Below are 116,579 nucleotides of genomic sequence, written 5' to 3'. Positions count from 1 at the left end.
ATGATCAGAGGGCTGGAGCACCTGGGACAGGCTCTAAGAGTTGGGGTTGTTCAGCCTGGAGAGAAGGCAGCTCTGGGGAGACCTTACAGTGGCCTTACAGTACCTGAAGAGCACCTAAGGGAAAGCCAGGAAGGACCTTTTGACAAGGGCTTGTAGTTATAGGACAAGAGGGAATGGATTGAAGCTTGAGGAGAGCAGATTTAGACTGGAGATTAGGAAGAAATTCTTCCCAGTGAGAGTGGTGAGACACTGGAAGAGGTTGCCCAGGGATGTCGTGGATGCCCCCTCCCTGGAGGTGTTCAAGGCCAAGTTGGATAAGGCCTTGAGTGACCTGGTTCAGTGGAAGGTGTCCCTGCCCATTTCAGGGAGTTTGGAAGTAGATGATCTTCAAGGTCTCTCCCAAACCATTCTATGAATCTGTGAACAGGATAAGAAATGTGAACAGCTTCTTAAAAATACCCTATCCCCCTCCCCCCCTTTTCTTCATTTTTCCTTTCCTCTGTTCTTCAAAAGATAAAGGGGTTTGGGGAGGAAACTTAGCTATACACATGAGATTTTATCCCTTTGCTATTGCAGAGATGAAACAAAATGCTGAAGGCAATGACTGAGAAGAACTATGACTTACCAACTATTTTTCAAGGGACTAACTTCTAGAAAAAAGAAAATGCTTCTTGCAGCCAAAATGTCACATGCTGAGAACTTTTGAAAGCTTTCAATGACTCCTTTCAAAATTAATTTTTGACCACTGCAGAATATTATATAGGTTCCCAAATGACTACAGTATTTCGTAAACACTGTCAGAAAGGTCATGTCCTGAACCTCAAATGACATTTCCAAATCATCTGCTTGAATATGGGACAGAAGTGCAAGCTGACAAAAGTCAAATATCAGTACATGTCTAGCCAAATATTCACCCCAAAACTAGACCAGTGTGAGGATATTAATAGAGAATAACACTGCAGACATAGCTTCTAATAGAAATATTTGGGATGAACCAGGCCAAACACATGGACATTGTATGTATCTGACCACTGCATTAGAAGTAACTGACTCTGCCATACACTACACATCACAGAAAATCATTCTGAGCCTTGTGACTGTGTTTTTGCACAGTCTCACACACAGAAGTAGCAATATTCTGCAATGAGTTTGTTTGAAAACACAAAAAAAAGGGAAATAAAGTGACATCTGCAAGTCCTAAGGCCAGACAGATTAACTGCAAACATTCACTGTTTTTCCAGCCTCTCTCATGAGTTGGTACCTATTTTGGAATATAGTTTTTATCTCAAGATGAGACATACATATGAGGGAAACTGGAGGGACAGGAGGTTAAATTAAAAAACCAAAAAAGGACATATTAAAGATACTAGAGGATGCTTCTATTTATTTCACATATTAGTGATCTTCTAGAACAGGTTTTAACCATCATCATAGATCACTGTAGAGTGACTTGAACTGGAAGGGCCCTTAAAGATCATCTAGTTCCAACACCCCTGCCATAGGCAGGGACATCTCCTACTAGACCAGGTTGCTCCAAGCCTCAAACACATTGAGGGATGAGGCATACACAACCTCTCTGGGCAGCCCATTCCAAGTGTCTCACCACCCTCATAGTAAAGAACTTCTGCCTAACATCCAACATATAGTTTTCAATTATAATCAGGTTACAGTTGAAAACTATTAAGCTATTTGTAAGTTGAAACCCCCAGTTTCAATTATGACTGCGAACTGTGGTAGAACAGTATTTTCAACATGCGTGCAACCACTTTTAAGCTCTTCTTACATCTTGCTTTTTGTTCCTTGGTTTTCTTAATTGAAGATGTGAAATTGAATACAATTTGAAGAGATAACCTAATACTAATGCATGCCAATCCTTTGACCTTCTATCACTGTTTCAGTTGTCTTAAGAACTGCGCTTGTTGCCAGTATAAGGAACAGAAACATGAAAACCTCTTGAATCAAAACAAAAACATTGCAATTGCTGAAGGTCCTCTATAATCTGTTGAAATCTAGGTGACTGCTCTTCAGAGCTATATTTAAGGCAGCAGAGATCAAGCAAAATAACACAAGTCAGAAGGTCATAAATTCAACATGCTGACGTGTGATGAGCTACTGCAAGGAGCTTGCGTAATGACAGGGAGGTGGCTGGGCAGGGAAACTGTGCTCTCTGTGGATTTAATGTTAGCACTAAAATGCCTAGATAAATAAACCAGTAAAGCAAGTTACTTTGCAACACTGCCACTTATTATACAGCTGATGCACTCATCAGACCAGGCAACCCGCATCATGAAGGGTTGAAGTGCCCAGCCCCTACGGCCATACAACCAGCCTTAGTAATGCTGCCTCCAAACACTGCCAAAAAGCTCTTTTGCAGGTAAAATAAGCAACTCTTTCCTCACCCTCTTTACTAAACACATTCATCTAAAATTTTCAGGATTTAATTATCTCTCCTCCACCTTTTTTGGTTGGTTTTTTCCCCTCCCAGGCAAATGTAACGCAACTATCCTGAGGAAGGCAGTTTGTGAAACTAACTTACAAAGATTATTGTTTGACAGTTCCATTTCAAGTACAGATTTGCTGCCCTGTGAGAAGTTTTCTTCACCTTTCTAACATTCAGATGCAGCAAAGAGAGGTTACATCATTTGCCAGAGGTCACAGAACAAATCTGTGCCTGATACTTTGCACCTTTTTATGCTATCTTAACCAGAAAACGAATCAAGGGAAAGAAGGGACAGACAGTTTTCACTGCACTTACAATTTTTAGCTGAATATTCATCTTATGTTTCTTTTCTCCCACAACTGTGAAATGCACCAAATCTCTCCTTATTTCTCCCCTACCTTTAACAGGAGAATTCCTTTTTTCCCTCCTAAGTATTCTGTTGTACACGTAAAGCTTTTCTGGAAGCTACCTAACCAACATTTCTTCATAAAAAAAAAGGACATCCCATCCCCAGTAATATTCAACAGGGCAGAAAAACTCAATCATGAAAACACAATGAAGGCAATGATTTGTGTATAGATATAAAGTACACTCCTAACCTTCCTCCAGACAAAGAACATCTGCTCTGAAGTGCCTCAAGTACCTACAGGGGTCTCTTAAAGCTCAGAAGCTATTCAAAGCCACCTAAATAATGTGCTATTTATAGCACACTAACAGTTTCTCAAGGTGAGGACCTACTTTTAAGTTGTTACAGATCATCAGGAACACAATGGTTTGTATAAATAAGAACTTATGAGGTATTTTTTGTTTGCATTAACATGCATATATTAGCATCACCTTACCAGCAAACATCAGCAGCAAAGATTCCTTTCAATAAACTCTAAAGTAGTGATACTAAAGAACCTACAAATTTCCCAGAGGGTTTTGCTGCCAGGTGTTTGCTGCTGTTGCTGTTAAAACAGATTTCTTCTTAAAAGCCCCAGGTATGCAGGCAAGATTCCTAAGTACCTATGACAAAAGTACATGTCTGACAGATACCTGCTGCTGAAACCACCTACATCTCTTGCAGATTCCTTTAATGCTATTACTTTTGCAATGATATTGGTTAAGCTATTCAAAACTTCAAATAAGAGATACAAAAAGCATAACCTACCTGTAATTATCATACTATCTCTAAACCAGAAATTAATACTATAGAAGCATTTCTATCTGTGGTGGGTTTAGAGGCAGACCCCCTCCCCACTACAACCATCCTCTGCTACCAAGAATGTGCTGGGTTGAGGCAGCCCCCTCTCTCCCCACCACGGGCAGGAATAAAACATCAGACAAACGGATTGCAAAAGTGATGAAAGTTTAAATAGAAAGCAGTGAAATGTTACAGAAAACCCAAAGCACAGTGACAAAGAAAGATCCCAAAGCAAACCCAGAGGCATCCCATTCCCACCTGAGGGTACACTTGACACCCTCAGGGCTCCTTCTTCCCCCTCCCTCTGCTAGGGCAGTCTCAGCTGGCCAGGCCTGAGACTGCCCATCCCCCTGTGGCCTTGGGCCTAGCCAGGCCCAAAGCCAGCAGACATCTCCCCCAGTTACTGGCTGGCGGAGGAGGAAGAAAAGAGAAAGTGCTGGTGCAAAGAATTATGGTAGGAAATACACACAATTTCCTGTGTCCATCCCTCTGGGCTGGACTTCTGGACACAGGAAGTGAACACACCAGGGGGGCACCCAGCTCAAACTGCAACACTATCATAGTATCTGTCAGGGTTGGAAGGAACAAGGATCAGCTAGTTCCAACCCCCCTGCCATGGGCAGGGACACCCCACACTAGATCAGACTGGCCAGAGCCTCGTCCAGCCTGGTCTTAAACACCTCCAGGGATGGGGCCTCAACCACCTCCCTGGACAACCCATTCCAGGGCTTCACCACTCTCATGGTGAAGAACTTCCTCCTCACCTCCAGCCTGAATCTCCCCACCTCCAGCTTCATTCCATTCCCCCTAGCCCTATCACTACCTGATTTCCTGAGAAGTCCCTCCCCAGCCTTCTTGTAGGCCCCCTTCAGAAGGCCACATTTAGGCCACCTCGGAGCCTTCTCTTCTCCAGACTGAACAGCCCCAGCTCCTTCAGTCTGTCCTCATAGCAGAGGTGCTCCAGCCCTCTGATCATCCTTGTGGCCCTTCTCTGGGCACATCCCAGCACATCCATATCCCTCTTGTAATAGGGCTCCAGAACTGGACACAGTACTCCAGGTAGGGTCTCACCAGAGCTGAGTAGAGGGGGAGAATCACCTCCCTTGACCTGCTGGCGATTAAGCCTCTTTTTAGATAGTTTAGAAGACAAAATGACATTTGTGCTGTGCTGAACAACTTCCACTATACTTAACCTTCCAATACACATACATGCACTTCAACCAAACAGCATCTGTGAGATGACACACATTTCCTTTGAATTAAGTGTACTGGTTTCCTAGACCACGCTGCAGAAACTAGGTCTTGTGGATCCAGCTCTCTCTTCCGAACAAGAAGAGAAATGTTTTTAGAACAATGTGAAAGTCAAACTGTGGAAACACCTAGGGACAGCCCATTAAAAAACCCCAAACAAACAAAAAGAAAGCTCTTTCCAGGTGTGTGGAACAAACTCACAAGCCCTTTAAACAGGTTAGAGTCTTACTTTTTAAAAGTCATATGGGTGACCATATAAAACTCCTTTTTTGGTAGAAGTCTTTAAGAAGGACAACAGAGAAAACGACAACAAAACAACAAATAGTTGATAGTTCCACAGATGAATTATTCTAGCCTAGGTAACCCATAAGCAGTGATAACTAGAGCAGGACAGCACATCCAAAGGGCAACCTTCATTCTTGGGTGCATAGCTCTGACCTCGACGCACAGCATACAGCCCAATGAGTTTGCAGACCCACCTCTCTCTCCCAGCAGAAGACATGCATGGAGGAAAAGGGGGAAATTACAATGTTTTCCTCAAGGTGTGTGGTGGTCTGCATCCTCAATTTAATTTTTGGTTAGTAGTTTGGAAAATCACAACTACTGCTGCCATAGTTCTGTTGTTCTACTCATCCTTCTCCAAAGGTACCCTGTCACACAATTAACAATGTATGCAGCTGGACCCATTAGCCAAGCTTGTAGCACCTCTATGGAAGGGTATTTAAGAAAGCAAGTTAACACCAAAGAGGGAATAACATGGTTGGGTGGAGGGAGGTGTTTTGTGGTGGAGTAGCCATGCTCCTGAGATGGCTGAAGCCTGTGGAGTTCCCAAGCTGGATTGCAGGTAAAGAATGACAGAAACTGCAATGCACTGATCCCAACCTCTTGTGCTGCTCGTTGCCTTGCTGAAAGGCTTCAGTGTTACTTTGGCTGGCAACAAGGGGTGAGGAGAAGGCCCTGTAATGGAAACTCAGAGATAGGAGATGTCTCTTAAGTGAAGCTTGGTCTAAAAAAAGAGGGCGTCGTAGCTTACATGGCTACATTTTTTTTTTTTTTTCACGTCCCAATATCCAAATCGCCGACGAAATACTTATGCTGTTATTAAATTAACTTAACTTCCCCATGCCAAGCCGTTTTGCCAGTGACGGTAAAGGGTAAGTGACTTCCCTGTCTTTACTTTTACCCATTTGTCCTGGCGGGGGTAGAGAAACCCTGGATGGGCGCTTGGCTGCCTGCAGGGGCCAGCCCCTCTACCCCGGGGCTGCCTCCAACGCAGGCTTTGAGGGGCGAACCCAAGCACCGAGAGCGCAAGTTTTGAAGGCGAGTACGGACGGTAAGCCAGACAGGGATCTCCTGAAATTCCACAGGCATTCCTGCAGGGATCGCCGATCTGAGCATGTGTTGAGAAAGAGAAGGCAGTACCACCCCCTCACTGTCCTTGGGAGGACCCTCTCTAAACGCAGACCCACCACCACCGCCTCAGCGCGCAGCCTTCCACTGCCTCCGCCGGCGCCTGCGCGCAGCAGCGGCAGCGTTTCCCTGTCGCTCGCCCTGGAGCGGCTCCGAGCCGCCTTCTCCCGCCCCTCCGAGAGAAGAAAGGTCGAGACCGAGAGGGAGGTAGCCCGTGGCAGACGTTACCTCCACCCACTCGGCCTCGGAGCCGTGCTCAGGCGGCTTCACTTGCAGCCGGGCGGACACGCACTGCTGCAGCAGAGCCCGAGCCAGCACTGGCCGCGCCGCCGCCATCACGGGCCCCGTGCGGCTTGCAGACGGGGCGGGCACGGTACTGAGGCCGGTCGCTGAAGCCGGGTAACGCCTTTCCGGCGCCGCAGGCTGCTGGCTTCGGCACCCCGTCTCCAGAGGAGCCCTCGCGTCACAGGCTGCGATCGGAGGCGGCTGGAAGCGCGGGGGGACCGCAGCGGAGTAGGACTGGACGCTAGCGCCACCATCCCGTGGGGGAATGACTGGCACGGCACGGCACGGCAGGCCTGTAGCCGGCACCAAGGGGGAGACCGGCGATGGGGTCTGCAGGACGGCAGCGGCTCTGCAAGTATTTGAAAGTAGTCTGTGTAAGAGAGATAGGGATCTGCTGGAGAGAGTCTATCGGAGAGCTACGAGGATGATGGCGGGACTGGAACATCTCACCTATGAAGAAAGACTGTTTAGGCTGAAGAGGAGAAGGCTGAGAGGGGATCATCAGCTTCCATAAATATCTGAGGGGTGGGTGTCAAGATGAAGGTGCCAGTCTGTTTTCGGAGGTGCCCAGTAATAGGACAAGGAACAGGCACAAGCTAGAACACAGGAGGTTCCACTTCAACACGAGGAGACGCCTCTTTACAGTGAGGGTCACGGAGCACTGGAACAGGCTGCCCGCAGAGGTTGCAGAGTCTGCTGTAGAGACTTTGAAAACCCACCTGGATGTGTTCCTGTGCAGCCTGCCCTACTTGGGCTTGAACTCGATGATCTCTGGATGTCTCTTCCAACCTCTAACATTCTGTGATTCTGTGACACATAAACAATAAATAATCGCTAAAAATGCAAGAGAAAATCTGCAAATACTCTATACCTTTTGCAGAAGGTAAAACAGAGCTTGTGGTCTGTTGGCGATCTCTAAGGAGGGGGAAAGCAGAAAGAATGCAAGCTTTGGAACAAGATGAAAGTATTTATAGAGCTGTGTTTGTGCACTATAGTTAGTCAGTGGGCTTTTGTTGGAAGTTTTGATTTTTTAAAAGTTTTTTACATGGGAAATGACAGCTCTTCTGATGGGGAAATGTTATGTGCTTAAGAATAACACAGTGTTGGCTCTGCATGAAAGAAAAGTATTAATCTGTTGTTTGTCATTTGCATCTTGAAAAACAAGTAACATTTTTGTTTCAGGTGACTGAAAAAGAGGGATGAGGTGATAGAAGCAGCCCTGTGGAAAAGGACTTGAGGGTGCTGATGGACAAGAAGCTGGATGCAAGCAGCCCAGGTGGTCAATGGCATCCTAGGCTGCATCAAAAGATGCATTGCCAGCAGATCCAGAGAGGTCATTCTGCCACTTTGCTCTGGTGAGACCTCACCTGGAGTACTGTGTCCAGGTCCCAAGCCCTCGGTATAGGAAGGACACGAACCTGATGGAGCAGGTCCCAAGGAGGGCCATGAAAATGATCAGGGGGTTGGAGCACCTGTGCAGCAAGGACAGGCTGAGGGAGCTAGGTTTGTGCAGCCTGGAGAGGAGAAGGCTCCAGGGAGAACTGATAATGGCCTTCTAGTACATGAAGGGGGCCTACAAGAAGGATGGAGAGAGACTGTTTACAAAGGCCTGTGGTGATAGGACAAGGGGGGCAGTGGCTTCAAACTAGAGAAGAACAGATGTAGATTGGATGTTGGAAACAGGTTCTTTATCAGGAGGGTAGTGGAACACTGGAACAGGTTGCCCAGGGAGGTGGTTGGGGCCCCATCCCTGCAGATAGTCAAAGTGAGGCTTGGCAAGGCACTGGGCTCTGGGCAGCCTGATCTAGTTGAGAATGCCCCTGCTTACTTGCAGAAGGGGTTGGACTAGATGACCTTTGGAGGTCCCTTCAGACCCAGACCATTCTATGGCTCTATGACTGAGATGAACTTACCAGATTGGAGCATTTCTTTTCAGTGCTGCAACTTTGGTCAGAGGGAGGTGGAAATATTGCAGCAGAGGGGGTTCTGGGTAGCTAGAGGTCAAAATTGCCACCTGGAAATTATAACTGTAATTAGATTCTGTTGCTAATGGGAAAAGTTAAAGTATTGCAACTGCTTCCTTTTCAGGTTTTTGGCAACACAGTGATATTCATTGAACAGCACTGAAATTAGAAGAGGTGTGCCTTCCTCCTGTCTAAACAGACAGATCCAAGTTTCAAAGGACACTGGCTTCAGCAAGGTCAGGATAGGGTGATGCAGAAACCAGTGTATCTTTCTGAATTAACTTTAAGACTAAAGATTTTACTTTTACAAATATGTTTAAAAACCAAACAAACACAAAAGTAATATAAAGCAGCATAGGTAAGAAGCCACATTTTGTTAACGTGGCATTCATCATAGAGTAAGATTACTGCACAGTGAAGGGCGATATGCACTCAGGAATAGCCAGAGTTACACATAGAGAGATATTCAGCATCTCTTCTGTGAGTGTTCAGTGCGGTTGCTCATCCCAAAGCAAGCCTCTGAGGAGGAGGAAGGAATCACTTGAGCTGGTTAGTGCACAAACTAGCTAATTTTTTGTCTAGCTGTAGGGTATTGTTAAGTATGAGCTGTTTTTTATTTAAACTCAACTAATTTTATTTTAAATACATTCTGTTCATTTACTCCCCAGACTCATTATGAAAATGTTAATGAGGTAGAAATCCATTTAAAAGGAGAGTTTCTTCCATATACATTTGTGATCTAAATTGATAAGGAAAATGGATTATGCTACAAGCTGAGCAAATTATGTAAGATTATAAAGGGATTATCAGTGTAAAAGGATATTGATCTTGGCTTCCATTATTTACATCAGAATTTGATGGAGAACACTTAGGCATGTGCAAGCTTCCACAGAAATGTCTGAGAAACAGTGTATAGGAAAAACAAGTGTGAGACCATAGTTTGTTCATGGATTTTTAGTGGGTAATTCCATACTTTCCCTGGGAAGCCAGATTTATTTTGTTGTAATGCATTGTGAGTTTCTTACTGACCCATAGTTAGGTTAAGAGCCTCTCTTTGTATGCCAAAGAATGATAGCAACTTCAGAATTTTAGATGACAGTTTGGTTTTGATTGTGGGTTTTGTATTGAAAAGAACCTCCTGACATCTGAGGAATATATCCATGCATAAAAGTGTATCAGTGTTTTTATCAGGTATTATATAAAGACATTTTTCTGCTTGATTTTTGATTTGACAGCTGTCCCAGCATATTTCTTGGATGCTCTCTGCTTATTGTCACTGAAGCAGAGAACAGGTATTTTGTGAATGGTATCTAGAAGACATTTCTGGTTATTTTCACATCAATTCCCTTTCAGAAGGGCAGATGGCAGTATGAACCATTTCTCACACGTGTTTTTCCTTACCCTTTGTGTGAGTGGTCATGCATATTTCATGTACCTTTAATGGAATGAATCCTTTTGTGAAGAGGGGGGTGGGTGCTGTGGGTACTTGGCTTTGTCCTGTTTTATCAGAGGATGAAATCCTAGCAGTCTTTCAGTACCAGAATTATCTCAAGTGGTCCTGAATTCTTCCCTGGGGATTATATATGTTTTTGTTGTTGTTGCTAACTTTGGTGTTGCATACTATTTGGCAGGGGCAGTAGCTGACTGGAACTTTGAAGGGACAAGATACATCTTTGATGTTATTCCTTTGTCTACAGTGTCTGGTATCTGAAACCATGATCAAGGTCTTTCAAGCAGCTGTCACATCAACAGAGTGCCCCTAGGAAGTGTCATCTGTTTTGAAGAGAAAGTATGCAGAGCTACAGTGGCACTTAGATAGCAAAGATACAAAATAGGTAGCTGGTAAAGGTTATATCTTTGTAGAACTACCTCTTGTAGGACAGATGTAACTGAAAGGCTGCAGGATGTCAAGGGAAGAATTAGATTTAAACATTTTTTTCTCCATTGTCCAATGTGGAACTCTCTCTTCCAACACATACAGAGGTTAAAATAAAAAGAGGAAAGGAGACAAGGGCACATATAAGGAGAAAGTACTTGGTTAAATCACTTAGAAGCATTTAGTAAAGAATCACAGGTGGAGGCCACTACTGCTGTGAAGAGTGATACAGAACTGATGGACTGCTGTGCTAGCTGTTAGAAATTGCTGTTATAAGACTTTAATTATCAGAGATGGCCTGGAAAGTAGAATTTGTAGCAATGAATTGCAAATCTCTGTCATGAGATAAAGAATATTAAAAAACCAACCAAACAAAACCCAAACCCCCCAAACTTTGTAAACCGTAATTCCTGTTTAAATAAAGTACATCTTTCAATTTAGCCATGCTGAAACAGCAGCTCAATCCCTCAGAGGAAAAAAAAAGGTGAAAAAAGGTACTGCCTCTCTTTGGTCTAAGATGTTTAAACAGATCCCTGTTTTGCTGGACACTGTCTTCCATCCTTACTGTGTAAAGGAATTAAAAACCTGTTTTTCCCCCCAGATATTGCTGGCTGACTGCTCTCTTGACCTCATGAAGAGTTTTGTGATGGCAATATATATATATATATAGGTATGCTTCTGTTAGTTTTCATTTTTAGGGAGAAATGTTGATGGTAACATGAGGATTTTGCTATATACAAAAATGCATAAATGCCTTCTAGGAGCTGGACCATGAGTTTATATGCTTTCAATAGATGCTGTAGGTAAAACTCTCAGATTTAGCATGAAGCCTCACGTTATTACACAGAATCACAGAATGGTAGGGGTTGGAAGGGGCCTCTACAGATAATCTAGTCCAACCCACCTGCTAAAGCAGGTTTGCCTAGATCACATTGCACAGGAATGCATCCAGGCAGGTTTTGAATGTCACCAGAGAAGACTCCACAGCCTCTCTGGGCAGCCTGTTCCAGTGTTCTGTCACCCTGAAAGTAAGAAAGTTTTTCCTTATGAGCAGGTGAGACTTGTGTTCTAGTTTGTGCCCATTCCTTCTTGTGCTGTCACTGGGCACCTCTGAGAAGGGTCCAGACTCATCCTCTTTTGACACTCTCCCTTTGGATGTTTGCAAGCATCAGTAAGACCCCTCTCCTTATTAAACATGTACATGGACTGCTCCTTTCACAAAATATGAAAGGTCTCTTCTTGTTATCTCTGTAGCTGGAGGATGCCTTGCCTCCACTTACTGTTGAGTGTGCAGGCATGTATAATCAGGCTGCTTTTTTGTATCTATGTGACTTTCAAAATAAAACTCTTGCACAGCTTCTGGACAAAAGCTTTCTCCTTGAGCCACAGCTTCTGTCTTTTTGTCTGCTTGGGCATAGTCAGGAGAGCATACCCACAGATGAGAGGTGATTAGGAAATTCTCTGCATAGCATATCTCTGAAGTCATCCCATGATAAAATTGGGTAAGTTTGAGGGAGCACTAATTATATGCTAGGCCTGTCATTTATCAGTTGTTGGAGCTGTTGTTTCCAGAACACAGCAACCTTTCCACAGTGTAGTTCAGCAAGAGCTCAATGAGTCAAGCAGAGCTGATGGGGTTTGGCATTTTGTTCCCTTGGATGTAAGCTCGTTGCATTACATCATAAATGGGTGTCTTGCTTTGCATAGCATCATATACAGTTGGGGTAATGTTCTTAAAGTAGGGTTTGGGAACTTGTTCCCCTTAGAACAAATGACAGCTCTAGGACTTTTGTTTACTGTCAGCCTTTAGGTTTTGATGGTTTCAGTCAAAAGGATTATATATACACTATTGTATTATGGTTTTAAGCAACTTAAATAGAAGGTAATCTTGTTTCCCCTTAGGTCTTGTGGAGGGGGAAAAGGCAGATGTTTAATGCAGTGAGCTAAATAATAGAAGATTGTAAATTCTAATGAATATTCCTGGAGTCAAATAAGATAATAGCCCACATGTCAAGAAATGTATGTGGCTTCCTGCTATGACTTCCAGTGTGGCTTAAAATATTTCAAAGAGCTTCCAGTGTCAAGAATGGTTTCTTGATACTTATTTTTCACACTTTCTTAAAGCATAGAATTTTTTTTAATGCAGGTCTCTGAACTCAGTTGAGATGATCTTATTCTTTTATTTGATACCTCAGAAGCACAGCAATGATGAAAAGGAGATTATTTTGTTCCCCATATAGTCTGGTGCTTTTTTTTTTTTTGGTATTTGGTTGCCAAAGGGTTACAGTTAGTTTCTTTCTTTTACAATAGATGCTAAATAGCTGCTACAGAGTGAAAGTAAAACACTCTTCAGTGTCTGATGTTCTGACAGAATAAAAAAGTGGTGCTTGGTATAACTTTTTCTTAAAGAGGTTTTCACTCATAATTCTTGGAACTGCTGGAGGCTTACATATTTATGAATACCTGGGTCAAACATTTTTTCTGTAACTTTTGATATATTAATATCAATGATAGATACTTAATCTTTCCCTGGATACTGTGTTGCTCATAGGAAAAAACCCCTGTGTCTTCATAGTGACAGTCTAAGTGAGGGCCACATCCAGATTACAAATACCTTCACTTTGGTGCCCACAAATAAATTCCATCAGAAGTATGAGGTGTTTTAGCTCCTGTTATAGAAAATACTGATCTAACTAATGCACTCTGGAGCTTAGAGAATCACTCAGCTCACCCTCAGATGAAACTCTTAAGTTACCTGTGTACTAGGAGGTTAATAAATTGCAGGAAATATTCTTGGATATTGCAACTCCTCTTTACCTTTCATGGCTCCTGATATACTTCTGGCCAGGGCTCACTTGCTGATAAATTGTGGTCCTGATTCAGCAGTTGAGATGTGTCAGACCCCATTCTCAAGAGGCAAGTTGCATGACACCACTCTGCTTTGCAAACCTTCTCAAGGCCAATGGCTTCCTGGCCTGTATCTGAAATAGTGTGGCCAGCAGGAGCAGGGAAGTCATTGTGTCCCTGTACTCAGCACTGGTTAGGCCACACCTTGAGTACTGTGTCCAGTTCTGGGCCAATCAATTTAAGAATCTGGGCCCATCAGTTTGAGAATTTAAGAATGTGGGCCCTTCAACTGAGCGGCTGGAACTTGTCCAGAAAAGGGCAGTGAGGCTGGTGACAGGTCTTCAGCACAAGCCCTATGACAAGCGGTTGAGGGAGCTGGGGTTCTTTAGCCTGGAGAGGAGGAGGCCTTATTGCTTTCTACAACTGCCTGAAAGGAGGTTGCAGATAGGGGTGGGGGCAGTTGGTCTCTTCTCCCAGGTGACCAGCACCAGAACAAGAGGACACAGTCTCAAGCTGCACCAGGGGAGGTTTAGGCTGGAGATGAGGAGAAAGTTCTTCACAGAAAAAGTAATTGGCCATTGGAATGTGCTGCCCAGGGAGGTGGTGGAGTCACTGTCCCTGGAGGTGTTCAAAATAGGATTGGACATGGCACTTGAAGCCGTGGTTTAGTTAGTTGTGAGGTGTTAGGTATTAGGTAATAGGTTGCACTTGATCTCTGAGGTCTTTTCCAACCTTATTGATTCTATGAGACTGAAGTGTGAGCTAATAAGTCAAGTGAACTGAGTTCCTCTGAACCAACTGTCATGAGAAACCTAGTTACTCTCTTGTAAGGATTCAGAAACCTATTCTCTCTTCATGCTCAGGGAGCTGGGGTGGAAAAGAAAACAAAGATTAATTCTCTGAATTGGGAGGAATTTGGGCAGGCTCTTGTAGAAGCTGTAGGCTGTTCTTTCCTTGGTCTAAGCTTCCTATAAAGGAGAAAATAGGCAAGCCATAAACATATCTGTCTTTGCTCTCTGTGCTAGGAACATCAGTTGGCTCTATTCTGCCTAAAGCAACCTGCTGTTTGACATTAAAGGATGTTAGCGTAATTAAAAATCTGAGGCACTGTGTCTTTCTTTTTTTGGCAGAGTAAATCAGTAATATTTGACATTTAATTACAGTAGATTAAAAATCAGGAACTCCAGATTATATTAGTGGATCTGTCCCTGGCTCAATGTAAAACCCTGAGGAAGAGCTACTTGCCTTTGCATCTGAGGATTAGCCAGAGGATTGCACTGTTCTGGCTCCACAGTGGTGGAATGCCTCACAGTTTTACATGACAGTGCCTCAAACAGGGTGTGCAGACACAGGAGGTGCTTTTTGTATCACATTTATTTTCAGCTGAGATTGGTCTTTGCACACTGGAACGCTCTGAAGCAGGTTGCTATTGGTGTAATTGTCTAGGTGGTACATACATACCCAAAGCACATCAGTGCCCTTCTGAAATAACTTGCCCTGCTAGTGTACTGGGAATTGCTGAAAGGCCACAGAGCAAAACTGAACTGGTTTGGAACATGAGCCAGATTCCAAAAAATTACTAAACACCAAAACCACTAAAATTTGATACAATGTCTCAATCAGCCTCATTGATCACATAAGATAAACTTGCTATACAGAACTCATTTAGGCTCAAGGTACTGATGCTAACAAAAATGTTTCTTGTAAAGCATAAAATCATTACTGAGAAACATGAATGAACAGCAGAATTAAAATGATTGCAGAGACCGACTGAATTCCATTATGACTCAGACCAGTGGTGTCAAATGGTTTACTGAACCTTTTAGGCCAGTGCCAATATATTTTTTATTATGTTTTTGTAAAATGTCTAATGCTATAAGGCTCTTTCTGCTCCTGGGACTCATCACTCCAATTTATCTACATTAAGGGGAGAAGAAAAAAAAAGAAAGGAATGAAGAAAGAAAATGGCAGTCTTCCTGTGGTGGGTAGAATTTTCCCCCCAACATCACCTTTGCCAGACCAACTCAGTTAGAAGCAAATGAAGCTCTATCTACAAGCAAAACCTACACTCTACAATGGAATGCAATGAAGATGTACAAAATATACAGGATTTACAATATTTACAGATATGTACCATTAATAAACAGCACAAGGATCCCCCTGGCTAAGGACCGAGGGAAGCTACTAGCTACTCCCTCCCTGCCTCCCCTTACCCCCTGTATGAAAGGGACAAGAGAAGTTAGACTTAGTCAAGGCCAGCCCAAAGCACTTTATCTCTCCCAAGCAAAGCAAAATCAGTCAGAGATCAGAAAAGGGAAGAATTGTTATGGTACAGCTCATCTTATTCTAGATATTTACCCAATTATTTGGTTTAGAATAATCTTTTCTTTTCCTTTTTACACCCAATAGTGATTTATTTCTACTTTTCCTGCTCAAAATCTGTAACTAAATTTTAAAGGCACAGCCTACACCCCCCACTCTTCCTTCAATGGCAAAGATTAGGAATACATTAAAAAAAACAAAACCCAAAACAACCACTTTTGCTTTTCTCCTTCCTTCAAGTACAGAAATACTGTTAATTTGCGATAATTCCATTCAGGCAAGGAATGTCTATATATCAGGTACATGAGAAAAATTGTGTGGCTTTATTACTGAAGGGCATATTCAACAAAATAAATGTCTTCATTTTCTGCACTGCTTGCTTAAGGCTGGAAAAAGTGCTGTAATATCAGAGGCATCTTCACTGTGATGTGACATACTATATTAAGCAATATTAACCTCAACGAGTTGATGACTGACTTCAGAAGAATGTAGTGATCATTTGAATAAGGTTTTTGTCTCTTCTTGACTATAAAGGACTGCATTGATTAAAATGTCCACACAGAAGCAATATACACACTCTAAATTTGGCTCAATTCTGCCAGAACTTTTTCATCATTTAGTAAAACAGAACTAAAAGTGACATTTTTTTTTTTTGTTCTCATTTTAAGTTTTGGCAAAGCTTTTACATAGAATGAAGCTGCTTTTAGAATAGAATAGAATAGAATAGAATAGAATAGAATAGAATAGAATAGAATAGAATAGACCAGACCAGGTTGGAAGAGACCTTCAAGATCATTGTGTCCAACCTATCATCCAACACCACCCAACCAACTGAACCATGCAACCAAGCACCCTATCAAGTCTCCTCCTGAACACCTCCAGAGATGGTGACTCCACCACCTCCTCAGGCAGCCCATTCCAATGGGCAATCACTCTGTGTTAAACTTCCTCCTAACCTCCAGCCTAAACCTCCCCTGATGCAGCCTGAGACTGTGTCCTCTTGTTCTGGTACTGGTTGCCTGGGAGAAGAGACCAACCTCTGTCTGTCTACAACCCCCCTTCAGGTAGTTGTAGAGAGCAATAAGGTCACCCCTGAGTCTCCTCTTCTCCAGGCTAAGCAACCCCAGCTTCCTCAGTCTCTCCTCATAGGGCTTGTGTTCCAAGCCCCTCACCAACTTTGTTATGATTTCATATTTGTTGAGAATATTAATACACATGATAAAGACTCAGCCCCAGTTAGACAACAACTGGAATACTGTGTACAGTTCTGGGCTCCCCAGTTCAAGAGGGAACTACTGGAGAACGTTCAACAGAGAGCTAAGAGGATGATTAAGGGACTGGAGCATCTCTCTTACAAGGAAAGGCTGAGAGACCTGGGGCTGCTTAGTCTGGAGAAGAGAAGGCTAGGAGGGGACCTTATCAGTGTCTACAAATGTCTGAAGATGGTTGTCAGGAGGATGGAGCCATTCTCTTTTCAGTGACACCCAGTGACAGGACAAAGGGCAACAGATGTAAACTCAATCACAGGAAATTCCATTTCAACATGAGAAAATATTTTTTCACTGTGAGGGTGGTGGAGCACTGGAAGAGGCTGCCCAGAGAGGTTGTGGAGTCTTCTTCTCTAGAGATCTTCAAAATTTGCCTGGATGCATTCCTATGTATTCAGTATCACTAAGGTTGGAAGAGACCTCAAAGATCATTGAGTCCAACCTGTCACCACAGACCTCATGACTACAGTAGGGAGGCCACTACTGCCCACTGCAGGCTTGAACTCACAACCTTCCCATGAAGGGTCTTATGTGCTACCAACTGAGCAACAAGGGCAAAGTATAACATGCCCCAAGTGGTCCTGCTTTGCAGGGGGGTTGTACTCAATAATCTGTGGAAGTCACTTCCAACCCCTAGCATTCTGTGCTTCTGTGTTCACTGTTAGTTTTCATCACGCTTGTTAAGATGCTGCACTTTCAAGTACTACCATATATAAGTTTTTTTCTTAGCCAAAGTAATATTCCATATGAAAACACAGGTAAAGTTCACTTATTTTGTGTGGATATTTAGAATTGGAATGTGCTAAAATCCCACAGGCCAAATTTACTTTTCAACAAATGGGTAGAACTGCCTCAGTAGTGTTGGCTTTGGTATTGAAGCCTAGCAGGCAAAAGATGTAAGAAGAGAAGTTCTAATGAATGACAGAGAGGCAATGGTGTTAGACATATGGACTTCCCTCGTATGTGCCTGCAGTTATTTTCTCTTCTCGTGATTTTGAGGTGTTCCTTACTGATAGGGCTGAAGCCTGTTACCCTCAGGTATGACACTGACCCCACATGCACAAGCTCTGCCAAGCTGATGCTGGCCTGTGCAGGAACAGATTGTATGGCTCAGCATTAAGGAAAGCAACCTGGAAGTTGCTTTAACTCAGATATGGAGCATAGCAAAGAACTCACACTGGTAGGCATTTTGGCTTGGTTTATTTTACAGCCTGATCTAGTTTGTTGGCCCCACAGGAGAATGATAATCTGGCAGGAGCTGTGACAGCAGCTCTAGCTTGGTCTCAGAGCTGCCAAAGGGAGGAAGTGGCAACCATCCTTAGACACAGTGCAATGGCTGAGCCAAGAGATAACATGAAGAGCCAAAGCTCGCTGCACCAGCAGTTCTTGGGTAAGAGCACAAGAAGTCACAGAGGACTACTATTTTTTTTCAAACTAGTCTTAGCTCTAAAAAAAGCTTGGGAACAACAGCTCCATTTTAATACAGCATGGAGAAAAGGGAACAAGGTGACCCTGGGTGTCTTTCTTGCTCTCAAGCAGCCTGAGGCTCAGATGCAAGCAGAATCTTTAACTTCTAAAACAATCATAGTGAAAAGTTTCCTGTCTTCTCCAGAAGTGCTACAACTTCCATTACTCTCTTTTAAGACAGTTTCTTTAGCCTTTTAAAAATAGTTTCTAGTTTACATTGTGACCAAAATGAGTAAAGAGTTTGCAGCAGGTCTTTAGCTTTCTGTGTTATTAATATGCTGTTATGCAGACATGCAGAAGTGAGAATGGGAATGCAGGGCTCCCACAGCCTTCAAAGTTCTTGGCAATATACTCTTTTAAAAAGTTGCTTAATAGCTGTTGCACACAAATCAACCTATTTATCTACCAAGTAATTATGTCAAAATGTTAATTGATTTTTAAATTTGGAGTCATCTGGCAATAAATCTTTCCCAGCTCTCCTACCTGGGTATCCTTAATTGATTTTGGGCGGGGAAAGAATACATTTAAACACAAGGCAATCTCATTTCAGAAGAAAATGCATTGCATTTATATTGTGTTAGTTTTCAAGCTGAACAGCAATTTAAAGTATTTGAAACAGGTTTTTTTTTTTGCACTTGCTTGAAGAAAAGGTTATCAATTTGCATTAAAATTCAGTATTGTGTTTCTCATTGTGTTGAACTATTGAAAAGTCCAGAGCAGAATTATCTGAAAGATGCAGAGATTGCCTACAGTTTCCATAAATACTCCAGTATGGCAGGAAAATCTTGCTTAAGTTTTGGTGGCATTGTTCTAGACTCCTATTTTATCACCGTGTGTGGACTGCACTGACGTTGGGCAAACAGCTTGGACCAGTGCTTTGAAGTGTTAAAATTTAAATAGGAAGCCAAAAACAACTAGGAGAAATATTTGACCTCTTCAAGTGTCTGTGCTAGCTACAGAAAATACACTCACAGGAGTACAACAAAAATGAGAGGTTGAGTTAGAGTCACTTAAAAGATTGCAAAAAAGCCCCCAACTTTGATTGTTGTAATTTTTTGTGTGGTAGCTCAGCACTGGAATAGCCTTTGAGAATTATGTTTGATTAGCACTTTTAATAATGCAAGTGAAAAACAACATTTTAAATAGTGGGGAAAACAGCACTCACTGAAACAGTGGAAATGTTTATTATAATAACAGTTTAAACCAAAGTAAAATCCTATGATCCATGACATATTGTAACAGATACCAACAAAGGACATTATCTATGCTGTTTTATCTTTGAAAGCTAATGGCCTGAAGCTGCCAAGATCTGAATTACTTCTAAAATACCACCTAGATGAACAAGGACTACTAATGGAATTGTCAACAGCAAATCATGTCAAACCAATCTAATTTCCTTCCACATGCTTACAAGCCTTGTAGTGAGGAGAGAAGCAGTAGATGATATTGATCTCCAAACTTCAAAGAAATCTCACAGGTCATAGGGAACTGAAACATGGTTTTGATGACAATTTTTTGAAGTGGATGTGAACTGGCTGGAAACCCAAAACTATACCCAGAACTATTTTCAGTACTTCCTTAGTACTACTGAAAAAAACCCCAAGAAGTGGTATTTATTCTGGCTCCTGGTTTCTGTTGTTTAAATTAATGACCCAAATGATGAAATAGAATATATTTATTATGTTTGCAGAGGACACAAACCAAGCAAGGACCAAGCTCTTGGCCAATCATGGTATGGGCCAAGATGGTAATTCAATAGCACCGACAAGCTGAAGGAAAGCCACAGTGAAAACCTGAACGAGATGCAGTGGGGACAAGTACACCACTATGGGGAATAGGATCATAGGATGTTAGTGGTTGGAAGGGACCTTTGAAGACCATCGAGTCCAACACCCTGCCAGAGCAGGGCCATAGAATCTAGCACAGGTTGCACAGGAACACATCCAGGTGGGTCCTGAAAATCTCCAGAAATGGAGACTCCACAACCTCTCTGGTGAGCCTGTTCCAGTGCTCCGTGACCCTCATGGTGAAGAAGTTCCTCCTCATAGAACAGAACAAACCAGGTTGGAAGAGACCTTCAAGATCATTGCATCCAGCCTATCATCCAACACCACCTGATCAACTAAACCATGGCACCAAGCACCCCATCAAGTCTCCTCTTGAACACCTCCAATGATGGTGGCTCCACCACCTCCCCAGGCAGCCCATTCCAATGGGCAATCACTCTCTCTATGTAGAATTTCTTCCTAACATCCAGTCTGAACCTTCCCTGATGCAGCTTGAGACGGTATCCTCTTGTTCTGGTGCTGGTTGCCTGGGAGAAGAGACCAGCCCTTGCCTGTCTACAACCTCCCTTAAGGTAGTTGAAGACAGCAATAAGGTCACCCCTGAGTCTCCTCTTCTCCAGGCTAAGCAACCCCAGCTCCCTCAGCCTCTCCTCGTAGGGCTTATGTTCCAAACCCCTCACCAACTTTGTTGCCCTTCTCTGGACACGCTCCAGCAAGTCAACATCCTTCCTAAACTGAGGGGCCCAGAACTGGACACAGTACTCGAGGTGCAGCCTAACCAGTGCAGAGTACAGGGGCAGAATGACCTCCCTGCTCCTGCTGGCCATACTGTTCTTGATGCAGGCCAGGATGCCATTGGCCCTCTTGGCTGCCTGGGCACACTGCAGGCTCATGTTCAGCCTACCATCGACCAGCACCCCCAGGTCCCTCTCTACCTGGCTGCTCTCCAGCCACTCTGACCCCAGCCTGTAGCTCTGCATGGGGTTGTTGTGGCCAATGTGCAGAACCCGGCACTTGGATGTGTTAAATCTCATGCCGTTGGACTCTGCCCATCTGCCCAGCCTGTCGAGGTCCCTCTGCAGAGCCTCTCTACCCTCCAGCAGATCAACTCCTGCGCCCAGCTTGGTGTCGTCAGCAGTTTTACTGATGATGGACTCAGTGCCCTCATCCGGATCATCAATAAAGATGTTAAAGAGCATGGGGCCCAGCACTGATCCTTGGGGCACACCACTAGTGACTGGCTGCCAGCTGGATGTGGCACCATTCACCACCACTCTCTGGGCTCGGCCCTCCAGCCAGTTCCTAACCCATCGCAGTGTGCTCCCATCCAAGCCATGGGCTGACAGCTTGGCCAGGAGTTTGCTGTGGGGGACAGTGTTAAAGGCCTTGCTGAGACTACATCCACAGGCCTCCCCACATCCACCAGGCGGGTCACCTGATCATAGAAGGAGATCAGGTTGGTCAGGCAGGACCTGCCCTTCCTAAACCCATGCTGGCTGGGCCTGATCCCTTGGCCATCCTCTAAGTGTTGTGTGATTGCACTCAGGATGACCTGCTCCATAATCTTTCCTGGCACTGAGGTCAGGCTGACAGGCCTGTAATTCCCTGGCTCATCCAACCGGCCCTTCTTGTGGATGGGTACCACGTTGGCCAGCTTCCAGTCCTCTGGGATCTCTCCAGTGAGCCAGGACTGTTGAAAAATGATGGAGAGTGGCTTGGCCAGCTCATCTGCCAGCTCTCTCAGCACCCTAGGATGGATCCCATCCGGTCCCATGGACTTGTGGGGATCCAAGCGGCTGAGCAGATCTCTACCTACCTCCTCCTGGAACAGAGGAAGACTATGCTGCTCCCTGACTCCTTCTGCCAGCTCTGCAGGCCAGCTGTCTGGAAGACATTCTGTCCTGCTAGTAAAAATTGAGGCAAAGAAGGTGTTAAGTAACTCTGCCTTCTCCTCATCCTTTGTTACAACATTCCCCTCTGTGTCCACCAAGGAGTGGAGGTTGTCCTTGCCCTTCCTCTTGCTATTAATCTATTTATAGAAGGATTTTTTGTTGTCCTTCACAGCAGACGCCAGTCTAAGCTCTAAATGTGCTTTTGCCTATTTTTTTTTCCTACAAGACGTAGCAACATCCTTAAACATTCAGTGGGTTTCCTCACCTTTCTTCCAAAGATGGTACACCCTCTTTTTCCCCCTTAGTTCCTTTAGAAGCTCGTTGCCCATCCAGGCTGGCCGTCTGCCCCGGCAGCTCATCTTCCAGCACATTGGCACAGCCTGTTCCTGCGCCTTCAAGCTGAGGTGGAACCTCCTCTGCTGTAATTTATATCCATTACCCCTCGTAATGGGTATAAATAAAGTAGCGATTTTCCCCTTGGCTCTAGTTTTCTTACAGCGAGCAGCATGGAGCAGTTTGTGCTGCTGCTTCACAGTGCCACTGCTCAGCACTTTGTCCGGGAAGGCCGCGGTCTGTTCCACCAAGCCACATCAGCTCTCTCAGCGCAAAGCCCGCCATCTCCAGCAAGCGCTCTGATCTCTCTAGGACTTGCTGATTCCGCCTAGCCTTAGGCTCTCTTGCTGGCCCTCCCTGGTTGCGCAGGGCCCGGAGCAGCCACCAAGCGGAGGGAGGCCCGGCCCGGCGCGGGGGGCGGGCTGAGGCGCGGCGAGACGGCGCCATCTCAGCGCGCCCGGGGCAGGGAGGCGGCGGGCATGGGGGCTTCGGCGTGGCGCTGGGTGCTGCGCGCCGCCCGCCTCTCCGGTGGCGGCGGGAGGGCGCCAACGGCGCCGCTGCACCGCCCAAGCTGTGGGCCTGCTGCTCGCGCCGCTCCGTTTGCCGACTCCGCGGTGAGTGAAGCGTGAGCTCTCCGCCGTGCATCGGGTCTGCCCTGGGGCGGGAAGCGATCGGGACGGCCGTTGGGCTGTGTGCTTGGGGGTGGAGGAGCTGCGAGGGCCACCGTGGCTTGAGCTGCTCGGGTGTTAGAGACGGCTGCCTCCCGGCGCAGCTGCTTCCGCGGTTGCTCAGCGGTGCAGGGTACGGTCGCTGCAGGGCTTTAGGGGCCCGGGGTGGCCTGAGGCAGTGGTCGGACCGGGCAGAGGAAGGCGAATCGCTGCCCGGTTTTCACCTGGACCCGAGTCAGTTCAGTGGCAGTATCGAGCGGTCGCTCACCGCCTGTGGTATGAAAACTGTGTCACCAGGTAGTAGGTGGGCAGCTGTCGGTGAAGCTGCAGGCTCCTGTTCAGTGGTCCATCCATCCTGCTGCGGAGGGCTCGCATACTTTTTCTTCTGAAATAACAGCAAAGTGGGACTCGGGCCAGCGAACTGGCACTTAGTTGTCTTTGGCACGGCTCAGAGGAGTGACAGCCCCTGGAAAGCTGCCGGTGCTTCTCCAGCGCCTCAGCATCGAGAGTTCCTCTTCCTTTGCCATTAACTACATCTGTTATGCTTGAAGCAACTGTAATGTAAAACACTGGTAGGTCTAGCCTATTTTTTAAAGCTTCCAACTTCCTAAGTGACGTTTTGTTTATTGCAACAGAAGCCTCATTCTTTTTTTTTTAAGTGTTTGTCTAAACAAAATGCCCACTGGAGTTAAATGTTTCAGTAATTCCCGTCCCTGCCAGCCTGCCCACCTGTAAAGCAGGCTTCCTTTAGGAGAACCTGTGTGCAATGAGGATTTTTGACCAACTATGAAAATGTCTCAGTGTGCAAGTGAGTTCCTCCATGTCAGATTCCTTTGCAAAAACTGCAGGTTGGTGAATATCCATTCACTTATCTCCTGTTTTTGTTAGTCCTCAGGCTCCAGGGATGATGCTCTAAGGGACAAACGCATCCAGATCCTGTCCCGTGGGCTGCCAAAACAGAAGCCCATAGAAGGAGTTAAGCAGGTGGTGGTCGTGGCTTCTGGAAAAGGGGGAGTTGGAAAATCAACAACAGCAGGTAAGATTGGATTTTTAATTGTTTACTTTGCACATTTTCCAAAGTGAGGAATATTTGGGCACTTGTGTCGTCGTCTTGTAACTTGAGTCCTGCTAACAAGAGCCCTTCATCTTTGTCACGTGCTATTGCACTCACTGAGAACCTGTCTGGGTACAGGGGTCTTAGCTTTAAATGAGGCACAAGTCAAGCAGACAGCTTTGAAATAATGTGTTTGTAATAGTGTGGTGCTGTCCTGGGGCAGTCTGCTTGCTTAAGAGGCAATGTAAACTGAGGTGGAGGGGATCATAATGCCAGTGCATTGATGCTATTTCTCTTCCCTGTCAGCATAGCCATGCCTATACAGTCCTCCTCTGTGCTCTGTAGAGGATAGTAATGTGTAGAAGGTTTCAAAATCAAGTCTGTCCAATTTTCTCATCTGCTTGTATAGCTATTTCATAATCAAAAGGTGAAACAGTGGTTGTAAACTACGCAAATTGGTAAGAGCCTTCTGAAGCACCTTGAACTCTTCTCTCCGAAGAGACTAGATGAGGCACTTGGTGCCATGGTTTGGTTGATTAGATGGTGTTGGGTGATGGGTTGGACTTGATGATCTCGAAGGTCTTTTCCAACCTGGTTAATTCTATTCTATTCTAACATAAGGTTTTGAATTACTGTTTCTCTGACTGTGTAGTTCTCAAATAGTGGAACAAGATAGTACTGCTGAAATTTGCTTGAACTCAAAGGTGCCAGGCTAAGCAACCCCAGCTCCCTCAGCCTCTCCTCATAGGGCTTGTGTTCCAAATACTTCCCCATCTTTGTTGCCCTTCTCTGGACACATTCCAGCAACTCAACATCTTTCCTAAACTGAGGGGCCCAGAACTGGACACAGTACTCAAGGTGTGGCCTGACCAGTGCTGAGTACAGGGGCAGAATGACTTCCCTGCTCCTGCTGCCCACACTGTTCCTGATATAGGCCAGGATGCCATTGGCCTTCTTGGCCACCTGGGCTTGTTTATCAGCCATGCATGAAAACTGCTGTCTAATAAATATTAGAACAGACAAATATGATATCTCTAGTAAGAATAACTGTGCTTTAAAATAAATAATAAATTGCAGGTACTTTTTAATGTACATAGGATACACACATGGTAGTCTATACATAGCATAGACATTCCTGTATGAAGGCATGCAAAAGAATCAGCACTTGCATTTCTCAATGATGTACCTTTTGGTTGGTGGTTATAAATCATGGGCTGGGTGTTTCAGGTTATTGAAAATACCAAATGCCAGTCTATGAATAAAAAAAAAAAATTACAAAAGGAACTTAATTTGAACAGTAAATGAAGATTATCCTCTTCATACCTGCAAATAAATGTGCTAATTTAAGTTCTGCTAACTGGCATCTGCTTGTAATTTGTACATAAAGTGTGACACCTGTATGAATAATACTTGCAGCTGGGAGTTCATACCCCTGCATTTAAAAAAAGTAAATTGGGGTTCAACAGGCATTAAATAAGAGAGATGAAATGTAAATGAACCATTCAAGTACTGCTGTATTGGACAGCTTTTTGGTAATGAATGTATTAGCTCATAATATTGAGAAGAACAAGGAGTCTAGATTCTTGTTTATTGGAATGAGACTGAATTTCATTGTTGAGATGAAAACTGAAGATGATTTGTATGAGCAAAAGCTTTGCATGGCATCTTTGCTGCATTATCTGTTTAAAACTATGTTCTTCATAATGGGAGGTGGTGGGGAGCACATTTGATGACAACTTCATATACTCCTTTTGAGAGCAAGAGTTGAAAAGGAAGGAGGGTAGCACACAACTCTGATTTCTAAAGCACCACAGAAAATATCATCAGTCTTACTGTCTGCATTTCTCTGAAGGACTGTGAAGGCTCTTCATGTTCTTTCCTGCTGTGTATTTATGTTTTGATCTGCTGGAGGGTAGAGAGGCTCTGCAGAGGGACCTCGACAGGCTGGACAGATGGGCAGAGTCCAATGGCATGAGATTTAACACATCCAAGTGCCGGGTTCTGCACATTGGCCACAACAACCCCATGCAGAGCTACAGGCTGGGGTCAGAGTGGCTGGAGAGCAGCCAGGTAGAGAGGGACCTGGGGGTGCTGGTCGATGGTAGGCTGAACATGAGCCTGCAGTGTGCCCAGGCAGCCAAGAGGGCCTATGTTATCCTGGCCTGCATCAAGAACAGTATGGCCAGCAGGAGCAGGGAGGTCATTCTAACCCTGTACACTGCACTGGTTAGGCCGCACCTCGAGTACTGTGTCCAGTTCTGGGCCCCTCAGTTTAGGAAGGAGGTTGACTTGCTGGAACGAGTCCAGAGAAGAGCAACAAAGTTGGTGAAGGGTTTGGAACACAAGCCCTATGAGGAGAGGCTGAGGGAGCTGGGGTTGCTTAGCCTGGAGAAGAGGAGACTCAGGGGTGACCTTATTACTCTCTACAACTACCTGAAGGGAGGTTGTAGACAGGTGGAGGTTGGTCTCTTCTCCCAGGCAGCCAGTACCAGAACAAGAGGACATAGTCTCAGGCTGTGCCAGGGGAGGTTTAGGCTGGATGTTAGGAAGTTCTCTACAGAGGGAGTGATTGCCCATTGGAATGGGCTGCCTGGGGAGGTGGTGGAGTCGCCATCATTGAAGGTGTTCAGGAGGAGACTTGATGGGGTGCTTGGTGCCATGGTTTAGTTGATTAGGTGGGTTGGATTGGTTGATGGGTTGGATGCAATGATCTTGAAAGTCTCTTCCAACCTGGTTTATTCTATGTATTCCATGATCTCTGTTTTGGGAGAAAGGAATATGCATTCTAGTTTGTCAGGGCCATCTCTCAAGCTGTAGCTCTTTCTGTTTCTTGCATATAGCTTACATACTGTATTCTCTGTTGCCTCTAGCTCTTTTTGGTCTTCTGAAACCAGTGCAGTCAATGGTTAAAAGAGGAAATTGTGTTCTAGGAAAATATTTTTTTCAATGCAGATTTAAACATTTTGGATGGATTTTGTCATTGTACAGGGTGACCTCTCTGCTCCTGCTGGCCACACTGTTCTGGTTATTCTGTTTCTAATGTCATTTACATTGAGATGTAACTATTGGAAGCTCTCTCTCAGAAAGAGTTCACTTAGTCTTTAAGGTATTTTTCTGATCAACCATGTCACAGATGCACACATGTTAAGTTGGCTCTCTACATGCCTGATTTGAGATCAAGAAGTTTTATTTGTATTGTTAGCTCAGTGTTCTGAGAATTCATCTGTGAGTTTGAATTTGGAAGTTATAAAGACAAAACTAACAAACCTTCCCAGACTTACACTGATTGCAGGAACACTGACTCAGATCTCCCTGTGCATAATTCTTGATACTGGTTGGCTTGTTTAGCGTGGGTGGAGATACCATAGTGACTTTTCTTATGGGTGACTTTTCTCACTGCTGTCAAGTTTTAAAACATATATATAAAAAAGTTGTATTAAACTTGGAATGTGTCTACTAATGTGGAAAGTGTCTACTCTGCTCTATTGCACTCCTGGTTATGGGAACTTAGTAGTTAGGTCCAACATGATTAGGGTTCAGTTAGATCCTGTGCTGCATCTGTACACTGTTTTGGAACTGACAGTAATACAAAGACAACGGAGTGCAAAAACTGACTAGGATTCAGCAGACAACATGAGGTGTCCAGCTAGATACCCAGCTACAAAATATAGGTTTTCTCACTACATTATTCATCATAGTATTATAGAATTGTTAGGGTTGGAAGGGACCCCGAGGATCACATAGTTCCAATCCCCCTGCCATGGACAGGGACCCCTCACACTGCATCAGGTTGTTCAGAGCCACATCCATCCTGGCCTTAAAAACCTGCAGGGATGAGGCATCTACCACCTCCCTGGGCAGCCTGTTCCAGTCTCTCACCACCCTCATGGTGAGGAACTTCTTCCTAATGTCCAATCTGAATCTACCCAGTTCTATTTTTTTTCCATTCCCCCTAGTCCTGTCATTACCTGACACCCTAAAAAGTCCCTCCCCATGGATCATACTTTAATGTTTTGCACATGGTAAGACAGTGTGCAGAGTAACTTGCTGCTTCCTTTGTGCCTGCAAATTTTTTGCACATCTTCTTCAGTTTGTCAGCCTGTTAGCAACCATGGACTGAAATGTGAGTGCTGCTGACACAAGCTAGTAATACTGTAGAGGTACAAGAAACCGAGAACCGAAGTGGTGAATGCAATTACTAAGTGTGATGTATTTATATTATATTTTATCTTATTAGCAGTGATAGCTTTGTCAATATTTAGGAATTAAGTTTTCTTGCACTTAATCTTTTTTTGTGTTTTTGTTTTTTTTTTTCTTTCTTTCCCTTTCCTCTTTCTTGCAGTAAATCTAGCCCTCGCCCTAGCAGCAAATGATTCGGTAGGTGAACATCTAATTATCAGCCTTAACGAGAAGCCTGTGTTTCATAAATAAAATGGTTACTGCCAAGGGCAGTCACATGCATTAAATCTAAGTATTTGCTCTGACAGTTAATTTCTTTATTTGTTTTTCATGGTCTTTTGAGTTAATATGAATTTGTTTGCATTTTATCAGTGCCGTGAATGACTTAGTAGCTCTCATCCTTCATCTGTGTTTGGCTGTGTCCTTATGTGTGTATGAGTTAAGCTGCAGTTCTGGAAGGATGTATGTGGAGGTTCTCTTTGATCCTGCTGTGGCAGCGGGAATTAGACTGGATGATCCTTCCAGGTCCCTTCCAACCCCTAACATTCTGTGATTCTGAGGTTGGAGACATGTAATAACCTATCACTTCAGAGCACTGATTTGCAGAAAGTAAGACTATGTGCTGGATGGTGTCTAAAATATATTTTTTCTTTTAGAGCTCTAAAGATTGACTTTTTGTCAAGAAACTAATGTGTAAAGAATGTTTATAAACAGCTGAGGTAAATATGGAGCTACATGTCTTCCCTAAAGACTGGAAATACATTTTTTCAAGTGCAAAAATATCATTGCCCAGTTTGGCATTGCTCAGACTGTTACTTGGACTATAAATAGAGCATGGGAGCCATTCAAGTGTGAAAACAACAGGTCTTCCTTAGGTCCACCTGCTGCTGTAAGCTGGGACTAGTTCCATTGTGCACATTTATTGGCACAGGACCTAACTCAGAAGCAAGCTTCACTTCTTGTGTAAGGGTGTGTAATACAGGTTTTGTACTGATGAAGTAACTTAAACATAGAGCATCCTCAAGTACTACAATCTGGCATATTTAGCATCTTTTTATTGTGGAAGATGAGTAAGAGAACACAACAGGTAGAAAAAGTGAAGTTTACATGCAGTCTGCCTGCTTGCTGTAAGAATGTTGTGAATGATTAAAAAAGCATTCCCTGAACTCAGTCATACTTGATAAGAGGAGAGTATTTAAAGCTGTTACATGATATATGTACTGTTTGTAATAAATCTGATCTTGATATTTCACAGTTTGTAATCCTGTGTTTTAAGTAGGCTGCTGGAGTTAATTTGATTTCAGAGGAAAAAAAAAATCTGTCATCTTGAAAAGCAAAACTGCTTGAATGGCTGCTTCTAATTAACTTTAAAACATGGCATAAGCTGTAATACTTTTACAAAATGAATGTGATCCTGCAGTGTGAGCTGTGTTGTGCATGGTCATTGAGTAGCTCCATGGAAACCACATCAAGTGAATGCGTGTAACTTTCTGTACCAGCTTAAGTGTTTTTAGGATTCTGCCTGCTACTTCTTAAACAGGCAGTTTTCTGCATTGTTTGAGTTTATATTTAGGCAAAGCATCTCCAAGTAATTCAGGCATACACAAGTTTTAGGATTATGCCCTTTGATGGGAGTTGAACATGGGGCTTTAAACATCATAATGTGATGCACAGCTTCAGTAGCCCATTAAAATGCTTGTAAACCACACAAGAGAGAGCAGAGTCTAGAATGATTGGAAAATCAGGGACTGGGAAATAATTCTGATGAAATCGAGCCAAGAAAGTTAAGTAAACATAGAATTCAGTAGTCATTTCTTACTATGTGGTGGTATAAAGTTGGAGGAAAGCATGTTCATCGATGAAGAGCAGCTGAAATTGATGAAGGAGCTGTGGCTTGCATGAACTGATGGTCACAATTAGCAGCCTGCTTAGAAAATACGACATTCAGGTGGGTTGACTAAACTCAGCTCCATGTTGTTTGTTCATGTGTGAGGTGTGGGTGGCTGTTGTTGTTGTTGTTGTTTGTTTTGTGTAATTTTTTTTTTTAAGATACTTCTGGGATACATCTTCTTTAACCTGTGGGCCTGAGTTTGCTAGTCTGTCCATTTATGTACTCCCATTGATTTCAGTTCACTACTTTCATGACTCAAGGTTATTAAATGAATATCCCTGGGACTGTGATCCAGGCTTGGAGTGTCCAGTGCTCTGAATCGTAGGGATTGTTGTAGTGCTCAGTTCTGCTACATGACTTAAATGGTAGAAAAGCAGACCCTGGAAATTACTGAGCTGTCACCTCACCTCTGTGGTTGGGAAGATTGTAGAACAGATCCTCCTAGCTATGCCAGAGCATGTGGAGAACAGTGAGGTCATTTGAGACAGCCAGCACAGCTTCACCAAAGGCAAGATGTGCTTCATCAACCTGGGGGCTTTCTGCAATGGGGTGACTATACCAGTGGACAAGGGAAGACTGGTGGATGTAATTTCTTTGGACTTCTGCAAGGCCTTTGACACAGGCCCACACAACATCCTTCTCTTTAAACTGGAGGGATAATAGATTTGATGGGTGGACTGTTCAGTGGTAAGGAATTGATTGGATGAGTGTAGTGGTTAATGGCTCCATGTCCAGATGGAAATGGGCATCTAGTGGTGTCCCTCAGGGGTCTGTACTGGGACTAGTGCTGTTCAATATCATCATCAGTGATACAGACAGTGAGATTGAGTGCACCCTCAGCATGTCTGCTGATGGTTGACAAGACTGAGGGATGGGATGCCATCCAGAGGGATCTAGGCAGTCCAGAGAAATGGGCTCAAGAGAACCTCATGAGGTTCAGTAAGGCAAAGCAGAAGGTCGTGCACCTGATTTGGTGGTCCTTGTTACCTATACAGGCTGGAGGATGATGAAATTGAGAGCAGGCCTGCAGAAGAGGACCTGGGGGTGCTGGTGGATGAGAAGCTAGACATGAGCCAACAGTGTGCATTTCCAGCCCAGAGGGCAAATCATATCCTGGGCTGCGTCAAAAGAAGTATGGCCAGCAGACTGAGAGAGGTGATTCTGCCACTCTGCTTTGGTGAGACCTCACCTTCAATACTGTGTTCAGCTCTGGAGTCCTGAACACAGGAAGGACATGGATCTGCTGGGAGCAGATCCAGAGGAGGGCCACAAAGGTGATCAGAGGGTTGGAGCACCTCTCCTACAAAGACAGATAGTTTTTCAGTATGGAGAAGAGAAGGCTGTGGGGAGACCTACTAGCTGCCTTCTGGTACCTGAAGGGGGCCTACAAGAAGGCTGGAGAGGGACTGTTCAGGAGGGCCTGTAGCAATAGGGCAAGGGGGAATGGTTTTAAACTGGAGCAGGGTAGATTTAGGTTAGACATCAGGAGGAAGGTCTTCACAGTGAGGGTAGTGAACTACTGGAACAGTTTGCCCAGAGATGTGGTGGAAGCCCCATACCTGGAGACATCCAGGGTCAGACTTGATGGGTTCCTAAGCACCTAAATCTAGTTAAAGATGTCCCTGCTCACTGCATGGGGATTGAACAAGATGACCTTTGAGGGTCCCATCCAACCTGATACATTATGTGATTCTATGGCATAAAGGAGGAGACTGTTTCCTGGAGTCTATTGGTGTCTCCTGCTGAAGTTTACAGGGAATTTCTTTGACTTCAGATGTGTAGCAGTAGACCTCTTCATTTTACCTTTGAAAAATACTGAGTGTGCATCACCTTCCCATCGTTTCCCTTCCTTCATTGCTATTGTAAGTTCATCTTTCTGAGGAAGCAATAATGATTCTGTTAGTAGATCAGGGCTTCAGAAGCCTTCTGCAGTTTCATTACAGCCCTTCCATATCTTATAAGCAAAGTATAGATTTATAGAAAGTGATGCTTGAACTTGGTGTACTGTTCAAAGGAGGGAAGAAAGGACATGTCAAGAAAGATAGGTCATCCTGACAATAAAGATCTGTGCTTGCTTCATTAGATACAGTCTATTTCTATTACAAGTTCCATGTTTGTAACTAGATATTCAAAGCAACTAGTGTACTGGAGCTAAATGACTTTAAAAATAATGTTATCTTCTGATCTTTCAAGTGTTCTTTTTCTAAATTATCCAGGTCACAGACTATTGAGAATGGCTGTTTTCTGGTGAATGAGATCTGTGGAAGATGCTTTCAGAGGAGACTGGATTAGAGTAGATTCTTGCTGCTTTCAGTAACAGCTATGACATCTTCTTGTTGTTTGATAGCATCGTGAGCTGGAAGAAGATTAACAATTGCTGTATAAAGGATTTTTTTGTCCTCTCGGTAAAAGAAAGCTTCCTTCCATCTTCTCTGAAAAGTTTCCTTCCTATGGTTAAAAACCAAAATCAACCCCCCCTGTTTCTATAGACACATAATTACCTTTTTTTTTAAACACAGAAGTTTTTTCAGTTACACTGATGGTCTGAAATATTAAGGCATCGACAGAGACTTAGGCATCGACAGAGACTTGGACATTGTCATTGGCTCACAGCGTTGTTGGCAGAGCTGGGCTGAGAATTCAGGAGTTGAAGCCTTGCATGCTGCCGCTCAGTCTGTGTGGCATATTTTTATTTCATGGCTACAGAGTAAATAATTCAAGAGAGAATTTCATTTGGATGCTTAGATACCACGTCCAAGACACAGTAGGCTCTTTGGGAGTTTTGGTTTGGGTTTTTCTGACACAAAGCCAGGGAAACAAGCAGGGCAAACTCTTAATCCCTTTCTGGAATACTAGGCTTCTGTTACCCTGGGTTACCTGTTGTAGATGGATTAGTTAAGAATTGTATAAGCTCTTGTGCCTGTACCAAGACTTATAAATCTATACAGTGTTCTTTTTGTGTTAAGAAATAACATAAAGTTTTACCCCTGTGTCCTATTTTTAATTGCTTGCTTAGTTTGACAGCTGATTCTTTTCATTCTTTTGATGTACCATCAGTCAGTTGTGCCTCCCCTAGGAGCACTTGGGAAGAATTTTTGGGTGTTGTGCCAGGACGATTCATATTCAGACTAGAATGACTATTTATGAAAGCTGCCTGGCCAGAGACGATTTATTATAGTAGAAAAAAGTTGAATTAATAGATGGCAGCAATAATAGGATAGAGATTGCTTGTTTATGAACAGAGTATTTTAGTGAGCAAACACCAGCTGTGCATGACTAAGGATGGCAGAGATCCAGTTGGGAGACTGCACTGCATGCTTGTGCTGTCTCCATGAGGCAAGCTCCCCAGTCAGATTTCCTTTGGCTCTCCTGTTCTTTCCAGGAAGATTTACATTTTTTCACTATAGGATGAAATGGTTTTTGTGTTGTGAAGGACGGAGGAGCAAGAAGTAAAACCATATGGAACAAATTAGCATGTAAGCATAAGCAAATGGCTCCTGCCTGCAGTCAGGGGGGCGCATGATTGAAGGCATCAGTTTAAACTCTAGCTCTGTGTCAGGGGATTTGGGTCAAGCAGACCAAGACCAGATATTGAAGTACATCAAGGGTGATTTTTATCTTAGGGAGCGGCCTTTGTTTTCCCAAGCAAACCCCCCGGTTGCTGAGCAACGTAGTGTTTTAAATATAATCCCGTCAAAGCCCTTCCACGTCTGTGTAGGGAGGGAGGCGGCCGGCAGGGGGAGCGCCGGGGGGCGAGCGGAGCCGGGCAGGACACCGCAGGACGCCGCAGGACTCCCTTGCGTTGCGCTTAACCTGAGGCAGTAAAAGGCCAAGCACTTTGTCTTGTAATGTAAATAAAGCTGGGGAAAGGTGATGATTAGCTAAATGAAAAACATCGATTCAGACAATATCACACTCAAATATTTACTTTTTTTTTTAAATTAAAAAAAATAAAGGCAAACAGAAAATCGCTGTTGATATCTGCCTGTTGCATACACGGGTAAGAGGTTCCTCCCAAATGACTGGTAAGTTACAGCATGGAAATCGTGTAGTTAGCAGAATCTTCATGTGAATTCCCTGAATATAAAATTAGATTTAATTATTTCAAAATGTGTATTAAATCAAGCAACACACTTCAGTTTTAAAACTACTCAAGTCTATTTTCTTCACGTTCCAGCTTTTTGTCACATATTTGGCTCCTGTAATTAAACTGTTTCTCTGCAGTATAATACTTGTCTGCTGTGTTAATAGATGACATCACAGTGTATATACATTTCTTTCTGGTAAGGAGAAAAAAAAAAATCCTTGATGGGAGAACAAGTAGATCTAGCAGAATTTAGACAATAATGGGCTCTTCACTGAATAATTATAACACAAAGGCAAGTTTTGACTTGTTTTGTCCTCCTCCTGTGCAGCTTTCCAAATTATTAGTGCTTGATTTCTAGGCATCTTTACCTTTGTGGCTTAGAGAATCAGAAACTTTAATTGCTGTAGATAAGGTGTTCATGCTTGTCTCTTAATGCTGAAAAGTGTCAATAAGGCTGAAGATGCCAGTCAGAATTGATTTGGGTTATCTTGCAATGGCAGCTCAGCTTCTAGATCAGCTGAGAAAACAAAGCTTTAAAAATCTTAACTGTTTTTCAAGTGAATAAAGGAGTGAAGTTAATAGTATTTTTAAGCAAGGGCCAATTAGAATGTTTTATCTTAATCAAATTATTATATACTTAATTTGAGAAAACAATATTTACTTAAAAAAAATTTATATAGAGGTAATTTAAAAAGAGAGCACATACAGAGTTAATTACCTGCATTATGTTTTGGGATTGGTGTTGTATTGAAATGTTTTTTTTCCTCCATAGGATACCTAATGTGCAAAAAGGCTAAACAAGGCTGAACTACTGGTATCTGATTATTTAGAAATCTGACTAGGAGCTACTGCAGACTGTTCTGGAAAAAGGTGCCAGAGAAGTTCTGTAGCTGATGAAAAATTAGTTCTTTATATGAAGGACAAGGGCTTTTAAATCAGTGGAAGAGCGAGTGTTTAAAACAAGTCTCCATTTCTAGGATAGAGTGCCAGAAAACCCCAGGGGTACTTATTTTACTTTAATCCAATTTACAGCTAGACACTTAAATAGTGTGCAGCTCAAAGGGTTAGAGAATTATGGATTAAAAGATGGCTATTCAGTGTGTCAGTATGTCAAATGTGGAGTCCAGAGCCTCTCCTGATTTTAAGTTTCCTTTTGTTCCATGTGTTGCTGCTTGTAGTTTGGGATTAGCTTTAAGTCTGTAATGTTATTAAAAGGGTAAATTGAGAGTCCTGGTGGTGGATTAAGAGCATGCTCTATAAAAATAACTAGCACCTTCACTTAGCAAAGCTGAAATCTCTGTCTTTGGAGTGGGCTGCAACTGCTGAATATTGGGAGCACCTCTAATGTAGGGAATTCTTCACCATATAGAACGACAGCTCATTAACCTGTGCCTCCATCCCTCCCAGGCTGAACACCAGGGAATTCTGGTGGTCTGCAGAATTTACTTCAAAGTACAGTACCATCCACTAATGTCTAGTGGGGATACATGTGCCCTATCAAGTATGGAAAAAAGTTTCAGAAAAGATGAGCAAAAATAAAATGAGTCTTTTCAAAGAGTCTCTGGATGTTTAGCAGTAAGATAGGCTGTGTTGATTAACAGCTATTTATAGCAGCTTTTTGTAAGAGTATTACTATTTTTTCCCCCCTCTGCTGGTATGAAGTCTTTTATCAGGCTTGTTCCTCAATAAAACATTAGTCAGCTTGTAGAAAATCAAAGAATATCACCAAATTCTCCACTGAGCACAGAATTATGTGAACGGGCCATCTGTGATAGATGAATAGAACTGGTTGCTTTTGGTGGAAAAATCTTACTGGAAAATGTAATTGATGCCAGAGTTAATGTTACCTGAAAGACTCAAAATAGAACCTACATACAGAAAGTGCATTGGGGAATCTAAACAACACTTGAGGGTTTGCTAAAATAGTTACCAAGAGTAAGGCTATGGATCATTTTGTCATTGGCATGGGCTTGTAGCATCTGTACAAGGACCCTGTGTAGTCAAACTCAAATGCTTAAGAGAACAGAAATAATAGTAATTGAGTGATTTTGAATCTGTATAAGGAAGAGCAAAGGAGGCAGAATTTACTTCTCTTTTTCTTTCTGTAGAAAGACATCTTTCTGACAGTATATAGAGGAACTGGGTCTAATATAGCCTTCAACAACTTACTTTAATTTTCCCTTAAAAATGATGCATTGCAGCTACATTCAGAGCTTGCAAATCATTCAGAATACAGCTATCTTGCAAATCTCTCTCACTCCTAAGGCAGTGGCCAATTTCAAAGGCTAAGCTGAACTTTAATTACATTGAGAATTTTGTCACAGAAATTAAAGGAAAGGATCTTTTTAGTGAGGTTATCTTTGCCTGTAATTTGTACACTGCAAAAAAAAAAGATGAAGCTGTAGGATTGTCATCTTTCAAGGTTATATGCAAGAATATCTTCCTGTCAGTGTTTTGGTTTCTTGTACAGACAGAACCTATACCTGGTGATTTTGAATGCTTGTTTTCATTTCTTGGTATAGGTGAGAGAGGTTTCTAAACTGGCATGAAAACTCCACTGTATTTGGTTTAGGGTAAGAGATGCAGTAACTGTCAGGTTTATTATTTTAGCTTGAAACAAAGATCAACTGTGTTATTTGGAGGAGCAGTTGAACTTGCAAAGTCATCCAGGATAATTAAGGGATCTTTTTGTCCAGTGTGCATGTATTTGTTTCAGGTCAGTTAGTACATCTGTAGATACATTTCTGCTGATCCCTAGGAACAGGTGGCCTATGGTGGTGAAGATCTAACTATACCCAGGAGGTCATTAAGTCAATTTAAATATTTTAGACCACCCTAAATCTTAAGTCTCTTTAGGCTGAAAACTAAACTGGAGCAAGCTGTAAGATCATTGTAGTTAGTCAGTCAGTGGATAGTCGCGATGCTTTGTGGGGAAAACCCCTCAAAATGTTGAGGGACAGGATGTCAGTCTGGTTTAAAACACTGCGTAGGTTTTTCTGCAAATACTTGCTTTCATTTGAGAAGGAATTAGATGGCACAGCCTTTAGATGATGTTTTGATGGGTTTGATTAGCTTCTGATAGATAAAGGGACTGAGTCATGAATCTTTCTAATCTGTTAAAATAAGTGTTTTGTACAATTAAAAAATAATGCTGTTGTTGATGTCTTTGAAACCACCTCCCTGGGCAACCTGTTCCAGTGTTCCACCATCCTCATAGTAAAGAACCTGTTCCAGCCAATTCCTTATCCGCTGGACAGTCCTCCCATCACATCCATATCTCTCCAACTTGGCAAGCAGGATGTTGTGGGGGACTGTGTCAAAGGCTTTGCAGAAGTCTAGAGAGATCACATCCATTGGTCATCCTTTATCCCCTGACATAGTCACTTTGTCCTAGAAAGCCATTAGGATGGTCAGGCAGGATTGGCCCCTAGAAAAGCCACGCTGGCTGTCTTGAATCACCTCCCTGTCTTCCATGTGCCTTAGCATGGCATCTAGGAGGATCTGTTCCACGATTAGACTTTTCAGACAAGGCCTTAAACATACTTGCTTGCAGTTTTGCAAAATGTTGAACAGTTAGCTTTTTATGTTAGAGAAACTTGATGTTCAGCACTTTAAAGGGCTTGCTCTTCTTAATTTGCAGAACTTGGTAATTGGGTAGTGTGTCTTGCCATCTGTAGGAAAAATAGTTTAATTTCCACCAAGTATGTTTGTATATCTCTAAAAAAGCGTATAGAAGGTTGTAAGTCTAGACTACATTGTTGAAATCATTTTTATTTGAAGTTTATTGCCTGGTGTACCATATGGAGTTGAATAAACCCATTTTTTTTAACCATTGTTTTGTGTTAAGTGCCTTTGATTAAAATGTTGTACTTGCTTTGCTGGCTTCTGAGACTTGCATCGCAGTGTTTTCAAGGTGTCTGCAAAAGTTTGCTGTGACTGCTTAAATGGAGGATGAAGATACGTTTTTCATGCTCCTCGTGTTCAGTAGTCTAATTCAAATGGCCCTCAAATATATTTACAAACATTGATTTATTTTTTTTTTTTAATAGTAAAATTTGATACCTTTAAAAAAAGTAAAAATACTATTTCTGCATAAATTTGCATAGAGAGTAGATTCCTTATACTCTCTGTTAATACAAAGTCTGTGGCACACAGTGCAAGTAAGAAAATGTGAAAGCATTTACATATTGAAAACGTAGATGCTATGAAGCTGTCTGGCTTCACTTGAGGAGATACTTATATATTTCATACTTCAATTACAATTTAGGAAGAAAGGAAGCAGTGGTAACTTATGTCTAAAATCAAGCTAATATTTTTATTTCTCTGGGCAATTTTGAGGTTTTGCTCAGCTAAATATATTAAGAAAGACATTTTGACAAATGTGGTTTGTGTATGTGTGTCTTTACACAGACAAAAGAAGTTGGTTTGCTTGATGCAGACATATATGGACCTTCAATTCCAAAGATGATGAACTTAAAAGGAAACCCAGAATTAACACCAAGTAAGTGGAAGTAGTGTTTGTTTTTCATTTCAGTTCAGGAATTCTGTTCGCTTCTGTGCATTTCTAACTCTTTTGAGTAGATGAAGCTGTGGAGTAGCAACAATGAAAGTTCTGACGGAGTAGCTGACATTGAGATGATTTAATTGTGAAAGCAGAAGTTTGGAGGGTGTGGGATGATGTAATTGTGAACTTAAGGGATTCCTTTAGTAAGTGACAGATAGGATAAGCGTGAGAGGAACTGACCCATCCTAGATGTGTGTATATGGTGTGCATATATACATGTAGAGATATAAAATAGGGACTCTGGTGGTTTGAGATTTAGTGTTACTTTCTGATTTCTCACTACATCTTGAGGAACATAACATAAAATCTGAACAAACACTGTCTTGTACAGTAATTGTGCAAAACCAGGAAGATGTGTTAAGGATGTGCATTAACAACGCATGCATAGCACTGAGTCGGTCAGCCAAAAACATTATTTTTAATAGCATAGCAACAAAACATTACTGTTCAAGCTTCAGTATGAGACCTTGAATAGAAAATGAATCTGTAAAGTAATCCTGGGAGATGGTGAGCACTCTTACATTCTTTGATTTCTAGTTCTTTTCTCACATGTAGCAGTTGAAAAGGGATTACGGATGCCTGGTACCATACAGAATAAATCCATGCAGCAATTACAGAATAGAAATTATTGTAGTTATGCTATAATTTAAGTTTTCAATATTAATTAGGAGTTCTTAGTGAGCAGAGAGTCTGTATAGTTGGAAGATACCCCATTAATTTAATTTTGCACACTGTAGTACATGGGTAAGTCTGCTAACATTTAATAGGGTGTCATTCAAAATAGTTCAACTAAATGGGCAGGGAAATATTGGTTAGCAAGTTCACAAATGAATTTAATTAGCTAATGGAGGGTTATCTAGCTGTGGAATAAATATTAGCATCAGCTACCATATACACACAGGGCAGTGCTTAAAACACAAGTTACAAAAGCATTACTTCTGTCCTTTCTCCAAGTAATATGCCTAAAAGCTGTTTTATGGCTTAGTGGACTGCATACATTTTTCTTGGTGGTTTTTTTCCCCCTTTAAAAAAATAATCTACCATTTACTAGCTGGCAGTGAAAGCTGTTGTACTGCCAAAAATATACTGCCATTTTGCCATGTAATTTGAATGGTTATGAAGGTTTTGGTCAGCTTTTATCCTTTGACTGTTGAGTGCTCTCTTCATATTTCAGAGCTTAGTTTCCATTTTGTGATGTCCTTGGTGTCTTTTATTTCATGATTGATAGATTCATAGAATGGTTTAGGTTGAAAGGGACCTTAAAGATCATCTGGTGCTGATGCCCATGCTGTGGGCAGGGACACTTTCCACTAGTGCAGGTTGCTCAAGGCCTCATCCAACATGGCCTTGAACACCTCCAGGGAGGGGGCATCCGCAACCTCTCTGGGCAACCTGTTCCAGGGTCTCACCACCCTCACTGACTTGGTGACAAATTGAACTGTGTGTCATTTGTTTTTTCTTGGGTTTGTTTTCTTTATTTTTTTGGGCTATATTTATTATTATTGCTACTTCTACATTTTAGTTATTAAATTGTTCTTAACTTGCAAGTTTTACTCCTTTCTGATTCTCCTCCCCATCCCACTGAGGGTCAGAGAGTGGCTGTGTGGTGCATAGTTTCTGGCTGGGTTAAAACCATGACAGAAGGATACCCAGCTCCTGAAGGAAGTATTTACAGGTGTGCACTTGTTAGCTGCTGTTAAAAAAAAAATAAACAAAAATCCTCTAGACAATTAATTAATTAAAATTTTACTCTTCATTATACATAAGCTCATACTTAGCATTACAAAAATAGTATCACGGTATCACCAAGGTTGGAAGAGACCTCAAAGATCATCAAGTCCAACCTGGCACCACAGACCTCATGACTAGACCATGGCACCAAGTGCCACGTCCAATCCCCTCTTGAACACCTCCAGGGACGGTGACTCCACCACCTCCCTGGGCAGCCCATTCCAATGGCGAATGACTCTCTCAGTGAATATCTTTCTCCTTACCTCGAGCCTAAACTTCCCCTGGCACAGCTTGAGACTGTGTCCTCTTTTTCTGGTGCTGCTTGCCTGAGAGAAGAGACCAACCCCTTCCTGGCTACAACCACCCTTCAGGTAGTTGTAGAGGGCAATGAGGTCTCCCCTGAGCCTCCTCTTCTCCAGGCTAAGCAATCCCAGCTCCCTCAGCCTCTCCTCATAGGGCTGTGCTCAAGGCCTCTCCCCAGCCTCGTTGCCCTTCTCTGGACACGTTCAAGTGTCTCGATGTCCTTCTTAAACTGAGGGGCCCAGAACTGGACACAGTACTCAAGGTGTGGCCTAACCAATGCAAAGTACAGGGAGACAATGACTTCCCTGCGCCTGCTGGCCACACTATTCTTAATGCAGGCCAGGATGCCATTGGCCTTCTTGGCCTCTTGGGCACACTGCTGGCTCATGTTTAGGCGGCTGTCAATCAGCACTCCCAGGTCCCTTTCTGTTTGGCAGTAAAGGAGAGAAGCATAAGATGAGAAATGTAGTGTAGTAATTAAAGCCTCTTGCTGAGAGCAGTCCTTTTTGGATAAATGGCAAATCAATTTTTTTCTAAAGCCTATTGCAATACAAATTACTGAAACCGGTAACCTGAAAAAAATACATTTCAAGTGCTTGAAAAGGGAAGCGTGTTACTCTTCTTGTTGTTGATCTTGCAGTGTGGTAATTCCAAATGCTTTGATATGGATTATGGTTAGCAAATATTCATTACATTATAAAGTTTACTCTTAGAGATACAAATGGGGGCTCTGCTTCAGCTTTCAAATTGCAGAATGGTTTTGTTCTAGTGACATGACAGATGAACATTTCGTTGTACGTACATAAACAGAAAAGAAATTATGCATTTATTTGGTTTGTACTCTGAGCATATTTAACTTTTTGTTTATTTCAGAGGAATAAATGCTTCCATTCCTCTTCTCTGCTAGAAGCAAAATCAAAGAACTGCCACTAATTCTGACGTTTCTGACTGTTTCTATACTGCAACTTCACTTCCATGGCTTTCTCTCTGTGGGTTTCTTGCTGTGTTTCCTATCTTTCCTTCCCCTTCTCTTTCAGTACAGTGGAGTGCTTTTCAGAATTAAGAAACAGAGCAAAATGCATCAAAAATAGAGGAAAAAAAAAGGGATTTAATCCTTTTCCTATAGGGCCCAGAGACTAAGAGTGGCAGTAAGAGTTTAAAAGCTATCATCTCTTTGCTTTGCCTTAGTTGGTAGTCATAATATTATAAAGTCTATAGAACATTGCTTTACCCAGGGTGAAATTAGAATAAAATCACAGAGGGATGTTTGAGGGCATAAATGTGAAATGCAAAAGGAATATTTAATATACACAGAGACACTGTTAAAAAAAGTCAAGTGTCAAAAAGAGTCAAAAAGTTTGCTGAATGTTACCTCTGTCATCAGTGTCTAGGGGCCAGGTTTTGTTTTGCTTTGTTTTTTACAGGAAAATGTACATATAATCCTGGGAATAGGTTTTTCTTCTGTGTCTTTTAGTCTACATTTATTTTATTTTTTGGGGGTGGGTGTCTTGATTATGATATTGAACCCACAAAGCCTTAATTGACTGAAGTGTATTGAATTCTGTAGTTTTGCTTTGGAAGCGATGAAAGTCCCTAGTTAACTGGAATGCTTTTTGAAGTTGAGTCTTGAATGGAAGGTATTAGTAGGTAATACCTTGTGATTCCTGCTTCTCCCTGTTCTGCTTTACCCTTGTCTGTCACACTCAGTGTCAGAGGGCAGAAGGGCTCTGCAGAGGGACCTTGACCGACTGGACAGATGGGCAGAGTCCAATGGGATGGCATTCAACAAGTCCAAGCGCCGGGTGCTGCACTTTGGCCACGGCAACCCCATGCAGAGCTACAGGCTGGGGTCAGAGTGGCTGAGAGCTGCCAAACAGAGAGGGACCTGGGGGTACTAATTGACAGCCGCCTAAACATGAGCCAGCAGTGTGCCCAGGTGGCCAAGAAGGCCAATGGCATCCTGGCCTGCATTAGGAATAGTGTGGCCAGCAGGCACAGGGAAGTCATTGTGTCCCTGTACTCTGCATTGGTTAGGCCACACCTTGAGTCCTGTGTCCAGTTCTGGGCCCCTCAGTTTAAGAAGGACATCGAGACACTTGGAACGTGTCCAGAGAAGGGCAACAAGGCTGGGGAGAGGCCTTGAGCACAAGCCCTATGAGGAGAGGCTGAGGGAGCTGGGATTGTTTAGCCTGGAGAAGGGGGCTAAGGGGTGACCTCACTGCTCTCTACAACTACCTGAAGGGTGGTTGTAGCCAGGAAGGGGTTGTCTTTTCTCTCAGGCAACCATCACCAGAACAAGAGGACACAGTCTCAAGCTGTACCAGGGGAAGTTTAGGCTGGAGGTGAGGAGAAAGTTCTTCACTGAGAGAGTCATTCGCCATTGGAATGGGCTGCCCAGGGAGGTGGTGGAGTCACCATCCCTGGAGGTGTTCAAGAGGGGATTGGACGTGGCACTTGGTGCCATGGTCTAGTCATGAGGTCGCTGAAGAACTTTCTCCTCACCTCGAGTCTAAACTTCCCCTGGCGCAGCTTGAGACTGTGTCCTCTTGTTCTGGTGCTGGATCTGAGGGCTTTTCAAAATTTGGGTTATATTAGCAGTTATATGGAAGACATTTGTGAGGAAAGGTGATGACAAGATAATTAAAACTAGTCCTGTGTTACTATCCTAAACTTAACGAGTCAGCAAATGCTTTAAAATGTACCAAAGATGTGGCTAAGTCACTGTGCTGTTTTCTTGTGCCAGGATATCCTTTTTTGCTTTTAGGTAGGACATAGCTGCAAAATATTTCCTTTAATGAAAAAGCTTTTACAGAGCTGTATTTCCTCTGCAGTCTGTTAGGGGGAGGGAAAAAGGTAGCCTCACTAAACAAGAGAAACAAATCTTTTGGAAAAAGCTGCATCTCCTTCTGTATTTGTTTCTCAAAGTTGAACTGTGAATAATGCTCTTTGAGTCTCATTGGTGGTTTGCCTTGGTTTAAGTATTTGTGATGTTTTCATGGTTAGATAACAGTGTTAGTGCAGGGTGTAATGGGAAATCACTGCCTTCCTTGTGTGGAGTTCTTCAAGCTTAAAATTGCAGCATTTCTGGGGCAACCCTGCACATAAACTTATAACACGGTGTGAAATCAAGCTTGAAGTCTCAATTAGTCTGTCACTTGCCATAGAATATTCTGGGCCTTCTGGCATAAGCAGTTAAAACACTGATTACAATTAGAACAACAATTTAAAATTTGTGACTCTCTTTTGGTGACAGAATCCTTTCCCCTCTGACATAGGTGGATGACTGTTTTACTGTGAGATACCCTGAGGTCCCATTGCTGTTTGTCCCCCTCCCGCCCTGCTGCATTTCTTTTCCCTTTGCCACGTTGTGGGTGGAACTCGCTTGCCTTTGCTTAGGAAAGCAGTACTGCTTTAAATATGCTGGAGTGATGTCTGGCACCTAGCTGCCCTGTCAGAAGGTATGGCTCTCTCCTGTGCCCTCTGACAAATCTGCTAATGCATCCAGAGTGGTAGGAGACATCTCTACACAAGTAAAGCTCAACCTTCTCGTTACTCTTACTGTCCAGTGTCTCCTTCCTCTTTCTCTTCTTTCCTGATCCTGTTCCTGCAAATCCTATATAGTCTGAAGCCTTTGTGTCCCTGACTATAACCTGGATCCTCCCATGACAGAACATTGATCATGGGAGGTGACTTCCAATATAAACAGCAAGTAAATTCCTTGTACTAACACATAGTGAGAGACACGTGGCAGTGACTTGGCTGGGATAAACAGAAGGTGCCGTGTGTGAGTTGCAATTCTAACATAGATTGTGTTAGAGCATTCTGTGGTCATGAAATTGTGCACAATTAAAAGCCTGATGCTGCAAATATTTTTGAGGTTTTGCAAGTGACCATGCTGAAAATCCATTTCAAGTTGTCCGTGTGTATGGCACTTCAATTGAGTTTAGAACAGAACAGAATTAACCAGGTTGGAAAAGACCTTTGAGATCATTGAGTCCAACCTATCATCCAACAGCATCTAATCAACTAAACCATGGCACCAAGCACCCCATCCAGTCTCTTCCTAAACACCTCCAGTGATGGTGACTCTGCCACCTCCCTGGGCAGCCCATTCCAATGGCCAGTCACTCCTTCTGTGAAGAGCTTCTTCCTAACGTCCAGCCTAAACCGCCCCTGGTGCAGCTTGTCTCAGATAATCTCATTTAATGTACTGGAATCCACAGACAATTCTGCAGCCTCTATCTCTGCCTAATGTTGTGGCTGTGAGGTTGTTGTGCCTTATATCATCTGCGTTTCAGCAGTGAGATGTCACTGAGATGTAAGAGGTGGAAAACAGCAATTTGTCTAAAAACCCCCAACTTAGCTAATGAGAGCTGTGCAAGCAGCAGCAGAGCCTCTAGCTTTTGGAGAAACTATGAAGAATTATCGACTTGCACAAATTTGGTGAAGGCATGCAGAGGTGTTACTCTGTAGGTTTTGTTTAAATGACATACTGTGAAACATGAAGGAATATTTAAACAGCTGAGCTGTTCAGAAATACAGTTCTAAAGCTATTGCTTTAGTGCTTGAATGTGAGAGGCTAAAATGTTAGTTGGAGTCTTGGGTATTGCAGACAACATATAACTTTCTGTGGCTTTTTCTGTTGTACCTGCTTTGTGCCTCAGTTTGCTTTTTCAGATTCTTATTCTTTCTGATATACTTGGGAGTTACAAGAGAATATATGTACCTTCAGCAGTGCATTTGTAAACTCTTTCGCTCTCCTGGATGTTTATCAGTTGTGCATTATAGGCCTCCTGTCCTGGGTTAACACAGGCTGATCTCACTATCCCCCCTCCCCCAACATAGGTAGGATGGAAAGTAACAAACCAAAAAAACCCCAAACAATAAACCAACTCTGGCTTGAGAGAGGGAGTTTTTCTGGGAATTATGCACAATTACCTTAGCAGAAAAGCACAGCAGAATGCAGAAGCAGCAACACAGCCAGCAATAAAAATGGTTCCAGCCACCAAAGTGTGAGAAGACAGCCCAGTGGAAAAGAGCAACACCCCAAAATTGGAAACCAGAACCAGCAACTGGAACCAGAAGTACCTCATGTTATAATCTGAACTTCAAGCCCCATACTTTGCACCTGCCAGTACTTTCGCACCTCGAGTACTGTGTCCAGTTCTGGGCCCCTCAGTTTAGGAAGGAGGTTGACTTGCTGGAACGAGTCCAGAGAAGAGCAACGAAGTTGGTGAGGGGTTTGGAACACAAGCCCTACGAGGAGAGGCTGAGGGAGCTGGGGTTGCTTTTCCTGGAGAAGAGGAGACTCAGGGATGACCTTATTGCTCTCTACAACTACCTGAAGGGAGGTTGTAGACAGGCAGATGTTGGTCTCTTCTCCCAGGCAGCCAGCACCAGAACAAGAGGACAGAGTCTCAGGCTGTGCCAGGGGAGGTTCAGGTTGTATGTTAGGAAGAAGTTCTATACAGAGAGAGTGATTGCCCATTGGAATGGGCTGCCTGGGGAGGTGGTGGAGTCACCATCGTTGAAGGTGTTCAGGAGGAGACTTGATGGGGTGCTTGGTGCCATGGGTTAGTTGTTTAGGTGGTGTTGGATTGGTTGATGGGTTGGATGCGATGGTCTTGAAGGTCTCTTCCAACCTGGTTTATTCTATGTATGTATTCATTTTGAAGCTGGCATGACAGCAGCATGTTGTTGAATATCAGCAGCAGATTCGACTCGGCCCATGACACCTTTCAACACTGGAGATGCTTAAGTGGAGCCATGGCATTGTTAGCACTCTGGATCGTAGGTCTTCAAGTCCACATGATTCTTTAATAACCTAGAGCAGGTTTCTCAGTCCAGGTCTTGATTCCCTCATCTGTAACATGAGATAATTCCTCACTTTAGAAGCAGGTTGTTAGGTTAAAATATGCATTTTGAGTGTGTGAATGTTATGGAAATTGGGCTGGTGTGAAAACTAAGAATCAGGAGATGGGTTCAGAATGTAAATAAAGATAGTACAATGACTTCTTAGTGCAGGTGGCATGGTGTTCCTGTGTGTTGTGATTTTAATAAGTCTGTTTTGTTGTGTGTTGGATTTTTGAAGCTCTGTGGTAGGCATTAGATAACAGAGAAGGCAGTGTTGACAATACTCTGAAAGCAATGAGGAGTTAGAGATGTGACTGAGATCTCATTAAGATGAACCTTCTTTACATGTTTTCTGTTAGAAAACCTTCATGAGACCCAGGGTGAAGGAGGAGGAATGCCTGTTGCTTTTGATGAGACAAGGGTGATTGCCACAACCCACTGAAGCACTTTAGATTTGAGATAGTCTGAAGAATACTTTTTAGCAGTAGGCAAGCAGTGGGGTGCTCTGCAGCATTTTGTATTAGAGAATATGCAGAGCATTATAGCCAGAATATGCAGCAGGTTGGGAATTGTTCTTGTGCATTACATATGTTTGATAAAATCTTGCTGCTTGGAGCAGTGTGTAGTCCTTCTTGTTAACCAGAGGAAATAAGGTCTAGTTTTCAGAAAATGAAACTCTACTGTTGAGAAATACACAGTGTACATGTTTTACAAACAGAGAGGCCCCTTTGGCTACTCTGTAGGCTGGTGTTTGTGGACTTGCAGCAACTCTATCCACTGAGTACAGGGGCACAATGGCCTCCCTGCTCCTGCTGGCCACACTATTCCTAATACAGGCCAGGATGCCATTGGCCCTCTTGGCCACCTGGGCACACTGCTGGCTCATGTTCAGGCGGCTGTCAATCAGTACCCCCAGGTCCCTCTCTGTTTGGCAGCTCTCCAGCCACTCTGACCCCAGCCTGTAGCTCTGCATGGGGTTGCCGTGGCCAAAGTGCAGCACCCGGCACTTGGACTTGTTAAATGCCATCCCATTGGACTCTGCCCATCTGTCCAGTCGGTCGAGGTCCCTCTGCAGAGCCTTTCTACCCTCTAACTGATCAACATCTGTTCCTAACTTGGTGTCATCTGCAACTTGCTGATGACTGACTCAACCCCCTCATGTGTCCCTGCCCATGGCATTGGGGTTGGCACCAGATAATCTTTAAGGTCCCTTCCAACTTAAACTATTCTATGAATCTGTGATTATTTCTACAAAATTACGTGACTTGGATGTCCACTTACTTGATTGCTTTCATCCACAGAATTTAGCTATTTAATGTGTGTGCTCTTGGGTGTTATTTTGTCTGAATTTGGAGTTTGGCTTTGAGTGTACTGCATTATATTCACATTGGTTTTATTTTACTGTCACAGAATCACAGAATTAACCAGGTTGGAAAAGACCTTTGAGATCATCAAGTCCAACATATCACCCAACACCATCTAACTAACTAAACCATGGCACCAAGTGCCTCATTCAGTCTTATTTTAAACACTTGCAGTGACTCCACCACCTCCCTGGGCAGCCCATTCCAATGCCCACTCACTCTTTCTGTGAAGAATTTCTTCCTAACATCCAGCCTAAATCTCCCCTGGTGCAGCTTGAGACTGTGTCCTCTTGTTCTGTCACTGGTTGCCTGGCTACATGTTTGTATTACTTTGGGTGTATCAAAGTTTTCTGTCAAAATATGCATTATATTTCTTTTAATTGCTTAAAGTATTCTTTCTGTTTTCTGCTGATTCCTACCTGTGCATGCTGGTAAAATAAACCAGCTAGACCAAATAAAACCAGTTTTGGTTTTGTGTGTGTGCTCACCATTTTGAGGTAAGGTGTGAATTTAGATGGCAGGGACTCTAAAGAGGAGGTTTTGGCTTTTGTAAGGTTCTGTTTTGAATGTGCTCTCTTTTCCTTTTATTTTTGCATATGTGGGGTTTTTTTTGTGTGTTTATGTTTTGCTTGCTTGCCCCTTTGTCAGCAGAATGATTACAATCTTTCGCCCTCTTTTATTCTGTTGACACTGGGAAACACAGGAATATGGAACATGACAAGGCCATTACCTCTGCAGTGTTCAAATACACATCTTTTGTTGCTACAGAAATTTTAGGAGTCCTGCAGACTTCTGCCAGTCTAAAGAAATCTAGGACTTCTAAGGTGAAATTGTTGACAGCACATAGTTTAGAGGGGTGGCTTTGGAATCATAGAATCACTAAGCCTGGAAAAGACCTTTAAGGTCATTAAGTCCAACCATAACCTAACTGCTCTGACCACTAAACCATGTCCTGAAGTGCTACATCTACAGCTTCTTGAACACCTCCAGGGATGGTGACTCCACCACCTCCCTGAGCAGCCTCTTCCTATGCCTCACCACTCTCTCAGGAGAGAAGTTTTCCTAATGTCCAATCTAAACCTCCCCTGGCACAACTTAAAACGCATTTCCTTTCATCCTATCTCTAGTTACTTGGGAAAAGAGACCAACACTAGCCTCACTACAACCTCCTTTCAGGTAGTGGTAGAGTGTGGGAATGACAGTGACGAGCAGTGTGAGCAATCTGGCAGTTCAGGCCTGGAGCCTGACATGGTGGTAGGCCATGCTCAGTGTAAGTGCAGAGCCAGTTACCAGTATGCCAAAACAGTGCTGTGCCTGCAGCACTGTAACTGAAACAAGACGCTGGTAGCTAGAAACATAGTGAGTTATCTCGGGACAACAGGACATGCACCTGCATCAACAAACCTCGTGTCATCCATAGTTGGACCAATAATCTACAATAGTGTGATGTGTGGTCACTCATAGGGGACCAATGAGTCCATGCCAACAAGGCATACCAAGGTTATATAAACTGTAGCAGTTTCCTTGCTACACACTTCTTTTTCTGCCTGTCCTGTCTCCTCTCCTTCCATGCTTTACTGTGCCATGCTTTCGCCATAGGCCTGAGCCATAGGCCTGCAATACTGGAACAATAAAGGATCAATACCCAATCATATTGGTCAGCCGTATTGATTCCAAGAACCTCCATCGTCGCCATATCTGGCTAAATCTGGCACCCGACATGGGTAGAGAGCAGTAAGATCTCCCCTTAGCCTCCTCTCCAGACTAAACAACCCCAGCTCCCCCAGCCACTCCTCATATTATGCCCTCCAAATCCCATACTAACCTTGTTGATCTTCTCTGGACAGGCTCCAGGGTCTTCTCTATACTGTGTCACCCAGAACTGAACACAGGACCCAAGCTGTGGCCTCAGCAGGGCTGAGAACAGGGGCATAATCACTTCCCTACACCTTCTAGGCACACTGGTTTTGATCCAGGCCAGAATGCTGTTGTCCTTCTGGGGAGCCAAAGCAGACTTAATACAAGGAAGATTCCCCTAGATGCTGTTGTGCAGCTGAGAACAATCCTTTGATTCATTTTAGCCTGGAGAAGAGGAGACTCAGGGGTGACCTTATTGCTCTCTGCAAATACTTGAAGGGAGGTTGTAGACAGGCAGATGTTGGTCTCTTCTCTCAGGCAGCCAGCACCGGAACAAGAGGACACAGTCTCAGGCTGCACCAGGGGAGGTTTAGGCTGGAGGTTAGGAAGAACTTCTACACAGAGAGAGTGATTGCCCATTGGAATGGGCTGCCTGGGGAAGTGGTGGAGTTACCATCATTGAAGGTGTTCAGGAGGAGACTTGATGGGGTGCTTGGTGCCATGGGTTAGTTGTTTAGGTGGGTTGGATTAGTTGATGGGTTGGACACGATGATCTTGAAGGTCTCTTCCAATCTGGTTTATTCTATGTATAAGATCAGTGAATAGCATATTTAAAAAACCTCACAAAACTCAACAACAACAAAAAGCCAAGCCAAACCAAACCACCCCAGCCCCCGGCCATTTAAAATCCTGTCATATTACAAGACTTTGATGTTGTTTTCTGATAGGGGTGACTCAACATTTAGCAAAATATTGCAGAAGTAGAAGGCTGCCCAACAGGGGATATCTGCCTTGCAAAATGGGCTTCTCAAACAAATAGCTGAAGTCCCTTTCAGCAGCACAGTGATGTTGTATTATGGGCAAATGCATTGTTATTCTGGCAAAAGATGGATGGTATCAATGTAATGTCAAAGCCTAAGAAAAAGTGGGGCCAGGTTCTTGGGGAGAATAGATAATAGATAGGGGACACAGTCTCAAGCTGTGCCAGGGGAGGTTTAGACTCGAAGTGAGGAGAAAGTTCTTCACTGAGAGAGTCATTTGTCATTGGAATGTGCTGCCCAGGGAGGTGGTGGAGTCACCGTCCCTGGAGGTGTTCAAGGGGAGATTGGACGTGGCACTTGGTGCCATGGTCTAGTCGTGAAGTCTACCGGGACAGGTTGGACTTGATGATCCTTGGGGTCTCTTCCAACCTTAGTTATACTGTGATACTGTGATAACTGTGTGTATATCTATATATTGAAATGATGAGGGAGGAAAATAGTCAAATACTTTTAACAGAAAAGGAAAACTGCTTTTAGAAGGAAAAACAATTGTGTATGCTTATTTCTTTACAAAAGAAACTAAAACCAGTACCCAAAACCAGCTTCCCCCCAAAACATTGCCTTGTTTGCTTCTGTTTTAGAAAATCTTATGAGGCCCCTTAAGAACTATGGAATCGCATGGTGAGCATGTTTTCATTTAAATCAAGCTTCTTTACAGATGTACTTGGTATTGTGCTGGAAAGCTGAAGTTTTTGCTGTGTTGTTTCAGCATGTCTATGGGTTTCTTGATAGAAGAAAGTGCACCAGTCGTGTGGAGAGGACTCATGGTAATGTCAGCTGTTGAGAAATTGTTGAGACAGGTAAGGACTTAGGTACATATTTGTGTTTCAAAGTAATCGGTTATTTTAAAACAGATTTAACTGACACATGAGTGTCCATGACATTATTTCATGTGTTAGTGATTATCTTTGTATCTTGGTCTCCTTACAATCCTAAGAATTTAATCTTAGCTTCAGGTAAAAGGTATCATGGTATCATAGTATCAGTCAGGGTTGGAAGGGACCACAAGGATCAGCTAGTTCCAGCCCCCCTGCCATGGGCAGGGACACCCCACACTAGATCAGGCTGGCCAGAACCTCATCCAGCCTGGGCTTAAACACCTCCAGGGACGGGGCCGCAACCACCTCCCTGGACAACCCATTCCAGGGCTTCACCACTCTCATGGTGAAGAACTTCCTCCTCACGTCCAGCCTGAATCTCCATTCCCCCTAGTCCTATCACTACCTGATTTCCTGAGAAGTCCCTCCCCAGCCTTCTTGGAGGCCCCCTTCAGAAGGCCACAATTAGGTCACCTTGGAGCCTTCTCTTCTCCAGACTGAACAGCCCCAACTCTTTCAGTGTGTTCTCACAGGAGGTAAAGTCACATTTGTGTTTGCCTGTCCCCTTCAACTACACCTGTTGTTTCATGCACTTGATGAGTGACTCACCCCAGTTTGCCTTCCTTCTCATTCCTCTTTATGGTTCTTTATGCAATTATGTTAAAAAAAAAAAGGTAGTTTTGAAGTTGCCTAAGGATTTGCATATACATATCTACAACTGTATTCTCTTATGTGCTTCTTAATTCCCCATCACTAAGCATTCCTGGGTGGCATTTGACATATGACAGGTACAGGAAAATCATTAAACATCATCTCTGTGTAATTCAGGTTGTTAGGTAATAAATTTTCTGGCATATGGAAGCAGGTTGGGTGTTTTATTTTATTTCTTAATGGATTTACTCCCCCCCCTTATTGTGAATAGATCTCTGAAGTGCTGATGAGACAATAGAATACATAGAATACCTACATAGAATAGAATACATAGAATAAACCAGGTTGGAAGAGACCTTCAAGATCATCGTGTCCAACCAATCCAACCCACCTAAACAACTAACCCATGGCACCAAGCACCCCATCAAGTCTCCTCCTGAACACCTTCAATGATGGTGACTGAAAAAGTGCGTTATGGTTGCATGTTTATACTTTGAAGTGACCCAGATTGTTCATGGCTGACATCCATTCCAGGAATTTAATGTATACAGCTTGGAGATGATTAGGTTTCTGTATGTCTTCAGTAAATACCTCCAAATCTTGTGCTCCCTTAAAGACTGATGTGGTGGGCTGAAGTTCCCCGCAGCATTAACTTTGCCAGACCAACGCAGTTAGAAGCAAATGGAATATGTATTTACAAGCAAAAACTGCACTCTGTGATGGAATGCAATGAGTATGTACAAAATATACAGGATTTACAGTATTATAGAGATATTTACAATTAGGAAACAACATGAAAATCCCCCTGGTGAGAGACCAGGGAAGCTGTTCCACTGCGCCCCCCCCCATCCCAAGAGAGAAGAGGAGTGGAGAGAAAGCAGTGGGTTAGACTTAATTAAACAAAGCAGCCAAGGCCAGCTGAGAAGCAGGTTAATCTCTCCTGAGCAAAGCAAACAGCAGAGATCAGAAAAAGAAGAGGGAATTGTTTAGGCATGGCCTGTCTTATTCTAGATATTTACCTGATGAATTTGTTTAGAATAATCTGTTGTTTGCCTTTTTTCACCCAACAGTGATTTATTTATATTTTTCTACTTTTCTGCTGAAAATCTGTAACTAAATTTTAAAGGCATAGACTAAAATCACTACAGCTGAGAAGAATACTTCTTTTTTCCCCCCCTACCCCTAGCTCTTTTGCATTTTCCCCAAATTCTCCTCTACCATGAAGTGTAGAGCGGTGGCCATTGCCGTCCTGGTCAGAAAAGTTGTATGTCTACCAAAATTTCAAGAATGACATCATTGTCTAGGTTTGGCCTTTAAAAATACAGAATTTCCAAGCCAATAGCTGTGGAAGGCTGTTCTGACCACTTTGTGTGTGGCATTGTGTTGGCCAGGGTGACAGGGTGACTAGAGCCAAAAACCTGGAAGGTAAACCTGGAGTTAGCAGCTGCTGTACTGGCGGATTCCACGCTGGCAGACTGAAGGCCGGCAGTCACTCCAGTGTCATCACTTCAGTGGGTAGCATCCCCAGATGGGAAGCATGTGCCAGCAGCCTTGTAGAGGGTGTGTCTGATGCCATATAATGAGCTTGCTGCTCCCTAGCAACCAATGAAGCAGTTACATGCTGGCTGATCATGGAATCAGATTGGAATGAGATTAATTGTGTTAATGCTAGGGGTATTAGTGATGTTCCTGACAGTGGACTCTGAATTCTGAAAAAGGAAGGCTTTACAGCTAAATTTCTTCTCCCTGTAAGCATTTTGCTTCTGCATTGATGACCAGGGTAGTAAATCTGTGCTGGAGAAAGGTGTTTGTGTCTCCTCCTTCAAAGTAGGAAGCTGGCAGATCACAAGGAGAAAGAGCAGGTTCTATCTAAAGTACAGATGTTGTTTAGCAAATAACTAATAAATTTTGGAGACTAACACATGGTATTTTGGTTTTAAAAACTGTGATCTCCCTTCTGATATATTGGTTAGTCTCAAGAAGTAGTTAGGTGTAGAACCCATAGTGTTACAGCCTTGGACACCTATACAAGAGAGGACCACAGCATGTGATGATGTTTTTAAAGACACTGTCATTCCATTTTATATTAGAAACATTTTTTTTATCTGTTGGGGGCTTTGAATTTTTTTCCTTGTTTTTCTTCATCTGTTCTGGTTGATCTTAGGTGTTACCTTCTGTTTGACAGGATAAAGTTGTTTGCAAAAGTAAAATACTTCTGCTTGTATTTCACTTTCTAAAACCACGTTGTTAAGAAATAGTTGCTTTATCTCTATAGTTACACCTAAGCTATTAAAATTTGCTCTCTAGTCTAGATTTGTAGTGTAAGCTAAGTATAAGGAGCTTGTGTGCATTCAGACAAACTGATAAAATACTATATTGTTAGAGTAATTATGTCAGACAGAGAAAACAGCAGTTCCTAGAGTTCTGCATTGAAAACACTGGTGGTATTTTAAAGTGGCATTTACTGTTGGATTCTGGAGGGGGGGGTTGTTTGTTTTAAGAGTGTGAAAAGTATGTCTTCAATCTGTATATAACTTCAGAATGGCTTGGGTTGGAAGGGACCTGAGAGATCTTCTACTCCAACCTCCCCACCATGAGCAGGGATGCCTCTCAAGTGGACTCAGCTGCTCAAGGCCTCATCCAGCCTGGCCTCGAACACCCCCAGGGAGGAGGCATCCACAGCCTTCCTGTGCAATCTATTCCAGAGTCTTACCACCCTTGTACAGAAGAAATTCTTCCTAAGATCCAGTCTAAAGCTACTTCCCCTCAGCTTAAAATCATTCCCCCTTGTCCTGTTGATAGACACCCTTGTGAAAAGTCCCTCTGCAGCCTTCCTGGAGGATCCCTTCAGGTATTGGAAGGCAGCTCTAAGGTCCCCCTGGAATCTTCTCTTCTCTAGGCTGAGCAACCCCAGCTTCCTCAGCCTGTCCTCATAGCAGAGATGTTCCAGCCCTTGGATTATCTTTATGGCCCTCCTCTGGACTTGCTCCAACAGCTCTGTGTCCTTCTTATGGACACCAGAACTGGATGCAGTATTCAACACTTGTTTATTTTTGCCAGAGTTTTATCATGCTTCAGATATTCTAATGGAGCACTGAAGGGTTTAGTTCCAAATTCATTAATGGAGACTTATTAACTCATTAACTCATAAACTCATAGTTGATCTGTGCCTGTAGTGAGTATTTAAATGCTGGTCTTATACCTGCAACTTAATTAAGTTTCTGGAATTCTTATTTTGGAAAATCCATTGAATACTTTCTGCACATAACTTCACTCTTTGTCATTGTTGTATGTTTGTCCTTCTCTGGTTTTACTTCTTTGCTGGCTTTTCTGCACAGTCCAGATTCCTACCTCAGTTTTGTCTCTTCTAAATTGTACTTGCATGTGACAGGGATGTACCTCATGCTTCAGATAAAACACCACATTTTAAAGCCAAGCTCTCCTTTTGCCACATGTCTGGTCTGAAAAGTTACCTTTGGTGTCAGGCAGGTAGATAGCAGGCAATAATACTGAAGGCCAAAATCAGTGCTCAGTGTTTCTCAGATAATCCATATCTCACAGGTAAGGATGATTTTTTTTTGGGAACACACTGTATAATTGTCCTTACACAGCAGGAAATGTGCCTTTTAACACAAAACAGAGCTAACAGCATGCTACGTTGTGTACATTGCATGTACATATAGGTGTATGTGTATCAAATCAGGGTATAAAGGAAAAGACATAGTCTACTGATTTTATAATATGCCCCACATTTAATAAAAGTTTTGCTCAATAGCTAAGAAGGAAAGGGAGGATGTTAGGTTATTGAAAGAATGAGAAATGCATAAGGAAATTAATTTTCACCTGTAGTGAAAGTGAATTACAAACAGTACTGGAACATTTGATTCTCTATAAATACATTCATAAATCTTGCAGTTAAATATATCTCTAGTTTACATGCCTTGACATTGTCCAAAGTTTTCTTGTGGCTGAGAAGGGACTTTCTTTGTTCACATAACTGGGTGTACTGTAGGCTCCTTCATACTGCAGGGTGGTCTTTTTCTCTTACCTGGGTTTTAAGTCTTCCCATTTCCCTGCCACAGTTAATGTCATGTAAAAATTCATTCACCTCTATTAAAGCTTCCTTTGAATCTTGCTTGCCTGTAGGTGAGTCAGAAGAGGGTAGGGTTGTTTTTGAAAGGCAAGATATCCTTTCTTTGAAGATACCCTTAAAGCCCAGGTATGGAAGTTTTGATAGTTCTCCAGTGTCATCTGTAGCACTAGACTATTCAGTTTTCCCTTGACATAAGCTTCATGCCTGCTCTTTTGCATAGTCCTGTTCAGCACTTCCTTCTTTCCTCTGTGTTTGTCTTGACTCAGTATTATGTTACTTGGTTCAGATCAAACAAGCTTCCTCAAAATGCATCATCTTGATGTATTTGTTGTAGGAGTGATTTCTGATTAACCTTTAGGCTAAGTAAAGTAAAGATAGGAACTATTTGAGAGCTACCTCAAGCCTATGCTTGAACAGTAATGTGTCTGAAGAGCTCTGTTGAAATAAGTATCAAGTAGACAGCTAAGAACCTGTCCCATACAGTCTGTGTTAAAATACCAGCAGAGAAGAAAAGAAATATGAATCAGTATGCAGCAGACCAGTCAGCTTTTCCATTAAAGAAAATCTAATAATGAAAGGGGACTACAGATAAAACACAAGTGCATATTTCAGCATGCAGTGCTCTCCTTGTGTATTTGTCATATCAATAGGTAAAATTACATCACTATCAAAAGCAAATGTTACCCACACAGCATGGATTACAGATGTCAGCAATTCTGTTAAGTGCAAACAGTATCCTTGGAACTAGCCCAAACCCCTGTCTTTTCAAAGCAGGGATCTTTGGTTGATTAACATCCTTAACAGGATTTCTTACCCTTACATGACATTTTGACCTAAGTTTTTGGAGGCTAGTCAGATCCTACATGGCAAGACTCTTGTATTTCTCCCATAATGTGCTCCTCTAGAGCATCAAGAACATTTTGTGCCTTGGCAGCATGCTTGGCTATATGGCTATGAAGCAGAGCCTCGGTGCTGTTAAGTGTATTGCGAGCTCTAAAGGTTCCTTAGATGTACCTGATAAGGATGAGCACGTCTTCCCAGAAAGACAATGGCTCAATTCTAGTGAGCCTCCCTATTTACTGCTTGTAGTTACAATTTACTATTTGTAATTTTTACTATTATCTAATTGTATTTCCTCCATCTCTTACTGCTTCTTCGAGCACCACTTCAATTCCTCCCGTTTTATCAAAGGTGTGTATTGATAGAAAATCCACATTTCACTGGGAGGGATATAACTGTAAAGGAAACAATACACAGGAAAGTTAGCAGAAAGTAAGTTACACAGAATTCCTAATGCAGAGCAGTTGCACTAGTAAAAGGAAATTCTGCCTTGCACTTGGAAGCATGGGCTGGCTTTATTCCCTGTATCACAGGATTACAGGATGTTAGGGGCTGGAAGGGATCTCCAAAGATCATCGAGTCCAACCCTCCTGCCAGAGCAGGACCATAGAATTTAGCACAGGTCTCACAGGAATGCATCCAGATGGGCCTTGAAAGTCTTCAGAGGAGGAGACTCCACAACCCCTCTGGGGAGCCTGTTCCAGTGCTCTGTGACCCTCACAGTGAAGAAGTTCCTCCTCATGTTGAGGTGGAACCTCCTGTGCTGTAGTTTATATCCATTACCTGTTGCCCTATCACAGGGTGCAACTGAGCAGAGCCTGTCCCCTCCTTCTTGACACCCAGGCCTCAGATATTTATAAACATTTATTAAATACCCTCTCAGTCTTCTCTTCTCCAGACTAAAAAGCTGCAGGTCTCTCAGCCTCTCCTCATAATGCAATTTTCCAGCCCCTTAATCATCCTGCTAGCCCTCCATTGGACTCTCTTGAGTAGATCCCTGCCCCTTTTGAACTGGGGACCCCAAAACTGAACACAATATTCCAGTTGAGGTCTCACCAGGGCAGTGTAGATGGGGAGGAGACCCTCCCTCAGTCTGCTGGACACACTCTTCTTAATGCACCCTGGGATCCCATTGGCTTTCTTGGCCACAAGGGCACATTGCTGACCCATGGATAACTTGTTATCCACCAGGATGGTCCTTCTCCACAGGGCTGCTCTCTAGCACATCACCTCCTAACCTGTACTGGTGCAGTTTGTTATTCCTTCCCATTTCACGTTTAGAACTGTAAGTTCAGCAGAGGAATTATCAAAAGTACTTTATTGGCTCAGCCCAAAGCTGAATTCTGTGACTCGGTGAATAGGGCTGTAGCCTGAAGATTCAGTCTTGTCCTTTGAAAACCTCTAATTCAGTTTATGCAATTACTACAATTCTATGTAGTTTTGAAAGTTTGACTGAAGATGGAGATTTTGTATGCTACTTTCCTTCTGAAGCTGTCATCTACTAAGAGAACTGCTTTGAAACCAGTGCTTGCCAGAGGTAAGGGTGATAGTATTTATATAGTACAGCGTGTATGTGTGAATATACATATATGCTACAAAAAAGGTGTGAGTACATAATTTTCTGCTGCTTAGTTATGCATAAGTATTTGTAGATTATCATATGTTATTGGGAATAGGGAAGATGCAGACAGATGGATAAATTGCTTTTGAAATATTGAGCAGACTGTGGGCTGTGAGGTCTGGGATATTTCAAGATCCTCTGTGAAAAAGCTGCCATAAAAACAACAGTGGAGGGAATGGAACAGTGAAACTTCATGGTTTAGGATTTCAGATTAGATTAACTTGGAAACATTAGTGGTATTTAATTCTTGGAGAGCAAAGACTATAGAAGCTACATTGTGGGGGTTTTATTCATTGCCTGAAGTGGCTGGTGAGGGCACACCTTGAATACTGTGTTCAGTTTTGGGGCCCTTACTACAAGAAGGACATGGTGATAACTGGAGTGTGTCCAGAGAAGGGCAGTGAGGCTGGTTAAGGATCCAGAGCACAAGCCTTCTGAGGAGCAGCTGAAGGAACTGAGGTTCACAGAATCACAGAATGTGAGGGGTTGGAAAGGACCTCTAGAGATCATTGGGTCCAAACCCCTGCCAAAGCAGGATCACTTACAGCTGGAACATGTCCAGGTTGGCTCCAAAAGTCTCCAGAGAAGGAGACTGCACAACCAAGTCTGGAGAAAGGAGGCTGAGGTGTTTCTACTGAGAGGTGAGTGTTGGTCAGCACAAGTGATAGGATGAGGGGAAATGGCCTCAAGTTGCACCAAAGGAGGTTTAGATTTGATATTAGGAAACTTGTTATAACTGAAAGGGTTATTAAACACTGGAACAGGTTTCCCACAGCAGTGGTTGAATACGTGGAGGTGTTTAAAGGATGCATAGATGAGGTGATGAGGAACATGGTTTAGCAGCAGGCTTGGTAGCGATAGATAATGGTTGGGCTTAATGACCTTGAAGGTCTTTTCCAGCCTAAACAATTCTATGATTCCTATAATCTTTTAAGAGAGGAGATTATAGATGCTCAATACTGTTTGTATTTGACAGAGATCAGTAAATTACCAGGTGCAGTTGCCACTTTTTGAGGAGTGTATATGTAGTTATTGGTATGTTCCTTTTCACAGTTTAAATAGAAGAAGTTACTTAGGTAGATTTGGGGACAATTTTTCTTGAAACATGCTAAATGCTACACTTGAGAAGAGCAGAAAAGTAGATAAGGTATTGAGAGCAGATGTATTTATACCTGGGAAAACAGCTACCATGCTGTTATCGACTGTTTTACTGTGCGCGTTACAGGCAGCAGAGTGTTCTTTATATGGTGTCTGTAGACATAGCCTGATGCCATTTATCATGTGTTTATATCAAGCTGTGTTAAATGTCATGAAGTCTCCAGCATATAAATTTTCACAGTTCTGTGCAGTCTTATTTGCCTGGGTGTATAAATAGATGTCTTGCAAAGAGAACAATGGAGAAACTGGAGGAAACGGTTCCAGATTAGAAGGAATGATTAGGAAGCAATACCTGACAAGAACGTTCTCAGTAAGGTAGTGATGCACTACATGCTAAGCCACCTGCCTGCCTGATTAGTATGGTTTACCAAGAACTGTCCTTTGGTTTCTGTTGTGTCCACATACTGTATTTTGCCTTATGTTTTTGGGACCATGGAAACTTTGTTCTATGTCTGTACAGCATCCAGCGCTGTTGCGAGTTATTGCTTCTTGAGAGATGCACAGAAGGACAAACTCATAGTTACATTTTCTAAGTCTAGCCTTCTTTTAGTACTTTCTCATATTTAAATAACAAATTTATTATATGCTTTCTTTTCTAATGAGCACAATTTATTTTCACAGAATCTCAGAGTGTTAGGGGCTGGAGGGACCTCAAAAGATCATCCAGTCCACCCTGCCTGCCAGAGCAGGGTGATCTAGAGCAGACTACACAGGAACACATCCAGGCAGGTTTCAAAGATCTCTAGAGAAGGAGACTCCACAACACCCCTGGGCAGCCTGTTCCAGTTCTGTTCTGTTGCCTTCAGAATGAAAAAATTTTTCCTCACGTCTACATGGAACTTCCTATGCCTCAACTTCCACCCATTGCTCTTGTCCTCTCTTTGGGCCTCACTGAGAAGAGCCTGACTCCATCCTCTTGGCACTCACCCTCTACATACTTAAAAACATTAATGAGGTGACCCCTCAGGGTCCTCCAAGCCTTAAAGCCCCCCGCTCCCTCAGTCTCTCCTCATCAGGAAGATGTTCCACTCCCTTCATTGTCTTTGTGGCTCTGTGCTGGACTCTTTCAAGCAGTTCCTTGTCCTTCCTGAACTGGGGAGCTCAGAACTGGACACAATACTCCAGATGCAGCCTCACCAGGACAGAGTAGAGGGTGAGGAAAACCTCTCTCGACCTACTAGCCACACCCCTTCTAATACACCCCAGAATGGCATTGGCCTTCTTGGCCATAGGAGCACATTGCTGGTTCATGGTCAACCTCCCTTCCACTAGGACTGCCAGGTGGGTCCCTAGTGCTTATTTTGTGGTTCAGGTTCCCAAAATCTATGTGTTTCTCAATTATATTCTTCTCTTAGGAATGTCTAAGATCAGTGGAAATCTATCACTGTCATTCACCACAACTCATCAGAGCCTAGATGTCTTTTGCAGGTATATGCACAATTGCTTGACTTCTGATGGTACTTGCTACCTTGCACATGTATTCTCCAGCAAAGAGCCATAAAGGTAATAAAGGGAATGAAGCATGCAATACTTGAAAAGACAGTGACAGAACTGAGGGCTTGGGTTTTTGGGTTTTGAGAAGGTTAAAGGGAGACTCCAACTACTGTCTTCAACCACCTAAATGATATGCATAATAGAGATGAAGGTTGAGTGTGTGCACAGTGATAGCACAAGAGATAATGAATGCAATTTAGCATATATAATAAGAAATCTGAGAAGGGGAGGGTTAATTAGATTGATTGTTCTTTTTTTTTTAACAAAGAAAGTCACACACATCAGAACAGGTTGCCTGCACAGATTCTCAAGTCTATCCTTTAGAAGGTATTCAGAACTCACCTGGGCAAGACTGAGTAACCTGATGTAGTGGAGTTTAAGAGCTCAGGTGGTTGCAAATCCAGAATTCCTTCCTTGGTCCCCTCTCCTTTTCCCTGATAAGGAAAAAGGAGAGAAAGGGGAAAAAAAGGGGTAGGGGAAAAGAGGAGGAGGTAAATCTACCAAAAATAACCTGGAGTTGGTTTGGAAATAGGAGAAGTAAATTTTTTAAACAAAATAGAGAGCGAGCAGTAGCAGGGAAGGTTTACAAGGTTAAGGAATAAGGATAAATAGGAAAATATACAAAAGCAAGCCTGGATGGCCTTGTGTTTCCCTGGATGTACATGGATTTCAGTCCTTTAGAGAGTCATGGCTGCAGCCTGGAGAGGCAAAAGCCAAGCCCAACCATGTGGAAGAATCAGGAGACTGGCTGCAGCTGCTGTCCTTTCAAGCAGGCAAGGGGGGAGTGGGGGGTGGGGTGGCACAGGGAAGAAACCAAATGGCAGCGGTGTCGTCCTTTTATAGGCTTGCTGGACAGGAAAGGGGAGTGGAATAGACCACCTTTGACCTGAGGGACCCCTCCTCATGGGAGGGGGAAACCGAGTCTCTCTCTGTTCACCTGCATCAGGTTTCTTTTATCCTTGGGGGTGGGGTGTAAGACTCTCTTAGCCCTCCACCTGGGATGGATGTAACCCAGCACACCTGATCCAAGTTGGTCCTACTTTGAGGGGCAAGATAGAGCAGACAGATAACCATCTGAGGTCCTTTCAAACCGAAGTTGTTCTGTACATCTGGGATTAGTTCCAAAATTGGCATTCCACCATATTTTTGACCATTAAAGCCTACAGCTAAAAGAGGAGAAAATGGTTTTTCCTTTCACAGAGCTCACTGCTTAGAGCACTTTGTCAAAACCTAAACTGAAATGCAGGTGTCTCTCTAGTGTTAGTAGCCTAATTGCAAGCTAGACAGTCACACTTGCTCATCTCTCTGGCTCAAGTGAGTGTACAATTAAGTCTTGCAATCAAATGAGCAGGTTTCAACATAATGACTTGAGAGCATCCTGTCCTCAGTAGCATTTCCTTATACTTTAGAGGTGCTGATCAGATCCCTGCAGGCACAGACATAAAAGTTGAACCCAAATCAGCCTTTTCTGTATTCTTAATATGAACTATGAAGTCAAAAAAAGGAGAAAGAAATATATGTGGGTTTTTATTGGTTCCCCCTCTTTTTCCTGTCATATCTCTTCTTTGGATGGTTCTAGAAATGGGGATTCCAGGCTTTGTGCATTGATATTCTCTCAGGCACTTTGGAATGGAGTAGCAGTGCCAGACAGAAGGTTGTGCTGGAGACTTAGGACAAGTTTTTGATTTGGCTTTAATAGTTTACTGCTTAGGATACAGACCTTTATAAAACTGAGTCAAAGGCATCTGGCCATCTCTGTAGTGCATGAAGACCCATAGGCTGTTATTTTATTTTTGATCTTCTTATCAGTGTCAGCCTGGAGTATTTTACAGTGTAAACTGGACAAAGAAAAATTCCAAGATGACAACAAAAGACATCTCAAAAGAAGAAGGTACATGTGTAGAATAAATCCTTTATGTCCAATTGTTTTTAGAAGAAAGGTTGAAGAAGAAAACAAGCAGGAATTAGTTCAGGAATGAACTCTGGAGACATAGCTTTGAAGGCTAGCATGTTGGTGTTTGTTAAACAGGAATACTGGGGGTACTTATTTCATAGAGTCATAGAATGGCTTAGGTTGGAAGGGACCTTAGAGATCATCTACTCCAACCTCCCTACCGTGGGCAGGGATACCTCTCAACTAGACTTTGCTGGTGAAGGCCTCATCCAACCTGGTCTTGAACACCCCAGAGAGGAGGAATCTACAACCTGTTAAAATACAGACTGCAAAATGCCATTCTTCTTTTCCATTAGTAGAAGAGTTTGTACTTTTTTTCTAGCTGTTGTAGATCAGATTCTAAAAGGGATGTGAGTATTGTGCTGAACATTGCAGTGCCTAAGAAGTAGGCTCCCTGCCTACAGGAATGGAAGGTCATACTAAAGCATGGTCTGGAGCCACTGCATCCCTGGGATGGTGGGAATACTTCACCTGTCATTCTCAGTGGTACTATCTGAGGGTTTACTTTTCCCTCCTGGACTTACCCTTCATACTCCTTAACACTGTCTTAGGAGAATAGATTCAAGCCTTAAATTGTAAGAGCAACAAAAACTTCTTATCCTTCAGATCCATCCAAATTGGCTGTGCACATCCCTGACTCAGAAGTTCCAATTTTGCTATGTTTCATCTCTTACATGGTAAATGTCTTTGGGGCTTGCCCAAAGATGAAATTAGTATGGGCAAAGAACTCTGGCTCATCAGTATAAAATTGGTGGATGAGAGGAAGCAGTGAAATGGGATTTAGGAGAGAATAACACATACTGGGTCAGTAGGAAGATGACAATAACAAGTTGATGGCTCTGATTTTTTTTTTGCAGCTATATTTTGAATGAATTGAAAGGATTCCCAGAATAGTAATAGTGAGTCAATGATGAAAATTATTCTTATTGTAAATGTAAAGAGCAAGTGGAGAAAAAGCTCTGCAGTGAAGTCAGAAGAATTTGATATCTTTTTTCCAAGTGTGGATTTAATTTTCAGCACTTCTTGGTTTAGGAAGGGCACTTTCTCAAGAGATTGCCATTGAAGGCATTTGACTTGCATTATGGCAGTAAACTTTCAAGATGGGAGAAGAGTGAGGTGCTGCAGTGGCAAATTGTAGCAAAGGTGGTCAAAAACATGAGTAGCTTTTAATATTTATTTTCAAGCTTTTTGCCATTTAATACACATTTAAGACTGTGTGCACATTCCTCTATTAACCAACAGAATAGGTGTATCTCTGGGGTCAGAGTGGCTGGAGAGCGGCCAGGCAGAGAGGGACCTGGGGGTGCTGGTCGACGGTAGGCTGAACATGAGCCTGGAGTGTGCCCAGGCAGCCAAGAGGGCCAATGGCATCCTGGCCTGCATCAGGAACAGTGTGGCCATCAGGAGCAGGGAGGTCATTCTCCCCCTGTACACTGCCTTGGTTAGGCCACACCTTGAGTGCTGTGTCCAGTTCTGGGCTCCTCAGTTTAGGAAGGAGGTTGACTTGCTGGAGCGTGTCCAGAGAAGGGCAACAAAGCTGGTGAGGGGCTTGGAACACAAGCCCTATGAGGAGAGGCTGAGGGAGCTGGGGTTGCTTAGCCTGGAGAAGAGGAGACTCAGGGGTGACCTTATTGCTCTCTACAACTACCTGAAGGGAGGTTGTAGACAGGCGGATGTTGGTCTCTTCTCCCAGGCAGCCAGCTCCGGAACAAGAGGACACAGTCTCAGGCTGCACCAGGGGAGGTTCAGGCTGGATGTTAGGAAGAACTTCTACACAGAGAGAGTGATTGCCCATTGGAATGGGCTGCCTGGGGAGGTGGTGGAGTCACCATCGTTGAAGGTGTTCAGGAGGAGACTTGATGGGGTGCTTGGTGCCATGGTTTAGTTGATTAGGTGGTGTTGGATTGGTTGATGGGTTGGATGCGATGGTCTTGAAGGTCTCTTCCAACCTGGTCTGGTCTGGTCTATTCTATTCTATTAAGTATATATTCTAAAAGCAGACTAATGGTATTTTCTTTTCCCCTATTTTGTAGTTTGGCAACTTCTTTCATTTGAGGATTTTGGCTGGTTTAGAAATTGACTTGTGTTTCACAATATCCCTGTATTCAGTCTGCAAGTAATTGAGACAGATAGTCTGTAACAGGATATTTACAGTTTACATTACATGGAGCTAAACAAAGCTGTGCTTATAAACTACAAAAAATGTGTTTATACTTTGCAGTACTACATAATTCTGAAGTGCAGTAGTCTCACCAGGTGTCACTACAGTGAAAAATTTGCCAGCATTTCAGCTATTACGAAAAGATTTCCTCCATTTTGATTTTCTGGTTTGTTGTTTTCTTAACCTGTGGTGGGCATACAGATTGTTAGTTCAGTGGAAAGTCTTGAACTTTCCAGTTTGGGGGGGTAAAAAAAATGTTTAGACATCACTGTTCTCACAAATGCATCTTTAGGGAGTTGGGATACCTTTGGATTTTCATCTTTTGTGATCCAAAGTATGAAAATGCAAAGCTCCAGACATTTCATCCCTAGATGTAGGGTCATTGGTATGTTGTATTTGGTCTATTTAGAAAGGTCAGAATCTGCTACTGAGATACTTTGGAAAGAGGAACAGAATGACAGAATCATTCAGATTGGAAAAGACCCCATGGATCATCAAGTCCAACCATTACCATACTCTGCAAAGTTCACCCCTAAGTCATATCCCCAAGCACCACATCCAGATGACCTTGAAACATCCAGGGTTGGTGACTCAACCACCTCCCTGGGCAGCACATTCTATTGCCTGACCACTCTTGCTGTGAAAGTTTTTTTCCTAATGTCCAGTCTAAACCTACCCAGACATAGCTTGAGGCCATTCCCTCTTGTTCTATCACTAATTACCTGTGAGAAGAGACCAGCACCAGGCTCTCCAGAACGTCCTTTCAGGTAGTTGTAGAGAGCGATGAGGTCTCCCCTCAGTCTCCTCCTCTTCAAACCAACCATCCCCAGCTCCTTCAGTCGCTCTTCATCAGATTTATTCTCCAGGCCCTTCACCAGCTTTGTTGCCCTCCTCTGCACTCACTCCAGCACCTCTAGCTCTTGAGGTGCCCCAAACTCAATGATGACTAGTGGGCAAGCAGTAAACAATAACTCTGAATGCTTGTGAGATATTTTTCTTAAATCTTCCATAAGCTTTGATTTAAGGCAAGGAAGGCCATTTAACATCCCTCATTTTATCACTGAAATTAAGGAAACTTATTTCAAAGGGCAGTGACTCACTCATACCTTAACAGAGGAATTTGTTTTTAAAAACGTTTCTGCTGGGTTTTTTGTTACATTTATTTTGCTAAGATTAAAGGATTAATAAACTCATTTCTCCTCATCCAGAACCCAGTGAAATCAGCGCAGATCTCAACACTTAATTTCAACCCCAGTTGTGGTGTTGATGTTTAGAAAATCCTGTGAGAGGAATTTGTTTAATCATCATTAGTTTGCTCAAATGCTAATAATGACCTTGAAAGGTCCTGTCTGTCCAGGTAGAACTGCCTTAACCAGTCCCAGTCAGTATCTACATATTTAAAGGGAGTGATTATACTTCCTGGAGATTGGAAGCTAAACATAGATTCAGAGAGGTACTGCAGCCAAAAGTGTGGGAGATGACAAGAGAGTTCCTTTTTTCCACCTCTCTGCCCATCAGGTTAACTCTCTATGGAGTCCTGCCATCACCCATTGAGTCAAGTGCTCCTGTATGTTTTGGGATGGGTATAATTGAACAGATATGGGCTTGATTCTTTCTTGTTTCTGGCAGAAGCTACAAAACCTGTTCTGTTGCCTTTCCTTCCGTAATGAAGGAAGCAGGATCTCTACAGATCCCTGTTGCTTCATTGGCTCATGTTAGCAGCTGATATGAGAAGGGATTATAGTCTCTGAAAGCGATTGACAGACGTAGACAGAAGTGTTAGGAAAGCCAGAAGAAAACAAAAACATTAGCCAACAACTTACTGCTGAACTGGAAGTGCTTGTAGTAAATGGATATTTTCTGTCTTTGAGGAGTGAAAAAAAAAGGTGGGGGGGGGAAGCTTAACAACATAGTGAGAATGTATTTACAGCAAACATTTCCTGGCCTGGTTCCTCAGCTGTCACGGTTATGACTGTGCAGCTACTGCTGCAGTGGGAATAGGCTGTGAGAATGTTTTCTTTGCTCTGCTTCTAGTAGTCTCATCTCTCACAGATTACACAGGTATGCATGTGTTTGCCCTCCTTTGCATAAGACAAAACGAATGCAAAACATGCAACTGTTTTGCTGAGTTTGTTGACTGAGCAGGAGAAAAATGTCAGACAGACATCCTGATGTCTCAAAATGGCAGGGCAAACTACCCTGGAGTTTTTACAGGAGGTTGAATGTTTCTCTTCAACAAAGTTCAGAACTTTGTGCCTCAATGGCATCCAGCTTCCTTCTTGGAAAGAGGTGGTGACTTAAGCATGCCTTTAAGTGTTTACCAAACAGGACTGCTGGTGGTAAAGGAACTAGGAAAAGAGAAGGCACTATTTGTTTTCTTTTCTAGATGAAACTTCCTTTATTTACATGACGCTTTTCAACAAATGCTAGACACCTAATGCCACTCTTCTACATTCCCTGTTCTTTTCCACCAGTCAAAGAGGTTGTTCTTTCTTTCAAGCTGCTGTAGATTAGATGCAAAAAGAGGCATGGGTATTGCTGTGCTGAACATTGCACTGCCTGAGAGGCAGGTGCCCTTCGTGCAGGAATGCAAAAGCTTGGTGTGAAGTAAGTGGAAATTAATAATAGGTCAAAGTTGGTGCGTTCACTGTCTGGAAATGAGCAATGCCGAGGATGTTGAGCAAGAGGGTTGTTAGGAAAAGCTTATGGGATGAGTCTTACTTTCTCCCTCTGTCCTGGATTTCAGCACCAAATTGTAGCCTGTGTCAGACAGCTCTGTGGAGCAGATTTAGAGCCAAAATTGAATGTCATCTATTGGATGCCTAGACCTTTCATTTAACTTATTTTCTGTTTGTAACAACAGCCTCGAAAGTTTCCATGACCTTGCAGCCAGGACTTGGGAGCTGCAAGTTCAGTTTAGCATCCAAACCTGTGTTTCCCACTACACAGGAGAGTGCCCTAAAATCACATACATCAGTCAAAACCTTCTGCCCCACAGCAAGGGATTCCTGGGGCCAAGAGCAGATGTGTGAAAGGAGAGTGTGGCCAGTGCTATGCAGGAGATTCGATCTGTGTTGGACTGTGTGTTACCCCGGGCAGGTGCACGTAGAGCAGACCTGATAGAGCTGGCCTGTAAGACTTGCTTCTTTCCCACAAACAGGTGTGTAACTAATGGATTCCAAATGAGCTTCTGGTTCAAACGTGGTGCTCAGTGGAGATTTTGATTATTTCCCTTCCTGAGTACTCCAGATCCTTAGGAGAATTTTTAGGGTTGCTTCTGAGTGTGTGGGTGGAGCCTCACCCAAGCTGCTTTTTTAAGCATGCAGGTTTGTTCTAATCTTGCAGCATTTCTTTTCCATCTTATTGATAAAAAGAAACCAAACCTAAAAACTGGAATCTCCCCAACCCAAGCATGGATGCATTTAATATTACACACTAATTTTACTTGGCAAATCAACTATTAGTGTCCAAACAGCTTTTAAGAATTAATAATACATGTTAAGCTGCGCAGAGTTTGGGTGTTGTTTTTTCTTAACAATCCAACTTGCATCCTGACTGTTGGAAGCTGACAGACTGATCCTTCCCTCACACCATCCTCCCATTTCTCTTTTGCTCTCAGAAAATAACTGCAGATATCCAAGAATAGCAGCTGGTTTTGTAGCAGTGTTCTTTGTGGAAAGTGATTATTTCTCACATACCAAGTGATTGACACAAACGTAAAGTAATTGTGCAACCCCCGCTTCTCCCTGCTATTTATGAAGCTGCAGTGGATGTTTCTTCTCTTACAGTGTTTTCCTCCATCCAACAGTATTTTTTAAAGGAGGAATATGTTCTCCCAGCAGAATGATGCCTTTGGAATACAACTCTCTTTATTATGCAGCTAAAGTGGGTGCCCATTTGAAGTACTTTTGCTGCTAGATGTATAAAACCCCATTAAGAATTGAACTTCAATAAAAATCTGGGAAAGGAGGTGAAAATATGAAGGCTGTCCCTTGCCTTGCAGTAATCACAGAATGTTCCTGAAACTCATGGTATCAGCACCTTCGCCAAACTATTTTAATTAGGTTTAGAATCCAAGAAGGACTTCTAATTTGTTGTTGCAGATTCATAACTGAGGGCACTGGTGAATGCTAAAGCATGATTCTGTGGGCACAGCAATTCTTCTGGCCGTCTGTGTGCAATGCTTGCAAGGGTTATCTCTTGGCTAAGTCGTAGTAAATGCTTTTACTGCTCTAGGAGTAAGACATTCAGCACATCTTTAAGTTATGGAAATGTGTGCAACTGCAACTGTGTGCAAAATGTGTACAATTTTGCCTGTATGCAGCTTTTCTTGCTCCTTTCTGACCCTAAAGGCAGCTCTTTTATTAGAGAGCTTATATCAACTGCACAGCGACAGTCCCATGGTTAAGAATTCCAGCAAGTCATTGATCTGGTCTGCTCACTCTTGCATGTTGCTTACATTCTCTTTTTTCAGGCTCTGTTTTCCTTCTGAATCTTCCTGTAGAATGGAAATGTTCTGTGTTTTGTGCAGCCCTGTTGCTACTTCTTGTTGGGAGTATTGATTGTTGTGCTTCTTGGCAGCTCAAGGAGACTCTACAATGCCAGTTTCATTAGTAAGGGGACACTTTGTTGGATTCAGTGCCTGGGGAGGATATGCTTGTGAATTTTAAGTACAGAAACTTTGGAGGATGTGTGTCTGTCCATATTTGTGAAAACCAGTTTATTTATAAACAAATGATATTTTATTGTTGAAAATTAATGTTTCACATCAAGGCTACTTACCCTTGAGACCAAGTAACAAAACCTCAAGACCTATATTGAGATTTAGTATCTTTTGGGCTCAGTTTAGCATTCTACATAGAATTGTAGAATAGAATCATAGAATGGTTTGGATTGGAAGGGACTTCCAAAGGTCATCTAGTCCAACCCCCCTGCAATGAGCAGGGACATCCTCCATTGGATCTGGTCGCTCAGAGTCTTTGCAGAGCCTGACCTTTAATATCTCCAGGTATGTGGCCTGACTAGACGGCATATATAAATTGAGCTTAAACTGGGTCTTGATAATACTGCTTTAATACTGGTTAGGGCACACCTTGAGTACTGTGTCCAGTTCTGGGCCCCTCAGTTTAGGAAAGATGTTGACTTGCTGGAATGTGTCCAGAGAAGAGCAACAAAGCTGGGGAGGGGTTTGGAGCACAAGTCCTATGAGGAGAGGCTGAGGGAGCTGGGGTTGCTTAGCCTGGAGAAGAGGAGGCTCAGGGGAGATCTTAGTGCTGTCTACAACTACCTGAAGGGAGGTTGTAGCCAGGTGGGGGTTGGTCTCTTCTCCCAGGCAGCCAGCACCAGAACAAGAGGACACAGTCTCAAGCTGCACCAGGGGAGGTTTAGGCTGGATGTTAGGAAGAAATTCTTCACAGAAAGAGAGATTTGCCACTGGAATGGTCTGCCCAGGGAGGTGGTGAAATCATCATCACTGGAGGTGTTTAGGAAGAGACTGGATGGGGTGCTTGGTGCCATGGTTTAGTTGATTAGATGCTGTTGGATGATAGGTTGGACTCCATGATCTCAAAGGTCTTTTCCAACCTGGTTAATTCTATTCTAGTCTGTTCTAGTCTATTCTGTTCTCTTTATTGCCATCTTCTGGGAGTTTAGCTTTGTAGGTTATATGAGTGAAGATGACAGAAACTGCAGGCTATTGCCTTTGCCCTCAGTTTTTAACATTACTAAAAGCCATCAAGGAGGAGGAGACCAATCTGTGATTGGGTTTTTGAACAGGACTCTGACTTTCTTCCTAGGCACTTCTAAAAGTTACTCTGTACTGAGAAAGAATAGGAGAATTTCCTTCTCTTTAAGGAAATCTTTGAAGCAAACTGTTTTCATGTTTCACCTCAGGTTCTTTCTGAACTTGGCAGAAGAGGCTGCTCAGAAATGCCTTGGAGGGAATTTGAACTGTAGTAGTGCATCTGTTTTTTGTGGTGTTAGATTGGAAGGCTTTGAGATGAGTTAAGCATCGGGAGGACAAGTCACAGAATCACAGAGTGTTAGGGGTTGGAAAGGACCTTGAATGATCTGGAGGTTTACTGGAGGTTTTTAGGAGAAGACTTGATGGGGTGCTTGGTGCCGTGGGTTAGTTGCTTGGGCGGTGTTGGATTGGTTGATGGGTTGGACGCGATGATCTTGAAGGTCTCTTCCAACCTGGTTTATTCTATGTATTCTATGTATTCTATGTATCATCCAGTCCTATCCCCTTCCAGAGCAGGATCATCTGGAGCAGGCCTTACAGTATCACAGTATAACTAAGGTTGGAAGAGACCCCAAGGATCATCGAGTCCAACCTGTCTGCACAGACCTCATGACAAGGAATGCATTCTGGCGGGTTTTGAATATATCCAGCGAGGGAGACTCCACAACCCCCCTGGGCAGCCTGTTTGAACTCAAAGGGCAGTTGTCTTTTCACAGAAAGTGTTGTGTTGCATCAAACACTATGGCATAATCCTGCTATGGTATAAGTAGCTGTTTCCATAGGGACTGAAAATCTCCTCGTTTATGTGTGGGCAATGCCTTCTTTCTTTATCAAGTATTTGTGAAAATAAAGAAATAATTCCAATGCAAATGCCATTATTTCACTATGTATTCCTAAATGATCTCTTTCCTTAAATCATGAAACTACTTTCTCTGTTCCTGATGTCCATTTATGTTTCAGCAGAGTCTTGAAGTAAATTTTCAAGGAAATCTTTAAAAATATTTGTTTTATCTCCTACAAACATTTGGCAGCATTTTTTACCTTTATTTTGTTCACCTGTTTGCCTATATTAAATCATTAATATATACAAGAAAGCAGTTAGGGGCAAGAGGGGTATGCCAGGAACAGACTGTAGGCTGGCTGCGGTGTAGCTCTTGGTACTTTCCTGATGCTGGTATTCAGAGGTTGACTGGCTGCTGCCAAGCCTGCACCTGCAGTGCTGGTTGATTGAAACTCTGCATGTGTTCCTCTTAATAAGAACAAATAAATAATATCTTGTGTTACTTACTGAACACTAGGGTTACTTTAAAACCCCAAGCAGCAACCCCTCTACTGTGCTAATATTCTGTCATTTCTGCCTGACGCACGGGCGACGCTCAGGCTTCACTCCTGAGCAGAAACGCCATCTCTGCGCTCTACCTTTGGCTTTAACTTGCGGTTTGGAGCCCTTACTCAAAATGCATATCTGGTCTTTTGGTTATGAATCGTCCCATAAGCAGAGTGATTGATTGAAGTAATTTGCACAGAAGCATTTGTGGTGTTTCTGAGCAAGAGAAAATACACAGAAGCACATGGTACTTAATTACGTTGCTTAACAATAAATGTCAAGTGAAACCTTTTTAAAAAGAGATGAATGCTATACTTAAGGAAAGTGCAATTACATTTCTATGGTCTGAAATGTTTTACACACCATGTATATTAGAGGGGCAGGGATTAACACTTCTGTGCATGCAAAGGTGCTGACAGATTTCAGATGCTACAAGGCAAGCTTTTGTAACCACTGTCCCCTTATTGCTTGCTGCGGGAACTCGTTTACTGTAATGTGCTGTTAATCTGAGCTCATTTACTTGTGTGCAACCACATTTGCATATAGACATTTTTCAGAACTGATTGAGAACATGAGGACTAGAGGTCTTGATTTGGTAAATTGTTGCATATAAACAATTTGCATTCAAATGAGTGTTTATATCACAGCCTGATTATGTGCCCCATTTTAATATTGTTGAATGACTGGCAATAGTAGATTTCAGAAAGTCACTCCTCTGATTATATGTTCCAATGCTAAATTCAATTTAAAATGTCTTTCCCCTTTTTTTGCCTCCTTTGTTGAAACTTAGTATCAGACCTGGAATTTCTTCTTCTGCTAAATAATGTGTACACTTCTAGAACAAATGATTATACCTTCCAAATTACATTCAAGAATTTGTTTAATGAAGACTGTCATACTGCTTCTCTATTCCTGTGGGAGGGTAATAGAGGAACAACTAAACTCCGCAATGTTCATCGTCTGCTTGCAGAATAGAAAGAAGTCTACAGGGAGAATTGGGGTGAGATGCAGAGTTCCCCAACCTGAGTCTGAGCAAATCCATATGTCTAAAGGACACTGCTCACTGCTGGACAAAAAGACTAGCTCAGATCTTCTCAGCAATTATGGCCCTGTCACAGAATCACAGAATGTTAGGGGCTGGAAGGGACCTCCACAGATCAAGTCCAAACCCCCTGCCCAAGCAGGATCGTCTAGAGCAGGCCTTACAGGAACACATCCAGGTGGGTTTTCAAAGTCTCCAGAGAGGGAGATTCCACAACCTCTCGGGACAGTCAGTTCCAGTGCTCCATCACCTTAAAGAAGTGTCTCCTTGTGTTGAGGTGGAATCTCCTGTGTTCCAGCTTGTACCCATTGTTCCTTGTGCTATCAATGGGCACCACGGAGAAGAGACTGGCACCTTCCTCTTGACACCCACCCATCAGATATTTATAGATGTTGATCAGATCCCCTCTCAGCCTTCTCTTCTCCAGACTAAACAACTTCAGTTCTCTCAGTCTTTCTTCACTGGAGGGATGAAACAGGCTGCCCAGCGAGGTTGTGGAGTCTCCCTCTCTGAAGATATTCAAAACTTGCCTGGAAGCATTCCTGTGTAATCTGGTGTAGGTGATCCTGCTCTGGTGGGGGGCTTGGACTGGATGATTTTTCAAGGTCCCTTCAAGTCCCTGAAATTCTGTTCTTTTGTGGTGTTCCATTCCCACCATCATCCTCATATCTCTCTGTTGGATTCTCTCCAGCAGATCCCTGTCTCTCTTGACCTGTCTTCCTCCCACTCTGCATAGCAGCAACATATCTTCTCTGTCCCTGATGGGATGCGTCCAGTTCTGGAGCCCCTGTTACAAGAGGGATATGGAGGTGCTGGAACGTGTCCAGAGAAGGGCCACGAGGATGATCAGAGGGCTGGAGCACCTCTCCTATGAGGACAGACTGAAGGAGTTGGGGCTGTTCAGTCTGAAGAAAAGAAGGCTCCAAGGTGACCTAATTGTGGCCTTCCACTATCTGAAGGGGGCCTACAAGAAGGCTGGGGAGGGACTTCTCAGGATCTCAGGTAGTGATAGGACTAGGGGGAATGGAATGAAGCTGGAGGTGGGGAGATTCAGGCTGGGTGTGAGGAGGAAGTTCTTCACCATGGGAGTGGTGACGCCCTGGAATGGGTTGTCCAGGAAGGTGGTTGAGGCCCCATCCCTGGAGGTGTTTAAGCCCAGGCTGGATGAGGCTCTGGCCAGCCTGATCTAGTGTGGGGTGTCCCTGCCCATGGCAGGGGGGTTGGATCCCCCTTCCAATCCTGACTGATACTATGATACTATGATGTAGCTTCTCCATATTTCTGTGGTCAGATTTATAAGTATTGTAATGGAGTGCAATTAATTTGATAAAAACCAGCTCATTTCTTTATTTTTCAGTCCATGAATTTGAAGAAAATATGTGAAATGAGATGGCTTCAGTGCCATAAATTAAGTAAAACATTATAATTTAATTGCACTATGTGTTAGCAGAGTATATTTTCCTGTTGCCTAGCAATGATATTTACCATGAGATACACCATGTGCTTAAGATGCCATTATTAACTTCTATTTTAAGAGGTTTGTAATGTTAATAAAAATTATTACTCATAGGACAATCCAAAAAAGTGCATGTGGGGAATACTTTTTGTTGTTATGGGCTCACTGTTTTGAGGCAGAAAGCTCTGGTGCTCTCCAATTTCTGTACCCAATCTCCTGTTCTACTGTATGTGCTGAATTCTGAAATTAGCTCCTTGAGAAGCAATTGTTTTGTGCATTTTTGAAGCAATAAACTGGTCATAAAAGTATTCTTTTACACTGAAGGTTTTACGTGGAGGTATTTTCACCAAGGCAGCTACCTCTGCTTGGAATGGCAGCAACTGTGGTTTCCCCACAAAACTGCATGCTGGAGAGGGGCTTTTTGATAAGGGTGTCTAGTGATAGGAAAAGTAGGTTTAGGCTGTGTCTTAGGAAGAAGTTCTTCACTACAAGGGTGGTGAGACTCTGGAATGGTTTGCCCAGGGAGGTTGTGGATGTTTCCTCTCTGCAGGTGTTCAAGGCCAAGTTGGATGAGGCCTTAGCAGCTGAGTGTAGCTGACAGGCATCCCTGCCCACAGTAGGGAGGTTGAAGTTGATGATTTCTAAGGTCTCTTTCAACCTAAGCCATTCTATGATTCTGTGAAAAGGATTTGCACACTGGTGTTTGAGGTCTCCTCTGTTAAGTGTTTTGCATAGTAGTGGAATAGGTCTGGGTAAATCTAGTTCTTTGGGGAACTGTAATAACTTGCTAGATGGGAAGATCACATCGAGCTTGATGAAGGAGATTAGTTCTTGAAGAGGCTGGAGGAGCAGAACCTCTGCTTAAGAGTGAAAAGAAAGGCCTAGAAAGTTGCCTTGGAATGAGCTATCTTAAAGATATGGCCAGCAAGTATATACAAAACCAGGTAGCTTTCAGCTGTGCAACAAAAATGAGTTGATTGTTTGGGGTTTGGTTTGGATTTTTTCCATTCAAACTTCCTCTGTTAAGAGACTTGGATTGTCTTGTATTAGGCCACAAGGCAGTACTGTACATAAATGGACTTGAATTTGAGCTCATGGACAAAAGGGCTGAAAACTACTCAATGTCCAAGTTTTTTCCAAGAACCAAGAGGATTTGGTAGAGAAAGAGCGTGAAAACTGTCACTGCTGCTAGTACTGCTGTGCCACTCATAAATGTTTCTGAACTGCATCTTGCTGCAAAACCTGTTGGGGGAAAAAAAAAAGAGTTCATTCATAGCTTCTGTAGAAGTACTTAAGGAAGGAGAATATGATTACTGGATATGTAAATCTGAACTTATGCCAGGATCAGCATTTATGAAGATAGAGGGGAAGAAAGGTATTTTTGAGGTAATCCTTTTTAAAGCATAAAAATTCCTATACCGCAGTGTTTCAAAAGATTTGGTTTGGCATATTGAGATGTAGCCATGTAGCTGCTTATAGAGGATCTATGTGTTTAGTTGCAAATTTTTATGGAACTTGACTTTACTCACATTGTAAACTACTTTTTAAGATTTGTATCATTTCAGCTTGTTGCCTTTATAATGGTTAAGGATTCAGGAACAGAAATGTAAGGTTCATGCCTTCAAGTGAGCAAACTAGTTATACATAGAATACATAGAATAAACCAGGTTGGAAGAGACCTTCAAGATCATCGCGTCCAACCCATCAACCAATCCAACACCGCCCAAGCAACTAACCCACAGCACCAAGTACCCCGTCAAGTCTTCTCCTAAAAACCTCCAGTGATGGCGACTCCACCACCTCCCCAGGCAGCCTGTTCCAATGTGCAATCACTCTTTCTGTATAGAACTTTTTTCTAACATCCAGCCTGAATCTCCCCTGGCGCAGCCTGAGACTGTGTCCTCTTGTTCTGATACTGCTTGCCTGGGAGAAGAGACCAACATCCGTCTGTCTACAACCTCCCTTCAGGAAGTTGTAGAGAGTAATAAGGTCACCCCTGAGTCTCCTCTTCTCCAGGCTAAGCAACCCCAGCTCCCTCAGCCTCTCCTCGTAGGGCTTATGTTCCAAACCCCTCACCAACTTTGTTGCTCTTCTCTGGACTCGTTCCAGCAAGTCAACTTCCTTCCTAAACTGAGGGGCCCAGAACTGGACACAGTACTCGAGGTGCGGCCTAACCAGTGCAGTGTCCAGGGGCAGAATGACCTCCCTGCTCCTGCTGGCCACACTGTTCCTGATGCAGGCCAGGATGCCATTGGCCCTCTTAGCTGCCTGGGCATACTGCAGGCTCATGTTCAGTCTACCATCGACCAGCACCCCCAGGTCCCTCTCAGCCTGACTGCTCTCCAGCCACTCTGACCCCAGCCTGTAGCTCTGCATGGGATTGCTGTGGCCAATGTGCAGAACCCGGCACTTGGATGTGTTAAATCTCATGTCTGGAAAGGAGACATTCCTCAATACTGGCTTTTATCTTGTTCTATAACTGAGCAGGATTATTTAAGAAAAACAAAGTAAAAACCTGATTTTTATTTTTTTTTTCCAGATAAATTGGCTTCTCTACCCTGTGCTTCTATTTCAATTCGTACAACTCTGTACATATATGTAATTTTTCTTTGTATAGCCTCAGTGTGATTACAAATGCTAACCACTTTCAGAAATCTGCTAGGTATATGTGACTTTTGTTGACAAAATACAGACAGTATAAAGTAATAGAGATATTAGAGATAACAGAGATTAATGTTAAAGGTGAAGAAGTTCAGTGTCTGCTGTGGTTAACATAAGTAGCATTTCCTGTTTAGCTAGACTGTCTTAGACATTTTTTTAGTGCTCCTGCAGCCTTTGTATAGAAAATGAAGAAAGGGAGGTGTGCCTGAGAGTCCCTAATTTAGAAGTCTGAAGGTAACATTTGCAACTAACCTTCACCATCCTCCTTCTCCCACAAGGGCTCTGAAATCCTCCATCTTCATCAGTTTGCTCTGAAAAATTCCATTTCTCACTGAGTGCTACACTGGATCAGTGATCTGGATTTCACATCACACGTCTTTCCCTGGAAAATGATCATCCATACAGCAGCTGAATGAAAATGAATGATTGTTCCCTTGACAGGATCTACACTCCAGGACAATAACTGGGGAACTAGCGAAATGTCAGTTGCTTTTACTGGTGAAACGATGCTGGGGGAATGTGCAAAATGAAAGAGAAAATAGCATCCTGCCCTTGTTTGGCATTTTCTGGTATTAAAGCAGTTCTTACTGTTACATCTTACATATGTTGTAAAAATCAGAAACATACCATATGACTGCATTATGTCTGTGTGGACAGAAAAGTAAGGAGAAGACATTTGTGAGTCTTTATTTTTAATATGGTTATGATTTCTAAAAGCTTCTCTACCGCAGACACAAAAATTACCACTTCTGCCGGCTAGCAAAAGTGCACGGGTACTAATCTGCACCGTGTCAGACCCGAATCAGTGATCTCCTGAAAGTTAAACTGTTGGGAAATGTTTGGGTGAAGTATAGCATGTCTTTGCATTATATAGGACTATTTCTGTTCTCATGGAGAGAACATTTATTTCAGTACACAGTGATCTAGGGAGAGTTATTTGGCTCTCCTGAAAATCTGCCCGAAACAATGTAAATAATCACAGCATCCTCATATTGGAGGCTAACATCTTGCATGGTCATTTTCATTTGTTGCCTAGCAACCAGTAAGCTTTTTTTAATTGTATGATGTCTTATGTACATTGTAAGTCTGTGTGATTATACCTGGTGATTTTCATTTAACAAATCTGTTGGGATTTTATCCTCCCCACAGCTCTTTTCCCTAGAAAAATTTCAGTATCGATAGCTCTAACTGCAATAACAAACAAAAACATTGCTGAAGATCTATGTGTGGCTTCAAAGGGGTTGTAAGAAGCAGCCAAATTTTGTTTTTAATTACTGTAAACAAATCCTAAACTACATTTGTTGCGCAAAACCCGGAAGTTTATCTGACGTTTGCTTCTACTCTGTGATTGAGCAGCTGCAAAGTAAAAGTCTCAAGGAAAGAATTCAATAAGAATTATGCTTATAAAGTTAATAGAAAGGTTGCACTCAAAGTTTTGAGTGATCTAAAAAGATTGCATCTCTTAGAAAAACAATGGCCTGGTCCTATATTGACCGAGTGATAGCAGTGTGCCCAGGTGGCCAAGAAGGCCAAGGGCATCCTGGCCTGCATTAGGAATAGGGTGGCCAGCAGGAGCAGGGAGGTCATTGTACCCCTGTACTATGCATTGGTTAGGCCGCACCTTGAGTACTGTGTCCAGTTCTGGGCTCCTCAGTTTAAGAAGGACATCGAGACACTTGAACGTGTCCGGAGAAGGGCAACAAGGCTGGTGAGAGGCCTTGAGCACAAGCCCTATGAGGAGAGGCTGAGGGAGCTGGGATTGTTTAGCCTGGAGAAGAGAAGGCTCAGGGGTGACCTCATTGCCCTCTACAACTACCTGAAAGGTGGTTGTAGCCAGGTGGGGGTTGGTCTCTTCTCCCAGGCAACCAGCACCAGAACAAGGGGACACAGTCTCAAGCTGTGCCAGGGGAGATTTAGACTCGAAGTGAGGAGAAAGTTCTTCACTGAGCGAGTCATTCTTCATTGGAATGGGCTGCCCAGGGAGGTGGTGGAGTCATCGTCCCTGGAGGTGTTCAAGAGGAGATTGGACGTGGCACTTGGTGCCACGGTCTAGTCGGGAGGTCTGTTGGGGCAGGTTGGACTTGATGTTCCTTGGGGTCTCTTCCAACTTTAGTTATACTGTGATACTGTGATACTATCAGGACATCTCAGTATTATTCTTTTGAGGTGTCTTTGGTTTACTTGTTTTACATTGTAGGAAAGGAGGACTGCAATCAAACACAAGCTACCTTCAATGAAATCACTTCAAATCTCCAACATACATTTTTATTGTCCTCTTCTAGGTTGACTGGGGTCATCTGGACTATTTAGTAATTGACATGCCACCTGGGACTGGAGATGTACAACTGTCAGTCTCACAGAATATTCCAATTGCAGGTATGTGTGTGTTGCTTGGCTGTTTCAGGGATCTGAAGTTAGTTAAGTTTGGCAGCTTTGAGTAAATTGTATTTAAAAATGCTTGTCAAAAATTCTTTTAGTTGTCTTTCTAACATAGGAAGAAACTGTTCTGTCAGTTGTGTGGTGATGAAAAGCACTATGAATGAATTTTAACATGTTTAGCATCATAATTGTATTACTTTTAAGGTAAGTTTCAAATAGATTTATAAATACAGCTGTAGTCTTGAAGGAAAGGCACTCATGCCAAAAACTGGTGAAGTTATTGGTAGAAAATATTTTCATTGTACCTATTGCTGTATTGAATCTTTTTAGTGAAGCTAATACAATAAAATAGTTTGCCTTCATGATTGCTTTATTTAATTAGGAGCTGACATGAGATCTGATAAATTGTCATGGTTTATTAACTGTCTGACGTACTTCAGCAGAAGCAATTGTTAGTAGCCAACATCATCAGTGTGAGGAACAAAATGCTAAAAGAGACAAAACAATCCTTACAGTTCCAGGAATAATGTAATAACTGCTGTTGCTCTTCACCAAGAGGGTATTGCAGCACTGGAACATCCTACCCAAGAGTCCGTGGAATCCCCATCCATGGCACTTGTCTGGATTGTACTGGATAAAGCCCTAGCTGGCCTTACCTAGTGTTGCCAGTCCAGAGACCTTTTCCAACCAGAAATTCTGTGATTCAGAGTTATTAAGGAATCAGTGGGACTTCTTACTCCACTTTTTTTGTGTGATACCGGGTACATACATTGATACAGCCTCAAAATGGTAGCTTGTTCTACTGCTCTCCTTCTTTTCGGAGTGCAGACTGACTCATGCGCACAGGCAGGCCTTGGTTCCCTCTGACATTCCTTCCTCTCTGCACTTTGGTGGCAATAATGCACTGAAGTGAAGCCACTAAATACTGTGCTTGTAGAATCATTTCTCTTGAATGTAGAACTCTACCAGGCTGCCTGATCACTTTAATGTGTACTACTGGATTCTGGGGTGTAGATCCTGATTTCAAAGCAAAACCATCACCATCACTATTACAGCACAGTGATGGCTACAGAAATGAAAGGAGCCCTTTAACAATCAGGCAGTGCCTTGTGTCTTTTCCTTAGCACAGTCATTTCTTGGCTGCAGTCATACATGGTAGGCACAGTAACTCATTTATCTGCAAGCCCAAATATTCTGCAAATAGTTAAGTTTAGTGTTTAGGCTGTGCAGTGGTATCTTCCATGATGTCAAGTTAAGAACATAAATCTTTTGATACATAAAACTCAAATCTTAAGGCATGTGCTAAGTCACTGTTGCACCCAAATTATTAATGACCATAGAAGCTTCCTGCTGCTGTCTGTGGTGAGTGGTGGAAAGGAGCAAATCAACAGAGTTTTGATGGAAGTTTTAATGATTTTTCACATAAGGAGTAGAACAGGAGGGTTCTTGTGGCTTAGCTTATCTGAGAGCTGGAGTAAATAGTGATTTTTGTCCGTTTTCTTAAACACAGTGCTTGGAACAAAGCAGGAGGGCCAAAGCAGCAGGGTGTTCTATTCCCAGGGTTTTAAGCAATGAGGTGAAAAAATGACAGTGGTATGGAAGTTTCTGATAAGGTAGAATTTCACATTAAGCCTTGTTTGTAAGGGCAGTGCACCCATGAAGTTAAAGAGGTGTGGCTTTATCTTGGTGGACTTCCTTTTGTTTTGGTGGGTATTGGGAATTGCATTGGTAATTGGGAATTGTTAATTGGTAATACACTTCAGTGTATCTAAATGTTGTAATTTAACATAGGTCATTAGGCCTTTATATATTCAAGGAGTTATTTGTGCCCTTTTCCCACAGAATTCTATCTTCAGTAGTGTGAGTGGTTATAGTGTTGGTGCCCTGGGTCCTCTGGAACACAGAGGTGATAGAGAAAAATGGTGTAATCATTTATTTCTTCAAAGTTTTGCTGAGGTTTGGCTGTGGAAGGTCACAATATCTTTCCAACTCATACAACACATTAGGGAATAGAAACTTTAATTTAGATAGGTTTATACATCATGTAATATAATTTTATATGTAATATAATATAATTTTATATATAATGTAATTTATATATAATGTAATAGATTCATAGGTTCACAGAATGGCTTAGGTTGGAAGGGACCTGAGAGACCATCTACTCCAACCTCCTCCCCGTGGGCAGGGATTCCTCTCAACTAGACTCTGCTGCTCAATGCCTCATCCAGCCTGGCCTTGATCATCCCCAGGGAGGAGGCATCCACGACCTTCCTGGGCAACCCATTCCAGAGTCTCACTTTTGTCTCTAAGAACAGCTATGTCCTCATTCTAGTGTAGGTGTAACAAAGTGGAGAATTAGAATAAATTATTTGTATTCCAATGTTTTCATTAGTTTTCCACATGAATATCAGAAAACTCTGGTTCTTACACATGCTGAATCAAGTTTTGAGGCAAGTCAAAGCAGACGACTTGATTCAGAAAAAAGAAAACAAATTTAAACCACCAGCAAGCAATACTGGTTTGCTTAATAGGCTATAAAAGGGGTAAATTCTTGCCCATGGCTCTTTAAACTCTTCCCTCTGGCTTTCTGACATGTTATTTAGATTTTACTGTTTGTATAAGAATGGGCTTTTACGGCTTCCTAACCAAAGACAGCATTTTGATTCCAGTTCTGTAATGGCTTCACGTTGTTACCACAGTTGCTCAGTTCAGTTTATAACTTCATCAATCCTGACTTCATAAAATTAAGAGCAGTAGCATCACTTTGTATTTGTCTTTCCCATTAGCTGGTTTTGTTGACCATATGGAGGTTGACTCGTTCGCTTTTTCAAAGTAAGTGCATTGTGCTTTTGGTGAAAACAAGCACAGCAGACCAGGAGTGATAAGGTTTGTATTTCCCTGAGAACTTAGAATTTTGGCTGTTGTGTAGTGTGGGTGGTTTTCATCCTCAATGGAAGGGCTGCTTTTTTGTGTATTACAGCTTGAACAGGGCTTTCTTCTTTTACTCTTGTCATATGGCCTCTGTGACACTCCATAGCCTTGTTTAGCATACTTCTGGTTCTTTCAGCCTTGCTCCTTTAAAGGCTACAGAAGATAGCATTACAAATCTCTGTGATGATGTCTTTGGAGCAGTCTGCAGAATTCTGTCAGTTTTGTGGGCTCCATCTTCATTAGCAATTCTTGTTTCTAAGCTGCGTTGTCTTTTATTTCTTACACAGACAGAAAGCATTTGGTGGTGTGCCATTCTGTTCTCTCTCCAGTTTTACTGTTCTTTGTTTATCCTTTGAGGATGTTTTTGGGCAGCCATGGTATTAGTGGCATAATTTCTCTCTTTTCCCTCAGAGACAGCATATATATCTTAGTTTAGTACATTTAGAAGTGCATTGTCTAGTTTGCATGAAAGTTGTGCTTTGATTTGCATGCATGCACATGTGAGATACAGTATTTGCATTATAGTTTCTTCATTATTTATCTGTAGCTTCCTAGGGATAGACAGTGTAGAAAATTGTTGTTCTGCCTATAAATAAATTTACCAAAGCTGTGCACATTTTTGTCAGCCACTTACAGATGTTTCTGTGAGTGTGAGAAAGAGCACTGGTAAAGGTGTTTTCTTTGGGGTGGATTTGCCCACGTGGACCATGGAAACCTGCAGCATTGCACCATCTGACAGTCGGAGAGTGACTGAAGGAATGTGTGAAATGTCATTGGGTTTTCATTTTGGAAGGCTTTTTATTGTCCTGTATCGCAGGTAGAGGATCACAGGTAGCACAGGGACAGCATCACAGTTAAATTTCTGGAGTCAAAAAGAGATCAGAGTCACAGATAAAAGCAATACAACAAAATATCTTAGAATTCTGGTTGTTAAAGAGAATAGCAGCCTTGAACAACTTCAGCTTGAGTGACAGTTTAAAAGAAGATGAAAATCAAAACTACTTTGACTTCCATTTTTATTCAATTGTTTGTAGTCACCCTACCAGGAGATGCATCTTACTTATCATATTATTCTTTAATCATCCATGACTTTTCTCATGCTGCAGTCATTTTTAACAAATGAGTAGATCACAGAATCACAGGATGTTAGGGGTTGGAAGGGACCTCCAGAGATACCCAATCTGCCTGCCAAAGCAGGACCACCTAGGGCAGGCCACAGATGAGAAATTAATATGATGGCTTGAAAATGTATTTCTGCTCAAGCACCACTTCTTTCCTCAGATGCATGTCTGCTTTCCAAATAAGAAATCCAGGGTCAGACTGGAGAAAAAGGCTTTCTTTATGGTCTGTCAGTTTGTATTTAGTTCTTCTTTACTTTGTTTTTCTTTTTCATCTTTTGCATGAAATGTCCAGAAGGGAGTTCTTTATCATGTGTTGAACATGCATGCTCGGGAAAGTTGGAAGCATCCTTATGCGTTTTCCAGCTTTTGCAACATGGGAGATTTCAGATGACACTGTGGTGTTTGATACCAAGATACAGTGCAAACTAATAATATTTTAAAGAATAGGCCTTGTGATGCCTTTGCATTACCTTGTTGCTAAACTGAGAAACCTGTGTATTTCTTTGATTACTTAGATAAAGGAGCTATACATCAAATTGATAAATAATGTTGGATATGCAGGATTAGCTTCCCTAAAGGCTAGGAAGTTCATTGTTTTCTGCTGTTACATTTTAGAGGCTGCACAGGCAGGAGCATGGGCATCTCTTTTCAAGAGGCAGTCCCAGAGCCTGGTGCCAGTGTTTCTTCCCACATCATGGGGGCTCACCATTAAATAAATTAGGCAGTCTACTGCCCTTTCTTTATTAACGTTAAATTCTGCCTTAGTGAAGTGTGGCAGCTTGACAGCTCTAGAGACTGACACTGTCTGAACTGACAGAACCAACTCCAGGTTAAAACTAGGATTGTTTCATTTGCTAAACTTGGTCATGTCACTTTTCTTTGGGTATCAAGATTGTGTGGCAGTGAAAGCCGTTAGAAATACAAATCCAGTGGGAAGTGGACTGAGACAACCAAGTAATTTCACATCTTACTGAACAGTCTTTTAATAGTAATGAGCATTGGACTGAACTGCATTGGCAGAAGACCTACGAGGTAAAAGGCTTTGGGTTTTATTTTCAGTGCTCTTAATTTTCCCACCTTCTGATAGGATATAGTTTTTTTTCCCCACACAAAGCATGTATTATTAAAATCTTATAATAAGCTCTAAGAAAGCTATTAATAAGAACCAGAAAGGACAATTAGTCAAGGTGAGCGAAGTGAAAGCAACGCGAATGCAATTTAATGTTTTTCTCAAGATCTATAAAAGTAAAAACTTTACCATTGCTAGTCATACAGGGAATTGTTTTTGTCACCTATTAGATTTAAAATCACTACAGTACAGAGTACCTACCATCTTTTAATTGCCTTATGTTGTGAATGGTGTGATTTTTCCTAATGATTGCATCTTTCAGCAATATGTAGATCTTTATTAATTTCCTGAATGCTTTTTGCAGTTAAGGCTGAAATATTTACCAAAGGAGGTTTTGTTCCTTCAAATAAGAACTTTCAAGGAATTGAAGTTCTTTTGACAGCAGTGTTTTGATAGAGAAGTTTAAATAAAAGCAAAAAAGCATATTTCTGTCTTTAGTCATTAAGCTTTTCAGGTCTTACTTCTATTCAGATATAAACACTGAAAAGGAAAGAATAGGGAGATCCCACCAACATGAAGACAGTTGGCAGTTTTAAATTGTGAATGAATGTGACATACCAAACTGGTGAATCAATCCATTTACTCATGTTTATGTCAGTGTCACACAGAAGAGGCTGTAGCCTTTTACTCTGCTGTATTGTAGCAGTGTGTGGGACTTAAGAGAATAATCATAGAATGGCTTTAGGTTGGAAGGGACCTTAGAGATCATCTACTCCAACCTCCCTGCTATGGGCAGTGATGCCTCTCAGCTTCACTTTGCTGCTCAAGGTCTTATCTAGCATGGCCTTGAACACCCCCAAGGAGGAGGCTTCCACAGCCTCCCTGGGCAATCTATTCCAGAGTCTGACCACCCTCATACCAAAGAACGTCTTCCTAAGATCCAGTCTAAACCTACTCTCCCTCAGCTTCAAACCGTTCCCCCTTGTCCTATTGCTAGGCACCTTTATGAAAGTCCCTCTCCAGCCTTCCTGTAGGATCCCTTCAGGTATTGGAAGGCAGCTCTAACGTCCCCCCCCCAAGTCTTCTTTTCTCTAGGCTGAACAACCCTAGCTCCCTCAGCCTGTCCTTATAGCAGAGGTGTTCCAGCCCAGGTGATGAGTAGACTGTCTGTTCAAAAATGAGGATTAAAACCAGCAAAAAGAGAATTTCAAATAATATTTTTAACAAGGAAACACTGTTGATATTTTATAAAACCATCCTTGGTGTGAAAAAGAATTGTGACTTGTGAGATAAAGGTGTCCTTTTAAATTAAGTGAAAATGTAAGCTGAGTAGGTTTGGTGCTTTTCTCTTGTGTTTTCTGAGGAGAAATGATGAAAATAAAAGCCCCTGCCAGTGCTGCAGTACAGGTTGTGTGTAGCATACAGTTTAAGATTAGAGGTATATCTGTATTCTGTCATTGCTCTTTGTGCAGCTGTCTGTTTGCCCCGTGTCGAACGTCTCTGATGCAAATTGCTAGGTATCTGATCTTCTTCTTTTTCAGTTTAACAGTAATGCACAGTGGTTTTTTCTCCATTTCTGAGCTTGCTTGCTTCTTTTGTGGGGGAGGTACATCGTTTGTTTCTACAGTAAAATTTTGCAGATATTTAGATGAAAGCCATCTGGGTAATAGTACTTTTTACTTGATCTATTGTTGAATTGCAAATGTTTTTAATATCAGATGTTGATGTAGATGATTTACTCCTTGTTTCATGTGCATTTTGATATTTTAGATAACTGCAGGAAAGAAGAGGCACATGGATTTAAGGTGGCTGGTAAACCAAAATAAATGAAGCCATATCAGGGGAGATTCAAAAACCAGTTCTTTGTAGGCATCCAAATACAATTTGTATACCGAAATAACTTGCTTCTGTTGTCAGAAAAAGTGTAGTTGACAAATGCAAATTATCATCGTGGTTATCGTAGCTTTGGACACTCTTGGTGCTTTATTATGAAGTGTCAGACTCAGTAGACTGCAAACTTAATTTAAAAACCAAACTAAGTGAGTTTAGACTCTTGGCTCATGGAGATTGAGTTAACACACATTGCCTGTCCAAGCTGAAGTCAGAGTATATTCAGTGCAAGTTCTGTTAAATTTCATCATTCCTGAAACGGAATTTCCAGGGATTGGGGAAAGAAAGCTGTGAAGTATAGAGGCTTTGGAACCGGAGGTTCTCTGAGATCTGGCCACAGTGGTTAAGTGTATATTAAGTACTAGATTAGCTGTAATTGCCTCCGTTCTTTTAGACCAATTATTCTGAATAGGATGAATAAACAACTGCAGAAGGTGAGAGAAATCCATGTGATTAGTGGTGCTATGTTCATACTCTGGCTATTTCTTCTGAAAAAACAGATGTTGAAACCTTCTCCTTAACACTCCCATCTCAGGACAGGGTGGTAAGTGAAAAAAACCCCAAACTGAATGGTTTTTGGAGGTGATTGAAGTAGCCACTGTGATTGTTTTTATTCTGTAGTAGTTCTCCTCTTTGGATTAGGACTTCACTTAAGAAAAGTCATATTCATTTGTCAAAAGAGGCTATTTGGACTTTGCTTTTGCCTTAGTACAATCGGGACATGATTGGAAAATGCTGAAAGCAGGAGGTAGAATGGAGTAGAGCAGTAAAATACTCTTAGCTTCACATGGCTAAGGAAAGGTAGAAGTGCCAGTGCCTGTGAGGGAGTAACTCTTTATTTTGTGCCTATACATACATAGAATATACATAGAATAAACCAGGTTGGAAGAGACCTTCAAGATCATCGTGTCCAACCCATCAACCAATCCAACCCACCTAAACAACTAACCCATGGCACCGAGCACCCCATCAAGTCTTCTCCTGAAAACCTCCAATGACGACGAGTCCACCACCTCCCCTGGCAGCCCATTCCAATGAGCAATCACTCTCTCTGTATACCTTCTAGATAATTCTTGTTCACAGGTTTTATTTCAGTGTTCTCCCTTTGCTAAATAAATACTGCATCATAATTTTGCTGTAGTGTAACTTGTGTGCAGTTTGCCAGGACCAAACTCCAACGCTGTAACAGAGAGAGTTGTCTTTCCACATCTTTCTCCATGTGATCTAGTGTGAAATGGATGTTATAATACATACTGATCAGTTAGATGAGGGCAGTTTAAATTCAGGATGACAACTTCATCCAGCTTGTGATATTCCACTGCTCAGCGGTTTCTCTTGCCTGGAGGAAGAATTTTGCTTTAAGATTTATGTCCTCATTTCATGTGGGTAAGGCAGTAGTGTCCCAGTTTTAATTACCCTCTAATTTGTGGGCAGAAGAGGATGTGTGGCTGTTGGAAACATACCCTGTCTGAGCAGCTGTTCAAAGACTCCTTCAAGATGAAGGTAGCAAGCAGGCTGGAGGTGTGACACAGCCAGCATCCTGCCTTTGGGACATTTCTAAGCTATATTGAGAGTCAAGCAAGGATCTCTTAAGGGAAAAATCACACCAGTCATTCTTTTGCTAATTATAATGTGATGTCACACAAGAGCTAAAGGAATGTCTTTACATGTTTTATCCAAGGAGATGGACAGTTTTTTGATGTTAATGTATCCATAGTAATTGTCAGCTGAAATTCCAACAAAGACAGAGCTCTTTGTTCTTGGCGAGATCTTGTTCTGCATCTTGAAGTGCAAACTGTATCTGTAATTGCAGACACATTTTATCGGTGAAATAACAAGAAATTTAAAGCAGGTGAGAGGGACTCTGCAGAGATCCCCAGGAGAGAAGATTTACATTCACCAGGCTATTTAATAACTTGAAAGTCTTGCCTAGAAGTTTGAAATTGATGCAGTGGAAAAAGTAGTAAGAGCTACTGAAAGTACATGAGTGGTGTGGTCAGGTCAGGCCACCCACAGCTATGTGGAAGCCTGAGTGTGGTTCCTTGCAGGAGCATTCAGTGCCTATCAGTGACAGATGCAATTATTACCAAAATGCAGGACATCTCTGTCTTTATCCTCCAGAACTCTGTTTGTTGGTCTGTCTGGTCACTTCACAGGTTTGGGAGTGGAATTATTTGCTAAGGTAATAAGAATCAGGATGATATATGTCTAACACTTGTGTCTGGTGGGGTCCGTAATTATCAGTTTGGATGAGATGCTTCTGAAGTCTATCTTTGAAGACACTGGAAGGAAAAAAGAATATGTTAGAGGGATCCTTTCCATCTCAAGGTAGACCTAAACTGCTGGTTGTCAGAAGGTTTTTAGACCTGTGTGCTTTTTGCTTGGCCACAAATGAATTATAGCTAAGTTTAGAGGGATTCCACCTTACGCCTTATAACTGAGAGCATCCGATAATGCTCTTAAATGATGCAGTGAGTACAGGTGACATTTGCTGTACACAGAAATCAGACTTTTTTCAGTGCTTGTAATTTCCTGATCACCAGTCCACCAGAAGGGTGAGTACCAATGTGCAGTGGAGGCATGCCTTTCTTTTACTGGAGATTGAGAACCTGAGGCTAAAATGAAAGAAATGTCAGTGTTAAAGGTCACTGTTAGCTTTGTCTCTGTATATTATGCACACTAAGGATTAAAAATATGGTTAGCATAGTTTTTACTAATGCAACATACATCAGTTTGTTGTCAACTGAAATGTAGTGAAAATAGAAAGAGAAATGGAATGCATGAGTAAGTAGATACAGCAGTTAAACCAAAATGTGCTCAACTTAGATATCCCTAGTATGCTCAAGGCAGTTCTGGTTATGTTTTTCTGCACACAATTGCAAATACAGAATTTGTAGTGTGTTTTAATGTGCAGGGTAATAGCATTATCATTTCTGCAGCCTCTCTGTTCAATTTGTCAGTGTTAGTTTACCTCATTCAGACAGAGGCTTTTGTAAAAGCTGCATGTATTGCTTCAAGAAACATACTGTCTGCATGACTGCAGTCATATTTCTTTATTGATCAAAATAACTCTCTGCTGTTTGATATTCCTGTTAACCACATACAGCCAAGAAAGTGTGAGCTTGCTCAGCATTTGAATCACTTTTGAAATTAAACATATGCAAACTTATTCAGGGAAAAGAGGAACATTCCAATTCCCATATTTGGTTGCCAGTGAAGGAATTAATGCTGCTAATAATTTGTATTCTTGAACTTCAGGTTGGGTTTGCTGGACTAGAATCTGTACCAAAGAAAGAGAAAACCCCTGTAAGTCAGTACAAGCCGACTGTGAACAAATTTTGTCCATAATCCATCTTGGACTGAAGAAAAAAACAGGCAAGGCACATCTATTACACCCTCAGCAGCAGCTGCTTGAGCATTTTGGCTTTCATTCTGTGGAAGATGCTATGCAAGCTGTCCACAAGTGTAATTTTAACTCATACTTTAGCAGCTAGAGTTTCTCTTGCAGGGAGTTGGTGTTTGTGGCAGCCTAACCTCTGCAATGTGCCATTGGGTCTGGTTGGCATTTTGGCTTTTTTCCTTTGGATGAGAATTTGTTATTCAAAAATAAACTAGGGTAAGCTGCTTCTGGTTCCAGTTGGTGTTTTCATTGTACATAGTCTCTGCCCTTCATGGCATGCAAAATGATTTGATTCTTCAAAAACTACTAATGGACCAGAAAATGTGGACTCCAGGGTTTTGACCATGTCTTAGCTTCTACGTGAAGATCCAGAGAATGATGAGCTAGCATCATCAGAGAACAGCATGACCAAAAGTGTGAAGCAATGTGAGTGTACACACATAGGAGACAAGAAAGCAATAATAAGCATTTTGCCCCAAGTAGTAAAAGATCTTTATTTTACAAATATGCAGAAAACTCAAGGACACTGAACCTGAATAACTTATTAGTGGACTCTGGTTTCAAGGAGGGAAACTTTGTGGAATTACTTTAGCATTTCCATGTCAGCTGTGTCGTGTAACCCTGCACTTAGTGAAAGAAGGAGCTAAGGTGACTTAGCCACTGAAAACAGGCTGGCTTGGGAAAAGCAGCAAATTCTTTGGATGTTAGACTTTTAGCAAACAATGAGGAAGTTGCGTTAGTTACACTACTTAACGCCATGCAGTTTTTGGACTCGTGTCTAATATTATACGAGGCAGAGATTGGCAGCTTTTCAGGGGAGAGGTGCCAGACTGTATTTTTTTTGTTTGCACAAATTAGAGGTTAGGAACACTGGTTGAAGATATTCAAATGCACTGTCAGGCGATGTTTGGTAACGGCTGGCTGTCGGCCTGGCAAGATGCCGTCTGGCAGACGGTGGACAGGACGGCATGGGGCTGATGTGAGGGGCTGGGTTCACTGTCCAGCACTGTCAGAGCCGGCAGTGCTTCTGGGATGCTGAGGCTCCCAGTGGCCTGACCTGCACCAGCAGCCTCAGTGTTGTGTGCTTCTGGAAATCTACCTACCTCTTCCTTTGCTTTGTATGCCAAGGGTTGGGTGCTGCAGGCCCGGTAGGAAATTGTTCTGAACGTAGAATCACAGAATGGAAGGGACCTTGAAAGGTCATCTAGTCCAGCCACTCTGCCAGAGCGGGATCACCAAGAGTTGATCACACAGGAGCGCATCCAAGCGGGTTTTGAATGTCTCCAGAGAAGGGGACTCCACAACCTCTCTGGGCAGCCTGTTTGCAGCAAGTAGTTTGCTCTAATTGCTATTAGTGTGAAGTTTGGCATACATTTCTTGTGTGAGGTTGGCTTTCTGTGGCTCTGCCGAGATGTTTTTCTAATGGATACTTTGGAGACTGCACGGTGACTGTGAAGCCAGAGCTAATCAGAGGACAGTAGAGGACAGTAATGTCTTTCACATTGCATTTTGCTGAGGGTGGGACAATCATGACCAGATGCTTGGTGCATGTTTCAAAGAAATAATATTTGAAGCCTCTGAGCATATGCAGAAGGATGCTGTTTGTGAAGATATGTGGAGTATTCTAATGTTTGTATTGGTTTTGCAGGCTGCTTTAATCAGGAAGTAATGTAGGATAGCATAGAATTGTCACCTCTAGGCTTACTTCAGGTTCCAGCCTTTGACAAAGACCTCTAGCTGCTTTATATGCATAATAACTCTTGGGAATACTAATCATCAGGTGAGCTGGAGCTGTGTCTGAGCACGCAGCAATATTAGATGTTTCTGAACCTAGTGCAAGTGTGCAAACCTGTGTTTAACATTTCAAGGCTGTGCCTGTGAATGCTTGCATCAGAAAGTGTAGCAGGTTCTGAAAGCAGCAGTCTGATTGCAGGCAGCTGCCTCTTGATTTTAGGACAGGGCTTACTGTTAAATCAAAAGCTTTCAATTGCAATTATGGGATGGGACAGTTACTGTGTAGGTGTTCCCAGAATACCACCTCTGTAACCTGTCAGAGTGTGGATTGTGTTATCTGTCCATGATCATATGACAGCTAGATCAGTTTGCTCATTTAGAACATACAAACCTTGGGACAACAATATCTAAATGATTTCTGTTACTCCATATCTTATGGTCATTACATAAGGCAAAAACCACTGGCACAATTTTCTTCCCTACATTAAAAACCCTGAACACATAACTGTGTGACTACTTCGAATTTATTAGCATGTATTAATAATCAAAATAGTTAACAGTATAGTTAATTGCACTCATTTTAATGGGATTTCATGTTTTCCTTTCCCAGGAGCTGTAATCATCTCTACTCCCCAAGATGTGGCTTTATTGGACGCACGCAAAGGAGCTGAAATGTTTAGCAAAGTCCATGTACCAGTAAGCATCCACATTGAAAATACCAACACATTGCTTTTCCAAAATGTAAAAAAAACACCCCCATAAATCCTGCCTCAAAAATAAAAAAGAGGATTAGAATCCATCTTCTGTCAGTATCAGGAGCTTGCTTTAATAGAAAGGAAAGAGTTTTTCAGGCCAAGGTAATAATAGTACTCCATTTCTTTTAAATCAGGTTCTCTAATCACCTGGAATGGGTCAGACTGCTGAACAGAGTATCTTAAGAAATAATGTGTGATTTCAAATGGTACTGTCTTACAAGGATCTGTGCTGGAATGTGTTCAGAGAAGGGCCATGAGGATGATCAGAGGGCTGGAGCTCCTCTGCTATGAGGACAGACTGAGGGACTTGGGGCTGTTCAGTCTGGAGAAGAGAAGGCTCTGAGGAGACCTTATTGTGGCCTTCCAGTATCTGAAGGGGGCCTACAAGAAAGCTGGGGAGAGACTTTCTAGAGTGTCAGGTAATGATAGGACTAGGGGGAATGGAACAAAACTAGAAATTGGTAGATTCAAATTGGATGTTAGGAAGAAATTTTTCATCATGAGGGTGCTCAGGGAGGTGGTAGAAGCCCCATGCCTGGAGGTTTTTAAGGCCAGGCTGGATGTGGCTCTGGGCAACCTGATCTATCATGAGGTGTCCCTGCCCATGGCAGGGGGGTTGGCCCTAGGTGATTGGTGAGGTCTCTTCCAATCCTAACAATTCTATGATTCTAATATATTTATTATGTGTCCTCTTCAGCTTTGTGTTGGAGATGAAAATCTCAAATGCCTTGAAATGTGGAAAAATCATGTAATTGGTACATTTTAAGAAGGAAATTTAATTTTTTTAGGGGAGATATGCACATAACTAATTGTCAGTTTGCCATTTGGTCCATAACTGTCATGACAAGTAGCAGGCACTTAGTTTTTCATGAGCTTTATGGCTCATATGGTAGCTGGCTTTTTTGGGAAGTGCAGCACTTGAAAATATTCACAGCGTTGGTATGGATTGAAAGCAAATAATAAACAGAGTGACATCTTGGATTCAATATTTTCTGTGTCCCACAAGCAGCTAAGTAACTAAATGTTGTACTCTAGACTATGTTCATGAAGAGAGTAATTTTTTAATTTGAAATCTGCAGTTTGTAAGAAAATATAAAGTGAAATGCTTCCCTAGCTTACATAGTAAAGAAGCTATTTACTGTACTTTATAAAAGATGTTTTCTTGCTTACCAGTATGAAGTTTCCTTCTACTCCCTTGTAAGAAATAAAAGTTCTTTTATAGGTAGGGCTTTGTTACTTTAGGTGACTGCTGTTTGTTTTAATTTACAGAACAGCTTAACAAAAGAAATGCACAGATAAAAATTCCTCACTTCCTATTCCAAAATGAAAGTATAGTAGTGTTTATAATTTGCCACTAAAAGAAAAACAAATCTATATAACAGAAGAATAACATGGAATGTTTTGGGTTGATTTGGTTTGTTTGCTAAGATCTATATAACAGAAGAATAACATGGAATGTTTTGGGTTGATCTGGTTTGCTTGCTAAAATCTGCAGCCAAGAGGGCCAGTGGCATCCTGGCTTGCATCAGGAACAGTGTGGCCAGCAGGAGCAGGGAGGTCATTCTGTCCCTGTACACCGCACTGGTTAGGCCACACCTCGAGTACTGTGTCCAGTTCTGGGCCCCTCAGTTTAGGAAGGAGGTTGACTTGCTGGAATGAGTCCAGAGAAGGGCAACAAAGTTGGTGAGGGGTTTGGAACACAAGCCCTATGAGGAAAGACTGGGGGAGCTGGGGTTGCTTAGCCTGGAGAGAAGGAGACTCAGGGGTGACCTTACCACTCTTTACAACTACCTGAAGGGAGGTTGTAGACAGGCGGATGTTGGTCTCTTCTCCCAGGCAGCCAGTACCAGAACAAGAGGACACAGTCTCAGGCTGCGCCAGGGGAGGTTTAGGTTGGATGTGAGGAAAAAGTTCTATACAGAGAGAGTGATTGCCCATTGGAATGGGCTGCCTGGGGAGGTGATGGAGTCACTGTCATTGGAGGTTTTCAGGAGGAGACTTGATGGGGTGCTTGGTGCCATGGGTTAGTTGTTTAGGTGGGTTGGATTGGTTGATGGGTTGGACGCAATGATCTTGAAGGTCTCTTCCAACCCGGTCTATTCTATTCTATTCTGTTCTGTTATGTTCTAATAACATGGAATGTTTTGGGTTGATTTGGTTTGTTTGCTAAAATCTATATAACAGAAGAATAACATGGAATGTTGATTTGGTTTGTTTGCTAAAATGATGCAAAATTATCTTCTTCTTCAAAGAGAATTGTGCTCAACTTATTACTGTTGAATTTTCCTTTTGATTTAATGAAAAACTACCAAGATTTCTTTCGAAGTCTGTTTTGTTCAATGTGCTTCGAAGAGAATGGCCTCTAAGAAAATAAGTCCTTCTGTGGTAGGCCTGACTGCTGTTAATGTGACTAGTGATAGGTAGGATATTAAATATGATCTATTTTGAGGAATTTCAAGGTCTTCCTAAATAAAATGAAAATTCACAGTGTGCCAGCTGCTGAGTTTAAGTATTCTTGGAGCAGTTATCAAGGTCTTAACTTTTTCATAGTGCTGCTTAATTTCATTCTAATTTTGTGTGTACATCAGTACAGATGTGTCATTTCCTTCAGTGCTGGAGGAGCTCCTGCCTATGTATTACATTTCTGAGTGTCTAAGTGTCTAAAGAAAGTTTAATTATGTGATTCTTGATGGACACCTTCAAACCTGAGATTTACATCCAAGAGGTGGAATCTGTGGGACTGTGCTAAAACGGTGTATTCTGATTATATAATTGATGGATCTTAAAAAATTTACTCTTTAAATTGTGATTTTTTTTAAAAAGTGCTTGCAAAGAGTCTGCTGGTCAAAGAAACAGAGTCTATGGGTTGCTGAGCTCTGAGTCTGAGTATGCTTGCTTCTATTTAATGAACTGGATTCTCTCCCAAGTACATGTAGGCATACATACACCACCCTACCCTCACTCCCACAGTCATTAGTTACCAAATACTCAAATGACATGTAGTTATTACCACAGTGAAGTATTTGAATGTTAACATTCTTTGTCCTTCACTGCATTGAAATTAGAATGGAATGACTGAAGGCACTGATGGAAATAGCAATGAAAGTCAGTGTTAGAGCCAGGATAATAATGCTAAAGCCTTATTTGCAATAGAATAGAATAGGATAGAATAGAATAGAATAGAATTAACCAGGTTGGAAGAGACCTTCGAGATCATCATGTCCAACCTATCATTCGACCTAATCAACTAAACCATACAACCAAGCATCCTGTCAAGCCTCACCCTGAACACCCCCAGCGACGGCGACCCCACCACCTCCTCAGGCAGCCCATTCCAGTGGGCAATCACTCTCTTTGTGTAAAACTTCCTCCTAACCTCCAGCCTAAACCTCCCCTGATGCAGCCTGAGACTGTGTCCTCTTGTTCTGGTACTGGTTGCCTGGGAGAAGAGACCAACCTCCGCCTCACTACAACCCCCCTTCAGGTAGTTGTAGAGAGCAATAAGGTCACCCCTGAGTCTCCTCTTCTCCAGGATAGGATAGGATAGGATAGAATAGACCAGGTTGGAAGAGACCTTCAAGATCATCACGTCCAACCCAATCTTAGGACACACTCATTACAAGAGGAGTGCTATCTCTTGTCCAGTGGTGCACACCTGGTAAGGATGGAGTTTGCACAGTGGTGCTAACTCCTGTCACAAGAAGTTTCAAGATTCTACCCCCAAGCACAAAATACAGGCTGGGTAGAGAGTGGATTGAGAGCAGGCCTGAGGAGAAGGGCTTGGGGGCATTGGTTAATGAAAAGGTCTTTGACACAGTAACATGCACTCAGGGTCCAAAAAGTGAACCATATCCTGCGCTGCATCAAAAGAATCATAACCAATAGGTCAAGGGAGATTTCTCCCCTTCTACTCTGCTTTCATGAGACCCCATCTAGAGTTCTGTGTAGAGCTCTGGGAACGTTAATACAAGGAGTGCAAGGTGGATGCCCACTCAGAGGTCATCATTAGAAGGCTGCATCTGTAGAGAGCCTGTTTTACCATCCCTGCACCTTGTATCTTGGCCACATAGACATGTCTTAGTTTAAGAACTGGATGAGAGAATTACATATAATAATGTGCCACTGAATAGAAACTTGTTCCTCTTTCTGCTCTTGTGAGTAGAAAATGGAAAAAAAATTATGGTGTTGTATTGAAAGTAAGCAATCTTTTTTTTTTTCTTTTCTTTTTCTATCCTTCAATTTTGTTGTCACTGTTTCTTCAAATACTCCTTGCTTTAAACCCTCTGAGAGTTTTAAATAAGTAAAGGAAGAATGCTTAGGAAATAGTGTGGAACACATTATTGTGGTATAGAAAAAACCAAGTGGCCACCTTTTGGCCATTTTTAGCTTATACCTAAGGAAATTTGTGTTAAGCTATCATGAATAACATGCTTTTTTTTTTTTAATTTTCAATTTGGATGTGAAAAGTTGTACATTCGCTCTTAATTAAATCACAGTATTTGGTAATTGCCTGTCAGACAGGCTTATGTTAGCATATTTTGCCAAACAGAGAGGGACTTGGGGGTGATGATTGACACCCGCCTAAACATGAGCCAGCAGTGTGCCCAGGTGGCCAAGAGGGCCAATGGCATCCTGGCCTGTATTAGGAACAGTGTGGCCAGCAGGAGCAGGGAGGTCATTGTGCCCCTGTTCTCTGCATTGGTTAGGCCACACCTTGAGTACTGTGTCCAGTTCTGGGCCCCTCAGTTTAAGAAGGACATCAAGACACTTGAACGTGTCCAGAGAAGGGCAACGAGGCTGGGGAGAGGCCTTGAGCACAAGCCCTATGAGGAGAGGCTGAGGGAGCTGGGATTGTGTAGCCTGGAGAAGAGAAGGCTCAGGGGTGACCTCATTGCCCTCTACAACTACCTGAAAGGTACCTGAAAGGTAGTTGTAGACAGGAAGGGGTTGGTCTCTTCTCCCAGGCAACCAGCACCAGAACAAGGGGACACAGTCTCAAGCTGTGCCAGGGGAGGTTTAGACTCGAGGTGAGGAAAAGGTTCTTCACTGAGTGAGTCATTCGTCATTGGAATGTGCTGCCCAGGGAGGTGGTGGAGTCACCGTCCCTGGAGGTGTTCAAGGGGAGATTGGACGTGGCACTTGGTGCCATGGTCTAGTCGTGAGGTCTGTTGGGACAGGTTGGACTTGATGATCCTTGGGGTCTCTTCCAACCTTGGTTATACTGTGATACTGTGATACTATGATATATCTATTCTATATCACAGTGATACTGTGATACTGTGATATAGAATAGAATAGAACAGATTTAACCAGGTTGGAAAAGACCTTTGAGATCATCAAGTCCAACCAGAGGGGACTTACAGAGCTTTTGTGTAGGTGTTGCTCCTGTAATAAGTAGGGCAACTTGTTCAAGATCAAAACTAGAATGCTCAGGAAAGTCTGAAAGTACAAAATGCTACAAAACAAATACCAGCTTCTTGTACTTGAAAATATGTATTCATCTTCTAAAGCTTGGCTATAGTGTGCATGACACATTCAGATAGATCTGAAAGTGAAATATTACACCATGGAACCTCTTAAAGCAGGTCTTGTGTTCAGGAGCAGATGGGTAGAAGCTTTCACCCTTGTGTCTGAATGCTGTTTTCATCACTTTTGAGGAATTCTGCTCTGCCTCAATGAGCAGTTTTGTTTACTAGGTGAATAAAAATGTGATCAGTGTGTCATTAGCATTATTCTGCATTGTGAAAGAGGATGTCTGTGTGCATGATTTGGCAGATTTTCATTTGACATATTTTGCAAGGATGATGTTGAACACCTGGCATCAACAGAAATATGTGTGTTTCTGGGGCTTTCATGATGGGGTTGGGTTTTTTTGCCACTTAGTTTCACATTAGTATTTCTTTTGTTTGTTCTTTAAAATGTGTTTCTGCTCTTCAGAAGCAAAGCTGTTTCTTTTTGAAAACATTTCCCCACAGGATAACTTACAAAATTATCTTAAAAGCTTGTCTGCTTGTGTCATTTCTTGTAATGGTATGTTTTTATTTTGTGTTTCCTGAAACTGCAAATTACAAAGCTATAAAACGCAATGTGAAAATTCTGCCAGTATCCAGAGTTCAGAAATGAGATACTGGTGGGCAGAATTCTTGGAAATATAGGCCTGTACAAGAGGTGCTTTTGGTTACAAATCAGTTTGTTAATCTTTGAGAGGTGTAAATTAGAAGAAGTTGAAATAATGCACAAGTGATTACGCAACTGAGGCGACTAGTGAGAGTTGTAATGATGTTAATGGGTATGATTTTACTGCTACTTCCCATTGTAAATGAGCACTGTTTGTCAATTCTTTGTAGCTAATCTCTTTTTTATTGTCAGAGATGAATACCCATGCCTCAGTCCCACATGTTAACATTCCTTTTGTTTACTTCAACAGGTTTTAGGACTGGTTCAAAATATGAGTGTTTTCCAATGTCCAAAATGTAAGCATGAGACACACATATTTGGAGCTGATGGTGTAAGAGATCTAGCAAAAACCCTTGGATTGGATGTTTTAGGTAAGAATATAGAAATTGGGAAGGGTTTTTGCTTGAAGAAAAATGAGGGAAGCATTAACTGAAGTATGGAACTGCATAATCCTAGATTACTCTATATTCAGACATAACAGAACTAATAAGTAGTTGAATGTTACAGTTTTTGTATGCTCTGTTCCTTATCAGGATCATTCTCATAAATGAGGTGTGGACTAGATATGAAAGTTCTTGAATTGCATCTTAAATGTCTTTTTGATTTCTAAACAATCCAGAACATTAATTGTTTTGATACCCTTGTGCTGAAATTTGTTATTGATCGTACAGTTTTTACTGTTAACAAAGAATTCTGTGTGGCCTTGTCTAACAAAGCCTAAACTCCATCCATTCATATCAGTAGAAGGTTTCTCTTTTTTATTTTTCATTTAAATGAAATGAGTTGTTACAGATTGAAAGAAATATGGTAATTTGAAATGCAGTTCCTTAAAGCAGTTGTTTTTTATCCCCATATGACGATATCATGAGGCCTGTATTATGCAAGCAAGCAGACTGTAATGGTTGCACTGAAGTGTTGTTTCTAAGCTCTGTCTATAAACTAAACTTGCCTATAAACTAAAATATACATTGATCTTTGAAATATACATTGCTATTTTTAAAAAGCATCTGTTTCAACCTGTGCTGCAAGTCAAGAAAAAAACCCAACCAAACCAGCATAATTAAGTTGGTAAATGGGATAATTGCATGTGCTAATGATGTGTTTCCACGTATTACTATAATTATCTCAATGATTTTCCATAGCTAATTCATTAAAAAGAACCAGGAAGCTCACTTAGGAAGATCAACATTGAAACTTCAAGGCCTGACATAAACTTAAGATAGCAAGGCAACACATCATTAAAGACATGCTTTTGGGCTAGCTTTTAGGTTCTTGAGTATATAATGAGTTGTGATCAGAGCCCAAGGGAAATTCTGCAGCCCTGGGATATGTGGATGGATGCAAATCCCTCCACAAGCAGTTGAATCAAACATGCAGTTAGATACATGCTATCGGTCCCAGAAATGGTTTTTGTTCTTCCCTAAGAGGCAGAACTCATTGTGATTGCATTTAATTAGGAGTGATGTGAGAGATTTACAGGCTTAGCAGGGGATGGATGAGCTGTATGAAGAAAAACAGCGCAGTTTACCTTCAAACTGTCATCTTAAGCCTTGATTAAGGTTAAGAATAGTGCCCCAAGGGTTAAAGTCAGAATTACAGTACTTGATCTGATTAGTATGTTCCTCCTTTCAGGGATGACCATTATATAATAATGCCATATGTTATTGTAAGAATTACTACTTACAGATTTTACAGTAATCTATCCCAAATGGAAGTTTTATCTCAAAATGGTTTGGGGGTTGTTTTTTTTTTTAAATTCCCACAGTAAATTCAAATTGTTCTTGGCACTTACATTTCCTTTGCAGTCAGCAATGTTTGTTAGTATGAGAAAAACACACAGTGAGGAGTTCCCATCACATTCTGTAGTGAAGAGTAGCACAGAAACTTCTTCTTCAAACCCTTATCGCCCAAACAGCTGGGCCAATGTTTTTGATGTCTTCATGCTTCTGCTTAACTGATAAGGTTTGGATTATATATATATTTTTTTTTAATTAAAATTGCATTTTGCATTATCTTTTAACTTGCACTTCTGCTCCTGCAAGTCTTGTGATGCCCCTGCAGTGCTAGCACATCTTTGTAAGCATGAGGAAAAAAAGAGGGAGGCTGCCATTTTGTATCACAGTATCACAGTATAACCAAGGTTGGAAGAGACCCCAAGGATCATCAAGTCCAACCTGTCCCAACAGACCTCACGACTAGACCATGGCACCAAGTGCCACGTCCAATCTCCCCTTGAACACCTCCAGGGACAGTGACTCCACCACCTCCCTGGGCAGCCCATTCCAATGACGAATGACTCGCTAAGTGAAGAACTTTTTCCTCACCTTGAGTCTAAACCTCCCCTGGCACAGCTTGAGACTGTGTCCCCTTGTTCTGGTGCTGGTTGCCTGGGAGAAGAGACCAACCCCTTCCTGTCTACAACCACCTTTCAGGTAGTTGTAGAGGGCAATGAGGTCACCCCTGAGCCTTCTCTTCTCCAGGCTAAGCAATCCCAGCTCCCTCAGCCTCTCCTCATAGGGCTTGTGCTCAAGGCCTCTCCCCAGCCTTGTTGCCCTTCTCTGGACACGTTCAAGTGTCTCGATGTCCTTCTTAAACTGAGGGGCCCAGAACTGGACACAGTACTCAAGGTGTGGCCTAACCAATGCAGAGTAGAGGGGCACAATGACCTCCCTGCTCCTGCTGGCCACACTATTCCTAATATTTTGTAATTCCTAATATTTTGTAGCAGGACAGTTCTTTTTGTAGCTCTGCGATTGTTACTAGGGTGAGAGGGAGGAAGAACTTTTTCATTAACAAAACATCCCTGGTCAAAAAAGTGAAGATTTGTCTCTGCATAAAATACTGTTAGGAACTTCTGAGAGATTGGAATGGGCTGCCCAGGGAGGTGGTGGAGTCACCGTCCCTGGAGGTGTTCAAGAGGGGATTGGATGTGGCACTTGGTGTCTAGTCATGGGGTCTGTGGTGACAGGTTGGACTTGATGATCTTTGAGGTCTCTTCCAGCCTTGGTGATACTGTGATACTGTGATTATGAAGTTGCTGTTAGTCTATTAAGTACGTTTAAGGTTAAAAAGCTTTTGAAGGACCCCCAAAATATTTTCATGAGTAAACTGACAGATTTTCATGCCTGCAGAAACTTAATCCTTGACTGAAACAAAAAAACCCACAATTATATTTGAATTAAATGGGCTACTTTTCATAAATAACACATTTAAGCTCTTCAGAGATTCAGCTCACTAATCATGGAGTCACAGCTTTCAAGTTTGTTATTTATTTGGAAGTTTGTGTTGTTGGGTTTTTAAAAATCTCTTAAACTGTATCAGTTTCAATAATTTTTTGGAATGTTTTGGGGTTTTTTACTTCACTGAACTTCAGTGAATTACAGTGGCTTTGGTTTGGGTTAAATAAGTTGGGTTAAATAAGTTTAGTTGTTTGGGTGGTGTTGGATGATAGGTTGGACATGATGATCTCGAAGGTCTCTTCCAACCTGGTTTATTCTATTCTATTCTAAGTGTTGCTGAAGTGTATGAATTAAATTGATACAGTTTCTGAGACCAGTCAAGATTGAATTGAGTTAGGCCATTGTGTCTGCATCAGTCCATGATGCAAAATGTGGCTATGTCTTCCACTCCTTAAAAAAGTTCACTTCATAATGATCTATGTAGCAATGAACTAAACATGGGAATGGCAAATTTGCTTTAGTGCTGAAAAACTGCATTTCAGAAGGGGTATTTTAGAATGGAATGGGGCTGCTAACTGATTATCCTCCAGAGTGTTCTCTTTCTGTGACAGTTGCCCTGCTCAATATAAAAGCAGAACATTTCTGTTGGAAAAAAGAATGAACTGAATAGTTGTCTACCTTTTAATTGGATTCGGGGCCTAATAAGGACAATAACAAATGCTATCATTTGGAGATTAAGTATTGAAAAATGAACAATGATTAAAATCTGAATACAGCACTGATAAGAATATACAGTGGGGAGATAGGCTGAACACTAAGTGCATGATAGCATGTGCCTGACACTCAAAGTGTTTTTTATGTATGTATGCAAAACAATTTGTACCTCAGCCTCTGTTTTTCTGTGTATTCAAAAGAAAAAAGCAAACTGCCTTTTCCCTAATAAATGACTTTAAAGCATAGTCCTTGCTATTCAGTGAATGAAAAAATCCAGACTATGTTTGGCATTGATTGTTATGGATGTACAGAAACCATGCTGCAGCCAATTGCCGTTTTAAATGCGAATTTTTTTTGAGGGTAAGTAATTCAAAGGATATACCAGAGTTTGATTTCAAATTGCTTTAGGGCTCTAGCAGTAATGAAACATTTAAGAAATAGTAGGTCTTCACTTCTGTGTATCTTGGTATTTTTGATGCAGGTGACGTTCCACTGCATGTTAATATACGGGAGACATCTGATACAGGGCAGCCTGTTGTCATCTCACAGCCTCAAAGTGATGCAGTAAGTTCGGTGCTCTGCACTTCCAACAAAAATCCTTGAGAAGTGAATGGAGAGGGCTTCTTTTTATTGCTGTTTGAAAAGCAATGGGGATCTAAATGTAATTTTAGTGAAATAAAAGAGGTTTGCTTCCTTTCACCATCCTCTGCTTTCCCAATGTACTCCACTCAATTTTTACGAAGAAAGTAACTCAACTCAAGCCCTGAATTTTGCAATGCTGTTCATTTGCATTACTTCTGTGAGTTTTGTTTTATTATTCTGAATCATTCAGAATAATTGTAACCTCACAATGTTAGAGGTTGGAAAGGACCTTGAAAGATCATCTAGTCCCTCCTCCCTGCTGGAGTAGGATCACCTAGAGCAGGTCACACAGGAGCACATCCAGGTGGGTTTCGAATGCCTCCAGTGAAGGAGACTCCACAACCTCTTTGGGCAGCCTGTTCCAGTGTTCTGTCACTCTCACAGTGCAAAGGTTTTTCCTTATGATCACATACATACATACATAGAATACATACATAGAATAAACCAGGTTGGAAGAGACCTCCAAGATCATCGCATCCAACCCATCAACCAATCCAACACCGCCTAAACAACTAACCCATGGCACCAAGCACCCCATCAAGTCTTCTCCTGAAAACCTCCAGTGATGGCGACTCCACCACCTCCCCAGGCAGCCCATTCCAATGGGCAATCACTCTTTCTGTATAGAACTTTTTCCTAACATCTAGCCTGAACCTCCCCTGGCGCAGCCTGAGACTGCGTCCTCTTGTCCTGGTACTGGCTGCCTGGGAGAAGAGACTAAGATCTGTCTGTCTACAACCTCCCTTCAGGTAGTTGTAGAGAGTAATAAGGTCACCCCTGAGTCTCCTCTTCTCCAGGCTAAGCAACCCCAGCTCCCTCAGCCTCTCCTCGTAGGGCTTGTATTCCAAACCCCTCACCAACTTTGTTGCTCTTCTCTGGACTCGTTCCAGCAAGTCAACCTCCTTCCTAAACTGAGGGGCCCAGAACTGGACACAGTACTCGAGGTGCGGCCTAACCAGTGCACATGGAACCTCCTATGCTCCATCTTCCATCCCTTGCCCCATGTCCTATCATTGGACATTGCTGAGAAGAGCCCGGCTCCGTCATTCCAACACTTGCCCTTCACATCTTTGTAAACATTAATAATAGTGATGTCTTGATCTGGAGTCTGGCACGCCAAGAAGAGGAAGGTCAGTGTCAAGCCTCATGAGACCTTGCAGCTAATGCAGATCTTCAGACACTGTCAATTGAGTTCAGCCTGGAAACTGTCAGAGAGTCCTATCCAGAAGTTTGAAACAAAACCTGTATGTTGTCAGTACCTGGGTTGTTTTCAGCAGGAAGTGGAACACTTTGCACACAAGAGGAAATGGATTTTGCGGTGCATTTACCCTAGTGTTTTATTGCCAAAGGAAAATGGGAGTTGTCAAGGTGGTGGGAGTCAAATATGCAAGTCTATAAAAGAAAAGCAGTTGCACATATAAAATTGCACTGATAAAAGTAAGATTAACTAGTATTTTCCTGTTCTTCTGCTGGAGTTTGTTTGCCAGGCTCTGTAGGGCAGGATGTTGTCTGCCACATTGTGTTTGCACAGTATATGGAATGATGCAGCCTGACTCTTGAATGCTGCTTAGATGTTACTGTAAAAAGAAAAGTGATGAAGGCTAATAATAGATGGTAGAATCAATTAAACATAAGAGAGAAAGTAATTAGGATACATTCTAATGTCGTTAACCTTTCTAATGTTCTGATTGCTAGGCACATGCTAGGATACATGCTAGGCACATGCTGAAATACCTTTCTTCCTTCCCACTCTTTTAAAGGAAAAATAAAAAGGAAAAAGAGGGATTAACACTGTTAATATTATTAACATACCAGTTGGGATTTGGGAGAAACAGTGACACTCTTAAAGCTGCAACGTTTTGTTTTGGCCTGTTGATTTCTAATTGAATGCAGTATTTTTGCTAGCCTTGGGCAAGGCCCATGCTGAACCTCTGTGGAATAACGTAGTGATCTTGAGTCTAGATCCTTGTGAAATGGAATCCTTATAATCCGTGTGGTAGCTTTATCTGGGAAGCTGGATCAGCAGTGGGAAGGGTTGAATAGATGCATGGCTTAGGTCAAAGTTGAAGCGAAACAGCTGAGCAAACTAAGATGAAAGGCTCAGCGCTCACAGTATCTGAAATCTATAATAACCAAGAGTCTGTAGCCTGCAGGACTATCAATCTGAAAATTCAAACATGTAGGTTAGCGTTCTGAAAATTGAAAAAGACAATAAAGTCTGGTGTGTTGCCATCTGTTCCTCCTTGGACTGTGTTCTTGGGAACAAAAGGAGGGGTTATAAATGCTATTTGTGGCAATTAAGTTAAATATGAAGAGAAATAAAGATTGACAAATATGTATGACTCTAGGGAAAACTTTTAATATTCTTCTCTGCCATTGTGTCTGTGAGAGAATCATTCTCCTCAGAGGGGGAGTTTTTTTTTTGGATGTTGCTAATCTCTGCAGAATGAAAAAGCATTTCTCTTTATCCCTGGTCTGCTTCTGATTTAAAGGGCAGAAAATTATTGTTGTTCTCCTGTATTAAAAAAGAAAAACACTAATTAAATTCTTAGCACATAACTGATGGTGGGAGAGGTCACATGAGGTCAGATCCTAATCTTTAATATGACACCCACCACCATGTTCCTCAGATAAACTGAAGTTGTGGCTATTCATGCATGAGCAATCACCATTTTTCAGAGAACAATGTGCTCGGAGCTGCTGATACTATCTCTTCTCTCTGTCACTTAAATTTACAGGGTTTTTCTAATGCAAAGTCCTGTACTGGTTTTGTTAGAACACACAAATCAAATACAAAATCATAGAACTGAAATAATACTTAACAGATTCAGACAGTGGGGAATAGAAATGAGGACTGACTTCTCAGAAGCCCAGCATGCTGTCACCTTCTAAGCTCTCTGAAGCCTAGAATAGAGGGTGTTTCTAAAATGTGTTAGCTAATACTTGTTTTTGCTTTTAGACTTTCCATGGTGTTCCATTTGTCTTGTTGATAAACAAAAGTATAGCTCTCACACTACACCAGAAGTTCAAAACATGCAAGCAAACTTGTCCAAACTCCTTATTTCAAAGGTTAGATGTGTTTGGTGGGAAAGGGAAGCTTCCTTTTCACAGCTGGTAAGAAGATGACTGGCTGAAACAACCCTTGAAAGGTTGAAAGAAAGAAAATCAGAATTGTGCATGTGTGAGCTTAGAAAGGGAAGGCAGAGAATAAGATTCATCTGCTTATGGAAATGGCTGACTATATAGCTAAAGGATGTGGGATTTTAATGGCTGGAGTTCTGTGAAGCTTGAGAAAGTCCCCATGGAGAAACAAACAGTGCTGGTAAAATGATTTTGCTCTTGGTGTAACATTGTCTATGTTAGTGTTTCTGTGAACTGAATTATTTAAATGGGGGGGGGGGGGGGGGGGGGGGGGGGGGGGGAGGGGGGGAGTGGGGTGTTTAGCATTCTTCATTGACAAAACTTTGTTATGTGCAGACATTGAGACTCTTGAACCTGTCCAGAGAAGGGCAAAAAGGCTGGGGACAGGCCTCGAGCACAAGCCCTATGAGGAAAGGCTGAGGGAGCTGGCGTTGTTTAGCCTGGAGGAGGCTCAGGGCAGACCTTATTGCTGTCTACAACTACCTGAAGGGTGGTTGCAGCCAGGAGGGTTTGGTCCCTTCTCCCAGGCAAGCAGCACCAGAACAGAGCACCCAAACTCCCATCTGTCTCAAGATCAAAGAAGCAGCTCAAGGAAGTATAAAATACATTTGCTGGACCAGTGTGTCCATTCACCTCCCAAAAGCTAGGGAGTGTTGCTGGGATAGACATTTCAGTGAGTAGACGTGCTGGAGTCTGAGGCAAGCAAGAGATCTTGTCTCTGATCTTCTTGTCTTGGGAATGAGGTGATTAAAAACCCAACCAAACACAAGAGCTGTGGAGGAGAGATGGTAGATGGTACACCTTTAAGGTTTACAAAGGATGAAGTATACAGGAGAGCAAAAAAGTAATGAAAGAAGGTTTAGATTACACCCTCTTACCCTACTCGATTATAGAAGAGGCAGTGAGTCCTCGTGGCAAAACTACAAAGAGGATGACTGCTTTTGGAAGAAAACCCATATTGAATGAAACATGCAAAGGTCAATTCCCCAAGTGTTTTCTTGCCACATATTATTTTGGAAAACATTTAGACTCTTTTAAGAAAAAATGAGTTTATCCTCTTTTTTCATAAAAAATAAATGAGTGGAGTACATTGGGAAAACAGAGAATTGAAGCAAACTGGTGAATCATATCTAGCTTGGTGTTGGATCCTCAGCTGACATTGCCATTTGCAAGGAGAAACTTAGATAGAAGGAGAGCCAGATTTGTCCTGGAGCAAAGAACCCAGGACCTGTGGCTGGAAAATGTGCTTAATGTCATCCTGCCCAGTAAATACTGCTTGCAGTAAATATTCATGTATGATGTAAACCCCACATACTTCTGGGTGAAAGTTCAGTCCTCTTGCAAATTTCATATATTCATATATATTAGCAAAGGAATTTGAGACCAGTAAATTACAGATAGATTCATAACAAGAGGGAAAAAGCCTAGTTAGGTGGAAAGCAGGGGTACAAAGCATCAGCAGTCTGACATAACAGAGGAAAGTAAGCCTGGGTAAAAATCCCTTTTCAATTAAGTTAGAAATGTTATAGTCCATACTGGATGTTATCCAAAGAGACAGGTGAAATTTGCATTCAGAAAGACTTTTTTGTTGTAGAACTCTATGAAAGAGTGATGTGTGAGTATGTACAAGATTTTAAAGCTTGCAGGAAATAGTTGAAGAGTAGTTGATGTGGGGGTAGCAAATAATTGCTGCTGCTGCTTAGTTGTCATCAATAATTCCATTTAGAGTCCTTTCTTCAGGGTGTGATATCTTTGAAAGTAAAGCAAACCCAGAAGAAGGCCACATGATAGGGTTTTTAATACTCCTTATCGTCAAGGATTCCTGTGAATGATCACAGTAACATTTCTTATGTGTAGGTTTGATAGTACGAAGTGTGGTGTAGATAGTACAAAGCATCATCAGACCCTCACTTAGGCTTTACTCTGCTGAAGAAGATGCTGAGTGGTTTGAAGGGTGTTGCTATATTGCATTTGAATGGCACTCTTCTAGTGAACCAGATTTTCTGGGCAGAATGTCTTTTTTTGATGTGCATAGCAGCGCCTGGGTGATGCACACCTACAGTGGCTCCTTGCAGCTAGCAGTGTTTCACAGCTGAGGCTTTCTTCAGAGGACAACTGCTGATCCCTAGGAGTAACAAGAAATTTCCCATGAGCACCAAGGAATTTTTTTAAGGTATTAGATTCAGGAAACATCCAATTTACTTACCCATCTCCTCTATTTCATCTTGCAATTTATGGATTGACTATCCTCTCTCTGTACTGCGATTTCATTGCAGCTTATCAGGAATTGGCAAGATATGTAATGAAGAAACATAGGGTAGATGGAATGGGAAATGCTTTGGGCCTCTTGCAGCAATCAAGAACATCTCTGAGTGACGTGAAGCTTTTATCTGAAGTGGAAGCTCATTTAAAGCTGTGTTTATCATCATGATTGTAGTGCTTTCTGACTTGACCACAGTAAAATACAGACATCAAAGGGCAGCTCCAGGCTTGCACTGAAGGTTGGAGTTGTGTCAAAATAACAAGCCATTTCCATGAAAACTGAAGCTATTAAAAAATCTGATGGAACTGGAAAGTGGACTGTGGTTGAGCAAAGAGAATGCCAATAAGAACAAAAGCTATCACCTTTCCTTATTTCTGTGCAGATGGTAGCTAAGCCTAGTATTTGTCTTTGTGATAGTCACTATTTGATTTGTTGCTCATTGCTCGTGGTTGCGAGTTTCCTTGAACAGTAAGTAAAGTGTAAGCCCCTAACAGCTCAGCTGAGCAGATTTAGATACTTTGTTCTTCCTTGTGGGTATAGTAGTATCCACAGCATTTGGTATTTGGGACTTGCATCCTATTAGAAGTTAGAAACCATGTTAGTACCAGGATTTGCACACTTACTGATGGTGTACTTGGCCTGCAAGCAGGTGATGGGATCAGTATGCTTTTTCTGAATTACTGGTCTGAAGTTGTTTGTATGCAGTGATTTGCCTCATACCTGTTTTGACTTTGTAGGTAGAATCATAGAATCATAGAATCAGTCAGGGTTGGAAGGGACCACAAGGACCATCTAGTTCCAACGCCCCTGCCATGGGCAGGGACGCCTCACACTAGATCAGACTGGCCAGAGCCTCATCCAGCCTGGGCTTAAACATCTTCAGGGATGGGGCCTCAGCCACCTTCCTGGACAACCCGTTCCAGGGCTTCACCACTCTCATGGTGAGGAACTTCCTCCTTATGTCCAGCCTGAATCTCCCCACCTCCAGCTTCATTCCATTCCTCCTAGTCACTACCTGATGTCCTAAGAAGTCCCTCCCCAGCCTTCTTGTAGGCCCCTCTCAGATACTGGAAGGCCACAATTAGGTCACCTTGGAGGCTTCTTTTCTCCAGACTGAACAGCCCCAACTTTTTCAGTCTGTCCTCATAGGAGAGGTGCTCCAGCCCTCTGCTCATCCTTGTGGCCCTTCTCTGGACACGCTCCAACATGTCCATGTCCCTCTTGTAATAGGGGCTCCAGAACTGGGCGCAGTACTCCAGGTGGGGTCTCACCAGAGCTGAGTAGAGGGGGAGTGCTGGCCACACTTCTCTTGATGCAGCCCAGGCAGATAAATTTTATTCTGTATTTGTTCATCCATTGCATTTGGCAATGGAAGCAATTGTAGGGAGCTGTTTGCAGGCTAAGATCTGCACGCCAGTGGAAGGCAAGCTAGCAGGTCAAGCCAAGCCAGCTCAGGGTAAGGTCAGCTCTGACCTGTAGGGTCAGTTTGCAGTAATCTTAGCAGTGATGCATACTTAGGTAAGATTTCTAGGGAGACTGAAACGCTGTAACTGAAAGGCTTACATTTCTCTAGGATTATCATAGGGCTTAATTAGATGAGCTAATCAAAAGACTTGCAGTTTAAAATCTACCCCATGTCTATTAACCCATGACAGAGTAATGAATCAAGATATTATGATTATTTAGGTTAAGTAGGACTTTGCAGTCCTTTTCCTGATTAACTTTGTTACACATTCTCTGTTTCCTGCTCCAGGATCATGCTGTCATGAGTCACTTCATCATCTACCATGCTCTCTCACTTCTAAGAAAGTTTGTAATTCAAAGAATGATGCACCCTTTTCCAGCAGTGTTTGAGTGGTGGGCAGTCTCTCACACGACCATGAGCTAGCTCTTTCAACTCTCTGAAGGTCACCTTCCACCTCTGCTCTGCCCTCACCAGTACTGCTCTCAGACCCTTTCTAAGCAGCCTTTGTAAAGAACGAGTCTGGTCTGTTTCTAGGGCATTCTGTCTTCCTGTGCACTTCATCCTCTTGAAGCTGGGAGTGTTTGGCTTCCAGCTAACTGATATGTTACTGTTAAATATAGAGTTGTCCATCTGCAAAAAAATGCTTTCAGAAAGGCAGTCCTTTAGAGCTTCCAAACCATAAAAGGAAAAACTGATCTGTAAAATTCACTTTTATCCCATTAAAATGGTTTTGAGTGACAAATAAGAACTCATCTTTTACTTTTTCTTCTCTCACTTTCCACCCAAAAAGGAAATAAAATATGCTCTCAATTTTCAGTTGCAATTCATCTTCTTTTGCTTAGTAATGATGGATTAAACAGCTAAACTGAACTGTGTTCTCTGTCTACAGATACCATGTTGAAAAGATCATGAGTAGGAGAAACCATTCTATGCATGTAGGGTGGTTCTTATGTAATGAAAGGCATATTGGCAGTCACTGAGATTCCATGTAGACCTTTTACATATGTTGATTGATGGACAGGTCCTCACTCATAGCTGAATGATTTGTTCAGAGATTGGAAACTAAGGCTGGAAATAGTTGGCTTTGTCAAAGACAGGTTACTGGTAGAGTTCTGTAAGGGTGTGTTTGAGCTACTGGTCTGTTCAAGATAAAAGACAGTGGTTTAGCTCAGTTACAACTGTGCAGCTAGTCAGTGGTCCTACATGACTATGGCATATGCATGATCTGTTGTTGCTCATTATCTTGATTTGTGTGCAGAACATCCTCTGTCTCAATTATGTACAAAATCACCATCCTATGTTACTGTTTCTGCACCTGTAGTTACAATTTCTGCCTTCTATGTGGTCAAGTCTGGAGCATGAACAGCCTGGACAATCTTTAGAAGGGACCAGATTTTCCATTAAAGATGTTAGTTGACTCATTAAAACACATTACTTGATCTGGGCTATGTAGGAACAGCCTATGGGACTCTAGAAGATGTCCCAAATTCCCACCTGGAAGGCTTCTACACCAGATAGTCAAATACTTAACTGCAAAGGCAGCTTGACTTCAGTCACCTTATTTCAGTTTGATCCATTATCTCATCTAGGCAGGTGGCTAGCTGGGGAGTGGTTAGACCACTCAGGCAAGTGTAATGACTGTTGCACATTGGCACAGCTGAACAACCCAGGGTTGTTCAGCCTGGAGAAGAGAAGGCTCTGGGGAGGCCTGGAAGTATCTGAAAGGGACCTAGAGGAAGGTTGGAGAGGGACTGTTTACAGAGGCCTGTAGTGATAGGACAAGGGGCAAGGGTTTGAAATTAGAGATGAGTAGATTTAGGTTGGATATTAGGGATAAATTTTTTGCCATTAGGGTGTTGGAACACTGGAACAGGTTACCCAGGGAGACAGTTGAGGTCCCATCCCTGGGGATATTCAAGGTCAGGCTCAACAAAGCTCTGAGCAAGCTGATCTAGTGGAGGATGTCTCTGCTCACTGCAGGGGGTTTGGACTAGATGGTCTTTGAAGGTCTCTTCCAACCCATTCTATGATTCTGTGGTAAATAAAATATGCCTATTTGGGTCACTCCCAGTAGGTGTACAATTCTGCTCTCATTTGTCTTCCAGCTGATGGTGTCTGACCATGGGCTGCTGTGAGAGGCAGATTGTGCTGTATAGATTCTGGTGTTGTGAATTAGTTCTTTCCAATACCACTTTCCTCTTTTGGACTTTTAAGTTTTTGGTTTTTTTAAATAAATTTGAGTGCCTCTATAGGAACCTTTGTAGTGTCATCTAGTCCATAGTGAACTAACTATCTTAAAGAAGAACTTTGTTTCCCTAATGTTGTTGTTTTCTGTGGTTCTGTATCTCATTGCTGTGCGTGGCGCATTTCCGTCTTCAGGATGAGGGCAATTTATAACTAATAGTACCTGTGGGGCTAAAGAGTCTTCTTCCTTCCTTCTCAACACTTCTCCAGAAGAATCTTGATTCTGTTTGCTGCTTTAAGACAAATTGTTTGGTCAAGTTCTGTTCTTAGAATAATGTAAAAGTTAAATTATACAGCTCCTCCCCACTCCCTGTATTTTAAATAATGCTTTATGTACTAATCTGTCGTTTTTCCTGAACACACAACTGCCTGCATTGAACCTATTGTAACATCCTTGGTTTTTTATTGAAGGTATGTGAAAGAGCAGATACCTAATGAGATGTAAAATGTTCCTTTTTACAGAGAATGAAAGGTGCTAAATATATGTTTCTGTTTTTACAGGCTAAAGCCTATCTAAAGATAGCTATGGAAATAGTAAGACGACTGCCAGTACCTGCTGCTTGAAGTGCTTATTACTGAAACTTGCCAAAAAGTGATCTTTTGGTGCAACCAAAGGAGAAGAGTCCTAATACCTAGTTACCTGGATGCAGTATTTTAGTTCTTGGAACTTTTTTTAGGAGTTAAATTATGATTGTGTTTTTCAAAGCATCGTTTGGCCATGAGCATGCAGAAGATGATAGACAGTATTTAACTGCTGGATTGTAACATCATGAAGCAAGAAGGGATGAAGTTCATATTTCACGTGCCCTGCTGGAAGAGCAAGAATGAGAACGCTTCAGCCGAGCAAAATGATGAGAGGGATGTCAAGGCACCCATCCTGCTTGAAAAATGGCATTTGCTATACTCCAATTTCTGTCAATTTTAGTTCAAGTTTTTACTTGGTTAACTGCCAAGCGGTCCTTAATTCTGCAAGATTTTAAGCAGCAAATTCAGTTATGTAACTGCAGTGCTTCTGTGTGTTCATCTTAAAAGAAAATTAAAACAATACCCTGAGTTCTTGTGATGGATCATGAGCAAATTCATTCCTTATTGGATAATGTTCGATCATGAGGCAGTTCACAGTTTAGTGGAGCATGGATCAGATGACCCTGGGGCTTATTTCTTGACTGTTTTGCATTATAATAGACCCAGAGAGAAGACTAGGTAAGCAAGTTCCTCACTGAAAACCAGATGTGCCTGAGCACAGTTTACCAGGAGGTGTAGATGATCAATATAAGTTAAATTTGTGATTGCATATTCCTATTACAGTGCAGCAACTTGATAATCTGAATATAAAGAAATATTTTCGAAGCCCAGAAAAATGTGCACATCAAACTCTGTGGCCTTCTGGTTTATTTTTTCATTGCCTGATATTTCTCTGATCTTTATTTTTTGTGTTGATGTGTGGAAGTTGAAAAATTCGCCTTCAGGGAATGAGTTTCATTTACAGTTAGATGTTTGAGTTGACATTTAGGCTTTTTTGTTTGCATAATCAAATACAGGTATTGTAAAAATACATCATAACCATACCATACTGGGAATTTAACAATACTGCTGCTGACCTCTGTGGGACCAATATTTTCTCTGTAGTCCAAATAATTATTCATAATTGTGGTGTGTTAGTTTGGCTGTTTTGTTGTTGAAGTGATATTCTTAATCCAAATGTATACCTTCTTACATTATAGTTATGTGATGTGTACCCTGAATTTATATGGGAAAGCTAGACGCAAATGATGGATTGAATGTCAAGCTTAGGTGATTCTGTAAACATAGAAATTATTTAGTCCAAAACTGGTGATTCTTTGCTTCAAGTCAATCTCTGAACCTCCTCACCCACATCCATCCCTGTGAGATCTGATGTCAGTGTCCAGCTTTCTCAGTGGCACGTTATGCCAGGCCAGTGGAATTGAGACAAATCATAGAATTGTTAGGGTTGGAAGGCACCTCAAGGATCATCTAGTGCCAACCCCCCTGCCATGGGCAGGGACACTTCACACTAGATCAGGTTGCTCAGAGCCACATCCAGCCTGGCCTTAAAAACCTGCAGGGATGAGGCTTCTACCACCTCCCTGAGCAACCTGTTCCAGTGTCTCACCACCCTCATGGGAAAGAACTTCCTGACATCCAATCTGTATCTACCCATTTCAGGTTTTCTTCCATTCCCCCTAGTCCTGTCACTGACACCCTAAAAAGTCCCTCCCCAGCTTTCTTGTAGGCCCCCTTAAGATACTGGAGGGCCATAAAGGGCTATATTTATTGACAGTTGGTTTGTAGGGGTGAATGTAGGCCCCATAGGTTAATGGAGAGTAAGAGCATTATCAAAGATGTGAGGATTAGGGCTCATTTATGGCCATTTCATTTATGGCACTTACTTTCAGTTTTCTAACAGAGAATAATAGAATAGATTGTGTTGATAGAGACCTTCAATGACAATCTAAGTCCAAACCCCCTGCTCTGAGCAGAGACATCCTCCACTAGATCAGCTTGCTCAGGGCCTTGTCTGGCCTGACCTTGAGTATCTCCAGAGACAGGCCTCAACTACCTCCCGGGGCAACCTGTTCCACCACCCTCATGGTAAAGAACTTGTTTCTAACATCCAACTAAATCTACTCTTCTCTAATTCCAAACCCTTGCCCCTTGTCCTGTCACTACAGGCCTTTGTGAACAGTCTCTCTCCAGCCTTCTTGTAGGCCCCTTCTCAGGTACTGGAAGGCCGCTTTTTAGTCTCCCTGGAGCCTTCTCTTCTCCAGGCTGAACAGCCCCGGCTCCCTCATCCTGTCCTCATAGGAGAGGTACTCCAGCACCCTGATCATCTTCGTGGCCTGCCTCTGGACCTGCTCCATCAGGTCCATGTCCTTCCTGTGTTGAGAATTCCAGAGCTGGACACAGTACTCCAGGTGAGGCCTTGCCAGAGCAAAGTAAATAATGTATTTGACAAATAGTGAAGCTGCCTTAATAGTTTGACTTTTCATATCTTACTGATAATGTGTTGGGGTTTTTCATGGAGTTTCATCTCTACACATACTGTTTGTTCATTTCTGTTTTGCATGTTGTAATTGTTGATATGTATGTCTATAAGTAATCCTGTGGGATTTTTGGCATCATATAAGCATCCATTTCAGTGGAAAAATGGATTTGAGACTGCTCTTTAGCAAAAGATTGTGATGCTTTCTGAGCTTTGATATTTCTTTTCATTCTGTTAAAAAGAATGTCTCTGACACCCAGTTTGTGTTGAGGTGGTGAACAATCAGTAAACATATAAGGCTAATTGTTAAACCTGTAAGGTTGGTTGTTTTCCATTTCTTTTCTTTTTCATTATTCCTTGCTTTACTGGAGGGATGAAATTTGCTTTTATTTTTACTCTTTTTGCACATTTTTTCCCCTCTTTTAATTAAGTGTTGCAGTTTTGCCCTGTCAGATATTTCACCAGCAGAACTATTTCGAATGCCTTTATCAAGAAAGTGGCTGTAATGATGAAATACTATTTCTAACCCAATCTCAAAAGTAATATTTAGTGGTTTTATGGAAGGATTGCACAATGTAGTAGGTGAGACCTTTTTTATGGTTTCAAACTTGTGAGTCCTTTAAAAAAAATAAAATTGCTGCATTTAAGGATAACAATGGTAAACTACATTTAAAATGAGAAGCTACTTGCTTTCCTTCCCTCATTCTCATGAATGAAAAAGGTTCTGTTTCTCAGCCCTTCTCTTGCAA

The 116,579-nt window shown here is 42.3% G+C and overlaps 2 protein-coding genes across 5 annotated transcripts in view; one reads left to right on the top strand and one right to left on the bottom strand.

Moving 5' to 3' along the window:
• Positions 1–6,845, bottom strand: part of DTD2 (D-aminoacyl-tRNA deacylase 2) — an 11,048-nt gene extending 4,203 nt beyond the window's left edge. Inside the window, exon 1 of the mRNA XM_054162232.1 lies at positions 6,516–6,845. Within this exon, the coding sequence (XP_054018207.1) occupies positions 6,516–6,623 (108 nt within the window). The 5' untranslated portion in view covers positions 6,624–6,845. The remainder of the gene's footprint in view (positions 1–6,515) is intronic.
• Positions 6,846–22,772: 15,927 nt separating this feature from the next.
• Positions 22,773–114,978, top strand: NUBPL (NUBP iron-sulfur cluster assembly factor, mitochondrial). Of its 4 annotated transcripts, XM_054162090.1 has the most exons (11): positions 22,773–22,942; positions 23,885–24,032; positions 28,393–28,427; positions 38,618–38,708; positions 51,282–51,321; positions 51,410–51,500; positions 80,002–80,095; positions 92,857–92,942; positions 99,429–99,549; positions 103,553–103,635; positions 113,328–114,978. In XM_054162090.1, exons 1-11 carry the CDS (start codon positions 22,808–22,810, stop codon positions 113,388–113,390), a joined length of 987 nt encoding a protein of 328 aa, XP_054018065.1. In that variant the 5' UTR covers positions 22,773–22,807; the 3' UTR covers positions 113,391–114,978. The 4 variants fall into 4 exon arrangements, with proteins under 4 accessions (XP_054018065.1, XP_054018066.1, XP_054018067.1 ...); XM_054162091.1 differs by lacking the exons at positions 22,773–22,942; positions 28,393–28,427 and having other exon boundaries at positions 23,919–24,032; XM_054162092.1 differs by lacking the exons at positions 22,773–22,942; positions 28,393–28,427; positions 51,282–51,321 and having other exon boundaries at positions 24,008–24,032.
• The last annotated feature ends 1,601 nt before the right edge of the window (positions 114,979–116,579 follow it).

Source organism: Dryobates pubescens, chromosome 5 (genome assembly GCF_014839835.1).
Source record: "Dryobates pubescens isolate bDryPub1 chromosome 5, bDryPub1.pri, whole genome shotgun sequence".
Taxonomy (NCBI): Eukaryota; Metazoa; Chordata; class Aves; order Piciformes; family Picidae; genus Dryobates; species Dryobates pubescens.
The sequence above is the reverse complement of the archived record's forward strand: the minus strand, read 5'-3'. Positions and strand labels throughout refer to the sequence as shown.

Coding starts and splice junctions, on each gene's coding strand:
- NUBPL (XM_054162090.1), top strand. CDS start 22,808: ATGGGGGCTTCGGCGTGGCGCTGGGTGCTGCGCGCCGCCCGCCTCTCC. Junction 24,033..28,392: donor TGGAAAATCAACAACAGCAG/GTAAGATTGGAT, acceptor TCTTTCTTGCAG/TAAATCTAGCCCTCGCCCTA. Junction 99,550..103,552: donor CCTTGGATTGGATGTTTTAG/GTAAGAATATAG, acceptor TTTTTGATGCAG/GTGACGTTCCACTGCATGTT.